The sequence below is a fragment of the Littorina saxatilis genome, linkage group LG12 (genome assembly GCF_037325665.1).
Source record: "Littorina saxatilis isolate snail1 linkage group LG12, US_GU_Lsax_2.0, whole genome shotgun sequence".
Taxonomy (NCBI): Eukaryota; Metazoa; Mollusca; class Gastropoda; order Littorinimorpha; family Littorinidae; genus Littorina; species Littorina saxatilis.
In genome coordinates this window covers 47,996,039-48,140,217 of record NC_090256.1, presented here as the reverse complement: position 1 = coordinate 48,140,217, position 144,179 = coordinate 47,996,039, and the positions used below count along the sequence as shown (strand labels likewise).

The 144,179-nt window shown below is 42.5% G+C and overlaps 4 protein-coding genes and 1 long non-coding RNA gene across 5 annotated transcripts in view; 3 read left to right on the top strand and 2 right to left on the bottom strand.

Annotated features, from left to right (window-relative positions):
* Positions 1-22,766, top strand: part of LOC138982105 (ras-associated and pleckstrin homology domains-containing protein 1-like) — a 59,968-nt gene extending 37,202 nt beyond the window's left edge. Inside the window, exons 6-12 of the mRNA XM_070355328.1 lie at positions 688-809; positions 2,971-3,039; positions 4,927-5,073; positions 6,146-6,256; positions 6,575-6,676; positions 16,764-17,121; positions 18,510-22,766. Coding sequence (XP_070211429.1) covers positions 688-809; positions 2,971-3,039; positions 4,927-5,073; positions 6,146-6,256; positions 6,575-6,676; positions 16,764-17,121; positions 18,510-20,743 — 3,143 coding nt within the window. The 3' untranslated portion in view covers positions 20,744-22,766. The remainder of the gene's footprint in view (positions 1-687; positions 810-2,970; positions 3,040-4,926; positions 5,074-6,145; positions 6,257-6,574; positions 6,677-16,763; positions 17,122-18,509) is intronic.
* An 18,242-nt stretch (positions 22,767-41,008) lies between these two features.
* Positions 41,009-66,955, bottom strand: LOC138982107 (cullin-2-like). The gene is made up of 21 exons (XM_070355330.1): positions 66,872-66,955; positions 63,542-63,796; positions 63,100-63,202; positions 61,111-61,205; positions 58,549-58,654; positions 57,937-58,019; positions 56,296-56,392; positions 55,603-55,713; positions 53,461-53,623; positions 52,166-52,290; positions 51,008-51,115; positions 50,747-50,809; positions 50,204-50,332; positions 49,727-49,813; positions 49,162-49,308; positions 48,400-48,477; positions 47,760-47,826; positions 44,235-44,428; positions 42,982-43,086; positions 41,813-41,929; positions 41,009-41,466 (listed from the first exon to the last, which is right to left on the bottom strand). Exons 2-21 carry the CDS (start codon positions 63,658-63,660, stop codon positions 41,335-41,337), a joined length of 2,229 nt encoding a protein of 742 aa, XP_070211431.1. The 5' UTR covers positions 63,661-63,796; positions 66,872-66,955; the 3' UTR covers positions 41,009-41,334.
* Positions 66,956-66,989: 34 nt separating this feature from the next.
* LOC138982106 (sperm-associated antigen 1-like) lies at positions 66,990-106,776 on the top strand. The gene is made up of 24 exons (XM_070355329.1): positions 66,990-67,085; positions 70,645-70,776; positions 71,303-71,377; positions 72,649-72,733; positions 74,132-74,284; positions 74,832-74,911; positions 75,439-75,557; positions 76,066-76,124; positions 77,652-77,751; positions 78,137-78,214; positions 78,716-78,822; positions 83,912-84,176; positions 84,763-85,332; positions 85,657-85,828; positions 92,675-92,858; positions 93,313-93,510; positions 97,933-98,040; positions 98,403-98,492; positions 99,562-99,675; positions 100,878-101,040; positions 101,522-101,818; positions 102,605-102,676; positions 103,510-103,605; positions 104,591-106,776. The coding sequence occupies exons 2-24, from the start codon at positions 70,649-70,651 to the stop codon at positions 104,680-104,682; spliced, it is 3,405 nt and encodes a 1,134-aa protein (XP_070211430.1). The 5' UTR covers positions 66,990-67,085; positions 70,645-70,648; the 3' UTR covers positions 104,683-106,776.
* Positions 106,777-124,671: 17,895 nt separating this feature from the next.
* On the top strand, positions 124,672-129,404 carry LOC138982102 (cyclin-dependent kinase 5 activator 1-like). The gene has a single exon (XM_070355324.1). The coding sequence runs from the start codon at positions 125,030-125,032 to the stop codon at positions 125,903-125,905; it is 876 nt and encodes a 291-aa protein (XP_070211425.1). The 5' UTR covers positions 124,672-125,029; the 3' UTR covers positions 125,906-129,404.
* A 5,818-nt stretch (positions 129,405-135,222) lies between these two features.
* LOC138982101 (uncharacterized) overlaps positions 135,223-144,179 on the bottom strand; it is a 9,718-nt gene continuing 761 nt past the window's right edge. Inside the window, exons 2-3 of the long non-coding RNA XR_011460780.1 lie at positions 142,968-143,090; positions 135,223-136,489 (exon numbers count right to left, since the gene is read on the bottom strand). This is a non-coding gene — a long non-coding RNA (uncharacterized lncRNA). The remainder of the gene's footprint in view (positions 136,490-142,967; positions 143,091-144,179) is intronic.

Below are 144,179 nucleotides of genomic sequence, written 5' to 3'. Positions count from 1 at the left end.
ATAAGTGCACACGATTTAGAAATTGAAAAGGGTCGACATTTAAATACACCAGTAAATGACAGATTATGCAAAAAATGTAATGTGATAGAGGATGAAATACATTTGTTGGATAAATGCACCAAATATACTTCCATTAGAGAAAAATTCATATCAAGCATAGCCTATTCAGGCCAATACACTCTTCCCAGCCAAATATTACAAATACCCAAACTACAAACCCAGCTAGCACAGTTTGTTTACGAATGTTTCAAAAAACGGTGATGTTTTCTTTTACTACAGTTTCTTTGTTAATTAATTATGTGCCTTATAAACTGTGTGTTTCATGGCAATAAAGATTATTCTATTCTATTCTATTCTATTCTATTCTATTCTATTCACACACACACACACACACACACGCACACACACACACACACACACACACACACACACACAGAACAAGTGCCTGAAAGCAAGAAAGCATTGTCACAGTTCTGTTGGTCTCCAAGATCCAAAATATCATAGCTTTCAGCAACAAGTTTTTGTTTGAACCGCACAAGTCTGTTTGTATATTTAACAATTTGGTGCCAGCTTCCTTTGATGGGTCTGTTTGTGTGTCTACATTTACATGCCTGTTGTTTTTTTACACGTGTACAAAATGTCAGATCTGTCATCATGATAATGTTTGTTCGTGTGTTTTGAATGCAGAACGACTACTGGAGGACCATGACTCGCTGGTGGAGAATATGGTGATGTGGACACGCGATTCAAAGAACAAAGTGTTGTTTGAGCACAGACATGAAAAATACGACCTCTTCTTACAGCCTGAGGTATGAGGAGTGCAGGCTTTTTTTTGTCTTTTGCTCTCTGTCGGTGACTGTCTGTCTGTCTGTCTGTGTCTCTGTCTGTCTGTCTGTCTGTCTGTTGTCTCTCTCTCTCTCTCTCTCTCTCTCTCTCTCTCTCTCTCTCTCTCTCTCTCTCTTATTCAGTGTAAATATTAGGTCATGTCTGTCATTATCTTCTTGTAAAAGACAGCTCCGAAAGCACCTCTCTAACGACTAAGTCGGTGTACAATTTGTACGAGTGTGTGTGAGGGTGCGTAAAAGAGAAAATGTATAATATGCTTCCACAAGCACACTAATGTTTGTTATACTTTTCCCTACATGATTGTGTTTTATTTGATTTCTTTTTATATTTAGTCAAGTTTTGACTAAATGTTTTAACATAGAGGGGGGAATCGAGACGAGGGTCGTGGTGTATGTGCGTGTGTGTGTGTGTGTGTGTGTCTGTGTGTGTCTGTGTGTGTGTGTAGAGCGATTCAGACTAAACTACTGGACCGATCTTTATGAAATTTGACATGAGAGTTCCTGGGTATGAAATCCCCATACGTTTTTTTCATTTTTTTGATAAATGTCTTTGATGACGTCATATCCGGCTTTTCGTGAAAGTTGAGGCGGCACTGTCACGCCCTCATTTTTCAACCAAATTGGTTGAAATTTTGGTCAAGTAATCTTCGACGAAGCCCGGGGTTCGGTATTGCATTTCAGCTTGGTGGCTTAAAAATTAATTAATGACTTTGGTCATTAAAAATCTGAAAATTGTAAAAAAAAATAAAAATTTATAAAACGATCCAAATTTACGTTTATCTTATTCTCCATCATTTGCTGATTCCAAAAACATATAAATATGTTATATTCGGATTAAAAACAAGCTCTGAAAATTAAATATATAAAAATTATTATCAAAATTAAATTGTCCAAATCAATTTAAAAACACTTTCATCTTATTCCTTGTCGGTTCCTGATTCCAAAAACATATAGATATGATATGTTTGGATTAAAAACACGCTCAGAAAGTTAAAACAAAGAGAGGTACAGAAAAGCGTGCTATCCTTCTTAGCGCAACTACTACCCCGCTCTTCTTGTCAATTTCACTGCCTTTGCCATGAGCGGTGGACTGACGATGCTACGAGTATACGGTCTTGCTGAAAAATGGCATTGCGTTCAGTTTCATTCTGTGAGTTCGACAGCTACTTGACTAAATATTGTATTTTCGCCTTACGCGACTTGTTTTATTCTTCATACTTGTTCTTCGTTTCATGTTTGTATTATAGTAGGGACTAGTTGTAAGAAAGGACCATATGGACCTAATGCTATCATCCCTCGGTAATAAAGTTTTCGAGTTCGAGTTCGAGTTCTCTCTCTCTCTCTCTTGTTTGCAAGGTTGTCAGTAATGTGCAGGATATCGTCATAGCTGTCCATCTGTTTTGTCGGTCTGTCTGTCTGAGTGTCTGTTTGTTTGTTTGTCTTGTTGGCATGTTTTGCTTTTGTTCATATTTGTCTGCAGATATATACCCGGAGGGGTTATACATTTTGTATTGCATTGCACATGACAACACAACAAAGCAGCAGGCATATTAACTTCTGGCCATCTGTCTATCAGTCTGTCTTTTTGTCTGTCTTTTGGTGTATTTCCCCCTTCTGTTTATCATATGTAGAGATATGTGTAGAGTGGTTTTTGATGGTGTTGTGCAACACAACATACTGGAGCAGCAGGCATATTAAACTAGTCCATGCGTCTGTCTGTCTGTCTGTCCATCCTTCTGTCTTCTTTGCATTTTTCATTCTGTTCATGTTTGTCTGCAGAGACATGTGTAGAAAGTGGTTATATATGAATATGTTTTGAATGCATTGCACAAGACAACATACTGCAAAAACATGTGTAGGAGATTTACAGGATATTTCCTAAGTTTTGTAGGTAGCTGGTTCACAGTTTGGTTGTTAGGGTAGTTGGTTGGCTGGCTAGTAGGGCTGGTTGAGTGGTTGCCATTGGTCTGTATCATTATGTTCAAAGATGTGAGACAGAAGGTGGCTCTAAGTGGGGCTGGTTGAATGGTTGCTTGGTCTGTATGATCATTATGCTAAAAAATGTGAGACATAAGATTTATTTCTATTTGCGACTGAAGTGTGTAATTCTTTGTCTTTTCCACAGAAATACCTTCTGTCTGGATCCACAACCCAAAGGGAGCTAGGTTCTGTGCAGAAAGAACGCCTTATACAGGTAAGGCACAAGAGAACTAAGTTGATATGTTACCCGCCCAGACACTCATGCATCTGTCTCTTCCTCTTTTTTCTTGTTTTTCTTTTCTTTTCTGCATTCACCCCCCCCCCCTCATTCACCCCACACATACATTAATACACACACACACACGCCTCTTATTTACTTTTACTTTCTTTAGCTTTCAAGGTTTTTATTTTAAAGTTTTTTTAAAATTTGTTCGGTGAGCAATATACTTATCTTTCATTCCTACTTTCTCTTCCTTTGAAAATCCACCCAGAATGTTGTACTGTGCAGATCTATTTTGTCTGTACTGTTCTTTTGCACGCATATCCTTTTTTTTTTGAGAGAGAGAGAGAGAGTGTGTCTGTGTGTGCGCGTATGTAAATGAGTGCATGCGTGTGCACTAGCGAGTGTGTGACGTTCCACTTGGTAAGTTTGAAGATTTATAGAATTTAGTTAATTTGCATTTATGTTCTGTAAGTCAGTATCTGAATTACTAGACCGATTCCTTGTTTGTTATTTGCATATCATGCATATTGAACATTTGCAAGTTAATATTCATCGGACCTACCACAAAATGTGAGACTAAAAAATTCACTGAGCAGTTCTTTAGTAGGATGACAACACATTTAACCAAGAAGGGAGATAAACACACAACCTTCCCCCAAGACACAGTGTGACAGGGGAGGCTACCGCTCCTTTCACAGCAGGCTCTGCACCCGAGTTGTTGGCCTTTAAAAGTCAACACCGGTGTATTGTAGAATTCTGTTTGTGATGGGGTCTGGTGGTTTCCGATTGTCTGTATGTTCATGGAAACCTTCGGGTTTGCATAACAGTTTTTATAGGTCTAAGAAATTAGCCCTAACATTTTCAATCCTGTTTGATTGCACTTCGCTTCCCGAGGTGATCGTACTGTTTCGGCACACGGTTACAACAGGAATATCTCTTGAGAGCAGCATCAGTTCTATACAGTGAAACCTGTCTTTTGAGACCTCTGAAAATCCCATAAATCAAGTCTTTTACCCCCCCCCCCCCCCCCCCCCCCCCCCCCCCCAGCGGGTTAGGGGGAAGAATTTACCCGATGCTCCTCAGCATGTCGTAAGAGGCGACTAACGGATTCTGTTTCTCCTTTTACCCTTGTTAAGTGTTTCTTGTATAGAATATAGTCAATGTTTTTAAAGATTTTAGTCAAGCAAGTAAGAAATGTTAAGTCCTTTGTACTGGAAACTTGCATTCTCCCAGTAAGGTCATATATTGTACTACGTTGCAAGCCCCTGGAGCAATTTTTTTATTAGTGCTTTTGTGAACAAGAAACAATTAACAAGTGGCTCTATCCCATCCTCCCCCCCCTTTCCCCGTCGCGATATAACCTTGAACGGTTGAAAACGACGTTAAACACCAAATAAAGAAAGAATAAAGAAAGAAAGTCTTTTACTCAAAAGGATGGAGTCTGAAAAATGGAGGTACACAGGCTCACAGAGGTATTGATGAACAGAAAATCCGATAAATCAAGTCTTTTACTCAAAAGGATGGAGTCTGAAAAATGGAGGTACACAGGCTCACAGAGGTATTGATGAACAGAAAATCCGATAAATCAAGTCTTTTACTCAAAAGGATGGAGTCTGCAAAAAGGGAGGTACACTCACAGAGGTATTGATGAACAGAAAATCTGAGAAATCCTGGTCTTATAAGGGAAGGAGTTTATTCTTAAATCCACGGGTCTTAAGAGAGGAGTTCCACTGTACAGTGTTCCACAGTGCCGGTACATTGTTCTTTTGACACTTGTAATCACGCCCAAGGTAAGCCGGCATGCAAGACATAAAATCTGCCAGCAGATGTCATAATTCCCTACAACCGTGTGTGTGTGTTGTCTTGCCTTTTTCGCAGGAATTCTTCTCCCCAGCTGGCGTGTCCGTACCCGAGGTGGAGGGAGCCCTGTACCTCAAGTCGGACGGCAAGAAAGCCTGGAAAAAATATTTCTTTGTGCTGAGGGCGTCGGGGCTCTACTACAACCCCCGGGGAAAAGTCAGCAAGGTAGGAAGACCAGGGTTTTATGTTATACGCAAAACTTGTGGAAAAGGTGTAAAAACGTTGTTTTATTTTGTTCCAAAGTGTGAGAATGTACTGTCTCATTTCAGGGTGTATTAGTTTGTTGTTTTGTGGTTGGTGTCGGAAAAGGAGGTAGTTAAATTGATAGCTAGTACTCAACACCTTTTCATGTGAATTGATTAAGTCACAAGGGGAAATTCACCAAGGTAAGACAGTATACATGTACCTTTAATGTGATGTTGTTATTTGTTTTCTTGTAGGAAAAACATGACAAGATTTTGCTGTGTTGTATCAAACCTGACTGTTTAATTTCAGGGTGAAAGTTTGTATCTGATTTGTGAATTGAAGAAAAGAGAAGAAAAGACATGAAGTAGGAGGGGAAAAGAAAAAAGCCAAGAAAAAAATAGGGGGGGGGGGGGGGGGGGAAGAAAGAGGGAACAAAAAGTACAAATTGAAGGCCTTTGAAGTGGCACACAAGGAGGGTGAAATGAAGATGTAAGGGAGGGAACTCTTGTAGAATGTGTCAGCTTGCGGGTTGTATTAGAGTGAAGCCACAGCTGGTGCTTTGCAAATTGTTCTTTGCGGGTTAGGGAAAGTTTTGCAATCTGTGCTTATAAAAAAAAAAGAGGATTGAGTAAAAGTAAAAGAACATGCAACAATGTGCACCCTGTGGCCTCTTCTTTCTTCTTTTTTATTTATTTTTTATTTTGGGTGGGGGGGGGGGAGGGGGGGCGAGAGAAATACCAACGTTGATGATTCGATTGATTCAGTGTTTCAGACAGTTATACTGGATTGTTAGACTAGTTCTTCAAGGGAAAATAGAATGACTTTGTAATGGTTTTTCATGTTCGTAGAATGTACGTATTTTCGATACCAGTTTCAGGCACCAAGAGAGTTTTGAATAACTGCAATACTTCTGAATCAATAAGACACACAGAGTTTTAAGTCTTACCCTAAGATCCTTTCAGGTTCTCCAGAGGGGATAGAAAGACTTGATGATTTTTTTTATCAGAGAGGTACGCAAAAATGTAGGCTTATGCCGGATTTCTCTTTTCAGGCCCCGAAGGACCTTGTGTGTCTAGTGCAGTTTGAATTTGTGGAGGTGTACCGAGGTATTGGCTGGAAAAAGAAATACCACGCCCCTTCCGATTCCTGCTTCGCCCTCAAGGTATGTGAATTCAAATTGTTTGAAAGACGCATCGTGTGTGTGTGTGGTTTTTGCATTTATTTTAAAAGAGAGAAAGGGGGAGAGAGCGTGTGTATTGGTCTGTCTGTCTGTCTATGTCAGTGTGTCTGTGTGTGTGTGTTCAGTTCTGACTGATGAAATCATTTTTAACATGATTTTGTCACATTTGAAATTTTTTTAAAGTTGAAAGAAAATGTCACACACACACACACACACACACACACACACACACACACACACACACAAAAGACAAACAGAATGATACCAATTTCATATTTCTTTTCTATTTTTCATTCACAGCACCCACAGATTCAGAAGAAGACCTCAAAATACATTCGGTATTTCTGTGCCGAGAATGACACAGCTCTTGACCAATGGATTATGGGCATCAGAATAGCTAAGGTATGTCTCTCTTTTCTTTTCTTTTCTTTTTTATAAATATGGGGAGGGGGGGATGTTTTTCTTATGTTTTTTGTTTGTGGTGAGTATGGTTAGTGGTCAAGGAAGTGCAAAAGCCAACTTGTGCTGCCTGTGTTCTTAAATACTTCAAACGACAGTTATAGTTATTAAGACATCTTTTTGAACTATAGAAAAACTGTCCGGCGGAGTAATTAACAATCAGACCCGAGTAATTAGCAATCAGAGGAAGCTTAATTGTGTGCATGCTTTTTTTCTTTTTTTTTTTTCTTCTTTTTTTTCAAAATTGTAATCAATCAATAAACACATGATAACAAACATGGTAACTGTGTGTTTTCTGTTTGTACACATACTTTCTCATTTACATGCTTGACCTTAACCACTTGAGTGCCTTTTGACGGGTATACCCGTCATGCGCTTGTGCAGCCGCAGCGCCTTAGGACGGGTAAACCCGTCTTCTCCGTTCCGGGATTTTCCAGAAATGCTACGTCACTGCTGACACACAAATAGCAGCCAATGGCTTGGTAGGATACCTCATTCTCATGAATAAACATAAATGGTGACGCGGTTTTGCGTCTGAAGGCTATTTTCGGCCTTGGCGGGCAGGAAAGGGGAGAGAAAGCTCGACTCGTCAAAATGGCTAACGGTGACAGTCGACCGGGCCCTAGTAGGGAAAAACAAAGACGGACTGACGCTACAGGCGGTGCAAATGATTATGGATACTGACAGGGGAAGGGGGAGATCTTTCGGACGATTCGTTGGAAACAGGTAGATGACAGTGATTATGATCCTTTCTTGGTGTTGGAGCAAGCAAAACAGCGACCTGTGTTTGATCCACAGGCACCGGAAGATGCGCCGGACTGATTTTTCAAAAGTTCATATTTAAACATCATTATAAGCCAAACTAATTATTATTTCCATGTTTAGACACTAAAAACAGATTCTTGGTTCAATTTCCTTTAAAAATAACATAGGTTTTACTTACCTACCTACTGCCAGTTTGGAGCTAGAATTTTTTGTGAATTATTACACCCCGAACTCCAAAATTCCCTGGCAATCAGGAATGCACATAAGTAAGTTTTGATTGGCAGCGAAAGGGTTAAATCAGAGACAACAAACAATTTGTTTCTAATTAATAAAACGTCAGGCTAACGAAATCTCAAAACAACATGATTTTCAAAAATAATTTCCAGTGTTAATCGTGAATCGTTTTTTTTTTTTTTAAATGCTTACGCACATCTTTGCGATTAAAATAATATGATTAATCTTCTTCATATTTTTGCTTTTACTTTTAGTTTTAATACCAAAAAGCACATCTGTAACATTCAACCTAATTCTTTTCGTGTTTTTCAAAGAACATCTGATTCGAAAGCTTAAAGGCACCTTGAGTAAAATCCTTCTTGTGTAAGCTCTCGATCATCATCAGTGCACCACCATCTGCCTGGGCTTACCGTGAAAACAGTTTGCCTCTCTGTCTCAGATATGGCCAGGCTTTTACATGGGATAAGACCATCCCTCCACTTGGTCACATACCAAACAGGAACAGCCTGGGTGTTACGTGGAATAAGACCATCCCTCCACTTGGTCACATACCAAACAGGAACAGCCTGGGTGTTACATGGAATAAGACCATCCCTCCACTTGGTCACATACCAAACAGGAACAGCCTGGGTGCTCTCTGTGTGCAGTGGTATTTTTTTAACTTTCATTTTGCCTTTTTCAGAAATTAAATCATTACAAAATTCCAAATCACCACAGCAAGCAGTCAGGTTGTTGATGTTTTGTATGTGACCAAGTGGAGGGATGGTCTTATTCTATGTGAAAGCCTGACCAGATCTGAGACAGTGTGGCGAACTGTTTTCGCGAGGCGGAGTGGGCCTTTAACATCTTCCTTCAACTTTATTGGACACATACCCAAAATGTGTACTTGCTGGCTGTATTATTCAGTGTAGGCTGAGTGGGAATTTTTCATGAACTGATTTTTAATCTTTGAAATGAATTCAACAAAATGTTCCCTCTCTGCATAAGAAGCAATCAGGCCGTAGCTTAGATTTTTGGTATGTGTTCAAACGGAAGGATGCTTCTCACACATGTATAAAGACCTTGACACATCTGTGGTGGTGCATAAATCGATCCCGAGTGCATGAGAAAGACTGTAGCTAATTTAGAAACTTAAAAAGTGCTACATGTACTGTGTCAATTATCTATTTCCTTTGTTTATTGTTCAGCTTTTCCGTGTTCGCCAACTTCTTATTTTCTATTTCTGTGTCATTGCTGGCTATAGCTTCCTTTCTTCTCTGTAGGTTGACCCTTGCACTTTGGCCTGAATGCGTGTGCATGTGTAGAACACATCTTCACAGGGAGCAAACGCTATTTTTATTAACTGAACCCACCCCTTTGACAGTATAAGTAGCCAAGTGTAGAGAGGAAGCCGTTGTGATTCACTAGTTTAAGTGTTTCCTGGTTTCTCTTTCCATCCCAGCTTCCCTTTAGACAGCAGCGGCACTGAAGGTCGTTAATTATTGACAAATATGATTAAGTGAGGCAGACCACCGCAACAGATGGGTGAATCATACCCTGGCCCTGTCCGCAGTGTCGAGTCTTTTGTGTTCTTCACAGCGTTTTTCCACTAGAACAGCTGTGGGATGGGGAGAGCATTGTGATGGTCATGGTCTGCAGTTAGGGATGTTGGCTGTTTGCACAAGGTGTGTTCAATCAATGTTCTGTGGAGATTGTTGTTTTCAAGGGAAAAGACTTTTGATAGTTGTATTTCATGAGCGTTCACCGTTGTGATGTTTGCTGTTTCCACAAGGTGTATTGTGAATGCTGCAATCAATGTTCTGTGGAGTGTTGCTTTCAAGGGGAAAGACTTTTGATAGTTGTATTTCATGAGCCTTGTGATGGTTCATTTTTTGCCTCTGGTTTTTGATGTTTGCTGTTTCCACAAGGTGTGTTGTGTAGTACATGCAGCAATCCATTTTCTGTGGAGAGTGTTGTTTTCAAGGGGAAAGACTTTTGATAGTTGTATTTCATGAGCGTTGTGATGGTTGCCTCTGGTTTGTGATGTTTGCTGTTTCCACAAGGTGTGTTGTGAATGCTGCAATCAATGTTCTGTGGAGTGTTGCTTCTCAAGGGAAAAGACTTTTGATAGTTGTATTTCATGAGCGTTGTGATGGTTGCCTGAGGTTTGTGACGCTTGCTGTTTCCACAAGGTGTGTTGTGTAGTACGTGCTGCAATCCATTTTCTGTGGAGCGTATTGTTTTCAAGGGAAAAGACTTTTGATAGTTGTATTTCATGAGCGTTGTGATGGTTGCCTGAGGTTTGTGACGCTTGCTGTTTCCACAAGGTGTGTTGTGTAGTACGTGCTGCAATCCATTTTCTGTGGAGCGTATTGTTTTCAAGGAGAAAAACTCTTGGCAGTTGTATATCATGAGCCTTGTGATGATTGCCTCTGGTTTGTGATGTTTGTTCAGTGCCGTAGCACAGCTCCTAAAAGTGGTCCGGCCATAAAAAAAATAAAAAGGTACGGTCCCTGGCCATTATGTTCTCCTCAACTATTAGTGACAATTTCTCGCTTAACGCTGTCATTGTGCGATCTAAGTCATGACCCCTCCTTCCTCCTAACACAGCGCTGAAGCTTATGAAGACGATTTTTTTTTTTAACAAAAAACTACGGCCCTGTTGTTTGTGTAGTATGTGCTGCAATACATTTTCTGTGGAGAGTGTTGTTTTCACGGGGAAAGACTTTCGTGGTATTGTAGCATTCTTGGTGCATTACTTGTGTATGATGCTGATCGTGATGTAGATTTGTATAACTCAGGTTCACCCTGTGAAGATGATGGCTTCTGGCTTGTTATTTTTAAGTACATTGTAACTGCTGTGCTTCAAGGTGTGTTGACGTACTAAAGTCAATGTTCTGTTTTTAAGAAGAAAGACTTTTATAGTTGTAGTTCATTATCATTGTGATGGTTCTTGCCTCTGGTTTGTGATTTTTGCTGTTTTACAAGGCGTGCATTTTAGTTCTGCGGTCAATGTTCTGTGGATCGAAACAGTGTGTTGTTTTTTTTAAGGGAAAAGACTTTTGACTTGCAGCAGTCATAATGCATTGTGGTTTGTGCTACAGTGGAAAGCCTCTTTTAACACCTAGAACAATCTTAGAAGATCAGGTCTTAAAAAGGAGGTAAATTACAGAGGTTATGAATAGGAAATCTGAATAAACAAGGTCTTAGAAGAGGGGGGGGGGGTGTCATAAAAAAAGGGGAGGGGTGGGGGGTCTTATGAGGGGAGTTCCCCTGTACTGCTTTCTGCATCATGTAGAGAAAATGACTGTGTGAGATGAAAGACTTACACTTACAGTGTGGCTGTAGTTTATAGTTTTCTATGGTGTTGCTTTCTGCATCATGTAGAGAAAATGACTGTGTGAGATGAAAGACTTACACTTACAGTGTGGCTGTAGTTTATAGTTTTCTATGGTGTTGCTTTCTGCATGCAGCTACATCCCAAATATTCTACTCAGAAAAAAGGCTTTTGCAGGGGTGCTGCAGTTGAGGGCATTTGTGCTAATTTTTATTTTTTTATTTTTTTTGTGTGAGTGTGTGTGTAACTGTGAGCTGTTTTGGGAATACATATTTTGTGTTGACTGGTTGAAAGAAAAGGGGAAAAAAACGTCTCCAACTGTCTTCTTGGTTGAGAAAGTAGTGCAATTGCATTATGTAGCCTACTACACTTAAGTAGGGCGAACGTTTTATTGGCTCACGTAAGTGTAGCCTATGCGATCATAACTTTGTCTGTCTGTGCGTTTGTGCGTGTGTGTGTGTGTGTGTTTGTGCGTGCGTGTGTGTGTATGTCTGTGGTAGAAACTCTAACATTTGAAGACGTCACATTACATTGACATCACATTATGACGTAAGAGGGTTAGACGTCACGCGAAGGAAGTACTGAAAGTCTCGGTCATTATTATTTTGAGCGCGCCGAGACTAGTTGGCAGTCGTGTCCTGTAAGTAGGCTACATGCAGACAGACAGATCTAGATCTAGTGTCTCGCTTTCTTGCACAGTTTCACCTATGCTCTTTCTGTGTGTGTGTGTGTGTGTGTGTGTGTGTGTGTGTGTGTGTGTGTGTGTGTGTGTGTGTGTGTGTGTGTGTGTGTGTGTGTGTGTGTATGTGTGACGGAGTGATTGAGTTTGTGTTACTGTTGTTTGTCGATTTCTTACGTGAGCCTTGATGGCTTCGCCTCTTGTTTTGTTTAAACTAAAATAAGAAAGTTTTATTCTAAATAAGATCAGGATACTGTACTGTTGTCATGTGATCTTTATACAATATCACCATCTGTGTATGTAACAATACAAAAGAAGATAAACAGATAGATAAATACATAATTGAAAAACAAATAGATAAATAACACACACACACACACGCACACACACACACACACACACACACACACACACACACACACACACACCCCCATCTTACTTTGAAAAGAAGAAGAAGAAAACACACACAAAAATGTGTAGATATATTATATATATAAAAAGCTAAACATATGATGAAATCTACCGGGTACATCTTTCTTTGGAGGAGATTTACTTATGAGTCATATCTTAACTTTGAGATTGTATGACGGTACATGGTGCATGTAATAGAAGTGAGATTAAGAGTTTGTGATTAAAAAAAAAGTGCTTTCACAGCGACTGGATTATTTGTGTTCACTCCCCACGGAAACACAGCAGGAAGCGTACGTCACCTGGGAAGTGTATCCTCACTGTCACATGTCATTGTTTCATTGTTACTGATGTTGCACTGAGAGCTTAACTTGCATCCTTTACTGATTCTTTCTTCTGATCTAAAACTGCTAATTGCTTTCAAGGTCATGCAGTTTAGATTATAGATGTGATGTTTTCTTCTCGATTTTACTGCTCTCCAGTTTCTGTGGTGTCAAGTTTGTTTTTGTTTTCCACAAATTTTTACTGAAAGTTAAGTTTGTCTGAGCTGCTGTTGTGATTAATTAACCAAGTTAGTTAAGTTCAGTCAAAGATGAGCTAATGGGGAATAACACTTATACTCAAGGGACTGGGTGGCCGAGTGGTAACGCACTTGCGCTCGGAAGCGAGAGGTTGCGAGTTCGACCCTGGGTCAGGGCGTTAGCAATTTTTTCCCCCCCTTTCCTGACCTAGGTGGTGGGTTCAAGTGCTAGTCTTTCGGATGAGACGAAAAACCGAGGTCCCTTCGTGTACACTACATTGGGGTGTGCACGTTAAAGATCCCACAATTGACAAAAGGGTCTTTCCTTCCAAAATTGTATAGGCATAGATAAAAATGTCCACCAAATACCCTTGTGACTTGGAATAAAGGCCATGAAAGGTGAATGCTCGCCCTAATAGGCTTGAGGTTTGCTGGCCGATGTGAATGCGTGATATATTGTGTAAAAAAATTCCATCTCACACGGCATTAACTTGATAGGTAACATTAGTTATTGTAAAGCGCATTGAGCATATATATGATTATACGCTATAGCAAATGTCCATTATTATTATTATTATTATTATTATTATTAATGAGCGATTTATTGTGGGAAAAGAGAGAGGGAGCAGAATTGCATAGAAATGAAGTGTATGAAAGTATTTAAATACATGTAGTTCTTTTTTTTTTAAAGACTGTTTTTCTCATCTACAGCTTCAGAAAGATAAAAAAAATAGCTTCCATGTTAAGTCGAAAACAGTGTGTGTGCGCGGGCGTTTGAGCATGCATGTCTGAGTGCCTGTGTATGAGTGAGAGAGCCTGTGTATGAGTGAGAGAGTCTGTGTATGAGTGAGAGAGTCTGTGTATGAGTGAGAGAGCCTGTGTATGAGTGAGAGAGCTTGTGTATGAGTGAGAGTGCCTGTGTATGAGTGAGAGAGCCTGTGTATGAGTGAGAGAGCCTGTGTATGAGTGAGAGAGCCTGTGTATGAGTGAGAGAGTCTGTGTATGAGTGAGAGAGTCTGTGTATGAGTGAGAGAGCCTGTGTATGAGTGAGAGAGCTTGTGTATGAGTGAGAGAGCCTGTGTATGAGTGAGAGAGTCTGTGTATGAGTGAGAGAGTCTGTGTATGAGAGAGCCTGTGTATGAGTGAGAGAGCCTGTGTATGAGTGAGTGAGTCTGTGTATGAGTGAGAGAGTCTGTGTATGAGTGAGAGAGCCTGTGTATGAGTGGGTGAGTGTGTATGAGTGAGAGAGTCTGTGTATGAGTGAGAGAGCCTGTGTATGAGTGGGTGAGTCTGTGTATGAGTGAGTGAGTCTGTGTATGAGTGAGTGAGTCTGTGTATGAGTGAGAGAGTCTGTGTATGAGTGAGAGAGTCTGTGTATGAGTGGGTGAGTCTGTGTATGAGTGAGAGAGCCTGTGTATGAGTGAGAGAGCCTGTGTATGAGTGGGTGAGTCTGTGTATGAGTGAGAGAGTCTGTATGAGTGAGAGAGTCTGTGTATGAGTGAGAGTGCCTGTGTATGAGTGAGAGAGCCTGTGTATGAGTGAGAGAGCCTGTGTATGAGTGAGAGAGTCTGTGTATGAGTGAGAGAGCCTGTGTATGAGTGAGAGAGCTTGTGTATGAGTGAGAGTGCCTGTGTATGAGTGAGAGAGCCTGTGTATGAGTGAGAGAGCCTGTGTATGAGTGAGAGAGTCTGTGTATGAGTGAGAGTGCCTGTGTATGAGTGAGTGAGTCTGCATGACTGTCTGTTTTCAGAATTGAAAATTTTATTTGCAGCAAGCTGAGCTCTCGTATTTCGTAAGCCTGCCATGATTTCTCAGTAACGTTTGTAGTCTTTACCAACATGACAGCAAGCATCCCAGTGTGTGTAGTACACGAACACAAAAGGCCCCACTCAGTCCGTAGCTGAAACAGGATCTCAATTTGTGGACAGAAAGTTCAAAACGAAGGATATATCACTGCAAGTGGCAGGAAGGAAACTGTGTATAGATGTGAAGATGATTGTGACTATTGTCATTGTCATCAGTGTGTAGATGTGAAGATTATTGTTATTGTCAGTCGACAGCCTATTTCCCACTGGGGCCGGCTAGTAATACAACGTAGTGCTCTCAAGTGGAAACTGTTGATCACAGTATAGTGAAACCTGTGCTGTAGGACCTGGCCTCCATTTTTTGTTATAACCCTTTCTCCGATTATATTTTAGTTTTCCAAGATTTTTCGTTACGTAAAAGGTCTCTAAATGTATAATGTATAATGTATAATGGCGTCTTCTTTTTCTTTACAAGACCTTTTTTTCACAAATATTTTAGGTCCAGTTTTTTTACATTTAGTCAAGTTTTGACTAAATGTTTTAACGTAGAGGGGGGAATCGAGACGAGGGTTGTGGTGTATGTGTGTGTGTGTGTCTGTCTGTCTCTGTGTGTGTGTAGAGCGATTCAGACCAAACTACTGGACCGATCTTTATGAAATTTGACATGAGAGTTCCTGGGAATGATATCCCCGGACGTTTTTTTCTTTTTTTCGATAAATACCTTTGATGACGTCATATCCGGCTTTTTGTAAAAGTTGAGGCAGCACTGTCACACCCTCATTTTTCAATCAAATTGATTGAAATTTTGGCCCAGCAATCTTCGACGAAGGCCGGACTTCGGTATTGCATTTCAGCTTGGTGGCTTAAAAATTAATTAATGACTTTGGTCATTAAAAATCTGAAAATTGTAAAAAAAAAAATTAAAAATTTTAAAACGATCCAAATTTACGTTTATCTTATTCTTCATCATTTTCTGATTCCAAAAACATATAAATATGTTATATTCGGATTAAAAACAAGCTCTGAAAATTAAAAATATAAAAAAATTATTAAAATAAAATTTCCGAAATCGATTTAAAAACAATTTCATCTTATTCCTTGTGGGTTCCTGATTCCAAAAACATATAGATGTGATATGTTTGGATTAAAAACACGCTCACAAAGTTAAAAAGAATAGAGATAAAGAAAAGCGTGCTATCCTTCTCAGCGCAACTACTACCCCGCTCTTCTTGTCAATTTCACTGCCTGTGCATCGAGCGGTGGACTGACGATGCTACGAGTATACACTCTTGCTGTAAAAATGCAGTGAGTTCAGTTTCATTCTGTTAGTTCGACAGCTTGACTAAATGTTGTAATTTCGCCTTTCGCGACTTGTTTCTTCTTGATGTTAACTGAGGTCTTGAAAGTTAAGAACACAGGTTTCACTGTACAGAGCGTGGATGTCATCTTTGCTGAATAGAAAATTGTGGAAATAGCTCCATTTGACTGAGGGTTCGTTTTGTGACTCAAATGGACACGATTTTGGACACAAGAAAAGGGAAATGAAGTACATGTACGGCCTGTGTGAATAAGTCATCTGAAAAGTCATTTGCAGTGAAGTGGTTGTTGATTGTGAAAAGAAAATGCGATGACCATTCTAAAGTGAAGATGAAAGAGAATGCGAAATCGTGATTAACTAATGGCTTCTTTGATCAGGTTGTGATCTTATTGTGGGACATTTGCTTATGTCACTGACTGTTTCTAGTGGCTGGATTGCTTCTGTGTGTTTTGGATTTGCCTGTTAGTTTATTTCTGTCTTTTCTTTTCTTTTTTCTTATACTCCGTTTTCGGGAAGGAAACCCTCTTTACTTGGCACTCTCTCAGATGCACATCAACTGAAACATCATTCACAACTTCTTCTTCTTCTTCGTTCGTGGGCTGAAACTCCCACGTACACTCGTGTTTTTTGCACGAGTGGAATTTTACGTGTATGACCGTTTTTTACCCCGCCATTTAGGCAGCCATACGCCGTTTTCGGAGGAAGCATGCTGGGTATTTTCGTGTTTCTATAACCCACCGAACTCTGACATGGATTACAGGATCTTTTTCGTGCGCACTTGGTCTTGTGCTTGCGTGTACACACGGGGGTGTTCGGACACCGAGGAGAGTCTGCACACAAAGTTGACTCTGAGAAATAAATCTCTCGCCGAACGTGGGTACGAACTCACGCTGACAGCGGCCAACTGGATACAAATCCAGCGCGCTACCGACTGAGCTACATCCCCGCCCTAATTTCACAACTAATGTTCGTTTCTCTTCCACAGCTGGGCAAGCAGATCCTGCACAACTTTGAGCGTGTTCACCATGAGATCTCCACCTGGGACCTACGCCAGACCACCCCCACCGGGGACAGCACCGCGACCTCCCCCACCGCCAGCAGTTGCAGCAGCAGCGTCTCACGCCTGTCTCAGATTCAGGACCCGGACTATCAAGCACTGAACCAATCCTCGCTCCAAGACAGCCGTCTGTCGGTGCCGGAACCCTCCCCCCATCACACCATCGTCACCGTCCACAACAGTAACTTGGTGAGGAACAGTGTCGCGCTGGGCTCCGACTGCTACAATCCCAACGAAGTGGTGGGCATCGACGTTACGCCGGTTCCTCAGCGCAAAGGATCGGAAGGTGAGGCTTTTGCAAGTTTGTGATAGACCTAAACAAAACTAGTTTTGAGCACTGGCTACTGACTTGTAAACTGAGAAAGAAAACAAATTTGCATCACAGTTCCGGATAGCCTTGTAGGTTGTGGGGACGATAAAAAAACAATAACAAACCGGCTATTGCAAGTTTTTATAAATATATACATATGTGTTACCCTTTACTTTCGGATTTGCTTGTTTAGCTGCCTAGAAACCTTTAACCACTTGACTGCCTTAGGACGGGTATACCCGTCATGCGCTTGTGCAGCCGCAGCGCCTTAGGACGGGTTTACCCGTCCTCTCCGTTCCGGGATTTTCCAGAAATGCTATGTCACTGCTGACACAAAAATAGCAGCCAATGGCTTGGTAGGATACCTCATTCTCATGAATAAACATAAATGGTGACGCGGTTTTGCGTCTGAAGGCTATTTTCGGCCTTGGCGACAGGGTAAGGGAGAGAAATCTCGACTTGTCAAAATGGCTAACGGTGACAGTCGACCCGGCCCTAGTTGGGAAAAACAAAGCCGGACTGACGCTACAGGCGGTGCAAATGATTATGGATACTGACAGGGGATGGGGGAGATATTCTTTCGGACGATTCGTTGGAAACAGGTAGATGATAGTGATTATAATCCTTTCTTGGAGCAAGCAAAACAGCCACCTGTGTTTGATCCACAGGCACCGGAAGATGCGCCAGACTGATTTTTCAAAAGTTCATATTTAAACATCATTATAAGCCAAACTAATTATTATTTCCATGATTAGACACTAAAAACAGATTCTTGGTTCAATTTCCCTTAAAAATAACATAGGTTTTACTTACCTACCTAGTGCCAGTTTGGAGCTAGAATTTTTTGTGAATTATTACACCCCGAACTCCAATATTCCCTGGCAGTCAGGAATGCACATACGCAAGTTTTGATTGGCAGCGAAAGGGTTAAGATTATGAATTTGTAACAAATTAAAATGAGAAGAAACTTTTGACATAACTTGTATTGAGAGGGTTGAATCTTGTGGGTGTTCAAATTCAGAAAAAGTTTTGTTTTTCAGTGACAACGTGAATGTTTACATCTCTTGGATTCTTGTTATAAATAGAAGGGTACAGTGGCGTAATATTAGCTCCGCTAAACTTCTTTCTATTCTACTTTTCTTCAGTCTTAATTTTCTTTTGTTCTTTTAATGTTGGTTTGTTGCTTTTGTGTGTGTGTGTGTGTGATTTTGTGGGTTTTTGGGGGGATGGGTAGGGATTTGAGTGACGGAGAGAAGGGGCAGGAAGAGGGGTGGCAGGGGGGGGGGGGGGGGGGGTAGAAAGCTGAACACGTTCCAAGCAAAGCAAGCATGATTTTCTACAAGCCCCTTCTGTGTGTTTTGCAGGTGGGCTGGAAGGCAGCCACAAGACGCCCACCAAACGCGTGTCCTTCAGCACCACACACTGCATCATCACAGACTCCTGCGAGCAGCTGGTGAGTGCCAAGCACCGCGACTCCATCGTTTCCGCCTCAACCGACTCGTCAGAAGATTCCAACTCCAGCGGCGAGGGAAGACTCGCCATGGCCAACACACTGCGTGGAAAACTGCGGCCCAAGCTGCCGGTCACCACGGAAACCACCCGTCTTCTGACGGAGATGAACCAGCTGAGCTTTGACGGGGACAGCCCTGGGCGAGAGGGGGTGATGATGGATGAAACATCGTCGTTGTCTTCAGCGTCATCCACATCGTCATCTCGACACCACTTCTCCAGGGCAGATCGGCGGCGGTCATCCTTGACCGATCGGCGAGGTTCAGACACCTGCGCCAGTCGGTCAGCGTCTGTTCGAACGAACGGCTGCCATGGAGGGACCCCCCTGTCTCCCATTGCGTCGTCGCGACGACATTCGCATGACACCAGCCCCGGTCCTCTGTCCCCCGCCCTGCGTCGCTCGGGCACTCAGCAGTGGGTGGACGATTATCACCCCGCTGGGATGGAGGCCATGTCTCCTGCCCCGGACACCTATGCCATGCATGGTGCTGAAGACCAATTCTTGTACTCTGGGGGACTGTCTCACTACCAGCAGATTCCCAACCACAACCACCAGCCCCAGCACCAACCACAATACCAACCACAGTACCAACCACAGCATCAGCATCAACAGCAATATCCACAGCAGCAGCATTATGAACAGCTGCCACAGCACCCGATTGACATGAACTCGGAGCTGTACGCTGCGATTGCCGCCAAGGCTGCTCTAGTAACCAGTCCCCCTCCTCAAAGTCCCGGAGCCAATCACGGTTTTGTGTACTCACCTCCTCAACAGCATGTACCCCCACCACCACCAGCAGAGGTGCTTCCACCGCCAGCACAATTCCAGGAATCTTCATCAGCACCTCCACCCGCAGTCCAGCACAAGGTGTTCGCACCACCCACCGCCCCCAAACCCTCAGGACCTCCACCCCCTCCACCAACCACCGCACACAAACAGCCCCCACCCCCTGTGCTTCCCAAGTCCGTGCCTGCCCCTGCCGCAGCGTCTCCCCCCCAGGGGGTACCGACCAGGGCCCCGTCGGTCAAACCTAGCGTGGCCACAGGGAACAAAGCTCCCCCTCCTGTCCAGGCTGGATCCAGACCAACGGTACCGCCCCCTGTCCCCCCTGTACAGGCTGGCACATCACCGCCACCGGGAGTAAAAGTGGGGCCCCCTACTCTACCCAAGTCAGCGCCTGCCACACCCATGTCGCCGGTCAGCAGCCAGGGGTCTTTGAAATACAGCAGGAGGAGTTCACCCGCCTCTCCCGGTGTCACCTCCTCCTCCTCTGCCCCTCCCACGTTCAGCAAGGGGACCGCCCCTGCGGGATATCACGTGGGGGAGGGGACGTACGAGGCTGTGTCGCACGAAGCCCGGCCCGCGCATGGGTCTCCCCACAGGGTGTCGCACATCAAGCACCCCTCCACGGGCTCCCCCATGCTGGGCATGCCCCCCAACAACCAGGGACCAACGCCCTCCGACAGCGGCTACATCGAGGGCGACAACAGCTCGTCCTGTTCCGGCTCCCCCAGCAACCCGCCTTACCTGCACGAGCTGTCTCAGCGAACCAAAGGACCAAGTCTGGGGACCAGCCCGCCCACACCCGGTGTGCCCACAGGAGACCAATCTTCTCCTGCCACCGCCACCTCCTCTTCAGCCAATCATAGACGTTCAGCCTCTGCCGGTAGCGCGGGCATCAAAGGAGGTAACAAGCCTTCAGAGGGAGGGAGGAAGGCCCCGCCCCCTCCCCCACCCAAACGCAGCGAGAGCACTCGACTGTCGATAGAGGCGGCGAAACGATTGACAAACACCCCGCCCTCCTCTCCCACCACGCAACCTGCCACCACCCCCTTGACGCAGGACCCCATTTACGAGAACTGTGAAGGTATTCTAGACATCAACGAGCTTCCGCCCCCACCGCCAGAGCTGCTTGCAGGACTTCCAGAATCGGCCACCAAAAATACAACTACTGCTGCCGCTGCCACCGCCAAGGCCCCCGTAGCTGCGTCTTCGTCGCTGACGAGGACCAGTAAAAAGCAACAACAGAAACTACCTCCTCCCCCTCCCAAGCGCAGCAAAGACACACACCTCACGCAGTCCCACTGACCGTGATTCCTCGCTGACTTCACAACATCGCTGTCAGTGTGTAGGACTTCATCATCCAGCCAAGACCTTTTTAAGCTTGTGGAGAGATAAGATGATTAAACAGTTCACAAGGTTTTATTTTGTGTTTCTGAGGCAAGAAGAACCTTGTTATTTAGGCAGCTTTGAAATCAAAACTGCTGGAACTTTTTTTTCCTGTGGTGGGAAGGAGAGATACATCATGACACCAGGCCAAACTTGGGTTGTAGATATGTCTTTGTGCAAAAGAACTCGACAACAAACCATTCACACATAGTGTTAAAACCAGAATACTACTGCATATGCTCTGACTACTGCATAAACCTTTGACGTTTCATTTTGTGAGATGCTGATGTGTGGGGGACTGTGTATATATTTTAACAAAAATATGCTTCAAAAGTGTAAGCTCGCCTTGTGCTGTGGTTTTGAAAAGCATTATAACTGGATAGAGTCGTTCAGCCGTGTGGTTTCTGGAGTGCAAAGGGTCGGATTTTGATCACAGTTTGGGACAAGTTGTGTGTGTGTGCTTCTTCTTGCTTGTGTGAAGATGGCGGACTGTTGCGGTTTGTTTGCTTGTGCAATGTATTGACTGTGGGTGTTTATGACGGAAGTGCTTCATTGCGCTTTTAACAGTAGTAGCTGTAGTTTTTGTGCCTTTTTTTTTCCACCCCCACCTGTGCAAAATCATTCATGATTTTATTTCTGGGCTGTTGATATTTTGTAACTGTAGTGATGATCACTGTTGTTGACTATACAAATGCTTATTTGGTTCATTTTGCTATGTTGATGTCTACTAGGTTTCTGGATTGTTGGCTGCATGCATAATGAGTATATATATATATTGAATTTGTGAATAGAACCTAGCTCTTCTGTAAAATCTGTTTTTCTCTCCAGAAAGTATGCATAATGTGTGTGTGTGTGTGTTTTTTTTGCTTTTTGTAACTTTGGTACATGTACCGTGTACATGTCATGCTTGAAGGTGTACACTATATGGACTTGGCTCAGAATTGGTGTCTAGAAACTGTGACAAAAAGTGTTTTTCAGAAAATGTTGTTTTTATAAACTGCACCTCAAAGAGAAAAAGATGACAAAGACAACCCAACAAGTCTGGAAGAAATCGGACATTTATTGTGTTAACAGTGGACAAAAATGTGCGTACATGCTGTTCATCACACTTACATCATGTCACAAGATAAACATGCCAATTAAAAGGAAACCTGAATAAACAGCTTACAAATTTCAGTTGTAAATTGACAAAGGAAGCCAAAAGGATAAATATGTACAAAATTCAAAATAAAGTAATTGGAATTACGTTCCCGACAAAAATAAACAGCAGGACAGTTCATCACCTTACAACAATGTGAGGGCCTCCGTTAAAAATAGCAAAAACTTACAGAATTATCAGTTAATATACATGGAATCACATTCATGTACCAATTAGCATCTGTAGCAGATTTCAGAGTGATAATGCAAGCAAATATTTACTTTTAAAGCAATGAAATGTTGAATTGTATGAACAGCAAGTTTCTATTCAGTACAAAAACTAGAAAATCAAACTTAGGTCGCACGTTATCTAGAAAGTCATCTGAAACATCATGTCAAGTGACATAAATTATCATGTTATCATCAACGAGACAAAATTCAAGTTCGTGAACAAGAAACAATTACATAAATTACTCATCCATCTTTTCTGTTCATCACTTTACAGCGTGACAAGGTCACATTTCACATATTAATATCCAAACGGAACAGAGCTAGAACACAATACACATATCCAGAACACACACATCAAAGGAGGGTAACATCAATGGCAAAAAAAACCTTGTAACTTAAAGCACTCAAAAGTTATCACATGAAAACTGGAGATGTTCATCACATTACAGCAAACTTGTCAAAAAATTGAACATAAATGACTGTCCTGTCTGCATAATTCATTTAACATGTCATTAAACAAGTTACATTAGGTGGCAGACATAAAATATAGAACATTGGAGGAAAAAACCGAGCATAGTAAGATTTAGTGACGCCAATAAGAAAAATGTTCATCACCTTACATCACAAGATGAACACATAATGAGACCCGCAAACCACTTTGGTGACAGAACATAAGCAAAATAAGTGAAAATGGAAGAATATATATGACTTAAGATTAAAAATACTCCAAATATGATATGTTCAAAAAAATAATGTGAGATAGAGAAAACTTTGGTGTTTGTTCATAACTTTACACAAATCAGATTGCAGAGATCTGATGTAAGATGATGAACTGTGCATGCTCATGTGACTTGAAGACATTTTGTAATTAGTTGAACATCACAGATTTTGAACTTGACACAAGTAAAAGGTAACTGTTTAAAAAATTCCAATCAATGACAAAGGAAAAAAAAGTTACCTTTGTTCATCACTTTACACACATTTGGCAATAGATGCTTGCTGTAAGGTTATGAACTACGCCAATTAAGTAATTCTAGGAGATAAGTTTGATTTTATCAAAACTATATGAAGATCCGTGGTAAACAATTAGATTAAGGCATTTTTTTCATGACTGATTTCTAAAATAACAACAAAAATCGCTAACTTTTAGATCAGTGTAATTTATTTGCTGAAAAGTGATGAACTACGTCGACATTAGGCATTGCATTTGTCTATCAAAATAACAACATGCTGACGGTTTTATTTTTTTCAAATTATTGGTGAAATCATGCCAGTTATGATTATTTCTCCAGTCTTTCATTAAATTGTTTCTATAAAATGTAAGTTCATCACTTTACAAAAGATCGATACACATTTTTTTTTTTTTTACATGTAGGAATCGAATTGAAAATTGTCTCAAGATCGGAAACTACGCACAAGTACTTGCTAAACAATACAGAAAAACAAACATCGTTGCATTGTGACAAATTAACAAACTACAAACATTTATTCATAGCCACGCAGTTCATCACGCTAGATAACACAATTACAGCAATACATTTACCTTTACGTTCTCTATTTCCTTCGTCCATGACGACTTCATTCACAATGACGCTTCACCCTTTATTGATTTCGCGCCTAAAACAAGGGAATGTGACCGCTCACACCTTTCCGATAAAATATTAGTCCGATCAAAAATGTAGTTCATCACGATGCATCTTACAGCAAATTGACACATTTCACCTATGAAGCCATTTTCTGTACAAACTACAACGCAAACCATGAATTTTGATCCAGCAAATGATACTCGGGTCTAGTCTCATCAAATATTTGAGTGAACAACGGCGATTGTATTTTTTGATAACTCATTGTAGTGAACGATTCATCCGCGTGTTTCCTTACGACAATACGTGATGAACATCACTTCGTTTGTTTCCGGAAAATACTCGGCGATGCATTGACCGTTTCTGCCCGAAAGATACTCTATGATTTCATCAGCCTTTGCAGAACAGGAAAACTTCATTTTTTATGTTATGTCCTCGAACACTATCGCAATAAATTAATCCAATTAGACCCACTGTAAAATGTCACAAACAAATCGAGAAAACTCGGCCGATAATTAGCATAAATTGGGTCACAGCGACCAAAAGAACAACATCGGCTATCGACTTGAAGTGAAAACGGAAAGGTAAACATGTCTTAGATCCAAGAAATCTCTTTCCGTTGTCCTTCTGTGGCTCTGTTCACAGAAATTAGGCCATGAATAACCCGAGTGGGGGGAAAGTGGAGTTCGACGCCATTTCTGAGCCAAGGCCATATAGTCAAACAGAAGTTTCAGTTCAGGTCTGGGTTATTCATGTCTTTAACAGAAAATGAGATACGGTTTCTAATTTCCTTTCTGATTTTTTTCTCTCCTTTTGTTCCTCTTTCTTAACAAATTAAGTCATTCCTGTTCAGAGATCAGTGTAAACAAAACAGCAACAGATTGAAAAATAGTTAAAAGCTGCAGGAGGTTTTGATTCTCAGACAATTTTGACAGCTGATTGTCATTAAAAGTCAGCATTGGTGCGTGGCGGATGTAGCTCTATTTTTTTGTGCTGGGAACGCTAAATTTAGCTCTGTGGCCTTTTACGATAACAAGGTTTGGTCTGCTGGAGATAGATATTCGGCTTTAACAGACATAATAGTCTGAATTACAGACATCTTGTCGTTCAAGAGGGGGACAAAAACTAGAGTACTTGGTTTCACAATACTTCCTGCTGAAGTGCAATCCACAGTACAGGCATGGTATTTTTAGTATGGCTGTTTTTCAGTTAAAGGAAAGAAAGCCTAATTTGAACAGCAGAAAACTTCATATTGTATTTGATTTAAGTTAGGTGGCTTATGCATAAAATGTACATGTATCATTCTCGCTCGCATCATCAGTGAAGCCAGTGTCATTTTAACATCCTTTATTTCCCTCATGTGTAATACTGATTGTATTGCATAAGCTTTTGACATACTAATGTTCCATTGAATGTGAAACCATCTTAGACAATTGAAATGGATGAGAGTGTTTCAAAGGGATTTATAAGTGTATTTGTACATGTATTCCAATTCACCATTGTACAATCATTTTACAAAGGTGGGGCCATGGAATCAGAGACCACAAGTAGAAAATTGAGAATGATGAAGGGTTGGTAGATAATTCGATCATCGTGTGAAAATAGAACTGAACAAATTCAATTCATCTAGTAAATACATGTAATTATATTTATAGTAATCAGAAATGTAGACTGTCTGATGTACTGCTTAATCTTTGCATTCCATCTAAATGAATTTTATACCCCCCCGCGGGTTAGGGGGAAGAATTTACCCGATGCTCCCCAGCATGTCGTAAGAGGCGACTAACGGATTCTGTTTCTCCTTTTACCCTTGTTAAGTGTTTCTTGTATAGAATATAGTCAATTTTTGTAAAGATTTTAGTCAAGCAGTATGTAAGAAATGTTAAGTCCTTTGTACTGGAAACTTGCATTCTCCCAGTGAGGTAATATATTGTACTACGTTGCAAGCCCCTGGAGCAAATTTTTGATTAGTGCTTTTGTGAACAAGAAACAATTGACAAGTGGCTCTATCCCATCTCCCCCCTTTCCCCGTCGCGATATAACCTTCGTGGTTGAAAACGACGTTAAACACCAAATAAAGAAAGAAAGAAATGAATTTTATCTTTTAGTTTATGTAAGTGTAAACAATTTTTTTTTTCTCCAAAAAAGAAGAGGGCAAGAATAAGAAAGTGTATCATTTAAAGCATTTATCTAAAATGACAAAGATATTGGGGAACTAATATGTTTCAAAGATTCTAGGTAATAAACCAGGATTGGGAACTGCCATGTCCAAGGTGTAAGCATGGAACAAAAACTATCGTTGGGAAAACAGAAGTTTCAGAATGAAATTGTAAACAAAGTAAATTGGTACATTTTACTGGCACAAGAGCATAAAAATGTTTCGACAACATGCAGAAAGCCTTATCCAGGGCTTATTATGCTATTTTTTTAAATTCATCATGACATCTTGAAAACAAGAAATCATCATCTCTCACCCAGTTTGAGAGCATGATTCACAACATGTATTGTATGGTACCTTTTTGATAAAGCAATTTTACTGCTCTTTAACATCATAGACTTTTTGAATTCCATTTTATGTATACACCAAATTTACACCATTTTTTTGACACTGCAACCCCAACATTGCATGAACACCTCCGGGACAACCTGTGTCTGGCCTGTCTGAAAACACCTCCGCTTGAAGGGTTTGGCTTCCAGCGCGGTGAAAAGGGAACATTTTCTCTGCCCGCGCGGCAGCAAGCAGGATGTCTCTGAACTGTGAAGGCTGCGATCTGCTGGCCGATGTGAATGCGTGATGTATTGTGTAAAAAAATTCCATCTCACACGGCATAAATAAATCCCTGCGCCTTAAAATTAAATATGTGCGCGATATAAATTGCATAAAATAAAAATAAAAAAATAAATCCCTGCGCTTAGAACTGTACCCACGGAATACGCGCGATATAAGCCTCATATTGATTGATTGATTGATATCACTCTAAATTTTTGCACATGGAATATGATTTACATAAACTGACAACTTTGATTTGATGATGACCAAAACCATCTTTTGCTACAATTTAAACTGAAAAGCTTTATACAATGCTACCAGCAGGGAGAGGACACCCTTGATACTGGAGACATGAGTACGTCCCTGAGCCACAGGTGTCTTTTCATGAGAGGTGTACTTTAGCGTTGTAAATTCAGCGAAATTTTTCTACTGCAATCTAAGCCTCTGAATTTGCTGAACTTGTTTTTGTGAGCATAACAGGTCATTTGAATTACCATTCAAGTTATGTAATGATTTATACAGATGTGTTTAGAAGTAAAACATCTGCATGGCCATTTTGAGAAGGAAAGTGACAAGCAAAGGGAGGCAAATATGGCAGCCGAAAGTAAGCGTTTTTCTCAATAAAACACACAAATAACAAAATTATGCTTAATTTTGAAGCTCATTCCGTCAATTAATTTCACAAGAGTTATTCTTTGCTTTGATAAAAGTGACTTGCATCAAATATGACTCAATAATGCCACTGGTTTGTTAGCTTTGAATTTACAACGCTGAAGTTCAACATTACCTCGTCAAGTTTTTAGACCGAGGGATGACATAAATTGTCCTTAATTGGAGGGAGGCGCCCTTGCATTACAAGGGCGGGCCTGGGGTCACAGGTATCGCTGTAATTTGTCCATGATTACTTCTGTTAGGGTTATGCTTTTGAATTTCCCAGCTATGGGATAATAAAGTAATGGAAAGGAAAATGCTTTTCCAAGATTTGTCAGCATTGCAAACCTTTTTTTTAATTTTTTTAAGTTGTTTGAATCTTTGGAATTTGATTTAGTTAAGGTTTTCTTCATGATTATAGTTTCTAAAAATAATTATTTCTTCAATCAGATTTTTTGTCTTCCGTTTCCTGAAAATATCAAATCAAACTGCATGCAGACTGTCAGGACACAAGGAGTAACAATTGTAATTCAATGTCATAATGTTCGGTTCTTAAATATGCTGTCACTTACATTGAACTTACATTTGTAATGTGAATTGTAAAAACAGAATGTACGCATAATCATATTTTCAGTGTCAGTGTCAAACTAGTCATTACTCAGCTAGAGTAGCACGAGTGAAGTGTAAACTCTTTGTCATTTGGTTAAGAGATCCATTTTTTGTTTGTGCTTTTTTTTTCTCTCTCCACCATTGCAGCCATGACTGCAGCAGGCAATACCTTTACTGGCACTGCCACCATTACTTTGAGAGTGCTTCTTGATTTTGCTGAACATTGATATTAACTTTACACTGCTTGAATCTGAACGCATAAATGTATTCCAGCGATGTGTGCAATATTTGTCTGGTGCTACCACAGTTTACCTGTAATCCTATAGATCTAGTCCTGACATTCTTTTTTTTTTCCTTGTCCGATATTTTATTTGGTTGCCAAAGAAACGTCTGTGAACTGTTTGACATGAAGCATATTATACTGTGCAAAAATCAGTGCTGTTGTGCCTGTTTTTGTTTTCCTTTACTCCGTGTCTCGTCTTCCTCATCTCTTGTTTTGTGTGTGCCTATACTTTACCTCTGTACCTCGTCTTCCTCTTATGTCTTCTGTTTTTGCGTGCCTGTACTGTACCTCTGTATCTCCTCTTCCTCTAATATTTCTTGTTTTTATGTGCCCGTACTTTACCTCTGTACCTTGTCTTCCTCTTATGTCTTCTGTTTTTGCGTGCCTGTGCTGTATCTCCTCTTCCTCTAATATTTCTTGTTTTTATGTGCCCGTACTTTACCTCTGTATCTTGTTTTCCTCTTGTCTTTTCTTGGTTTGTTTGTGCCAGTTCTTAAAGGAACTGTGCTTCCTGTGTTAACGATTCAGCTCACCCTCTCGGGTCTGGCCGAGCTTTCACGTTGGATAAGACCTTCCCTCCACTTCCAACATCCTCTCTGGTTTCTTTGCAGGGCGGACATTTTTATACGATTTCATTTCCTGAAATGCTAAAATGGTACTATTGGCTTTTAAGAAACAAATTCATAAAAAAAAAAAATAAAAATAAAAATTAATTAAAAAAAATATCCAACTCTGCACAGGGAGCAGTCAGGGTGTTGAGTTTTGGTATGTGTCAAAGTAGAGACGATCTTATCCTATAGAAAAGCCTAAACCAGATCTGAGGTAGCGACAGAACTTTATACGATTTCATTTCCTGAAATGCTAAAATGGTACTATTGGCTTTTAAGAAACAAATTCATAAAAAAAAAAAATAAAAATAAAAATTAATTAAAAAAAATATCCAACTCTGCACAGGGAGCAGTCAGGGTGTTGAGTTTTGGTATGTGTCAAAGTAGAGACGATCTTATCCTATAGAAAAGCCTAAACCAGATCTGAGGTAGCGACAGAACTCTTCTCAAAGGAAGGATTGTGCCTTTAACCTCTGTATCTTGTCTTCTTATCTTTTCTGTTTTTGTGTCTGTCTGTTATCTTCCTCTTATGTTTTTATGTGTAATAAAGGGCTTTTACAATGCTGGTCCGTGTCTCCTGTCTATCAGTATCACTGATCTTCCCTTTGTTTTGATGATTTGTATGTCACTTGTTGATAACAAGCACATCTGGGTGAGAGCTGTTATCGTCTCGCTCTCAGTAAATTATGACAGCTTTTCTGAGTCTGACCGCAAGAAAACATTTTCACTACAAAATCTGGCAATGAAAACAGGAAAATAACAGTTAATTTGAATGTGGACCGCATAGGTAATTTCTTCCTGGACCAGTCAGAAGTTGGTCTGGAGATGTTAAAGATTCAGAATGATTCTGTATGAAAAAGAAAGGAGAGAAAAATCTGTTGGTGGAAAGTTAGTAAAGCTCTGCATTTTGTATTCTAAGAATAATTGTGTAGCATCGCCTGTATTGTTATTCTGCATTTCAGATGAGATTGTTTCGTTTTAAATTTTTTCTTCATTACTATTTCAAAGAACTTTCTACTCTGACCAACAACAACCTACAAGAAAGAACAAATGTGTAATGTTGCATTGAAGCTAACCAAACATGTTACTGTCTTAGATAGATAGTCATGGAAACCATTAATTCACAGTTTCGTTAAACCAAATGTGGTAAGCTTATGAGTACTCTTGTCCTCCCCCAAACAAACATACAATCAAACACTACATATCTTGTAAGTCGGCTGTTAAATTGAAAAGTTAATGGTATAAATTTATTTTTTATATCTATTTGAAGCTTTTTTTCCTTTTTTTTTATTTTTTTTTAAAATTCTTTTAACAGATGGTAGAAGAAAGATCAAATCAAAAACTTGCTCCTGTAAGTTTCAGCCAGGCAGAAATTTAATTTCAACAAAACTTGGTTCAAAGTCAAACAAAATGAATTGAGTATTACTTTTGACAGTGAAAACAAAGATACTAAGTGATAATTTGTATTCATCATTGCAGAACCATCTCTCTGAATTAGATGAGACTTATGCAATGTTTTACGCATTAATTATGTGTAATGTATGGAATCTCATTTTGTGCCATTTTTATTTCTTCTGCCACAAAGGGTTTTGATTATCAAAAATCAAAATACCTTCCCAGTGTTGACATTTATGACTTGAGCATATATTACTACATGCAGTTGCTTTTTCTGTTTGTACATTATTTGGTTGGTCCGTTTCGATTTTTACAGCTGTAACAAAATGTTTCCTTTCCAATAAAATGAACTGAATTAAAAAGTGTGTGTGTGTGTGTGTTCCTGCACACAAGTCACACGGAAAGAAAGTAACAGACAATAAAACACATTAACAAAATCAAAAAGAAATTAGGAACACACACAAACATCTGAGTGCAAAGAAAAAAATAAACTGGTATTAAATTTGCCTTATTTGCAAGTCTTTATTCATTTTATGAAAATAAACAATGCCAACTTCACAGTCTAAACCTAATCACAAATGCCATGAGGAAAATGAATATGGAGACACTAATCTGCTTGATAAAGGTTTGGTTTCACAGCTTACCGTGCTGTCTATTTTTTTTCTTTTCATTATTTTATTGTCCTATTGCTGGGAAATTCGGGTCGTTTCCTCCCAGTGGAAAGCTAGCAGCAACAGAGTCGCACTACCCTGGTGTGTGCATGTTAACCCTTACACTGGTGCAATTCTGTAACACATGTTACATAGCCACTGGTGAATTAACAGAGAGAAAAATAAAGAAAAACGGTCATATAGGTTTTCGCATCCATGGGAGGTAATCGGAACCGACCAAACAGACTGAGCCAGTAGCGCGACATGTCATGACAACCAGGTGACAGTATAGTGGTGACACAGGAGTGGAACATGAATACCGTATCCGAGTCTGCACATAAAGTTGACCCGTGTCTGTCCCGGCCAGGATTCGAACCCATTACCCTCGGATCATAAGTCCAGTGCTCTATCAACTGAGCTACCCGGTATGTGACAATGAGCACCACTTACGCCGACTTTAAAAAATGGTATTCTGAAGTATTAAAGTGATTACATCAATATTTCACTTGCTATCAACTGGTAGCGACATCAGGCGCCATTAACTGTATTGATTTTCAGACCTGCCAACCCTTGTGAAACCTCAGGTGTAGCAATTTAGATTTTATTGGAATTTTCAGCAAAGCAAATGACATTTGAGTCATTGACCATTTATCCTGGACCGCCAACTAGCTATCTCTCCGCTCTATCTCTCTATTACGAGGTAGCGGCCTCACGCATTTAGGAAGCTACGCTTACTAGCCTTTCAGAAATCAGGGGGATGTCATATCCGGTGTTGATTGTAAACATGGACGAAGTTGCCGAGGTAAGTGCTGAAAATGCTAAAATAAACCCAGCTAAAGTGCATATGGAACATGTTTTTCGATGAGTTTTGTAAAGTTTAGTTTGGAGTTTTGGAAAATCCAATTCATTGTCACCTCCCATTATCACAAATAACTGGAGCGTGCTTTCTTTTCACTGTCTTTCAAACCGGACGCTAAGCGCCCCTGTGAAAGTCGAGCGTCGTAACCTCGAAGGGTCACGTGATGAGTTGGCGGTCCAGGCTATTTGGTCTATGGTTTGAGTGTAGCATTTCCAAAAATGTATTCCCACATCTACATTTATGCCATCTTGCAGAAGAATAGATATGTTTAATAGTTTCATCGAATGCAGGAACATAAAATGCCCATAGTAGAGTATCTGCAGTGCCAATTTTCAGTGTAAACAATGTTTTTGTGACCACTACACGCAGTGGGAAGCAGAAATAATTACGAGCAATCACATAAAAGAGGGCACTGATGAATGCTTGTGATTATTTGATTAAGCGTAGCAATCTTTTGCTTGGCGCAGCAATTGCTCTTAAAACGTAGCATGCTAGGCTGGAAACGTTAGCAGCTCTGTGTTTTGTGCTTAGCTGAACTTTCGGCTTTCATGTTGGTGACAAAATGCAGCATGAAAAAATGGATTGCACTGGAAAAAGTTATAATTTCATAGATGCAATTTACCTGTAAAAGAAAAACAGTCTTACATCAAGATTCACCCACAATAAACGTGTCAACAAAACTGACTTGTCACAGATTTATTCTTCTGTATTTATACTGTCAATTCACCTACTTTCATTCTTCCATTCTCACACAGATATGTACAAGAAACTTTTCACCAATTGTATCAGGACTATGTAACACTCAGAACAAAAATGGTTTTCTGAGAAGCTGATTATTTTTTTTTTTTAAATTTACTACGGAACACGCAACAGTTGATATTGACACAAACGCTCTGGGCAGAATTATGCCTCCATGCCGTACAAAACTAAAAATTGCAAATAGCCACACTTAAGAACATTCAATCTAAATTCAGCACACAGCACTCAATATTCCTAAGAATTTGAAACATTCACACTAACAAGAAGCAACCTCTGATTTCACACCTAATGGATCAGACACCTGCTAGTTTCTGAATGTCTTAACCCGAGTTCCACTCTATCAAAACACACGGCCAAGAACTTAAACAATCAGTGTGAAACAAATGGAAAATTTCCTAAATAAATTATCATTTAATTAATATACTTACCCGAATCACATTAGCATTGAGTCACCTGAGATGCTTATCACTGAAAAACGCTTACCCGGCTAAAGAATTTAAAGGGAAGCAACCCCATCACCAAAACGAAAGTGAAAGTAGCTTTGGTAATGGGCCAGTACACCGGGAGTTACCTCCCATACGGGTGTATGCCACGTCACTTCCTCTAGGAACACGTGCCTATTATCATACGGCTTTAAAAAATCTTAAAACCATAAGCGGGGCAGGTGGGAGGGAATACAGTATGTGATTCGGGTAAGTATATTAATTAAATGATAATTTATTTAGGAAATTTTCCATTTAATATCATATTCTTACTCCGAATCACATTAGCAGATAACATCAACAAGGCGGTGGGCTAGAAATGAATCAAAACTCACCATCAAGTTCTGGACAGGAACTGGCCTGCTGCTATGAGCGCTGGAAGGCCTCTGGAGCCATCCTGTCGAAGAGCTGTGACGTCCCGAAGATAAAAGTTTATGAAAACATCTTCGGAACGCCAATACGCAGTTGTCAGCACCTCCTCTAGACGTCTGGAGCGCAGAACTGCCAGAGAGGATGCCCACGCCCTCGTCTCATGGGCTCGGGCCGAGTCAAGTGGCAAGGAGGGCATAACCCCCCCCCTCTTTGTGCGCCTCCACTCATAAGCCTGCTTGATGAGCGAGGACACCCACCGGGCCAACGTTACCTTCGACAAATCTTTCTCGCGCCTAGTAAGGAGAGAGATAAACAACAACTTCTGAGAACTAGACCGAATCGGCTGAGTCCGGGCTAAGTACAGACGAAGTGCCCTCACAGGGCAATTGACCGAATCGGGGTCACCCGGGGCCAACGCGCTGGTCAGAGCCTTAACTCTAACCAGCGGAGAGGCCTGCCCCGGAGACTGATTCTTGGCCAGGAAATCAGGCCGGAAACGCAAAGATGCGGAACCGTCCGGCTCAAAGGAGATATCTCCAGGCTGACCCGACAGGGCGTGGACCTCGCTACCCCGTCGGGCCGTAGCCAACAAAAGGAGAAACAGCGCTTTGCGAGTGACATTGAACAGACTGGCCTCGCTTAAAGGCTCAAAATCCGCAGAACGAAGGAATTCCAGGATTAAAAACAAGTCCCACTTGGGAGCGGGCAAACGAGCTTTAGCTTCCTTAAGAGCAGCCCCTTTAATGACTGCAGCTATAACGCCCCCGACTCGAACAGAACGACCAATCTGCTGAAGAGTCGCCGAGATAGCGGAGCGCCGGACCCTCAACGAGGAGACTGAGGCGCCCTGTGAAGACATGAAAGAGAGGTGGTTAGCGACCTGAATAGAGCGCGGAGCCACCGAACTCACCCCTCTAGCTGAACACCAGGCAGTCCATGCCTTCCAGTGGGAAGCATAAACTGAAGAGGTGGACGCTCTATGCGAGCGAGCCACCAAGTCCAGAGTCAAAGACGACGCCCCAGAGCGCTTCAGCGAGTCCCGAACAACTTCCACACGTGAAGCTTCAGAAGACTGGGCTCCTCGTGTGGAATGCCTGTTCGGGGCTGCACTAGTTCCCCTCGCACGAGTGCGAGAGGAATGGGGGGCCCTTGGGCAAGCCGAAGAAGATCTGGAAACCAGACCTGCGACGGCCACAGAGGAGCGACCAGAAGAAGAAGGGCCGGCTCCTCCATCTCCGCTTTCCGGATTACTCGGCTGAGTAACGGAAAGGGAGGAGTCTGAAGATCTGTATGTGCCCCCCAACCCTCCCTGGACGCATCTGTAAAGAGGTCCAGGTCGGGGAGGGGCACGACGATCGGAACACCTCTGCAGACCCACTCCGTGTGCAACCACGGAAGGGTCGCAGACTGGAACCATCCCTGCAAAGGGATGAGGGCGTCCCAGTCCACCAGAGGAGAGTCCACAAACGGCTTCAGCGCGAACTGAAGCGGACATTTGTGGACCCGGCCCAGTGAAACCAGAAGAGCCATAGACTCCATCTGCCCCAAGATGGAGGCGAGCGAGCGGATGGAAGCCATCAGGAGAGGTAAAGTGGAGCGAATCTGAGCTTGGAGCTTGTCCACCCTTCTCTGAGAAGGCTGGACAGTCCAAGCGACCGTGTCGAAAGACATCCCCAGATAAGTGAATGTCTGTGACGGGGTCAGCTCCGACTTTACCCGGTTGATCGAGAACCCCAACCAGTTGGATTCTCGAAGAACCGTCAGGGTATCCTGCGAACAGCCGCTCTGGGACTGGTTCATGATGAGCCAGTCGTCCAGATAAGCCCGCAGACGGATACCCTGGGACCTCACCAGTGCACAGACCTGTCTCACCACCATGGTAAAAATCCACAGTGCGAGAGACAGCCCGAAAGGGAGTGCGCGAAACTGGTAGATCTGATCTCCCCACCGGAAATGAAGCCATTTCTGGTCGGTCGGATGCATAAGAATGTGAAAGTATGCGTCCGTGAGATCGATCGAGGTCACCCAGTCTCCTGGGCGGAGAGAGTCTCGGACAGAGGCTGGCGTCTCCATCTTGAATTTTATCTCCCTCAAGAAAGTATTGAGGAGAGATAAATCCAACACGGGACGCCATCCTCCTGATGCTTTGGGAACAGCGACCAGACGCCCGTAAAATCCCAGGGAGCTGTGGACCCGAACTCTCTCCACCGCGCCCTTCTGCTCCAGGGAGGCAATTTCCGACTGCAAGACGGAACGTGCTTCCTGCGAGAAGGGGGGCTTGAACCGCGGAGGCACTCGGGTAAGAGGCGCCTTTTCCTCCCGCCAGAGTAGACGGAAGCCCGAACTCACCACTCCCACAATCCATTGGCTGTCTACTACCGACATCCAACGAGAAAGTGCCCGGGAGGGGCCTCCCGCCATCACCAAGGTGGAGGGCGGGAGGGAGGTGAGATCGGGAGCGCTTCATTGGGGGTGTGGCTTACTTCCAGAGCCGCCACGCCCCCTCCCCGATGCCGTCCTCTTCTTCCCACCACGAGCGGCCGGCGAAGCCTGCCGCTTCTGAGCTGGCTTGGGGTTAGACGATGTCTGAGCCTGCTTCTGTTTAGAAGGCTGAGACTGTTTCACCCCCTTCAGAGTGTAGTCAAGGAACTGACTGTCCTTGTTTGACTGAATCTCCTTCTGTCTGGCATCCAGTGCCAGCGGACAGAAGAGAGACTCCTCTGAGACCGGGGAGACTCTCAAGGTCTCCCTAGTAGCCAGCTCCGTGAATTGGGACTGCGAGAGGAAGAGATCCCTCCTGCAGAGTACCGCTTGGGTGTACTGCAGGGAGGAAAGACGCAATTGTTCCTCATTGACCTTGGCCAATGCGGTCAAAAGCGCAGAGACATCGTCCGCATTCTGTTCTTCACTGAGAGTGAAAGGAACTAGCGAATCGGTCAATGCCCGAGACAGAGCCCGAACGAGAGTCTCCGCAATGGAGGACAGTTCGATCTGCCGACGTCCAACCTCCTCAGCAGAGAGGAGGGAAGCCTCGGAAACCGGCAAAACCGAATCACGCTTGATCGGTTTAGTCAGAAGAGGCAGCAATTCCCGGGAAACCGGAAGGGTAGCCCTAGGGAGTGCAAAAGACGCCAGCCAATTCTGGCTCTGATTGGGCATGCCAAGCTTCCTATTGGCCGTAGGCACGAAGGAAGAGGCTTGGGCAGCTGAAGCCACCCACTGCTGAGCTGATTCCGGAACTGGACCAAAAGGAAGCAGTAACGGAACAGGCACTGGCCGAATACCACTCCCCGCATGTGCTGGACGAACCAGTGAATGCGAAAGTTGGTAAGCCACTGACGGAGACTCGGCGAACCGGAAGGAAGAAACATCCTCCTGTGCCGGCCGGAAGTCCGCCATGGCAGAAGGAACGAATGATGCGGAAGAGTCCGCAGCCACCACCCCTTCAGGAAAATAACGAGACGTTACTTCCGCCGCGACGTCAAGAACAGACTTGAGCTTCGACGGAAACACGCCCCGCGACTCCTCGCTGACCACTGATGGAGCATCAGAATAGTCACACGTGGAACCATGACCGAAGTCACCAGTTCCGGAAGCAGAAGCATGCCCTGGCAAACCGGAAACCGGAAAAGCCTGAGCACTAACGTCATCCTGCCGCCCAAAACCCTGTGAAGGTAAAGGGTAAGCAGGACGACCATCCGCAAAAACCGGAGCTGGATGAGCTGACGTCACTCCCCCGACTGAGTGGAGTGATGCCTGCTCAAGCCTAGGCGCTTGAAAGCCGGAAGGCGCACGCTGTAATCCACTATCTGGTATCCGGAAGGAACCACCAGAAGAGGAAGAAGCGTTTCCGGCCGAAACCGGAAGTGTAGTCAACGGAACCGCAAAATGCGGAAGTGAAGACTGCACTGGTTGACTTCGCGATCCGGAAGGACCGGAAGTCAGTGAATACTCCATCCTGCCGCGACCGCCGTAGCGTGCCGGAGCGGACGGATCATCACTTCCGGCAAGTGCCGGAAATGCGGCAGTCGAAACCGACTGCCGCCGCTGTTCGAACAAGTCCGGGGCCTCGTAGGTTATCGCCGGAAATGAAAGATCAGCAAGGTATCGGTCGTGACCCGATGCGAAAGAGCTGTCCCCCGAAGGAGAACGTCCAGGCGCCTCACGAGGGCTATCGGACCAGCTCTGCTTACCAACCGACGCTGAAGAGGGAGGACGCTGCTCCAAGCCGGAAGTGGAGGACAAAGACACGGAAGCCAATGCCCGGACGTCACTGCCAGATGCCGGAAACGCCGAACTGCTGGCGACGGAACGCTGAAATTCTGCCTGCACCAAGCTGCGGATTTCTGGAACCAGTGACTTTAACAGAGAGGAAACCAACGCACCTTGTCCAGGTGCTAACAAAGAAGACGAAGTCTCCGATGTAGAGACAGGTGCAGAAGTAACAGTAGCGCTAGGCGCCGCAAAAGAAGCAGAAGTAGTAACAGCGCTAGGCGCCGAAATTGGTACAGCCAACAAAGTGTTACGCTCTTGGTCTGTAACAAGTAACGTTGCTTTGGAAGAGGAAGACTTAGCCTTAATTTTCCCCTTGGGGTCCGACTTGCCACGGCGCTTGTCTGAATCAGACATGTTGACAACAACACGTGGCAACGCGAAAAAATTTACTGAAACATAAGTCTAAACGACTGGAAAATTCAGTAAACACACGCACTAATGCGTTAACAAAATACTATAGCTAAACTTGCCCCACAAGCAGAGGCACGGAGAGCTACAAACAAAGTCACACGAGCTAGAAAACTAACTCACACAACAAAATGGCGACACGCAAGACACTGACACAAACGTCAACAACACGTGGCAAAGTAAAAAGATTTACTGAAACGTAAGTCAAAACGACTGAAAACACAGTAAACACACACGCTTACGCGTCAACAAAATACTAAAGCTACACTTGCCCAAACAGAAAGAGGGCACGCAGAGCTACTAGCAAAGTCACACGAGTTAGCTAACTAACTCACACAACAAAATGGCGAAACACGCAAGTCACTGACACACAAGTCCGTAAAAAACGGACAACGTACAGTAACGAAACAGCGCAAACAACCAACAACAAACGGGAACGAGCTCACCAAACTGTAGGCAAGGCGAGCAGACAAGCTGGGTAACGTGGCCGGCGGGTGTCACTCAAACACACAAGGTCAGCCACAGAGCGTCAAAAAGTGAACCGTCCTCTCCGAGGTGAAAAAGACGTATGATAATAGGCACGTGTTCCTAGAGGAAGTGACGTGGCATACACCCGTATGGGAGGTAACTCCCGGTGTACTGGCCCATTACCAAAGCTACTTTCACTTTCGTTTTGGTGATGGGGTTGCTTCCCTTTAAATTCTTTAGCCGGGTAAGCGTTTTTCAGTGATAAGCATCTCAGGTGACTCAATGCTAATGTGATTCGGAGTAAGAATATGATATTAAATGTAAATTCAGATATACATATAAATAAAGAGAGAGGGAGAGAGAAAGAGAGGGAGGGAGAGAGAGAGAGAGAGAAAGAGGGGGGGGGAGAGAGAGAGAGGGGGAGAGAAAGATAGAGATAGAGAGAGAGAGGCACAGAGAGAGAGAGAGGGGGAGAGAGAGAGGGGGAGAGAAAGATAGATAGAGAGAGAGGGAGATAGAGAGAGTGGAGAGAGAGAGACAGAGACCACAGAGGCATGGGTAGATATCTCAACTGTACAGATCACAATAACTGACAACTAGGTCAGCATGACAATAGAACGAATGTAGCTACAGTGCAACCTCCATGTTAGAACCCCCCAGCCCCCTCCAATGTAAGACTCCTCCCCATTTAACACCTTGCCTTTCCCGACTCCCTCCTTTTCAAGACCTGATTTTCACAGATTTGTATATCGTAATCATCCCCCAACTCAACCATTTCCACAAAACAGACAGAAACCCTCAGACCATGCTCTAACCCAAATCAAAATGTCCCTCATCTTCACCATTTTCCTGGTAAAACCCTCATGCTGACAACTCCGCACTGAACGCACCATTTCACAAATAATGGCTCTGCACTCGATGAGTCTGTAATCGTCCTTCCACCTTCCCAATCCCAATCAAAACAATCCTCATTTTAACCAGTTTCCTGGTAAAACCCTCATGCTGACAACCCCGCACTGAACGCACCATTTCACAAATAATGGCTCCGCACTTAATGAGTCTGTAATCGTCCTTCCACCTTCCCAATCAAAACAATCCTCATTTTAACCAGTTTCCTGGTAAAACCCTCATGCTGAGAGCCGCATGCAGAACGCAGCATTTCATATGATGGTTCCGCACTTAATGAGTCTGTAATCGTCCTTCCACCTTCCCAATCCCAATCAAAACAATCCTCATTTTAACCAGTTTCCTGGTAAAACCCTCATGCTGACAGCCGCATGCAGAACGCAACATATTTATATGATGGTTCCGCACTTTGTGAGGCTTCAAACGCCCTTCCACCTTCCCAATCTTCTTGGTCAATAGCTCAGATTCTCAATATAATAGCAGCTTTTTCTGGCAATTTCATTTTAGGTGTGACTGTCACTGATTTCTAGCTCTACCGGCAGATAGCCTTCAAAAAGACATTCAGGACCGGTCAAGAAAAAGTATTAGTTTTCATTGTGTAGGCATGTTACTACAGTGGATTATGTCATTAATGTGTCAGCTTTCAAACACAAACTGGTGAGCCCCGTTCATGACCAGGACCCCGTTGTAGCATATGCATCACACAAGCTTTTGCCCTGGTATGTTCTGCGCCGATTTCATGGAACTTTGAAAACCACCCCATTTTACCACCCAAATCAGATTTTGTTCATGCATTTAGCAATAAATCTGTACATCCAAAACGTTTCTAGAGCAACAGTTACAGTACTTTTGTGAATTCAACGCAAGTTTCAGTATAAAGGAATGGAACCCTGTTTCTTAAGCATTTTCTTTTGTAAAGATTGTGTTTATTTCCTTGACCGGTCCTTAATTCTAAAAAAAAAAAATGGGGGAAGGGGGGGGGGGGGGGGGGGGGGGGAGGAGGGGGTACACTGCATCTTTAGGCCAAACACACTGAATTGTCGTCTGATGCAATGGGAACTGAATAGTGAAATCCTTCTTACACAGTCCTGGGGTGCATCTCACAGCAGTATCACAGCTGTCATCTAGACAGACTTCTGATGATGCTACAAATTATCTGCCTTAAGTCAATGGTTTGCTTCTCCTGACAGATACATGTACTCATACTCGAGGGGAGGTAAAGAGTCCTTTCTGACCACCATAACCCTATGATCAGTCATACGTTTGAGTTTTTTTCAATAAAACCTGTCATCTAAATAGTTTACATCTTGTTTTGTTTTTCCACAGATCAGTTAATAACACTTGGACCAGCCACAGGAAGCCTGATCAGACTCATTTTCACTGAATTGGGCCGCTTACCATTGCCAAGGCTGCCCAATTGTGGCACACATCCTGCCCAACCACCCATCCCACCTCATTGATTTTCCCTTTATTTAGCCCAGTGCAAATGCCAAGTCCTTAGACTTTAAAAAAACAACAAATCAACTCATGTGACTGAAAAGCTTCTTTAATTGGTGTACACACACACTCATTGCCTGTCAGTCAGCATGGAAATAATACTAAACTTGACACAGAATTTAAGAGATTCAAAGTCTTCAAGGCGGCAATCAGTTTCAAAGCACAATAATCCATACCCTCCTATCCCCATTCTCCACAACCAGAACCCCCCCCCCCCCCACCCCCCCCCCCCCCCCCAAAAAAAACCCCGCCCATTAATCGCAGTAAGCTAACTAGCCAACTAAGAACGAGTCTGATCAGATTCTCTACAGCCTGTTTTATCAACACTACAGTCTCATTGTGAGACAATGGGTGGGCCAACAATACACTCTGACCAACAAAATTCACAGCTCAGAGATTTTTATCGGCGGATACAGTCACTGGCTCAGTCACCATCATCAGTCAGCGGGCACCTAGAGTTTTTCTCACAAGAGTGAATGCAACACGCGTGTGAGGGTGAGGTGAGCAGAACGGTGGCGGGAAAGAAAACCGACTTGGCGTAAAACACATGTACACACACGCACACACCTAGGCTACGTAGCTGTACTCCTCTGGACAAGCCGGCGCTCGTTCCAGATACTGTTTGTCGATCAGCGTCTCGATGCACTTCTTGATCATGCTGATGTTGGGGTGAAACCTGTGTGTGGATTGGGTGATCACCTGCACAACACAGCCAATCACAGCATCAGACAGAGAAAAGAGTCATGAATATGTAAAAGAGGAAACTACTTGAATACTGTAGCGAAAAATATACATATGAAATGATTTCATGAAACTTTGGAAAAAGCTCAGGAAAATGTAACAGATATCCCCAAAATATGTCCCTTACTTTTAGAAATAAACACTTCACTTCTCTCTCTCTCTCTTTCTCTATCTCTCTCTATCTCTCTCTCTCTCTCTCTCTCCCTCCCTCTCTCCCTCTCTCCCTCCCTCCCTCCCTCCTGTTTTTTGTCTGACTTCCAACATTTCTTCTATTACAAAAATTCTTTACAACAAATGTACCTACCTCCTGTATAAGCATGTTGTGTTTGAGGACTTTTCGTGCCTTCATGATGCGTACAATGGCTGCTTGAACAAACATCTTGCGATCGTCATCCACAGCGCTGTGTGTGTTCTCAACATCCTGCACATGTAGAATTACAGTGTTAAAAACAAAATAAATTCTTACTCACCATGACAAAGACAAAACAGCTGTCCCATTCTTGCCTTTGAAGGCTTCTTGGGGACTAGCAGAGAAACTAAGCAAAAAGCGAAAACATAGGGAAAAACACAGCCATCCTAAACATGCAAAAGCTAGGGAATGATTGAACCAAAAAGTACAAGGGAAATAACTCCATCAAGAAAAGATTAGAATTGCATATGGCTCGTTCTCAAAAAAGGTGTACCAGAGGGGGGTCAGCCATTTGAAAGCTTATTTTAGGGAATAATTAAGTGTTAGATATAAACTTTGTGTGCTATTGTGAAATAAAAGCATTGTAGAACCTGCAAAAACTGTTTTGATTTTCTTTGTGGTGTGAAAGACATTAAAATATTTGAATAAGCCCCAACAATGATAATGTTTGGACGATTTTATTTTTTTGAGTCTGTGTCACACATTTGGTACACCTTTTTTGAAAACGACCCATATGTAGAATTGCGGTGTTAACCTGCTGTAAGCCATCTCAGTATTTTAATACAATACAATTAAAACAAGAATACAGCTACACTTTATCATCTCAACAGAGAAGTACAGTTTGTAGCTGATTACAAGAACAACCATTCAATACAACAAGTTTGGCACATAACTCCCCTAGTTGTTTTATGGGCTATGGGAGAGTTGCCTGTCTTTGAAACACTGAGGCAAACATTACCGCTCATTCATGAACGTAAGCAATCATGGGTATCACAGTTAAAAAATAAGCTCCAATGAGCATTTTCTGCAGTGCGCATTCAATATTAGGCTCTTTTCTTTGTAAAATAGCAAAATATGCACATCGGACCGCGGTCAAAACTTCAGCATCTGTTTTGAGTTCTACAACTCCCAAGAATAAGATTCTTTTTTTTTTTTTAAAGCAAATCTAGGTATATCCAGAAGGAGGGGGGGGGGGGGGGGGGGCACGAGTGGCATGCATTCTTACTAGGTGGTAACAGCAAAAGAACAAGTCTACAAGAAAGCAAAGAGACAGTGCAACAAACCTGAGGTGTATCTCGCTGAGACATTGCAACATTGATTCTGAACTTGGTACGCTTGTTACTGTAGTTCATGTTCAGTGTAAACACGCTGCTTTCTGAGACCTCATCCTGCAAGCAAACACAGATACAACAAAATGTTCCTTAAAAAGCAGAAATGCGCCATATAGAAATATGAAAAATTATCAAACCTCTGACATTAATCATTTAATGTCATACCCAAGATAAACGAAACTCAAGACTAAAGACTCCTTTCAAAGCATGGTCTGGGTTTCTGTCTATTTTGAGGAAATGGTTGAGTTGTTGGGGGCGGGGGGTCATCATCGTTATACACTCGAAATACCACCCAGCAAAAAAGAGTGTTTTTACCAGTGGAAACCTTGTTTTCTGCATTTAACTACATCAAAGATAGGCGAAAACTAAACAGTACAGACGCTCAAAAGAGAATATTTAACTTTGATTTTAAATAAATTTAGAGTCTTGTTTGTTTGTTTGTTTATTTGTTGCTTAACGTCCAGCCGACTACGCAGAGCCATATCAGGACGAGGAAGGGGGGGATGAAGGGGGCCACTTGTCAAGCGATTCCTGTTTACAAATGCACTAACCCATTACTTGTGTCCCAGCAGGCTTTATTAAAACTAAATTAATACCTACTGGAAGATTACCAGTTTCCAGTATGTTAAAATAGGCTTAACCTATCTACTGCTGGACTTACATCAGAACACTAACAGATTAAACTATACATAAATCGCGAGACAAGCGGCAAGAGAAGAGATTTTTGGAAAAAATACAGGTGAATGAGCAAGAAGGCAGAAAAAAGAAAAGAATTCATGAAGAAAAAGAGAGCATGACAGGAAAGAGGAACCAAAAATCTACCTAACAGCAAACTAGAAAGCTCCTGCGGTTCCAAAAACAGGAGGGGCCTTTAATTTCATAACCGCAGTGCCCCACTGCGGGAAAATTTAGAGTCAACATTTAAAATAAAAAGAGAGAAGTAAATGACATGAAATTAAAACCAAACAAAACATTGATAGGACTGTCTAAACCCTGATTGTCAGAGACATACATAAAACACGGTAGAACCCCCCTTAGAAGACCCCCCAAAATCAGGTCTTATGGAGCGTGCAAATGGGGGTCAATTTACACAGTTTATAAACAAAAAATCTGAAAAAGCAAGCTCTTAAAAGGGGAGAGGCATTACATTGGTGGGGTATCAAAAGAGGTGTTCTTCTGTACAAACCAACTAGAGAAACACTCACCTCAGCCTGTATGATCTTGGTTTCACACAGTGATGAGAGGTGGCGAAGCAGCTCCCTCTCCGGCAATCCTGTGGCGCTGGCCAGCTCCGTGAAACTCTGCGTGGGGCTGCTGTTGAACGTCAGCAGGATTCCCATCAGGTAGCTCGCCACGTTCACGATGTACGGCCGCTTCAGGTAGTTAAACTTCAGCTCACCTGTCACACGCATGGCTTCACTGAACTGTCGTTATAATCATAATAATCATAATAAACAGAAAAACCATAATAATCATAATAATAATACAAATAATAATAATACTACTAATAATAATAATAGTGAAAAGTCATGAATCCTCTTCTCGCCAGAGCTCACAGCGATGTAACACACACATGACCATCACTTACAAGTACAGTGGTACCTACAATGTGAGGCCCCTCCGACAAGAAGACGCCTCCCCATGAAAGGACACTTTCTGTTGTCCCTTTATCTATTAATTTCACCCAAATATGTAAACCTGTCAAGAGAAGCCACCTGTCTTTGGGGACACTGGGCCAGTCCCAAGGGTGTTTTTTTTTATCAAAGGTACCAGAGTCCTTCAAGTAAGGGGCAAGTTTATTGTACTTATAGTCACATTAAACGTTAAATTGCTTTTCACTTGCAAGCACATAAAATAAGACCTACACTAATAAACACACGCAGTAAGATCTGCATTAACAAGCAAATAAAGTCAGGCTTGAAGGGGTAGGTTTTCACAGTCCTGGGTAGTAAGGTTCACATTAAACCCACGTCGCCAGTGGTTTTTAAGAAATAAATTCATCGAAAAATGATAACTCTTGACAAGAATCAGGGTGTTGATTTGTGGTGTGTGTCTAAGTGGAGCGATGGTCTTATTTCTTGTTAAAGCCTGGACACAGCTGTGATAGTGGGCAGAACTGTTTTATTCAGAAGGATTGTGCCTTTAAAAGAGCTGAGATAGTGAGCACAACTGTTTTATTCAGAAGGATTGTGCCTTTAAAAGAGCTGAGATAGTGAGCACAACTGTTTTATTCAGAAGGATTGTGCCTTTAAAAGAGCTGAGATAGTGAGCACAACTGTTTTATTCAGAAGGATTGTGCCTTTAAAAGAGCTGAGATAGTGAGCACAACTGTTTTATTCAGAAGGATTGTTCCTTTAAAAGAGCTGTGATAGTGAGCAGAACTGTTTTATTCAGAAGGATTGTGCCTTTAAAAGAGCTGAGATAGTGAGCACAACTGTTTTATTCAGAAGGATTGTTCCTTTAAAAGAGCTGTGATAGTGAGCAGAACTGTTTTATTAATAATAATAATGCAAACTTTTATAGCGCTATTCTAGAAAAATGTCTACTCTTAGCGCTTTACAATACATACATCGACCAAGCATACTATACACGCACAGGCAAAGAAACCGACCAAACATAACCAACAAACTATACATGCACAGGCAAAGAAAACGACCAAACATACAATACACGCACAGGCAAAGATAACGACCAAACATAAACAAACATACTATGACCAATCATAACCAACATACTATACGCGCGCAGGCAAAGAGAACAATCAGCACATGTAATAATTACTGACAACTAATGATGCAGGCATACAATGACAATCCAATACACAGCCTAGGCACAAGAACCACAGTAGGCTTCTGTATAAAAACGTGTCAACGGTACTATTTACACACACACAAACAGTGCTGACCTGACACAAAGCGCAGAAAATATATATACACGTTATTTTAGGCACTAGGTAGGGGGTGAGGTGGGGCGGGGTGGGGTGGGTGGGGAGATGCTGGAGGGAAAATCACTTGCGCTGAAAGAGGTGTGTTTTGAGATTTGTCTTGAATGTAGTGAGAGAATCTGTGTGTCTGAGAGGCAGAGGTAATCTATTCCAGGTCACAGGGGCTTGATAGGCGAAGGACCTCTCGCCACATGTCTTTGTTTGCACTGTGGGGAGTCGGAAGAGTCGAGTGTCGGCGGCGGAGCGAAGCTGACGAGAGGGGGTGTAGAGATTGAGGAGTTCTGAGAAGTATTCTGGGGCAGAACCAGAAACGACGGCAAAAGAAAGAGAGGAGAGTTTGTATTCGATCCTTTTAGTGATAGGCAGCCAGTGTAGAGAGTGAAGAAGGGGTGTGGCGTGTTCATACTTGGAAGATTTGAAGACCAGGCGGGCAGCGTTATTTTGGATCCTTTGAAGTCTATCTAAAAGGTACTTAGGGAGACCGGCCAGAAGAGAATTGCAATAATCTATCTTTGAGAGGACTAAAGAACACACTAACGTTTTGGTTGCATCAGTGGTGAGGTAGTGACGGACTGAACTAATCTTGCGCAGCTCTAGATAGGCGGACTTGCAGATGTTAGAGATGTGTTTTTGGAAAGAGAGAGTTGGATCGAGAGTGACGCCAAGGCTGCGGACAGACGGAGAGAAAGAGATAGGTAGTTCGTTGACAGTGAGAGAGGCAGGAAGAGAAGGGTGATTGAGAAATTTCTTGGGACAGGCCAGCATAACTTCGGTTTTGTCACTATTTAACTGGAGTTTGTTTAAAGACATCCAATCACTGAGGTCCGCAATGCAATCCTGTGTCCGAGATACCAGAACGTCAACTTCAGCAAGAGGGGCAGACTGATGAAGGATTATTCAGAAGGATTGTGCCTTTAAAAGAGCTGTGATAGTGGGCAGAACTGTTTTATTCAGAAGGATTGTGCCTTTAAAAGAGCTGTGATAGTGGGCAGAACTGTTTTATTCAGAAGGATTGTGCCTTTAAAAGAGCTGAGATAGTGAGCACAACTGTTTTATTCAGAAGGATTGTGCCTTTAAAAGAGCTGTGATAGTGGGCAGAACTGTTTTATTCAGAAGGATTGTGCCTTTAAAAGAGCTGAGATAGTGAGCACAACTGTTTTATTCAGAAGGATTGTGCCTTTAAAAGAGCTGAGATAGTGAGCACAACTGTTTTATTCAGAAGGATTGTGCCTTTAAAAGAGCTGAGATAGTGAGCACAACTGTTTTATTCAGAAGGATTGTGCCTTTAAAAGAGCTGAGATAGTGAGCACAACTGTTTTATTCAGAAGGATTGTTCCTTTAAAAGAGCTGTGATAGTGAGCAGAACTGTTTTATTCAGAAGGATTGTGCCTTTAAAAGAGCAGTGATTCTTGCACTGGACTGGCTTGAGTTATTTTCAGAAACCTGTGCTTGGTGTCTACAACTGTTGGAATCTTTCATGAGACAGCTCTGAAATACCTAAATCCCTGACTGCAAAGAGGAAAGCAAACTAACCAATGGCCGCTGTCTCTGAATCACTTCTAAGTCAACGAGCCAAGTATCCGATTCAAACGTTCAATGTACCATTCTCGATTAAATGTGCTTTTACTTCGATAGAGAAGACTTTGATTTGACAAGATAAAAGATCTTCCTGCAGTTGAAATGGCATACTCACTATGACAATGATTGTGCAGCCTGGAAAGTTTACATCCACTTATCGAACTTAATTTTCACATTTTCAACCATGAGTGTTTTTAATAATACTCACCGTGACAATAATTATGCAGCCATGTAAGCTTACGTCCGCTAAACTTTCCACTGTAGTAGCTGTCAAACTGCACACAAAAAAGGTAACTGGTGAAATATTCAACAGAATGAATCCCTTTTCAGCTGATTGCGCTGCTTGTTAAAAATGACTTAACAATGAATTTTCTTTCAGCGATATCAAGATTTTATTTTCAGGTTTTGACCCCACAGGGAGCTTAGAAACCAAATTAACAGTACAAAGCCTATATGATGTATATCAAGTACAAACAAAGATATTATCATCACAATTAATAAGAAATGGAAAAAAAAGTTATTGTAAATGTTCGGGCACCCTGCTGTTCACTGAAAATTGCATCAACAATAAGATTTCCTGTTTAACTGCCCATGCTGTGAACCTATAAATGCATGAAGGCCCAAATCATATTTCTTATTTCATAATTTCTCTGACATCCTCCAGCACAATAAACCTCGTTATAAATCAGAACATATTTGTACTGTCAATCATTATCCTTGTGTCATAAGCAATGCAATGTGGTGCCAAAAGACAAAGGTCCATGTTTATGTACATTGAAAATGGACATTACAGTTTTCTTTTCTTATCTTATCTTATAATTCTCACAGAGGGCCACACAGATACTCACAGTGCGAACAGTCTTTTCCAGCTCCTGTGGTATATTGAAGGGAAAGATCTGTGAGCCACTGATCGGCCACGCCCCAGCCTGCAATAAAGACCCGCCACAATTCAAATCGAACGGAATACCACATGGTGCAGGTTCATAACGGAAAGAAGACGAGAAGACAGATCACTTGAATGTATTCATTCTGGAACAGGGTAATCCCTGACTTGCATTCACTTTCTATTCTAGCAACTTTTTTTTCTTTTTCTATCTGTTGTCGTTACTCTTATTGTTGTTCTTGGTGCTGGGAATGTTGTTGTTGTTGTTGTTGTTGTTGTTGTTGTTGTTGTTGTTGTTGTTGACATAGCCACGGTTGTTATGGTGGAATTTATAGGTTCAAGCTCATAAAACCGAGAAAAGACTTGAGACAGAGATGGGGCTGTATGCTTTGTCAAATAGGCCACAGGCTCAACGTAACAGATGACTTATGTGGACAGACAGATAGTCAGACACACAGTCAGTCAGACAGACAGACAGACAGACAGTCAGACAGACAGTCAGACAGACAGACAGACAGACAGACAGTCAGAGAGACAAACACAAGCATTGAATAAATTTATTGCAACATTTGAACTTATCTACAGATCTTGTGTGTGTAACATCCTGCCAGCCACCAATCTACAAAACACTAACAGCTCTGAAGCAAAGATTAACCAAAACTCTCTTCAAGCAAGTCTCTACATTCTCCTCTGTTTGCCGATGCGGTCGTAATAGACAATATCTTACCTGTAAAACCATGACTGAGAAGGAGATGTCCAGGTCGATCTTCTGTTTCTGCAAGTGTTGCTGGAAGCCAGTGTTGTGATCGTTGCTGACCGACATGTCTGTGAACATCCTGTGAAGTTTGTTGGTGAACTCGTACCCACACGCTTGCTGCATACACAAAAAAGACAACAAATCTGTACAAATTGTCACTGTAAAAGCTAACCATAGCTATGTTATGAGAAACGTTCATGAATGATATTTATGGCCAAGACGGGCAAGTACGATTGCTGGGTCTAACAGACATCAATCAATCAGCCGTCCAACAAACAAAATCTAAAAAGACAGTGACAGCATTACATTTTTCACAAACTGTTCAAATAAAATATAAACTGGTAAGTATGACCCGTTTCCTATGTCATTTTAATTATTTTTAGATTTTTTTTCTCTCCAGAAAACTGGGGGCGGGCTGGGCTCAAAAGGGGGTTCTACTCTACCCCAATGAAAAACACTCATTTGAAGACTTCCATGCATCACCAACATGCTGTATTGAATACAGAGGGTGTGTGAATGAGAACTACAGCCCCACCTTCAGTTTGTTGATCATGGCCTCTTCAGCATCCATGGACTGTGACAGGGAGTAGATCAACCTCTTGGCAAGCATACGCGCATAAAACTGCTCACACACACAAACAACATCTGTATCAACAACAGTAGTACAGTCTACATTGTCAGACCCTTGACATTTCTGAGTAAGCTTGATATTAATCAGGGGAAGTCGACTTCACAAAGTCTATTCTATGAAGCTTGCTGCACAAAGCTTTGGCACTGAATTGTTGGTAGAAAGTCTTGTGTTGTCTGCTGGTCTCTTAACTTGACCAATGTATCTACAGTGCATTATGAATGGAATCATGCCATCTGGTGACACTTTGAATAACTACCAAATGCGGCAACTCACTCTATGTACCACACAAGCATGTATCATCATCCTCCTCGTTTTTCACACACACACACACAAATCCACCTCAGCATTTAGAAACTTTGCAAAAGCATTTCCAAAACGTACCCTCTGGAATATGTCCTTGTCGTCCAGGTATTTGAAAACAGTGATGCAACGTGCCAATCTGTCATCCAGTTCTGACTCTGATACTACTTTGGAACTCTTCTTCAGCAGCAGATCACAGTATCTGGCAAGCTGCAACATACACACAGCACAGTGATATCAACCACCTCAATTACTAATTGAAGAGTATTGTCAGTGTTTTCCTCAACCAGAAATTTCTGTGCACTTAACATTTTGTAGGTGAAAATAACAGAACAAACAGTAAAACAGAAGTAAATTCTTAGTTATTGAAGTGTATTTTTCATTGTGTAATTGTACTCCTTAGCTCTTTGCCTCCTGTAACATGGGAAGTAACTCCGTCAATTTTAAACTTTAAAAATGCTGAAACCTTGCAAACAGCCAATAAAAACAGAAACAGACATGGGTTTTAGGTAGCATGGTATGCAGCAGGTATTTCTCAGCGTTTCAGGATCTACACATGGGTTCTCGAGTGGGCAATATTGGGCCCTGCGGGAAGCAGTGGGTTAAGGCGAAATAAGAACTCACCAATTCCGGAGACTTGCATGGGCCTTTGATAGCAGGTTTGTGGTTGATCACTGCAGCACATGCCTACCAAAAATAGAAAGCGGAGGTAACACCACGTGCAACACTTCAAGGCATATTGACCTCCCAAAAAAACATGTAATCAACTTCCAATCAAAAAGTTACAGACAAGAAGAAAAAGAGAGAAAAAAAAAAAGCTTCATTATTAACATATTTTTATCTTAGCATATCCCATCACAACAGAGATGTGCAGATCGTGTGTACCTTGTCAAGAGCCCCAACAAACTGCTGATCGTTGTTGAAGTCCTTGCGAATGAGCTCAGAGAAGTGACTGTGGACCTCTAGCACTGCCTCCACAAACTGTGACGGCAACTGCACAACACAGGACACAAACATTTCAATGACAACAAGAAAAACACTGTGTGTGGGAGCCCAGATGTAGTTGAATTTCTGTATACAAAATATTACCCCACAGCAGCATGTATGTTGCTGTACGAAAACAAGACCACAGTATCAACTGATGTCAGTCACAAGGGCGAACACAGATCCCATTCTGTCACAATCCAGTCCAAATCAACGATAGGTACACATTTTATCCAACAGGTTTGTTTGTTTGTTTGCTTAACGCCCAGCCGACCACGGAGGGCCATATCAGGGCGGTGCTGCTTTGACATATAACGTGCGCCACACACAAGACAGAAGTCGCAGCACAGGCTTCATGTCTCACCCAGTCACATTATTCTGACACCGAACCAACCAGTCCTAGCACTAACCCCATAATGCCAGACGCCAGGCGGAGCAGCCACTAGATTGCCAATTTTAAAGTCTTAGGTATGACCCGGCCGGGGTTCGAACCCACGACGTCCCGATCACGGGGCGGATGCCTTACCACTAGGCCAACCGTGCCGGTATCCAACAGGTTGAAATTTAGATAAAAACAGACCAAAAAACAGTAAACATTCCAACTAGTGACTACAACTTGTACAAGTACTCATGTTAACAGATTTTACCTTCAAGGTTTACTACACAAATCAGTAGACTGGTAGCAGCGGCTGGGTTGTGAGTTTCCTGGGATTTACACTCTGTACTAAGCACATTATACTGGACTGCTTAATGGCCACCAACATCCAGTACATCATGAGTTGCTTAAGCAGAGAAGATGTTGATTCTTCTTCTTCGCTCATGGGCTAAAACTCACGTTTCTCACGTGTATGACCGTTTTTACCCCGCCATTTAGGCAGCTATATGCCTCTTTTGGGGGATGCTTGCTTGTGATATTCGTGTTTCTATAACCCACCGAACTCTGACATCAATAACAGAATCTTTTCCGTGCGTACTTGATCTTGTGCTTGCATTAAATATGAAGGAGGATAAGGCACTAGCAGGTATGCACATAAGCTGACCTGATGATTCCAAACTTACGCTTTCCTGTTTGAGGTTGTTGACAGCGTCCAAGCCTGTGCATCTAATGTGTTCTTCCACACACTCCAGCAGTCGGCTCAGCCCTTGGTGTAATGGGTGAAGGAGCTTGTACATGTTGGCCAGGTCTGTGCAAAAATACATTTCAGTCAATTTTTTTTGTACAAATATTGTTCACCTTTGCCCAGAAAGCATTCTGGAGCTCATGAATAGCCACAGGCACAGACGCATACACTCACACAATACCCACACACACATATACACATGCACAACACAAACACACACACACACACAAACGACACCACACACATGCATGCACAACACAAACACACACACACACACACACACACAAATGCCTAAGACCATATTTGTAATCTACTGGTTGCCACCAAATAGTGACTACAACAGGGTGGGAACTGCTGTTTAACAAAGCACATGGCACAAAAAACAAACAAGAAAACTACACTCATATTGATTCCATTTAATAGTTAATTATCAAATTATAATAATACAGTCGAACCTGCACTGGCGACCACCTCTCGAAAACAACCAGCTGTCCAAAACGACCACCGAAAGAATTCCCAACCAGTTTATTTTTCTCTACAATTCACCTTTCCATGACAACCAACTGTCCAAAACGACCACCGAAACAATTCCCAACCAGTTTATTTTTCTCTACAATTCACCTTTCCATGTCCAAAACGACCACCGAAACAATTCTCAACCAGTTTATTTTTCTCTACAATTCATCTTTCCATGACAACCAACTGTCCAAAACGACCACCGAAACAATTCCCAACCAGTTTATTTTTCTCTACAATTCACCTTTCCATGACAACCAACTGTCCAAAACAACCACCGAAACAATTCCCAACCAGTTTATTTTTCTCTACAATTCACCTTTCCATGACAACCAACTGTCCAAAATGACCACCGAAAGAATTCCCAACCAGTTTATTTTTCTCTACAATTCACCTTTCCATGACAACCAACTGTCCAAAATGACCACCGAAAGAATTCCCAACCAGTTTATTTTTCTCTACAATTCATCTTTCCATGACAACCAACTGTCCAAAATGACCACCAAAAGAATTCCCAACCAGTTTATTTTTCTCTACAATTCACCTTGCCATGACAACCAACTGTCCAAAACGACCACCGAAACAATTCCCAACCAGTTTATTTTTCTCTACAATTCACCTTGCCATGACAACCACCCATCTTTAGTGACCACTTCTGTTCGGTCCCTTGGGTGGTCATTATCCACAGGTTCCACTGTAATAAATGCTGCTGCTCACCTTTGTGCTTTTCCTTCTGCACCATTTCTAGCGTTTCTCCGTGCAGGAAGCCCAGGTGGTCGGCGACCATGCGCTGTTGACACTCCTGGTTGACCTTGTGTATCGTGGTGGGATGGACAAACTTGGTGCATCGCATGTTCTCTGTGTCGATTCGCTGCAAGACCTGCACAACACACACAGAATACAGTTAAACCCTCATTTTACCATTCTCTGCTTTTTTAGACCCTGTTTTCTCAGATTTTCCGCTCATAACATCTGTAAATTTACCTTCATTTCAAGACTCCCTTATGCGAATATATGTTAGGTTATTGACCAAGGCGAAGTGTCCATTTCAGCTTAACTTTTTGTACAGTTTAAAATTGTAGGTTTTTATAAGATTTTAGGCAAGAGTGTGTGTGTATGTCTTATGTCTGTCTGCTTCACTTATCCTCTTACCTGTCTGTCACCCTGTTACCTCTCTCTCTCTCTCTCTCTCTCTCTCTCTCTCTCTCTCTCTCTCTCTCTCTCTCTCTCTCTCTCTCTCTCTCTCTCTCTCTCTCTCTCTCTCTCTCTCTCTCTCTCTCTCTCTCTCTCTCTCTCTCTCTCTCTCTCTCTCTCTCTCTCTCTCTCTCTCTCTCTCTCTCTCTCTCTCTCTCTCTCTCTCTCTCTCTCTCTCTCTCTCTCTCTCTCTCTCTCTCTCTCTCTCTCTCTCTCTCTCTCTCTCTCTCTCTCTCTCTCTCTCTCTCTCTCTCCCTTTTTTATCAGTATTGTCGGTATGTTACATGTCCGTCTGTCGGTTAGGTCCTAATGTTGTATGTTTTGTATACTTGCCATTTACATATTTATTATACATGTTGAAGGATGAATGAAGATACATTGTAGACGGATGCATGTTATGGATTAAAAGCCCCACGATGATGTGCTTGGCAAATAAAAACAAAATAAAAAAAATAAAAAATAAAAAAAATAAAAAAAAATAAAAAAAGACTCCCTTATGATATGTGCTGCAATTTCTGCAGGACAAGAATACAGTTAAACCCCCCTTTTAAGATTCCTTGCTTTTTAAGGCCCTGTTTTCTCAGATCTTCTGCTCATAACCTCTGTAAATGTATCCCAATTTAAAGACTCTCTCCTTTTTAATAAGAACTGATTTTCTCAGATTTTGGGGGGGCTTAAAAGGGGGGTTCCACTGTACATGTGGACATCTACAGTATTGGGGACACATTTCCTTGTTTACTTACCATATTTGACGGACTACAAGCCGCGACTTTAAAAAAAAATCACATTGCGGCTTATAAAAAGATGCGGCTAAAACGTTACCTAAACTTGAATAGCATTCACCTAATGGAAGTCGCCGCGGATTTTCATTTCGCTCGATTAGCGATTACCAGTACTTTATTAGCTCTCTACTCAAGACTCGGCGCTTTTCTCTTTCTTTCGCGAATCTTCGTTTGTCAACAAGTCGTCGTGACAAGATAGCGTACAGAGAAACACCGGATGTATCAGGATCTCGCGCGTGCGAGATTTCGTTTTTTTGTGTCTCGCGATAGTTGGAGGAGCGAGAGCCGCCATGTTGTATTTTCGTCTGCTCGAAATGTGCGCAAAAGTCGTAAATCATCCCAAAAAAGCTTATTCCGGGCGGGACTACATGTGTGTGTTGGTTACAAATTGTGTGTGTGATATTTTTCTTCAAACTTTTTCACTTTTCTTCTTTGTTTCACTTGTTTATTCTCGGAGCCGATTTTGCCAAATACCGTACTTTCGTTTGCCTGGTTGTTTTGATTGATTGACACGATCTGATTATATTTTTTTTCGACGGCAGCTAATATAGTGACGCGGCCTATACGTGGCTCGTCCCAATTTTTTTTTAAAAAGTCAGGGGTGCGGTTTATAAAACGGTGCGTCTTGTAATCCGTCAAATACGGTACTAATTGACAAAAACTCCAGAAAACATGTTTTGTGGAGAAGCTAACATATTTTTGAGCGCCACATAAGCAACTATATATTCTATCTTTGGATAAGCGAAGTCAACATTTTGTTCACAGTTCACACCTACAACCAGAGAAAAGATAATCATAATAAAGAAAAAGATAAAATATCATCTTGTCTAACAACACTTTTAATGATGATGCCCGAGTGTGCGTGCTAGCAGTTTGCACTTACCTTTTCCATGTATTCTGAACAAGTGCAGTCTGCTTTCAACCTGGACGCCTCACTGCGGTAGTACTCGCCGGTCTCGCGCAGAAATGGATTTTCAAACATTTCTTCGTAAAGCTGAAGTTAAAAGGAGAAAGTGGAATATTTGTCAGTTGTAACTGTACTTGAAAAAATGCTAAATGAACATGACTGTATTGCTGACATCAAACAATAGAGCAAACTTGCAACTCCTCACAAGCATAAAAATTAAACAAACACAAACCTGGTCAATAAACAAGGAAACATGCTTGCATCTGCTCAGAAGCATGGAACAAAAACACGAACAAAGCACAAGTTTGAGTCTTTTCCCCACCTTTGGGATATCAAAATAGGTAAGGGTTCGTTTATGATCAGTCAGGTCCAAGAAAAAAATCAAAACGTCAACACGAATGCAAAGCTTTCGTCCCAACACACACACATTCATACAAACAGTACACAAGCGTAATCTGTTGTTTTGTTGTCTTAATTGTATGAACATGCACATATGCATATATTGGTGATGACTCATTTATTTTGAGATTTTATGGAAAGAGCAGTAACTCCAATTTAATTTGTAAACCTTCTTCCTCTTCACCTAGACATGTACACACAGACACGAACACAGACATGCTCACACTCACACACACAGGGGTGACAGCTTTCTGTTTTATATGTGTGTACCTGCATGGCTTGTTTTTTCTTGTAGTTCTCCACATCCACCAGAGAGCTCACCACCCCCTTCACCACTGATTCCATCACCAGGTGACCTTGTCGATCTCTGCAGAAAGAACACTTATGTCAAACTCATTTCGTTCAACTATAAAGTATGTAATCCCTGCAGAAAAAACACTCATGTGAAACGCATTGCGCTAAACACTAAAGTATGTAATCCCTGCAGAAAAAAACACTCATGTGAAACGCATTTTGCTAAACACTAAAGTATGTAATCCCTGAAGAAAAAAACACTCATGTGAAACGCATTTTGCTAAACACTAATGTAATCTCTGCAGAAAAAACACTCATGTGAAAAGCATTTTGCTAAACACTAATGTAATCTCTGCAGAAAAAACACTCATGTGAAACTCCTTACGCTCAACACTAAAGCATGTAAACAATCTCCAGGGTATATTAACTCTGTTCATTATTAAAACAAGTTACTTCAAGAAATTCTTATGTGATTTTTGCATGGTGAAGCTGAAAATGTACCACATTAGATTACCTGAATACATAAAAGACACAAAAGAGTTACTGCTCGCAAAGTCACTGGTCCAAAAGAATAACAAGAAGGGCAAAGCCCATACGACTCACATGCTTGACCTTGACCTTCAAAATAACTAAACCTAGCAATGACATCATACACTAAGAACTGCTTTACACATTTTTCCTACCAAAATACATGTGACCTTGACCCAAGGTCAAGGTCATCCAAGGTCATGCAACACAAAGCTGTTAATTCAAGACATAGGAAGTACAATGGTGCTTATTGGCTCTTTCTACCATGAGATATGGTCACTTTTAGTGGTTCACTACCTTATTTTGGTCACATTTCATAAGGGTCAAAGTGACCTTGACCTTGATCATATGTGACCAAATGTGTCTCATGATGAAAGCATAACATGTGCCCCACATAATTTTTAAGTTTGAAACAGTTATCTTCCATAGTTCAGGGTCAAGGTCACTTCAAAATATGTATACAATCCAACTTTGAAGAGCTCCTGTGACCTTGACCTTGAAGCAAGGTAAACCAAACTGGTATCAAAAGATGGGGCTTACTTTGCCCTATATATCATATATAGGTGAGGTATTAAATCTCAAAAACTTCAGAGAAAATGCGAAAATGTGAAAAATGGTCGTTTTTAAGACAACAATTACGGCCCCTGTGACCTTGAACTTGAAGTGAGGTCAAGTTGCCGCACATGTTTTTTGAGATCTTGTAACCATACACCATCAGGCCACATCAGGTGTTGATAGACTTAATAGTGTCCAAGAAAATCCAACGTTAAAGTTTTCCGGACGGACGGACGGACGCCGGGACGGACGGACGGACGGACGACTCGGGTGAGTACATAGACTCACTTTTGCTTCGCATGTGAGTCAAAAATGGAAAGAACAGACCAGTCTTTTATCAAGTCTCAGATGAGAGGACATATTTGCCATATGTGGCGTATTGCCGAATATTCCTACTGTTTTATGCACAGATTAAAATACATTTCACTTCAACTGCTCTAGCCTCAAGCAGAAAAAAAAGTGTTTTTGAAATGTTTAACTTGCATACTTTACCCTCCAAAAAAAAAGTTCAGAAGCGGTCATATTCATACTCACGCGCTAATATCACTTAGCAGTAGAGTGGTTAAAGTAGATTTCTGGGGATCAATCATGTGTTTTCTCCATATATCCAGAGCAAGCTGAAACAAATATCAAACTTGGTCAGAAAGACAATTAAATTTAAACTAACAGGATGTCACTGATGAAATCGTAATGACCTCTTCTTGAAAAGTAATTTTCTGAAGTCAGAGTTTTCACAAGCACTGGAGGCTGAGGGTACAGTACAACACAATAAAATAACACTTAATTATCTCAATATGCAACATTCAGTTTGTGACTGATTACAAGAACAACCATTCGTGCTATAACATGAAATATACTTTAGTTTTTAACTGGATCACAAATAATAACATAAAAAAACTATTTCTCATGAAACTCTTTCACAAATAATAACATTAAACCACTTTCGGATAAATAACTATCACACATTTAAATGTAAAGTCACCCCCTTAACTTCATAAACAAGAAATACATTATAACAGAGCACTAACCATAACTATGGCATCTAGGTTAGTAAACCTGGTATTGATCATTATATTAATGGAGATCGCATTGTTATCAAAACAGCAGCAAACTATGGTCAGCAACTGTCAAAATTAAAAATCATACCTCTCCAATCTCCAACATGTGATCAGTATTATCCACTGAAAATCCCCCATAGTTCAGATCTGCATCACTGAATTTCTGCTTTTTGATGAATGTAGTGTTAAGGTATCTGAGGAAACAAGTTGTAACATTAGTAACAACATGTTTTTCAGCACAAGCATCTTCTCGGATGATACACAATAGACCATCTCTAGAAATATCTGTGTCGGGTCTGTATGGGTCGTGAAAGAATTAATATTCTAGCTTTTACTGAGTCAAGCTTTTCACTCGTGCTCCTTGTTCACGCGTTTCAGACACACCCTTTGCTAGTGACTGGCCTATCCAGGTTTCCCAATTGCTTCGTTTCCGGCCGATTTATGTGGAGCACATGATGCGCACAAAAAATATTGGCGGTCTAGAAGTGTCGTCTGCGCAATGATCGCGGCGGCGCCCGCGGCTTTCTTGACCGCCAAGGACGACCGCGCACGTTGTGATACGTCATTCGTTAGACCTCAATAATGTCACTTGGGAAAGTTTGCCTCAATAAAATCAAGAGTAATCACTATTTCACAACCAGTATAAACTGGATAGAGTTATGTCCAAACATCTTCTTTTACTTTATTACAAAAGGAAAATGAAGACGACAAAGAAGGAAACACTGTCACTGACAAATGTGTATTTACCTCAAAGGGGTGAGGGAGATTCAGGTATGGGTAGGGACACATATATTTATGTTCACCCAGCAGTTTTGCATTCTTTGATTTGACTTGGAGTGGGAACAAATGAATACATACATGTATACAAAATAACAATGTATGAAAGATTTTTTAACTTTTTCGCGCCGCGCCGCCCGAATACAAGCGTTCACTGATCATGCCGTTGTCAGCACGCCGCCAGAATCCGTGCGTAAGGTGCGTGAGTCGCTTCGCCACACAGCGCCATAATAGTAGCGTTGGAAGTGGAAAATACCACGCTGGGGATTTTCCATACGAAAACCCACGTCATAGGTTCAGAGGTCGGCTGCATTACCATACGCGACAAATAACTCCCAGAACAGTTGATTTCATTGGTTAGTTTGGATACTACAGGTCATTGACGGGACCAACCCATGCCTTAGTTTCATATTTAGGATTCCAAAATGTCGCGAGTTGTCAGTGTTGTTGCGAAGCGAAGCGGCGTGCAGAAGGAAGGCAGTGACTGTGTGTGCATCAAACAGTGTTGTTGTGATAGATGGATAAGTGAGTGATGAGGGTGAATGAGTTAGCCAAATCAAGAGCTCGAGGTGTCAATGCTACTTTGGCCAAAACCCAATGCAAGCGGACGGACGCGATTCTGGTGCCGGGAATGTTCTGTGGCCACATGGCTGTGGCGCTTTGTGTTGAGCCGTGCTTCGAAGTGTGGCACACAAAGAAGGATGTTCTCCGTGCATAAACCGAGTTCTAAACAAGTCATTTATACAAAAACTGTAAATACTGTGACAGCAAGTGTTTCTTTTCTTCTATGGATAAAACCCAACGCAATGGGACTCGATTCTGGTGCCTGGAATGTGGTGTGGCGTTTTGCGTTGAGCTGTGCTTCCAAGTGTGGCACTGTAAATACTGTGACAGCAAGTGTTTCTTTTCTTCTACATGGATATATTCATCATAGTCATCACCCAGTCATCTCATTGTCTCATTCAGGTTAGTAAATTCTTTTTTGAGTATTCACTAACAACATTTTGTGCATATTTTCAAACATGTCTGTAGTATTTATGTGGTGCCTCTGGACTTTTTTTAATTTAAATTGTTGACATTTTCAATAGCATACCACACAAACACAACAAGCCTTTTGACAAATACAAAGTACATTTCTGAAACAATGAAAGATCTTTCTTTAATTGTGTGCAAAAAGTAAGTCTCCACATGTACTAGTTTTTTTACAATATTTTTTTCAAAATACAATATTTTTTTCAAAATTTTCCAATTTTGGTTGTCAGCAGGCTATTTATTGACATTTTCAATAGCATACCACACAAACACAACAAGCCTTTTGACAAATACAAAGTACATTTCTGAAACAATGAAAGATCTTTCTTTAATTGTGTGCAAAAAGTAAATCTCCACATGTACTAGTTTTTTTACAATATTTTTTTCAAAATACAATATTTTTTTCAAAATGTCCCAATTTTGGTTGTCAGCAGGCTATTTATATGCTTTGGCTCAGGCGTTCTGAGTGTATAGTCATGTCATAGGGTGGACGTGTTGAATGAGTTAAAAGGAAGTACTTAATAGACTTAACATTAGATATACTGTGAATGATCTACTTCAAATAGTTTATAAACAAATGGAATGACAATGACTGTCTAAAGAATTCAGCATATATGACAAACAATATTACTGTGATCTACTGGTAGAAGAACGTAACTTTATTTTTAGGCGAAGAGTTCAAAGTTCACTAAACTTCAGTGGACTATCACATGATGACAAAAGCAAATCAGAAATGCGAAAGGATAAAAAAAATCAGAAATTACAAAATTGTACAATGTAACCAACATATATATCTGTCACTAAAAACAAGTAGTAAGTAGATGCATTAAACGTAACATACCCATACAGCTGGTTGAGGTAGCCAGCACCCCGTGAATAGTTCTGCCAGTGGCGATAATATGCTGAGAGTACATCATGCCCGCTCGCACACACTTGCTGTAAAGACACATGGAATGAACACGTTATACAGTTTGTTTGTTCGTTCATGGGCTGAAACTCCCAGGACTTTTACGTGTATGACCGTTTTTACCCCGCCATTTAGGCAGCCATATGCCGCTTTCGGAGGAAGCATGCTGGGTATTTTCGTGTTTCTATAACCCACCGAACTCTGACATGGATTACAGGATCTTTTTCGAGCGCATTTGGTCTTGTGCTTGCGTGTACACACGGGGGTGTTCGGACACCGAGGAGAGTCTGCACACAAAGTTGACTCTGAGAAATAAATCTCTCACCGAACGTGGGGACGAACTCACGCTGACAGCGGCCAACTGGATACAAATCCAGCGCGCTACCGACTGAGCTACATCCCTGCCCAACATGGGAGTAAATATACAGAGGTTACATGCCGAGTCTCAGTGATTATCAAAAATAATGGTCGAAGTTAGCGGATCATGAAAAATGCGAGCTTTAGCGAGCTTTTTCATGACCGCGAACTGAGACCATTATTTTTGATAATTACTGAGACGAGGTGTGTAACCTCTTTATTCCTCCTTTCTTCAGTTATTCAAAGAAAAGAGGAGGTTTTTTGCGAAAGTTTGATCGAATCCTATTCACTCAACCAGTCAACCTGCGCAGGCGATCGATTAATGCGCGGTTGTATAGTTCCGTGCAAATCATTCCATTCTGTTAACACTTCTTGTCAGTTTTCCTATTTTGGACTAAAATCAAGTACTGAGATATGCTGTTATTCTGCTGTGGCGGCAAAGGCAGATATTGTGTGTTCTGTATATGTTTTGGTATCGCTTAGGATAATGACTGTTCTTTCGTCAAATGGGACTAGCAGACGAACTTTTGCACCCGTGTTCCAACGTTAAACACTGTATGAAGTTCAGTTTTCTGGGGAAAATAGTGTATGAAACCGCTTTATGTTGTTTAAATTGATGAGATGTGTGCATTTGGTTGCGTGTGATCTGTTTATTAAATGAAATATTGTTGAAAACTGACCGTCGGATTGCAGTCTGTTGTCGAAGAAACTGAGTGAAAAGAAGGGGAACTACTCTTGTCGCTAGACAAAGTATGAGCCTTGCGGGAAATTTCTTGTGATGAATGTTTGAGCACGGCAAATCTAGATTCAGAAAACAACCGAACTCATGGATTTTATATGAAGATTCATGTGTTCAGGCCTGTAGTTGTTAATTTAAATGCGGTATGTTTGTATTGTTTGCTCCAGAGATGTATACTTCGTACGTTAGAGCGTTCGGAACTTTTCAGTCGCAAAAAGTAGTACCGAAACAGAACAATTTTCAACCCATTGCACTATCGAGGATTCAGGCTGTTGCTGGGTCGTTATTTGTTTGGTTGCTGGGTCATTATCGAAAAATAACTACCCCTACAAGTTTACAGAGGTAAAGAAGCAGAGGGGGGAATATACAGAGGTTATGCGCAAATAATCTGAGAAAACAAGGTCTTAAAAGGAGGGAGTCTTGTAGAATCCCAAATCAGTGGATCTAAAAGGGAGGTTCTATTGTACTTTATAGTGCAAGATAGTTTCTTGAGAATAGATGATCTAGAGCAGAACAATAGTATGTCATTACCAATGTCAACAAATTCATGCAGTTCATAAAGTAACAAATGCTAAATGCACAAGAGATACGAACACAGACCGATCTAAGCATATTAACAATACCAGTCCAGCACTATAAAATAAAACTCAAACAAATAAACAAAACCAGGTCAGATATACATATATATATAGTCATGGATTCAATACCTGGGAATGGGATGGGTTTGTTACATGTATTCAATGATTCATAAGATTAGAAAAGACAGAAGTTTAAGTTTAAGTTTTAACACCAATAACAGACTTATTGGGACAATAATATTTACTCACTGCATGTAAGGTTTTTACATGGTTTTCAAGAAAGGCTTTGGTGTCTGTGTATAAGCGATCCCCTTGTGGCTCTGGAAGGGCTGTACACAGCTTGTACACATCGCTGATGCACAATAAAAAACACAAAACAGACCAAATTATACACATAATACAAACAAACATTTCACATCTCTCACAATTTGACAAATGCAAAAAACACCTTTTCCTTTGATTTTTGATCATTTAAGATTATAAGTTTATATAACCGGTCACACAGCAACATTTTTTATTCTTAATTATGTTGTTCATGTGTTCACAACATACTGTGCACACACACATACAAACAACACACACACCCAGATGCACACACACACACACACACTGACATAAACACTTTAAAAGGTGAAAGTATTCCCAGAATTTGTAAAACTATTTTTTGACACACATGCAGTCTACTCCATACCTGAAGCGTTCATTCCAAGTCTGGCGTTCAACTGGACCACAGGTAATCACACCCTGAATTGTTTTTAGAACATCAGGCCAAATCTTGTCAAATTCAACTCTCTTTGGTTTTAGCGACATCTTTTTACAATGAAGTTGCTGTCCCTGTCACTGTGTCAGTTAGAGCTGGAATGAAGTCAGTACGTTCCTGTATGGTGCAGGCAGCTATCCTTTCAGATGGCAGTTGCACGGGCAGGGTTTGATTATAAACAATACCCTGGAATCAACCAAAACAAAACTTTGGATTTAATAGAACTATTAGAAAAGTAAGAACATGGTTCATTTGTTGATTTATTTCAGAAACAAGGTGTTGCCAAAGGTTCATACTAGTAATAGACGATGTTAATGGAAATAACTATGTCAGGATTCCCATCAAATTCCAAGCAATGTGGCAGAGTAAGCACCCCAGAGAGTGAGGCAAGCTGGTCCAAGCGAGGCCAAGCGTCAACATACACCCTGCTGACCAGCTTAGACCTGCCATCGCGACAAACAAGTAGCTACAGGTATGTTATGCAGTGTCACTGTGTGCACGCGATATGAATCATAATGATACCATTTTCTTTACAAAATATGCAAATCACTCACAATTTGCTTGCAGTAGTCGCTAAACTCACAAGACCTCAAGCCAAACCCAACATGACCTCAGTCAGAACACATTGTTAGTGATCACTGTGGGCCAGCGAAGGAATCATGAACTGTGATGAATATTTACAAAAGAAAATGGTATCACAGTATTACAGTACCTAATAAACTTATTAAGAGCACACTGCATAACATACACATCAGAGTTGTTCGTCGGGATGGATTTGCAGTTGAGTTGTTCTTCGCTAATGGTGACTGCGGTGGGTGACATCAAGTAAAATCAATTTTTTAAATTACGGGGAATGATGGTGACAAAATAAGATAATTACTGCATTCTACTGATGTAGCAGTATCAACAAAATCACCATGAAGGAAAATAATATGACAGAAGTAGCACTTATTCCTGCTTGTTTTCGTTTTTTGTTCACAAAATGGCGGCCAAAACGTGGAATGACAGACCCCTGCCATGTTCACAACACATTTCAAACCGACAGCTGCTCTAGAAAGGATAACTGTTATCATTCAACGATAACTTATACTTGGATTAAACTGCACAAAATCTTATTTGGACAACTGACCCTCTCCTGCTCGCGTGCTGCGTCCGATAAAAAACTGGTAACCTTCGAACGCGCGGCGTCACAAATCCGATCCACTGAAGAAAGACAATTTGCCGGCCTGAGCGCCAGGAAGGCAAACACACATTTTTATTTTCAAATCATGGCATCATTATCGATAGATGAAGATATTTGGTCGCGTGAATATACATCCGTGTACCTCGCAACGGTGACTTTCGTATCTGCCGTCACAAACGTTCGCCAGGTTACCCCGATTTTCATTTCTTCGCTCGCGCAGTTGAGCATGGATTGTTCTCGTGCGGCCTCAGTCCGGAAGACGGCAGGGTAAACACACAAATAGTGATGATGTCCCGAGCTTTGTGTACTACATAGAAAAGTTTGTGTACGGCAAAATTGATGACGTGTCACAGAAGCGAGGTAACTCTGTTCGCAGGTTACTTTCACGCGAAATGTCTCTGTGCCACCGCGGTTTCGTCCTGAAAATCAACCGTATCGCATTGATTTTGCGAAAACTGAAAGTGCAGGTAAGTTGCACAAGTTTCCTTAATGCTTACTTCGTAAAATTATTGATGTTAAAGTTGATAGTATGGTTATTTTAGAGCACAGGACTTAAAAATTATCGGGAGCTATGCAGCGACCGGCCATTCTCGAATGGTTTCATTCGTACGCAGGTGACCACAGATAATAGTTCTGCGAAGTTTAGGTGGCACTCTTCGCTGTTTTTTGGCAATACAGTTGCAGAACTGTTTGTGTTGGTATTGTCTCCTTTATAACATTCATTTGTAGCATAATTTGATTGATTGCACCAGTACAGCGTAATACATGCACAAGTATTGGCAATTTGGTGTCGCGTGATTTGCAGGTTACCTCTTTCTGTTTTGATACATTTGAGCAGTAGTTTGCATTTGATTCTAATAATCTGTAGGTATTCCAAGTTACACCCTTTTAAACAATCACTGACCAAAATATCCCTGCCCTGCTGTAAGCAGTTGTGTTGCCACAAAAAGATCAAACTACAAGGTAACCTGCAAACGGTGTCACAAAATTACTGAACCTAACAACACTAAACTGTACATCAAAAATTCTTCAATACATGACAAACTAACAGCAAACACTCTGTTTTCATGGAGTTTACTCAAATTGTTTCACAGAATTAGTTTATAGATATGCTGTGTAAATTTGGTGTCACAAAGTACTGCAGGTTACTCCATTGTGACCCCCACCAGTCAGTCTGCTTTTTTGTCCGAACCATAAAAGTTCCTGACATTTTCTTTTTAGACTCAAATAATACAAGGGCTCCACTTGACAGGAATAGTATTTTCCAGGTTGTAGCTGCATTTTGAAAATTTCAGTAAGTTTCCACTGTTTGGTCACCAATAGCAAAGAACAACTCAGTACTTTCTAAGCTGGTCAGTGGCGTGCTGTATCCTTGCCTCACTTAGTTTGACTTACTTGCCTCACTGTCTGGGGCGCTTATTCTGCCACGCAGCTTGAAAATCATGACACCAAAACATTTCCAGAAAACACATTAGTAATTTAGTTTCATCTCAGAGGCGGGTGAAGCCTTGGCAAGGTCTGAGAGTAAGACTGAGACTAAGAGCAATGAATCAGTCTGGCAGTTGAGGAAACCTGTGCTCCTCACATCTGAAGGTAGTATGCTGCATGCACATCCACTTCAATACTTCTGTCATGACAGCAGTTGCACAATACTGTGAATTTGTTTGTGAGATGACCCACAGAATGATATATGCAACATTAGGAGAGGGGCATACATGTACGTAACGTATACATACCATGACTGCATGAGCAAGACAATTTTGTTCATGAATCATCTCGCGACACGAAGACTTTCTTTAACAAGCCATCCAAAATCTGACTGCTTCTTGTCATAAGTGTGAGAAGACTTCAGAGCATGACAATTAAAATTCCCAAAATTAATTAAATCAAAAATTGATAATCTATAGACCTTCTGCATCTAGGCAGAAAACAAAAGTCAGGGACTTCTGAGGCAACTTGTTGATCTCTAAAACAACACAAACTGCATTTTAACTGAACATTTGAGGACTGTGTGAACAATCAGAACTAAGTAACCTTTGGTTTTCTTTGACAACTAATAGTTACAACGTTGCTCTGACCTTGGTTTTAACGTCAACGCCTTCAATTTCCCGTGTATGATCACGCAAATGAGCGAGCTGCCATGTTCGATTCACCCCGAGAAGAGATTTTGCGAGATCTATCCTACGCAGCCTCGGTTTCGTATCGAAAGCTTCCTGTGGCTTGGAAACCGAACTTGTCTGTGCAAAATCGGATTGCTGTGATCAACGGAAAGGGACTGCGGCCGAAATATAGGTTGGTTTCATTTCCAATATCAGAAGTCGGTAAGCTTAGTCAAATTGAGATATGTCAAGTAACAAATTCTTGAATTTAGACTTGAACTTGGGAGACTAAAGTTTGCACCCACACGCTCTTTGAAGAACTTTCAAGTTTCTGGCAGTCTGAAAGTAAACGATTCCATAGCATGGATTTAAGGATTCGTGTTTTGCTCTCTCTCTCTATATATCTCTCTCTCTGGATTCAAGGATTCGTGTTTTGCTCTCTCTCTCTCTCTCTCTCTCTCTCTCTCTCTCTCTCTCTCTCTCTCTCTCTCTCTCTCTCTCTCTCTCTCTCTCTCTCTCTGCTCTGTAACGGATGAAAAGAAGCATGTTCTGTCACCCTCGTAAAATAAATTTCAATTCAATTCAATTCAATTCTCTCTCTCTCTCTCTCTCTCTCTCTCTCTCTCTCTCTCTCTCTCTCTCTCTCTCTCTCTCTCTCTCTCTCTCTCTCTCTCTCTCTCTCCCTCTCTCTCTCTGTATGTGGTTTATTTCTTTTTCATCTCTGACTGGTATCCAAATACTGCTTTATTCATTATTGTCTTTTAATTTCAACAAACAGAAAGGTTGATGATAATGCTTCCCAAATACGTGGGTTTTTTTTGTAGGGGCTACTGTTACGCCTTTTTCAAGTCGTAATTCGACTCAGAAATTCTATAGTTACGGCATGACATCATTTTACTGTCGTAACCTGCTCACTGCAGGCTTCGGTTACACCTTTTCCACGAGTCGTAGAGTCACTCGGCCAGACTTTGATTACGGCGCGGCGTGATCCTACCCGGACATTCTCTAGTTACGACATGACGCCATTTTACTGTCGTAACACGCTCACTATTATTCATGTTCCTTGTTAGGACATACTTGTATGTACTGGTGGTTGATTTTCCAGATATCCTCTCAGAGATTATAGATTTCACTGTTCCTTTAGCTGGTTTATTCCGTATTCTTATCTGTACTAATGGTACAGGTGAATGTGGGGAGTGAAGTAGTTATTTGTTCAACCCATCCCGTTATTTTGTTTCTCCAAACAAGGAATCATTTGTGTATGATTTGTGGTGGAATTTCCTCCATGGTGTGTACTAGGATGTACTGTACTGAATGTACTATGGGTTATATTTTTCTCGTATGTGTACTATTCGTACAGGTTAATTGGAGGGAAAATGTAGTGGTTGTTTGTTGTTTGCATCAGATGGTTTCATCCTCCATTGATGCAGGCATAGTCCAACTCGCCAAACTGCAATGCTTCGTTGAAAGTTTTTTGGGGGGCTCGTTTGCGCTGCACCTGCAGGGTTCGCGACGACCGAATGTAGAGCTGGACGAACGCGTTCGTTTCAAAGTCCGAGATAACTTTTTACAACCTGTCGAAGGACTCAAACGTACTTCCTACTGTCAAAACTGCTTCGCTGTGAAGTCCGCTATCCATGACTAAAGTAAACCGGCCTGCATACGGGTAGAAACGCACAACCACTACTAATGAACTGTTGAACATGTCTGTCCTCACTCGACCCACGCTTTAAAATGGCCGCCCAAACCGGATCAAACCGGAAGTAGAGCGCGGCCCTGGTGGGGAAATGCTTTGTGGCGTAATCAAAGCAAAGAAGGGAAAAGTTACGGGCAGCGTAAGTGCAGCCACTGCGGGTTTTTTTGGTTCTGGGGCATTTGTCATTTTTGGACAATTGACCTGTCATCATAAAAACTGCTAAACCACCTACAGCTTGTGCAATAACTAATAATTAATATGCTGATGTGGTTGAATAGATATTTTCCGGAAATAACTCATTAACTGTCAGGATTTTCAGCGGTCTGGAAGAGTTAGAGCCCCTTTAAGTTTAACTTGGACAAGCTTTTCACAACGCAGGGAGCATGTTCCACGCTTAGGATCGGCTTTACGCTTCGATCAAAACGAACAACTAACTATGTATGATGTGTATGCTTTGCAGTGCGCACTAAATATACCATTTTTGACTCACATGCGAAGCAAAAGTGAGTCTATGTACTCACCCGAGTCGTCCGTCCGTCCGGACGTCCGTCCGGAAAACTTTAACGTTGGATATTTCTTGGACACTATTCAGTCTATCAGTACCAAATTTGGCAAGATGGTGTATGATGACAAGGCCCCAAAAAACATACATAGCATCTTGACCTTGCTTCAAGGTCAAGGTCGCAGGGGCCATAAATGTTGCCTAAAAAACAGCTATTTTTCACATTTTTCACATTTTCTCTGAAGTTTTTGAGATTGAATACCTCACCTATATATGATATATAGGGCAAAGTAAGCCCCATCTTTTGATACCAGTTTGGTTTACCTTGCTTCAAGGTCAAGGTCACAGGAGCTCTTCAAAGTTGGATTGTATACATATTTTGAAGTGACCTTGACCCTGAACTATGGAAGATAACTGTTTCAAACTTAAAAATTATGTGGGGCACATGTTATGCTTTCATCATGAGACACATTTGGTCACATATGATCAAGGTCAAGGTCAATTTGACCCTTATGAAATGTGACCAAAATAAGGTAGTGAACCACTAAAAGTGACCATATCTCATGGTAGAAAGAGCCAATAAGCACCATTGTACTTCCTATGTCTTGAATTAACAGCTTTGTGTTGCATGACCTTGGATGACCTTGACCTTGGGTCAAGGTCACATGTATTTTGGTAGGAAAAATGTGTAAAGCAGTTCTTAGTGTATGATGTCATTGCTAGGTTCAGGTCAAGCATGTGAGTCGTATGGGCTTTGCCCTTCTTGTTAGAAAATATAATCATCGGAGCCACAAATCTTCACCGATGGCTTGCTGATAACAAGACTGAGTGTAAACTAAGCATACATGTGTGTTTTCTTAAACTCACGTGACCTCAAACCAAATCAACGTGACCTCCATCGAAAAACGTTGTCTACATGCCAGCGATTATTTCCGCAACAAATTGTGAACTCCGCGAAGAGCTCATTAACATTGATTTTTTAAAGAAAGGGGTATCATAATGTGCTCGCGCTGCATAATATACTCATCAGAGTTAGTTGTTTGTCCCGATTGCAGCATATAAAGCCATTTGGTAGCGTGGAAGTTCGGAACATGCTCCGGATGTTGTGAAAATAAAGCTTGTCCGAGGTAAAGGGGCTCTCACTCTTCCAGACCGCTAAAAATCCTGACAGAGGTATTTTCGAAAATAGCATATTAAAACTGCTTCCACCTGTAACCGTCTGGCATTCCTGCAACAGACTTTCCCACACTTGTTGGTACAAAATGTCAACTGCAGACTCCAGAATGAGCCCTGTGGAAGTGGCATATCACATGCTAAAAGAAGAGTGATTGTTTAGAGATCCATTCAGTGTATGAGAGGGTGTGCACACACTGACACAGGCATTAGAAATGCACTTCCTTTATTTTTGGAAGCATGCATGCACATGCCAGCCCTTGAGTGCTTGTAGTCTGGGGACCTGCATTACTGTATTTAGATTAAATCCCCAACTGCCTCGCAGCTCATACAGTTTTAGCATGCCTCCTCCATGTAACTTTGTCACTGTTGTCTTTGAAGCACGATGACACAGGACTTCTTCAAGGCAGAAAACACAAAGCGCTATGATATTCCACTGACTCACCTGGACTATGGCTACGTAAGGGAATGCAACGATGTCAAGGAGCTGGAGAAAATTCTTCGGATCCTAAGGTATGTTCACAGTCATTGAGTCATAGCTCTGTCACAGCTAGCAAAAATATGTGCAGCGAATGCATCTCGCAGTCACCAAATTCTGCGTATCAACTGCAGGAGACGCACTTTCTACGTTTTGACATACTGTGGTTTAGGAATAGCTTTTGTGTTGGATGTTATGAAACCTTGATCTGATGCCAATTGCCACTTCTGTAGTTCTTTAATTTTAAATATGGTTTGTAGATCCATTTTTTGCTGACTTCTTGTCTCATGATTTGAACCAACATTTATTTTAAATCTTGGGGTTTTTTTTCGTAAAGAGTTGCTTTTTATATGCTAGCTGTGTTTATTAAAAGTACTTTATATGTTTATCTTTTAAGGTCTGAAAGCTATCCTCCGTCATGTGTAATGCAGGTAAGCTATAAGGTTATTTTCGGTACACTAGCTAAACGAGGAACAGTGCTAGCATGTCAAATTCCCCAGCAATGGGATCATAAGTGATGAATCAGAAATTAAATTAAATATGTGCTGTTTGTAAACACAGGTCTGGAGATGAAGGCTGCTTCCCGGACCTTGAGCGGGAAACGGAGGGACGACTGGAAAGTCTGAATCCAAAGAGGTAAAATTGGACTTTTGTGTAAATGAAAACTTGTTTGTTTACTGTGTAAGCTTCCTTTGAACTGTATACTTCATGTTTGGAAAATGTACTGCAATAAGACTGTAAAGTTATTGTCCAGAGTCATAAGAACACTGACTATGTTGCTGAAAGGGGGATTTTTGGCAATGACTTACAGTATAATGGAATGGAACTGGCAATGCAGGCATGAGCAAGTTCCAGAATTTTCACTCGCCTTGTGGGCTAGTGAAATTCAAAATTGGCTAGCCCACAAACAAATTCACTCGCCCACAAAAATGAGTTTCCAAAAAACAAAACGATTCCATCCATTCAATCGCCTGTACCGATCGCATCGTGTCCCCCCCCTCGGTGTCTTCGCCCTTTTTGTTTGAGTTTACCCATTTTTTGGTGTTTTGTTGGTGAGACTGAGACTTTGATGTTTCGAGTGCACGTATGTTTTCTAGCTTAAATTTGTCCGTACCAACAACGAATGGCCCCTTTCTCTCCTTCTCAGAAGCGGCATGCTTTTTGCAAGCAGTACACAACATGACGTTTTTTACCCGATCATAGTTTAGCCAGTCTGACTGAGTCTCTCTGCTCACCAGTCAGATTTTGTATAGTTTGCCTAGAAGGAACGCTTCCTCTGTCCGGAGTCATACTTTTTTAATCTCTCGGACTCCGTTCCCTCTCGTGTGGCTTTTTTTTGGGGGGGGGGGGGGGGGGGGGGGGGGGGGGGGGGGGGGGGGGGAGGAGGCTGGCAGTTGTCCAAGTATTTCTACATGTTTACAGCTTCAGATCTGCCTAGGCTTCTGAGACACACGTGCTGCGTCAACAATTCTGATTGGTTAAAATCGCGTCAACGAAAAGTCCTGATAACCCTGAAATCATACAGTCATTCTGATTGGTTCATGGTCACTAAAGAGAATTTCCCGATCAGGTCAAACTGGAGCTCCGATCACATCTAATTTTAGCAATCGTAGATGACAACGTGCTTCACAACAGACAATCGTCGCTCGGAAAATGATAATACCACAGACCCAAAATTTACACTCGCCAAGTGGGCGATCATTGTAAGACTTTCTCTTCGCCCACACTCATTTCTGGTGGCCTGTGGCGAGTGGGCGACCGATCTTGCTCATGTCTGCGATGAGAAAATTAGACAAATAGGAGGAGATAGCATTGTGGATGGTAATGATACTCTAATCTGCATGCTTTACTCTATATTCTTCAAAATGATTTGTCTATTTTTTAATTTCATGGTTTTTTTCGTGTAGCCGTGTACTGAGGAAGGATAACCCACCCACGCGACTTGAAGACCTTGACAAGACAGAGAGGGAGAATCTCAGCCATGATATGGAGGTGAATTGCAATTTTCTGGATTTTATGGGGTGAAAATGTGAAAGTACTTGATTAAAAATAAGGGGGGGGGGGGGCAGGATGCGAACTCTAGTCTGTCTGGCTGGGAGCAAAAAGGATCGAGCGTTAATGATTACTGCTGTCATTAGTTACATTTTGAGAACTCAGACTTTATTCAGTAACATTCTGGAGTTTGTAGAATACACAGACTCTAACAAATCTTATTCAGGTCTAGCAAAGTTAAAGATGTGCAAAATGTCTTTTTTTTATTAAAACTGAATGGACAATAGTACCTTTTACACAGCATTCTTCACATTCCCACGGTAAACAGCAGCCTTGATCCTTAGCAAAGGATCACAGGCAGGGCCTCAGATCCACATCGGACATATGAGGATATTTTTTTTCAAATGTCCTATACATTTTTCATGCAGGAGGACAAATGTCCTATTGTTTTTGTCACAAAGTGGTCAATGTCCGATTATTCTATCATTTGATCCGGACATCGTCAGTACTTCTCAATTTACAGTAGTTTGAAATTGAATGCTAATTTATCGATGTATTGCGAAGCGATGTGTAGCAGACGAAATTAGACACTTTGTGCCTCTAGTACCAAAGAGTTTCCAATGCTGACAACTCGGAATGCTCGAAGCCAGTTGAGAGTTGCCTCCCTTCGCGCTTTCCCCGAAAATAACAAACATGCCGCCTAAACGAAAACTGATCCCAGAAAAGGGACAGAAGAAATTACACTTCAAGTCCCTTCCCTCATTATCTGTCAGTAGCACGGAAACTGAGCTTCCTCCAGCCCCAGAGCAGTTACAGCCCGATCGCCCAGGTGAGAATGTCGATCGCGATAGTCAAACATCGGAGCCGAAGAAAGAAACTACCCCCTCCCTCACCCCCACGCGTAACTTCGTCTCAAGCTTGATGCGTGTGTACCTGGAGGGGTCAAAGGATGACATTCACAAGTCACAGTGGGTGGTGAAGATTGTTGAAAAGTGGACATCCACGAGGAAGCGAATGCTCTTCAGCAAAAGAAAGGAACCTAGCTGCATGTAGTTGAAGTTCAGAGACAGAAACACTGCACTGACTCGATGTAATTTATTTTATATTTTCTGTTACCTTTTTGCCAAGAAAAGTATTTTTGTTCTTTTACCCTCGTGCCAAGAAACTAGTCAAGTTTAATTATATTTACGTTTTGTTACAGGAAAAAAAATGTCCTATTGATTTGTTTTTGTTCAGGACAAATGTCCTATCACTTTTACATTGGCCAGGACATTTGTCCTATGCTACCTCTCATGGATGTGAGGCCCTGCACAGGTGTAAGATAACCTTGAAGTTTGATTCCAACTGTCAATCTTAATCTTCAGAATCAATGTGTAGTGATACAATATGCTCTTGCAGAAATGGAAGAGTGAAATGGCAAACAAGGAGGATATATTTAGCTCCAAGGTCGTAACCATGACACCCACAGCTGAGGATGAAGCATCTGCTTTTGATGATGATCCTAATCTGCCGCCAGTCAGGTCGGGCAAGGTCATCTCTAAGGATGGCAAGGTCAGTTTGGAAGACAGTGATATTTTTTTTTTTTAAAGGTCAGGGAGTTTTATATGTTTGGTTGTTTTTAATGTTTTGTTGTTGTTTGGTTCTTATTTGTTTTGTTTTTTGTTGGGTTGGGTTTGTTTTGGTTGTTTTTTGGAGGGGTGGGTGTAGGGGCTTAACAGGCAGAGTGTGGAAACTTAGAGGTGTTTGAAGTGTACCGTACTTTTCGGACTATAAGGCGCTGCCGTGTATAGGGCACACCCCCTACTTTTAAAAATAAAACTGAAAAAATCCTAGAATAAGGCAACGTCGTGTATAAGGCGACCCCACGATTTAAGTGAAAAAAAAAAAAGTATCGTCTTATAGTCTGAAAAGTACGGTAGATGAAATGTGGCATGGAAATGACAACTCTGGAGACGTCAATTGTCTGTGTGAGAGATATGTGCAAATCTTCCAGAGTGAATCTCTTCATGAATGATTGTCTGATGTCTCTGTCTAAAAGAAAGAAAGTTTTTAGTAGATCCAGATAAGATTAGAAATGTGAAGTTTCATAATATTTCAGGTGAAAGATGCTGCTGCCACAGCCTCTGAAAAGGGCACCAAGAAGAAAGTGATGCCGCGCAGTTACAAGGAATGGGACAAGTGAGTGTGCCTCTGTTTTTTTTCTACAGTGGAACCCCCCTTTACAGACCTCCAAAAATCTAACAGAGGGAGCCTTATTTTGTTTGTTTGCTTAACTGCATGCATGTCTAGTTGGAGGCCAGCGAGCTAACTGAACTTGCCCGAAACATATCCGTAAGGTTAGATCAGAAAGGGATTTTTTTTGGTATTGGTAAAGCATTGATCATGATGGAAAAGCCATACAAACAAAAGAGGCGGAACATGTATGATTTCAGTTGTCTCTAATGATATACTGATGTTCCTAAAAGAAGTATCATGCTTACCAGACATTTCTGGCATTTTACTTTCTTAAATGTGGGGAAAACAAACAGAAAAGAAAGCGCCAATTCTTTAGGTTTTGGTAACATATTTTGTATCAAATAAAAGCATTTGCTACGTTACAGGGACCTAATGCCTGCAGTGTTTGTGGGATGTATTCTTCTAGTTGTTAATGTGTACTAGTTTATTACTTTCATTTCCTTATCTGTTGATTATCTCTTTGTCTCCAGGTTTGACATTGACAAGGAGCTGGAAAAGGCGGAGGAGGAGCAACCTTCAAAGAAAAAGCAGGATAACGTGCCCTCTTCCTTTAAACCAGAAGGAATCTCACATAAAATTGACACAGAGGGTATGTCAAATGATCAGAGCATTTTAGTTATTTGAGACAGCCGTGCACCACATGTATAACTATTACATGGGTGGGATTCTTCCGGTATATTCCGGAAATCTGGATTCGTAATGTCTGTGGTGACAGGTTTTTTGTGTGTTAATTATACAAATCTTTCAGCGTCTGCAGGCCCCAAGACCCCCCCCCCTTAACATTCTTCAGGATTCATGACAGTTTTCAGTCCCGCCCATGTTATTAAATAAAATGTGTGTGTTCTGTAGAGAATGCAATGCAACTTATTGGAGGATAATCTTCTGTGGAATTGTTTTTCAGTCGTCTGTTTTGAAAATCAAGAGTAGAAACTGAAGACAGATTTATAAGAATCTTTTGGACATTCAATAAAAATAAATTGTATGTACAGTGAGCAGTGGCTCGAGTTGACATGAAATACCCACCATTCTGTGATGATGATGATGATGATGATGATGATGATGATGATGATGATGATGGAATTTTGTGTGTGCACCAGGTATGACAGTGGAAGAGAAGAGTGCCAAAGCTATGCGAGAAAAGGAAAAAGGCAATGAGGTAAAGCTGCTGGTGACATACCTTTCTCTGTGTGTGTGCGCATGTGTGTGGGTGTGTGTGTGTGCGCATACGCGTTTGGATGCATCCGTGTGTGTTTGCGTGTGGTTGCATGTACGTGTTTGTGTGTGTGTACTTGTGTGCAAGCACAGGTGAATGTATAAGTGTACATGCATGCCTGTTTTTACATTTAGTCAAAAAGTTTTGACTAAATGTGTTAACATAGAGGGGGAATCGAGACGAGGGTCGTGGTGTATGTGTGTGTGTCTGTGCGTGTGTGTGTGTAGAGCGATTCAGACCAAACTACTGGACCGATCTTTATGAAATTTTACATGAGAGTTCCTGGGAATGATATCCCCGGAAGTTTTTTTCTTTTTTTCGATAAATACCTTTGATGACGTGTTTTTGTTTGTTTGTTTGTTTGTTTGTTTGCTTAACGCCCAGCCGACCACGAAGAGCCATATCAGGGCGGTGCTGCTTTGACATATAACGTGTGCCACACACAAGACAGAAGTCGCAGCACAGGCTTCATGTCTCACCCAGTCACATTATTCTGACACCGGACCAACCAGTCCTAGCACTAACCCCATAATGCCAGACGCCAGGCGGAGCAGCCACTAGATTGCCAATTTTAAAGTCTTAGGTATGACCCGGCCGGGGTTCGAACCCACGACCTCCCGATCACGGGGCGGACGCCTTACCACTAGGCCAACCGTGCCGGTCTTTGATGACGTCATATCCGGCTTTTTGTAAAAGTTGAGGCGGCACTGTCACACCCTCGTTTTTCAATCAAATTAATTGAAATTTTGGCCAAGCAATCTTCGACGAAGGCCGGACTTCGCTATTGCATTTCAGCTTGGTGGCTTAAAAATTAATGAATGACTTTGGTCATCTGAAAATTGTAAAAAAAAAAATTTTTTTTTATAAAACTATCCAAATTTACGTTCATCGTATTCTTCATCATTTTCTGATTCCAAAAACATATAAATATGTTATATTTGGATTAAAAACAAGCTCTGAAAATTAAAAATATAAAAATTATGTTATGTTCAAAATTAAATTTTCGAAATCAATTTAAAAACACTTTCATCTTATTCCTTGTCGGTTCCTGATTCCAAAAACATATAGATATGATATGTTTGGATTAAAAACACGCTCAGAAAGTTAAAACGAAGAGAGGTACAGAAAAGCGTGCTATCCTTCTCAGCACAACTACTACCCCGCTCTTCTTGTCAATTTCACTGCCTTTGCCATGAGCGGTGGACTGACGATGCTACGAGTATACGGTCTTGCTGAAAAATTGCAGTGCGTTCAGTTTCATTCTGTGAGTTCGACAGCTTGACTAAATGTTGTATTTCCGCCTTACGCGACTTGTTTATTTCTCTCTTTGTATGTGTCTCTGTCTTCCTGCATGCACTTCTGTGTCTACATGTAAACAAATGTCAGCTTTATACTAACACTCACCTTGTTTGGAACACCAAAGAGCAATCTGACAGATTTTGCAATGAATGTACTTTCATCCTGTTACAGGCATTCCACGCACATGACTATGAGGAGTCTCTAGTGTACTACTCTCGCAGTCTTTCCATTGCTCCCCTTGCCGCTACCTTCAACAACCGAGCGCTTGCATGTGAGTCGCAATTGTCTCCCTTCCTGTTGAAAGTTTCAAGATTGTGTGAGGTTCCCCAGGAAATAGTCAATAGTCTAGTGTTAAAAAAAGTAATGTAATTATTATAGCATTAGTTTGATTGAAACAAATATTAGGATTTGTTATTATACCTTGTTTTTAGGATTTCTTATTATCATACCTTGTTTTTGAGATTTGGGTAAAGATGTTTAATTTGCAAGCTTCATTCTATTTAGTGTGAAAGTAAATTGATAGAAGATGAGATTGGGTGAGGGTGGGGGGTGAGGGATGTTGCAGGTGAGGGTAATGCGGACGAATCTGAGAGTAAAGTGCCTGTTTTGAAGACAACTTTGTCATGAACTTGATGTTTACCTTTTTTGGGGGACAGATTTACGCTTGGAAAAATGGAAGGAGGCAATAAATGATTGCAGCTCCGTTCTCAAGTCTGAACCTAAGAATGTCAAGGGTATGTCTTGTTTTCCTTTTCTATTTATTTGGTTTAATAAAGCACAGATGCAGCATTATTTGTGTGTAGAACTCTTACTAAATCATGGAATTGAAGCAGCGGACTTGATAGCAATTGATACAGATTCACCTATATGGTAAATAGAGAACCATCAGACTGAAGGGAACTCTTGTAACTCTTGAAACAGTTTCACATTTGAGGTACAAAATGTAACGCTTGCAGTTAACTATCAAACTTAAATTCAGCTACTTTCCAAAGATTTGGAAATGCATTTAAATACCATATATATATATATGTAGAAATCTTGTCTGTTCTGTATGATTCATGCTGTTCCTGTTACAGCTCTTGGAACAGTTTCACATTTGAGGTACAAAATGTAATGCTTGCAGTTTAGTATCAAGCGTAAATTTAGCTACTTTCCAAAGATTTGGAAATGCATTTGAATGATATATGTAGAAATCTTGTTCGTTCTGTGTATGATTGATGCTGTCCCTGTTACAGCACTGCTTCGGCGTGGAACGGCGCTGAAAGGCAGGCAGGACCTTGTTGCTGCACGCACTGACCTTGAGGCTGTGCTCGCCCTTGAACCCAACAACAAAACTGCTCAGGTACTGCACTGTGTTAGCCGAATTACGCAGCTCTTGTCAGTCAAAGCAAAGTGAATCGCTCTGATAAGGACTGTAAACCGGAATTGTTGGTCAATGATTAAATTACATATTCTTACCGCAATTCTCATAAATACATTGACTTCAATCTCACATGCTAGATGTCGAAACACTACTCAAATTACCTGCCCTTGAAAGGGTGGTAACCAAGCTAAAAAAACAGACGCCATAGCCGTTGCTATGCCCTGAACCCACTTGGTTACCCATAACCCCCCGCGCACCACGTGAGCGCCGGCATGGATTTTTATCATGGTGGGCAGTCAGTTGGGTGTTCTGATCAGACAGAGAGGTATTCGTCTCTGGGCGTACCTTGGTGGCTGGTTGATCTTGTATCAGAGTCATCAGCTTGCCAGCTGCACATTCAGATCGTGTTGAACCAGGCTCTTTTCCTGGGGTTCTCAGTAAACCAGGCAAAATTCGAGCTGTCCCCATCCCAGAGATTTTGACTCACATGCGAAGCAAAAGTGAGTCTATGTACTCACCCGAGTCGTCCGTCCGTCCGTCCGTCCCCCCTGTCCGTCCGGCCGTCTGTCCGGCCGGCCGTCCAGAAAACTTTAATGTTGGATATTTCTTGGACACTATTCAGTCTATCAGTACCAAATTTGGCAAGATGGTGTATGATGACAAGGCCCCAAAAAACATACATAGCATCTTGACCTTGCTTCAAGGTCAAGGTCGCAGGGGCCATAAATGTTGTCTAAAAAACAGCTATTTTTCCCATTTTCTCTGAAGTTTTTGAGATTCAATACCTCACCTATATATGATATATAGGGCAAAGTAAGCCCCATCTTTTGATACCAGTTTGGTTTACCTTGCTTCAAGGTCAAGGTCACAGGAGCTCTTCAAAGTTGGATTGTATACATATTTTGAAGTGACCTTGACCCTGAACTATGGAAGATAACTGTTTCAAACTTAAAAATTATGTGGGGCACATGTTATGCTTTCATCATGAGACACATTTGGTCACATATGATCAAGGTCACGGTCACTTTGACCCTTATGAAATGTGACCAAAATAAGGTAGTGAACCACTAAAAGTGACCATATCTCTTGGTAGAAAGAGCCAATAAGCACCATTGTACTTCCTATGTCTTGAATTAACAGCTTTGTGTTGCATGACCTTGGATGACCTTGACCTTGGGTCAAGGTCACATGTATTTTGGTAGGAAAAATGTGTAAAGCAGTTCTTAGTGTATGATGTCATTGCTAGGTTTAGTTATTTGACCTTGACCCTAAAGGTCAAGGTCATGTAAAGGTCAAGGTCAAGCATGTGAGTCGTATGGGCTTTGCCCTTCTTGTTCTACCTGGGCATGTCGTTCGACACTTTCTCTTGGAAGGTTCGTCCTTCACAGGAGAGAATAGAGCGTCTTTAGGCTCTTATCACTGCCAGGCTGGCATGACAGCAGACCTCTGCAAGGCCTTAGCCTTGATCCTCTGGCAGATGGAATCGGTGGCCATGCTGTTCCCTCTAGGGCGTTACCCTTGCTTTGCCCCCTCCGGGCTGAGACCACTTCATGGATGCGTCTCTGTCCGGATGGGGAGCCTACATTGGCAATCACAGTCTTGAGGCTGTGGACGTAGACTCAACTCCTTTGGCATCTCAATTGCCTGGAGTTAGGAGCAGTAGCTCTCAGTCTACTAGCCTTTCTCTTTGGCTATATGCAGGCATGTTCGGTTGCATACGGACAATACTTCTGTTGCTGTCTATGTGGACAAGCGGGGAGGAGCAAGTTCTCGCTCCCTGTCAGACAGAGTTTACGGGATTCTGATTTGGTGCCCTTTACACCAAATCAATATCTCAGGGAAATATCTCCCCGGCCGTCTCTATAATCGGGCCGACTCGCTCAGCAGGTCCTCTCAGGGCTTGCACACGGGTTGGGCCTTCTGCATACAGGGCTGGAGTTTGTGCTGTTTGTGTTACAGATCGTGGGTTATGACTCTGGTCTGGGTGCATGAAGCACATAGGTCCTCCACTTTCTCTGTGTATGCCCCTCATTGGCCTTCTTGGCCAATTGGTGTATAGAGCGGGGGTGCAACTCCTTAGCGCCCCGCTCTCAATCCAGGTGGTTAATCACCTCTGTTTCTTATCGGCTCGGGGCAGCTTGGCCTCTTCTCTGAGGTTCAGGCGTCTCGGCTATCTCAGCTAATTTGAAACAAATAGGCCCCTCTATCGATGTTCATGGCGCTTCTGCGGGCATGATCAAAGGACCTTGTTTTAAGAGGTTTAGAGGCGTACCCCTGTTCCTTTTTGGGATTTGTTTCTAGTTTTGGAATGGTTGCGTTCTTTGGCATTTTGAGCCCTTACTCTCGGCTCGTTTGCTAGACTTAACGCGTAGGACTTTGTTCCTCTTACTCTGGGCCTCAGCCCTGAAGGGCAGTGAGACCCATGCGCTATTGGGGTTACCGGAGGATGTAGCCTTGGAACATATTAATTCCGTTTTTCACGGCTTTTCGGCCAGATTTCCTTGAATCAGAAACCTGGTCAATCTCCTCTGGTATTTGATTCCCTCCTCTCGGGAGGATTCTCGCTCCGGGCGATTTGGATTTTCTAACTGTCTGGTTAGAGCTTTAAAATCCTTTCTAACTTGCGCCAAGTCAATTGGAACTAAGAGCCATAAAGCTCATGTTCTTATCTCTTTACACTATAGGTGAAAGAGACTTCTCTTAACCCTTAGGCTGGTTGTCGCGACATATGTCGCGCTACTTTACGTGTACTGTCACCTGGTTGTCACGACATATGTCGCGCTACTGGCTCAGTCTGTTTGGTCGGTTCCGATTACCTCCCATGGATGCGAAAACCTATATGACTGTTTTTCTTTATTTTTCTCTCTGTTAATTCACCAGTGGCTATGTAACATGTGTTACAGAATTGCACCAGTGTAAGGGTTAACTGACTCTCACAAGAGGTGTTGCTACAGTATAACCTGTCAAATAAGGACTCCCTTGGGACCAGTGAAAAGTGTCCTTATTCTGCAGGTGTCCTTATTTTACAGGTTCAAGCAAATGTGGTTGCAAAAAGGAAAGTGCTATATATATTGTATGTACATGTTTAAGCCTTTCCTCTGTGGTTCTTTTCTGAAAATCTTCCAGCAACTCTTGCTATCTTAACATTCATTGACACCTTTTTTCCAATCTACAAACAGTTATAAAACTTCGAAAATTCCTGTCAGTGTCACTGCCAGTCAATCTTCCCTTTGTGATATTTTTCTGAAAAACAGTGTGAACTCAGTTTACATTCACTGTCATCTTACTTCCTACTCACTGAAACCATAGAAACTTCCAACTGATCACCAGTTCATAGCTTTCAATTTTGTCCATGCAATGTGCAGGTTAGCTTGTTCTTTTCTTTCTGGCAAAATATTGTAAATCTTACCTGAATCAGAGGACCATTGATGGCAAAATTATTAGCACGCTTTGTTGAAAACCATTGGAAAACAGCATCATTTAGTTCCTCATAATCAGTTGCCTTCTTGGAAATCCACTTTTGATCTGCTCGACCGTCTCCCGATTGCCACAAAGCCATAATTTGTTCTCTGTCTATGCTGACTTTTGAAATCTGCGTCCTTCCACAGCCCAGCTCTTGCGCGATCGATCGACATGATTGTCCGCTCTGCAGCTTTTTCACCACAGACACTCGTTGCTCTAAAGTGAGAGCGTTTCGTTCCTTCCGCAACCTAGAAGCCATCGTGGTTCTTCTCTCTCTGTGTGGCATTCCAGTCGCTTAGGCAAAGTTTTGCCATCTTCTCTTTGGAGGTCTGATGACGTGTTCATTAATTTTTACCTCCTGGACATCTCCTGCTCTTGACTTGACGAGGCCTTTTCTTTGCCCTCGTTAGTTTCTGCAGGACAGGTTCTTTCAGGGACATAATTAAGTCCCTCCTCCTTTAGGAGCTATCTGCATTTATGAGAATTGCGGTAAGAATATGTAATTTAATCGAAAATTTCAATAATAAATTTCACCGGCACGGTTGGCCTAGTGGTAAGGCGTCCGCCCCGTGATCGGGAGGTCGTGGGTTCGAACCCCGGCCGGGTCATACCTAAGACTTTAAAATTGGCAATCTAGTGGCTGCTCCGCCTGGCGTCTGGCATTATGGGGTTAGTGCTAGGACTGGTTGGTCCGGTGTCAGAATAATGTGACTGGGTGAGACATGAAGCCTGTGCTGCAACTTCTGTCTTGTGTGTGGCGCACGTTATATGTCAAAGCAGCACCGCCCTGATATGGCCCTTCGTGGTCGGCTGGGCGTTAAGCAAACAAACAAACAACAACAACAAAATAATAAATTTTCATTTGATTAATATACTTACCCAATTCTGGTAGTTAATACACTCCCATCCATCCCAGCTACTTAATTTCCTACGGGTTTTTGAGAAGTCTCGAATGATTATTCCGGATGCCGGCGCTCACGTGGTGCGCGGGGGGTTATGGGTAACCAAGTGGGTTCAGGGCATAGCAACGGCTATGGCGTCTGTTTTTTAGCTTGGTTACCACCCTTTCAAGGGCAGGTAATTTGAGTAGTGTTTCGACATCTAGCATGTGAGATTGAAGTCAGTGCATTTATGAGAATTTGGTAAGTATATTAATCAAATGAAAATTTATTATTGAAATTTTCGATTTTTGTGGTAAGCCAGATCTGAAAGGCTACCCCTCTTCTCAATAGACGAATTCCGAATATAACTCTGTCGGCTTTGTATGGGTTGTGAAAGAGTGCATGCCCTGGCTTTTTACTCGGATAAACATGGGAGGGGCCAATTACAAGTGAGGGGTTTGTCGGAAACACGTGGACAGGAGCACATGTGACGTTATTTGTCAGAGGAAAAGCAAGGGTATTCACTCTTTCACAACCCATGCAATCCTGAGTTATTTCTGAAAACGTCTGTTTTAAGTCAATGATTTTTGTGGTAACCCAAATCTGATGTCTACCACTTGACTAAATTTAGTGATATTTTTCTTCGGAGTCTTGTCTTTTGCACTGTTAATAGATAAAGCGATGAAGTGTATGTGTCGTATCAAGACTTGTGGTTTTGTCCTCAGGACCAGCTCAAAGAGATTGAGAAGGTTGAAAAGAAAGCGATGAAAGAGAAAGAGGAACGCAAAGAGAAAGGACGGCGGATGATCATAGAGGAGGTGGAGGGAAGCGATGAGGAGAACAATGATGACGATGTCACTGAAGAGATCATCGTGGAGAAGCCGGAAAAGAAGAAAGGAGGGGCAACGCTGACGAACGGGCATGCTGAGGAGATGACGTCAATGGCTTCAGGTCAGGAAACGCTGGCTGAATCAGCAGAGGAAACTTCAGGTTTGTGTGGCGTCGTCTGAATTTAGTAGCAGTGCATGTTGAGTTGGTGTGAGTTTTGATTTTTTGTAAGCTTGTAAAATATTAAAACACATCAATATGAGCAACTATTACACACACACCTGCTCACACACAAACATACACACACACACACACACACACTCACACACACTCACACACACACACACACACACACACACACACACACACACACACACACACACACATTCTTTGACTGATGAACCTGCATATTGTGTTACGGTTTTGCTATTGGGTTTAAACTGTGGTTTAATCAATCGTCCGCTAGTACAATGTGACATAATCATGTTCAAAATCAACAGCAAGTTATGATGTGTTCATGACTTGCATTACTATGGCTGCACATGTGTATGCCTGAAGCCTGAGTTCATTCAGCTTGATTTGTGTTTCTGCATTTCACAAGAACGTGTGTTAACTTGAACTATCAATTTGATTCCTCATTACAGGCAGAGGTAATAAACCGTAGATACTCCCATTCATTACAAAAGACATTACAAATCACAAGTTTTTGCAACGCTTGTCTGTTCATATTTTGTCTTTTGTTTCTTAGCACCCAGCAAGGTCAAAAGTCAAGAGCCAAAAGAACAAGAAGAGGACAGTAAGAGCAAAGACAACACAAAGAAAAACAAAGACATCTGGACAGCAGAAGAAACACCACCACCTCAGCAGCAACAAACCGCAGCAGATGACAAGAAGCCGAAGCTGGTGACCACGTCCATTCTATCTGACCAGTGGCAACCCGTGCCTGGCACAAAGGGTCACAGTCACACACAGAAATCAGCGAATAAGCAAAAAGGTGCTGGGGACTCGGAAAAAATCAACGGGTCTCTGTCTTCTACAGAAAGCTTCGGCGATTCCTTGCAGAATAAATCCTGTGTGGAGAAAGTCGCAGAAGCTGTACAAAATGGACAAGGGGATGCAGCAGAGCCTGCATCTTCCAGTGAAGAAGAAGAGAGTGCTGTGGAGAATGAGCCTGTTCACTCGCGGCCAGTGTTCGTGCAAAGAGCGTTTCTTCCGAATGATGCGGGGCTGCGGGAAAAGGGTAACAACTTTTTCCGCTCCGGGCAGTACCCCGAGGCCATTAAAATCTACACAACGCTCATCGACAGGGTGAAGAAAGGTTAGTTGTGTTGACTGGCTTCCCCAGTGAGAAAGCCGCCCGAATTTCCATGAGGGTAACCTCACATGGACTATATAAATCCTTATCCTTAATGTTTTGTTGTAAATGTATGCCTTACTAGTCTGTTTCTCATAATTGAAGACGGATTATCTGTTTTTGTGTGTGATGATTTCGTTATGGTACAGAAGAACAAGCAGCTCTCGTTCAAGGAGACAGTGTCCTTAGTTTGACTCATCTGCTGACTAGTGTGCAATCTTGCAGCAGTAGGTGGTTACTGTAGAATAGTAGAGCACATGATGATATCTAACATCTGCTTCTTTTCAGCACCAGATCAGGTGGTCAACTTGTCACTGATCTACAGCAACCGCGCAGCATGCCACCTGAAAACAGGGGACTGTCAGTCAGCCATCTCGGACTGCACCACCTCCCTCTCACTGGTAGCCCACTCTGCTAAACCGCTGCTGCGCAGAGCTTCTGCTTACGAGACCATGGAAAAGTGAGTGGATACAGTTGAGCTTGCCTATAACGACAGCCAAAGGGATTGCCCAAAAGTGGTCATTATGGACAGGTTGTAAAGGTGAATTAAATTACATATCTTACCCAACTCACATATAGCAATTAACCCTAGTTCAGTGCTGGTAACGCTGTACGCGTCCCCTTGGTAACAAGGGAGACAACTCTAAAAAATAGTGACCAATACCCATACTGGTATCAAGGCCAGATCAATACTGAGTCTGTCTTCCGTATGCGTGCGCATACGCCGCCATTTGTATTCATTCCTACCTCAGCGCTCAGTCAAGTTGGTCGCTATTTTGTACGCTCTGGCTGTTGTACAGCCGTTGTCACTGAGTCTTTTGACTTTGTTACATTCCTCTTGGTTTTCTACTCTTCGTTTTGACTTCGCTACTATGTTGAGGTGAGATCTTTCCTTGTCTTTTCATGATTTTGGCCACAATTTGGACTTGTAAAAATTGTTTCAAAATTTTTTTTCTTGAGTCTTTTTGTCATGGCTGATAGTGCCAGGAAGAGGCATACTCCCAAACAGGTAGGTGGCTGCTGAGTCCTCTCCGTCTAAGAAAACGCCTAGGAAATCTAAACAAACCAGCCAGGCTGTTGTTTCTGTTTTAGAACTGACCTCCAAGAAATGTATTGATGTTTTGGTCGATTTAGCGGCTACCTCCATTTTGCCTGTTAGGTCCTCCTTGTCGTTCATGAAGATAAGTCTGTTAAAGGGACTTCCTCTTCTGGGGGTTCTGGTTTGGCTTTTGCGAACGTAGCTGCTTTGCTACTTTCGCTCAGTTCACAGGTTTCATCTTTGGCTGCGGAGATTTCTTCCACGAGAGCGGAACTTTGGGCTCTTCCTTCCGGGGTGACGGATATCGCCTCGCTGGCCAAGGTTCGCCCTTCTCCTTCCGCCACGGTCACGCACGCGGACGTTCATGCTTCACAGGATGCTGATGACCGTCACTTCCTTTCTTTGAGTGGTCCGTCTTCCGGCGTTCCAGTTCAGTCTAAAGGTATGTCAGCCACGCAAGTAACCGGGTTCTCCGGCCAAAGCGTGGCGCGTTCTCAGGAGAAAGTAACCCCTTTCGTGAGTCATGGGGGCGAAAGTTCTGATCTCTGGGCTGGCCAATTCCGCGCAGGCGGTCGGTCAGTTCAGGGTAAGGATCCTGAGGAACGAACGGAAGTCTTGGTGCACCCCGCCTTATCAGAAGATTTTGGCCAGGGTGTGCAGCTTCCACTTCCGCCCTGGGGGCAGGAAGAGGGCAGTAAAGCTGACTCCCCGTTGAACTATGGTAGTCAATGTGGGGGTCAGCTTCCGGATTGCACGGATGTGCATGAAGGGTGTACTGATGATGGTGCTTCCGCTATGGGGGAATGCACTGAATTCAGATTGCCACGGAAGCTGTCAAACGCTGTTGCGTTAGCAGCTGTAACGGCTTTCAAGTACTTTGAGGAAGGGGTGGTTGAGTCTAAGGCTCAGGTTGTCCCACCACCTTCCGCTCTCAGTGATTTCCGGAGTTCCAAGGAGGCAAAATGTCCTTTCCGGTTTCGGGAATCACCGTCTGTGGCCTTCGTGATGGCGAAAGTTCTGTCGGGATCTCTCCCCCAGTCGAATACTCAGAGCTCTACTGTGCCTTTGTTGTCACAACACAGTGAGGCACCTGAGTCGGCTAAGCCTTGGCTTGCTCAAGCTGATCAACAAGCTCCTTCTTGTTCGGCTAGCTTGCGGAACTTCAAATTGAGTACTCAGCCTATCACTCTGATTGAGGCTTTTGCTCTACCTAAGTCAGCTCTTCCGGTTACACCGGAACTAGCCACTCTGAGGGAGGATGGGTATATTAGGGACAGGCCTGTCCCCTGTACTGAAGCCTCCCTTTTGGCATTGGAGGAAACTGGAAGGTCTCTGTTGGAGTTGGCTTCCGTGTCGAAGTCTCTCCAGAGATCTTTGTCAAGGTCTATTGCAACTTCGCTTGATCCATTTGAATTTCGGTATGATGCTTCCTGGGAGGATGTGACTACCCTTTTGGCTACTTTGGCCAGGGTTTCGCAGGAACAGATGAATCTTTCCGCCAGACTGTATACTCACGCAGTACATTCTCGCAGATCGGCTTTCCTAGCTGGGTCTAGGATCAGAGACAAAGCCACAATTGATAATCTGAAGGTCTCACCTTTCACGGAGGGCTCTCTCTTGGGTCGTACATCTCTTGATGATCTGCAAAAAGAAGCTCAAGATGCAAGAGATTTCGCCATTGCTCGTATTGCGCATCAGGGTTTCCAGAAAGCGCAGAGCAAGCCTCAGGTTCAGAACAAGGCACAGCCTTCTTCCTCTGGTGGGGGCAAGGCACAGAACCAGAGCAATTCTTCTCGAGGTAGGGGGCTATGTGCTCCTTATAAGAAGAGGGGCTCTTCCTTTGGTGGTTCTAGGGGGTCGGGGCGTAAGCCCCACCCCCAATGATGCCTTCCCGAACCGCTGATCCCTGTAGCCCCCACCTTCGTGGTGGCGGGCGGCCCCTCCAGGGCTCTCGCTTCCTGGTCACACATGGTGGCCAGCGAGTGGATCTTAGGGATAGTGCGTTTGGGATTCCGTCTTCTCTGGGCAGAGGGAAAGGCTCCTCTGACCAGGATACCTCCGCCTTCAAGTTCCCAAGAGACCCGGAGGCCAAGTCAGCTGTGCAGGGAGAGGTGTCTTCCCTCCTTTTGAAAGAAGCGATCGAGGAGATTCATGATCAGGGGTCTCTGGGGTTCTATGGCAGACTTTTTGTGGTCCCCAAAGCTTCAGGGGCATGGAGACCGGTTCTCGATCTGTCAACTCTGAACAGATATCTTCGAGTTGTGAAATTCACAATGGAGACTCCTGCCTCTGTGAGAGAGGCTCTCCGGCCAGGAGACTGGGCCACTTCCATCGACTTGACGGACGCCTATTTCCATGGGCTCATGCACTCGGCGGACAGGAAATGGCTGCGCTTCCGCTGGGGAGAGAAAATTTTTCAGTTTCGAGCTCTTCCTTTCGGTCTCTCTCTCTCCCCTTGGATATTCACCATTGTCATTCGTCAGCTCTGTGCCCTGGTGAGACAGGAGGGTGTGCGTTTGAGGGCATGTCTGGACGACTGGCTGATTTTAGATCAGGACCAGGACCTGTGCAGAACGCACACTCAGAGGGTTCTCAGTCAGGCATGGCAACTCGGCATCACAGTGAATCTGCTGAAGTCGGAGTTGGAACCGTCCCAACATTTCACTTGTCTGGGGATGGAGTTCAACACCTTGAATTTGTCAGTCCGTCCTTCTCAGAGAAGGGTGGACAAGTTGCAGGCTTTGATTCGCTCTCTTTACGGAAAGAATCTATCCACGGCTCAGGAGTTGTCCTCGCTGCTGGGTCAGATGGAATCGATGGCTCCGCTGGTTCCTCTTGGCAGAGTTCACAAAAGGCCGTTTCAGGCAGCTCTGCAAGCAGAATGGAACCAAACGACTCAAGATTGGAATGTCCAGGTCGAGTTGGGGAGTTGGTTCAGCCGCACCACATGTGTGTGGCTCCTTCCCTGGGTTTCGCAGGGAGTTCCCATTGCTCCCCCTCCCCCGGAGAACAATCTGTTCACGGACGCCTCCCGGACAGGTTGGGAAGCACATCTAGCAGAGCAGACGGCGTCAGGTGTTTGGGACGCCAATCAGGTCTCTTGGCACATAAATGCACTGGAGTTAGAGGCTGTTGCTCTTGGTCTTCAGGCGTTTCTGCCTCTTCTGACAAACAGCCATGTCAGGTTACATACAGACAACATGACTGTAGCGGCCTACGTAAACCCCCAGGGTGGGACTCCGTCTCAGAGTCTGTCAGACAGCGCTTGTCGCATACTGATATGGTGCAACTCTCATCACATTCTTCTGTCAGCAACATATCTGAAGGGCAGTCTCAATGTTTTGGCAGATGCCGTGAGCAGGGGGGACAAAATCCTACATTCAGAGTGGACACTGTCCCACCAGGCTCTACTTCGTCTCTGGGCTCAGGTGCACAAGTCGTTCATCGACTTGTTCGTGACAAGGTTTTCCACCAGACTACCTCTCTTTGTGTCACCGTTCCCGGACCCTCAAGCATGGGGGGGTAAATGCACTCGAGATGGATTGGTCAAGTCTGGTGTATGCCTTTCCTCCCTTTCGCCTTCTGGGCAGGGTTGTGAGAAAGGCAGACATAGAGAGGCCAGCACTGGTTCTGGTTGCTCCTCTTTGGCCCAGCCAGCACTGGTATCCCGATCTACTCCGTCTTGCAGTTTGACCTCCAATTCCACTCGGCGTAAGAAAGGGCGATCTGTTACAGCCTCGGTCAGGCATACCGCACGAAAATCCACAAGCTCTTCAGCTTCACGGGTGGATTCTGTCAGAGTCTCTCTGCTCCGTGCAGGGGCCTCAGCTTCAACTCTGAATTTGGTGCAGCATGCTGACAGGGATTCAACCAACTGGGTGTATTCTTTACACTGGGCGGCTTGGTCGAAATGGTGTTTGGAGAAGGCGTTGATCCTCTCTCTCCTAGGTCTATGCAGGTGGCCAACCACTTGTCCTGGCTAGCAGATCAAGGAGGTTCTCCCTCTTCTCTGCGAGTTAGGAGATCTTCGATCTCTTCTACTCTTAAGCAGTTAGGTCACAAGATTAACCTGGATGGGGTTATCGCTAGTGTCATCAAGGGTGCTTCTCTTGAAACAGCTCGTTCCAAGGCACAGCTCCCTGCTTGGGACCTGTTTTTGGTTTTGCGGTTTCTTGCTTCTGATGAGTTTGAGCCTCTCCATGCAGCCAGTTTGGCTAATGTGACGAGAAAAACTCTTTTCCTGGTTTTACTTGCTACCTCTAGGCGGGGTAGCGAAGTTCATGCGTTATTGGTACTTTCGAGGGATATTTCATTAGAAAAAGATGGCTCTATTTCTCTTAAATTTAGACCTGACTTTCTTGCTAAGAACCAGAAGCCTGGTCAAACATCCCCTCTTATTCGCATTCCCCCCTTGAGCAATGTTCTTGCTCCTGGAGACCCTGATGTATTTAACTGCCCCGTTAGAGCTCTCAGCAGCTACCTGTCTCGGACTTTGCCTATTCGCTTTGAAACACAGAAACTGCTTTTTATCTCCCTCAACACGGTTCGGGGGAAAGACATTTCGAGAGTCACTTTGGCCAAGTGGGTTTCCACAACGATTAGGCAGGCCTACATCTGGTGGCAAAGCCAGTCAGGCGATAATCGAGCGATCTTGCCTCTTACTGCGGCCAGAGCGCATGAGGCTAGAGCCTGGGCTTCATCGTTAGCGGTTCTCCGTTCTGGGCGCCTCTCAGAGGTCCTTGAGTCGGCTTACTGGCGCTCTGAAGATGTGTTCATCAACTTCTATCTGAGAGATGTTGCTGGAACTCGACAGGATGGCAGTTCTGCGTTGCCAGCTTTGGTAGCGGCAGGACAGGTCCTTCATTCTTGATATGGTGAGTGCCCTCCACCTATAGTAGCAATCTGCTATATGTGAGTTGGGTCAGATATGTAATTTAATAAAAAAAAATTAGTAATTAATTTTCATTTGATTAATATACTTACCCAACTCACATCGTTTATTCCCTCCCACCTCCCCGCTTTGGGGGTATATATTTCTAAAAAAGAAGTGAGTTGGGCTTCGGTTAGAATGAATACAAATGGCGGTGAATGCGCATGCATACGGAAGACAGACTCAGTATTGGTCTGGCCTTGATACCAGTATGGGTATTGGTCACTCTTTTTTAGAGTTGTCTCCCTTGTTACCAAGGGGACACGTACAGCGTTACCAGCACTGAACTAGGGTTAATTGCTATATGTGAGTTGGGTAAGTATATTAATCAAATAAAGATTTATTACTAAAATGTTTGATTATACAGAAGAAAAAAAGCTTGTCGGGGATCCCTTAGGATGGTCGTGATAGTCGGGGGGTTGTTATCAAGAGGTGTTTGCCAGGGCTGTTTCAACTGAATTGCATGATGAGTTTGTCTTCAAGTTTCTGTTGATGAGATGCTCCTCCTCTGCAAAGAATTATATTTGTAAGAAGTTGTAAGAATTATATTGCTACCCCCCGCGGGTTAGGGGGAAGAATTTACCCGATGCTCCCCAGCATGTCATAAGAGGCGACTAACGGATTCTGTTTCTCTTTTTACCCTTGTTAAGTGTTTCTTGTATAGAATATAGTCAATTTTTGTAAAGATTTTAGTCAAGCAGTATGTAAGAAATGTTAAGTCCTTTGTACTGGAAACTTGCATTCTCCCAGTAAGGTAATACATTGTACTACGTTGCAAGCCCCTGGAGCAAATTTTGATTAGTGCTTTTGTGAACAAGAAACAATTGACAAGTGGCTCTATCCCATCTCCCCCCTTTCCCCGTCGCGATATAACCTTCGTGGTTGAAAACGACGTTAAACACCAAATAAAGAAAGAATTATATTGCTGAAATATGTGAATTAGTCTCAAGAGTTCTCTGATTAAGGGAAATGTATTATCATATATCGTGATTTTGGACAGTGCCTTTTGAGGCAACCAGGGGCAGGACAGTAATCATTTCAAAGTTGTAGCAAGTTACATTGAAAGAAAAATAAACGCTGAAGTATTTGTTGTGTTTATTTGTGTGCATAGAATTTTTCATGACATACAGACTTAGGAATTTACAGAATGTTTGAACAGTATAATTGACTGATTTTACTGCTAGGTTGTCTTACACAAGACAAAAAACCTGCGTTGCGTTGGCAGAAGCTTTTGTTTGATTCAGGTTTGTCTAGATCTCCAGGAATGAAATGAATAAGCATGAAAGGAAAAATTGTGCCTTTGAAATCAAAGTATTTAACATTGCCACTTCAAACAGGTATCGTCAGGCATATGTGGACTACAAACATGTGATTACCGTAGACGCAACATCAGCACTTGCTCACGAAGGAGCTTCAAGATGTCAGAAACATCTGCGTGACATTGACGGGAATCAGTGGAGAGACAAGTTGCCTCCCCTCGTTCGGGTCTCACAGTGGGATATACCTGAGATCATTGATGAGGTGTGCTTTTTTTTTAAGACTGAGGGGGGGGGGGGGGGGGGGTGAGTATCCTGAAGAAGAAGAAAATTGGAAAGGAATTGGGTTTTTAGAACAAAAGGGTTTTGCTTTTGTTTATCATGTATGTGTGTTTGTGAGTCTGTGCGTGCATGTGAGCTTGTGTGTGTGAGGGGGTGCATAGATGTTTAGGTTTCAACTATGAATGAGGTTGTAATTGCTATGGCGTAAAACTAAAACTTAGTGATTCAAGAGGTTATTTTATGTTCCTATTAACAAATTATTTTCGGCTTCATGATCTGAGAAACAAAGGGAAGTAATATTTATTTGTGGCTTCAGGGTTTTAGGAAGTGATGGAGAGGATAAAATTGTCAACCATCGACTTGCAATGTGTCAGTGATTACCCATACTCAATCTTTACACAAACAAAATCAGCAGCATTATCATGTTTAATTTGCAGGCAGCGAGCACTGAAAGAGAAAGGGTGCAACAGAAGCAGTCTGTAACTGCACCCTCCCAACAAAAAGAGACGCCCAAAACTTTCAGTCCCAAACCACAGAACACAGCGGTTGCTAAGGAAACGCCTGTGAGGAAAGCGCTGAGTCCAGAGGAACAGTTTGAGGAAACCAAAGCCCAGGGAAACAAGCATGTGCAAAAAGTGAGCTTTTTTTTTTTTATAATACATGTAGACGATGTTGGAAAATAACTGTCGTGTTTGTGTGGGTTGTGAAAGAGTGACCTTTTCTTGCAAAACCTTGTACAAACATTGGAGCGGCCAATCACTAGCGAGGGGTGTGTATTACTCTCTCTCTCTCTCTCTCTCTCTCGCTCTCTCTCTCTCTCTCTCTCTCTCTCTCTCTCTCTCTCTCTCTCTCTCTCTCTCTCTCTCTCTCTCTCTCTCTCTCTCTCTCTCTCTCTCTCTTTTTTATGTCCGTCTATCTTTAAGTGTTGTATAAGGGACAGGTTGGAAGAATAGGCTTTGCCTAAAACCTTTATTCTTTTGTAATAAAGGTCTGAGTCTCTCTCACTCTCTCTCTCGCTCTCTCACACACCCACACACACACACACACACACACACACACACACACACACACACACACAACACACACACACACTAATCTGATACAGTGGCACATTCGCATATCATCATATGGCACCAAAGAGAACTATTATGCATCTTTCGACAAAAGCACTTTCGGACCGCCTATATCCTGCCTTGCGCTTTTTGCCTTCGACTATGTAATGTCCCATCAGATCAGGTTTGGTTGAGGGGGACACATGTCCCATTGTCTTTTTCTTCCAGGCTAAACCCTGTGAGTGGTGTGTATCTTTCGTGTCCCTTTGCATTATATTGACTTGTTCTTTTCAATATTCATTAGATATTCGTACAGGTAATGTAGTTGTTTGCAATACTGTATGATTAGTATGATTTATAACTTTTTCGTGTCGGTTTACGATTGTCCTTTTCTATTGTCTCAAGTTTTAAGTCTTAGTTTTAGCAGGGACAAATTGTAAGACTAGCTAAAATTCCCATCCTTGAGTAATAAAGTTTGTTCTTTCGTTTGTTCGTTCGTTCATTCTCTCTCTCTCTCTCTCTCTCTCTCTCTCTCTCTCTCTCTCTCTCTCTCTCTCTCTCTCTCTCTCTCTCTCTCTTTTTTTTTATGTCTGTCTGTCTTTATGTGTTGTATAAGGGACAGGTTGGAAGAATAGGCTTTGCCTAAAACCTTTATTCTTTTGTAATAAAGGTCTGAGTCTCTCACTCTCTCTCTCACACACCCACACACACACACACACACACACACACACACACACACACACACACACACACACACACATACACAAACACACACACACACTAATCTGATACAGTGGCACATTCGCATATCATCATATGGCACCAAATAGAACTATTATACATCTTTCGACAAAAGCACTTTCGGACCGCGACTTCCTGCCTTGCACTTTTTGCCTTGGACTATGTAATGTCCCATCAGAATTTGGTTGAGGGGGACAAATGTCCCATTGTCTTTTTCTTCCAGGCTAAACCCTGTGAGTGGTGTGTATCTTTCGTGTCCCTTTGCATTATATTGACATATCATTTTCAATGTATTATTGTTCATTTGATATTTGTATAGGTAATGTAGTTGTTTGCAATACTGTATGATTAGTATGATTTATAACTTTTTCGTGTCGATTTACGATTGTCCTTTTTTATTGTCTCAATGTTTATGTCTAAGTTTTAGTAGGGACAGATTTTAAGACTAGCTAAAATTCCCATCCTTGAGTAATAAAGTTTGTTCTTTCGTTTGTTCGTTCGTTCATTCTCTCTCTCTCTCTCTCTCTCTCTCTCTCTCTCTCTCTCTCTCTCTCTCTCTCTCTCTCTCTCTCTCTCTCTCTCTCTCTCTCTCTTTTTTTATGTCCGTCTGTCTTCAGGAAGTGATTTTTCGGACTCCTTTATGTGCCCAAGGGGTCTAAAACAGGGAGAAATTTGTAGTCCAGTTTTGTTTTCTCTACTAATTAATGAGCTAGCTAATGATATTGTCCAGAAGGGAAAACATGGTATTCAACTTATTCCAGACTTTTTGGAAATACTCATTCTGATGTTTGCAGATGATATTATTCTTATTTCAGATTCTGTATGTGGGCTCCAGAATCAGTTAAACATTCTGTGGGATTCGTCTAGACGTCTTGGACTTGAAGTTAATTTAGACAAATCTAATATTGTTGTTTTTCGGAACGGTGGTCACTTGGCCTTGCGAGAAAGATGGGTGTATGGTGGACATCCTATGAGCGTTTTGAACATGTATAAGTATTTAGGAGTATGGTTGTCTACACGCCTGTCCTTCTCTCACACTCTTAATGATTTTGCTGCAAAAGGGAAAAAGGGAGTCATTGGTATTCTAAAATGTTTATGGCAACTGGGTGACAGATCTCCAGCTATTTTTTTCAAGCTTTTCGACGCACAGATTCAACCGATGCTGTCATATGGCGCCGAAGTTTGGGGGGGTTGAAGCAGACCATACACCTATAGAGAGAGTTCATTTATTCGCACTTAAACGTTTTTTGAATACGAGTATGAGAACACCAAATGCTATGGTCTATGGAGAAACGGGAAGGTACCCCTTGTTTATAAACAGCTTTGTTAAATGCATTCGTTTTTGGCTACGTATATTGAGGATGCCACATCATCGCCTTCCGAGCAAGGCGTATAAAATGCTGAAATATCTCCATGAACAAAATAAGAAAACATGGACCTCCTCGATCTGTTACACTCTGTACACAGGGATCGCGCTAGCTTTTTAAAAAACGCGTAAGTCATACGCAACGAAACGAAAAAAACGCGTCAGGGACCAATATTTTTGCGTACTACGAAAACACGTACAGACACAAACAAAACACGCACGAAAGACTTAAAGACACTCCTTACCTAAATACGGCGAGTTTTCCTGTCGAACTCCGCGCACGCCTGTCGAATAAAACCCCTGCTGTCTCCAACCTTCGGGCCTTGCGAGTTTGTTTCCCGCTCTAATACGACTAGACACACTTTCCGCCTTTTGGAAGCGCGAGATGGGAGAGCAGCTAATGTCTGTTTCATTATCCGACAAGACATTATCTGGTAATACCCTCGTTACGTTCGTTTGCGATACTTCGATGCAAAAAGAAACGGACTTTAGTTTTGACGCGCAGATTTCATGTGTGTCGTCACTTCTCGAGCCCTATAGTCAGTTTCAGGATCGGGTGATTATTAAGTCAGAGCAAAAGCGCTGCGTGAAGACAAGAAAACGTTACAATATTTTTGCGTATGGCTTACGCGGCGCGGCGAAAAAAACGCGTCAGCGACTTTTAAAATGCGTCAAATACGCAAAAATCGTGCGTAAACGCGATCCCTGTGTACATGTACGGTTTTGATGAAGTATGGGAAAACCAAGGTGTTGGCGATGAGAGGGCGTTCCTGACAGCATTTAAAGAAACACTTATTTCATCCTATAAGCAAACCTGGCTTGAAAATGTACAAGGAAGTGAACGTTTCTCTCTGTACAGAACCTTCAAATCAACCCGAATATTATCCAACTATTTAAGTGATTTGAAACATATTAAAGCTAGAAATCTTCTGATTAGACTTAGATTGGGAGTATCTCCTCTGAAAGTGCATCGATTTCGCTTTAATTTAAATGCAACCTCCGCTGATTTATCTTGTCCATTTTGTTGTGGCAGTGTTGAAGATGAAGTCCACTTTGTTTTAGTATGCCCTAAATATGCTGAGTTAAGAGAATATTATATTCCACGAAAATACACTAGAATCCCATCATTGTTTAAATTAACCATGCTGTTTTCAAACACTAGTAAGCCGCTATTGCTACGTTTTTCTACATTTGTCATGAAGGCGCTTTCCATTCGTAATCCATAATCCGTAAACGAAACAGGGCGATGTTCTTGTTTTTGTTCACTATGTGCATTTGTATGCTGGTGCTTGAGATGTGCTCATCTCCATGAAAAGGGCCCAAGGCCTACTCATTAAAACATTCAGACTTCAGACTTCAGACTTCTCTCTCTCTCTCTCTCTCTCTCTCTCTCTCTCTCTCTCTCTCTCTCTCTCTCTCTCTCTCTCTCTCTCTCTCTCTCTCTCTCTCTCCCCCCCCCCCCCCCCGGAGTTTGTGTGTGTGCAGTTGCATGCTAATCTTGATGTGTGGTATTGTTACAGGGAGAATATGAAGCAGCCGCCAAGTGTTACTGTCAGTGTGTGGTATTGTTACAGGGAGAATATGAAGCAGCCGCCAAGTGTTACTGTCAGTGTGTGGTATTGTTACAGGGAGAATATGAAGCAGCCGCCAAGTGTTACTGTCAGTGTGTGGTATTGTTACAGGGAGAATATGAAGCAGCCGCCAAGTGTTACTGTCAGTGTGTGGTATTGTTACAGGGAGAATATGAAGCAGCCGCCAAGTGTTACTGTCAGTGTGTGGTATTGTTACAGGGAGAATATGAAGCAGCCGCCAAGTGTTACTGTCAGTGTGTGGTATTGTTACAGGGAGAATATGAAGCAGCCGCCAAGTGTTACTGTCAGTGTGTGGTATTGTTACAGGGAGAATATGAAGCAGCCGCCAAGTGTTACTGTCAGTGTGTGGGGCTGTTTACCGATCGCACAGCGGTGTACACAAACCGTGCCCTCTGCTACCTCAAGCTCAGTAAGGTAAGTTTGGTGAGAACGAGACACAGAACACACAGCCTCAGAACTTTTTGTAGATTCAGTAGTACCATCCCCCCAACCCCCCCAAACTGCAAGAAAAAGTCAGAGAAAATAAGGTGAAATGTTCTTTGAGAAATCAAGCCAGAAGACTCAACTAAAAACTAGTATTAACTTCTCTGCAAAGCTGTGCCAGTTAAAAAGCTCTTCATGAAAAATATATGTTAAGATGAACAGAGAGGGAGGGAAGGGGTATGGGGTGGCTTACATAAAGTTTTGCCATTGCTTGCCTACCTGTTTGTATCAGTGTCTGTGCATGCCTTTCAATGGAGTTTTTTTCTTCTAAATATTCATGGTTTTGTTTTCAGGCAAAAGAAGCAGAAGCAGACTGCAGTACAGCGCTAACTCTTGAACCCAACAACTCAAAGGCGTTTTATCGACGGGCTCTTGCAAGAAAGGTATTGAACAAAGTTTTTAGAATTGTAAAATGTCATTGAAAGAGATGATTTCGTAACTGTCTGCATATAATTTTGTCTGTGTATTTGTCAGTTTTTCCATGTACAGTGGAACCCCCCTTTTAAGACCTCGAAAAATCTGAGAAAATCAGGTGTTAAAAAGGAGCGAGTCGGCACGGTTGGCCTAGTGGTAAGGCGTCCGCCTCGTGATCGGGAGGTCGTGGGTTCGAACCCCGGCCGGGTCATACCTAAGACTTTAAATTTGGCAATCTAGTGGCTGCTCCGCCTGGCGTCTGGCATTTTGGGGTTAGTGCTAGGACTGGTTGGTCCGGTGTCAGAATAATGTGACTGGGTGAGACATGAAGCCTGTGCTGCGACTTCTGTCTTGTGTGCGGCGCACGTTATATGTCAAAGCAGCACCGCCCTGATATGGCCCTTCGTGGTCGGCTGGGCGTTAAACAAACAAAAGCAAAAAAAAAAAAAAACAAAAAGGAGTGAGTCTTAGCATAGGATTAGGAGTAAGTTTACAGGGCTTAGGAACACAAACTTGCAAAAAGACAAGGTCTTAAAAATGGGGGGTTCCACTATATTTGCTTTTTTTCCCCCTCTTCAGTCCAACAGCATTGCATGGTGTGTTTGTGTGTGTCTCTCTCTGTCTGTCTGTCTGTCTGCCCATCTGTCTGTCTGTCTGCCCATCTGTCTGTCTGTGTGTTAATTTTTGGCCATAAAGTAGTGTGTGTATGTTGCTGGTGAGGTTCTGAGTGGTTGGTTCTTCTTCTTCTGCGTTCCCGTTGCCATACTGCCTTGTCAAGGTTGTCGATGTGATGAAGTCTGCAGTTTGCCGCAGGGACTCCGCTGGGCCCTACAGTTTCTCCTTCAGGTCTACCATCTCTGGACAGAATTCGCTTCTCAGGTCCAAAAAAGTTGGGCATGTCTGAAGGACATGTTCTTGGGTCTGTGAGCCTGTTGCACACGGGGTAGTCGTCTGTGTGGGAGATCTTTATTCTGTACAGGTGGGCTAGGAGCCGGCAATGTTGGTTCTTAAAGCTAATGTGTTTGTTGACTGTTGCAGGAGCAGAAACATTACAAAGAGAGCTTGCAAGACCTTCTTCAGCTTCTCCGGTTAGAGCCAGCCAACGGCGCCGCTAAGAAAGAGATGGAAATGGTCAAAAAGTTATATAAGCAGGTGGGTCCTTGTAACATCTGATTGCTTGTCTATTAGAAGGTAAAAATCCCTATTATGTATCACTGCATTAATTTAAATGCGCTCTCTCTCTCTCTCTCTCTCTCTCTCTCTCTCTCTCTCTCTCTCTCTCTCTCTCTCTCTCTCTCTCTCTCTCTCTCTCTCTCTCTCTCTCTCTCTCAGTCTGTCATTTTCCCCCCTACCCCCTCAGCACCATTCCCTTAACTTTTTTTTGTTAATGGCAAGAAACATATTTCATCACCCTTTGGGAGTGGAGGGGGAAGTGCCAATATAAATGCCTAAGTGTTGATGGTTTTTTATATTTAGTCAAGTTTTGACTAAATATTTTAACATCGAGGGGGAATCGAAACGAGGGTCGTGGTGTATGTGCGTGTGTCTGTGTGTCTGTGTGTGTGTGTGTGTGTGTGTGTAGAGCGATTCAGACTAAACTACTGGACCGATCTTTATGAAATTTGACATGAGAGTTCCTGGGTATGAAATCCCCATACGTTTTTTTCATTTTTTTGATAAATGTCTTTGATGACGTCATATCCGGCTTTACGTGAAAGTTGAGGCGGCACTGTCACGCCCTCATTTTTCAACCAAATTGGTTGAAATTTTGGTCAAGTAATCTTCGACGAAGCCCGGACTTCGGTATTGCATTTCAGCTTGGTGGCTTAAAAATTAATTGATGACTTTGGTCATTAAAAATCTGAAAATTGTAAAAAAAAATAAAAATTTATAAAACGATCCAAATTTACGTTTATCTTATTCTCCATCATTTGCTGATTCCAAAAACATATAAATATGTTATATTCGGATTAAAAACAAGCTCTGAAAATTAAATATATAAAAATTATTATCAAAATTAAATTGTCGAAATCAATTTAAAAACACTTTCATCTTATTCCTTGTCGGTTCCTGATTCCAAAAACATATAGATATGATATGTTTGGATTAAAAACACGCTCAGAAAGATAAAACAAAGAGAGGTACAGAAAAGCGTGCTATCCTTCTTAGCGCAACTACTACCCCGCTCTTCTTGTCAATTTCACTGCCTTTGCCATGAGCGGTGGACTGACGATGCTACGAGTATACGGTCTTGCTGAAAAATGGCATTGCGTTCAGTTTCATTCTGTGAGTTCGACAGCTACTTGACTAAATATTGTATTTTCGCCTTACGCGACTTGTTTTAACATTCACAGGAGTATGATCAGCTGAAGGGTCAGCCAGCTGCCACAGAGAAGCAGAAGCCCCCGGAGAAACAGAGAAAGCGGATGAAAATTGTAGAGGTAGATGATGATTCAGACAGTGAAAAGAAGGAAAGCCAGCCTCATCAAACAACCGCCACAATACCTCAGGCTTCAGGTAAGATACGTTAAGATTTGTTAGTGTTATGGTTTAAGCATACATGTCAGGTATGCTTATTTTCAAGCCAGTCCTTACCTATAAATGAAAGGAATACTAACAAACGGTACATGTATACATGACAAAGATCTATACAAACATTTACTGTAGATGAGAAATTTGCAGCAGTGCTCCACATAAAAGGTTCAATTCTGTGTTTGAATACTTTCCCCACCATCCCCCCTACACCACCCCCAGTTTCTTAAATGTAACAAAAAAGCACATTCTACTTTATTGATGAATCACAATCTAAAACTGCTTTTATAAATGCACCAAAGACCTTTGGGTTTGGATGCAGTAAATTTTTGCGTGGTCTTTGAGACCATAAAAAGCACTGAAAAAGAAATGCATAAAATAGAAATAAGAAGGATTTGATTCCGTTTAACATTGGTTCAAAGCTAAACACATTTCTGAACACCTTTTCTTTCCATTGCATGTGCAGCACCACAAAGCACCCAGCTACCTCCATCACAGTCACAAGCAGCCTCCGACAAGCAGTCCACTGCTGCACCACGGCCACAGCAAGACTCCAGAAAACCTGGTCGCAGCAAATCCAAGAAGAGCGGCGCAAAGGAGACCAGCGTAGGTTTGCCTGTCACACCCCCCAGCGCCCCAAAACTGCAAGGGAAGATCACTCCATTCGAGTTCATCCAGCACTGGAACTCGCTGAAACAGGCCAAGGAGATCCAGCCCTACGTTCAGCTTCTGGAGCAGATTTCTCCCGACGACTTGCCTGGAGGTGGGTACATACTGGTTGCCGTATGCTAAAGGTTTAAGCCTGATACGAATTGAGCGAGGTCTACTCCATGAAGCTTGCTCTGAATGATCTGTAAAAAGACTGCTAAATGTCAAATTCGGGCTCAATTAAGGACAGCATTCACACACTCGTGCACATGCATGCCTGCTAGCTTGTGCACAAGCAAAATAGCATGCACATACTCACATGCATGCACTCACACATACACACACCTTTGTGCTTAAGATCACACAAACACACGCTCGCTCACATGCACGCACGCACACACATACATACACACACCAACACACACACACACACACACACACACACACACACACACACACACACACACACACACACACACACACACACACACACACACACACACACACTCTCTTGCTCTTAAAGCGATTGTGGTATTTACTTATCTTCATGACCTGTGTTATTGACCTTTCTTCAGAACTCTCAAGGGAACAAAGGGTGTGATTTTAAAGACTGAAACCTGTAGTACATGTAACTTTTTCTGTGTCATTATTTGATTCCATGTGTGTTTGTAGGTTTGTGTATGTGTTCATAAGTGTGTGTATGCGCGTATGTGTGTGTGTGTGTGTGTGTGTGTGTGTGTGTGTGTGTGTGTGTGTGTGTGTGTGTGTGTGTGTGTGCATGGTAAATAGAAAACATAATAAATACAATGAAATATAAGCTTAATGTACCGATATGAAAATTCACACCTGTGTTCAAGAAGTGTGACCAATTAAATCACTCATATGGATTTTCTTTTTCCAGTGATAAGCAACAAGTTGGATGGTCACATGCTTCAGATCATTTCTCGCTGCGCCGCTCACGATGCTCAGACAGGTAGAGTCACCAATAGCAGAATAAATGCCTGTGTGTCTGTCCCTGTGGTGTCTCACTTACTGTCTCTTCATTCTTTATTTCTTGTTTCTTCTGTCTCTCCATTCATCGTCTGTGTGTGTGTGTTGGCTGTGGTCTTTTTCTATACTACCTGTCATTAAAAAAAAACTAGGTTGATCTTTGTGATGAGGTTGTTCATTGTAAAACGTAGTTTGTGTACAGTGGAACCCACAACACAGACACCACCCAAAATTGAATTCACAAAAGCAAGGTTCCCTTGTTTAAATCAACACAAAATCAGAACAGCTAAAATTGAACATGTTTTGCATGTCATTGCCATTGGACAGAACAATAAAAATTGTACCCAAAACAGTCAGTTTTGTTCACCTATCTTGTCTAACCATGACATGTTGGTATTAGCTGCGACGGAATTGGGTTTGGTGTCATGCGAGGACTTGCATTACCTTTTGGCTGTGAGAATCTCAAATAGTTTTATGTGGATGAAATAGTTTTATGAGGATGAAAGTTGCTTGTTCATTTCAATGCTTGTTATGCTCTCAGATGCCAGGGCTAAGGTGCACGAAGTAAAACAGGGTTCCACCAAAATGGGTGGTACACAGCTGCAGGGTAGGATCATTTGGAATTGAGATTTGTTGTGATTTCAACCAATCAGACCCTGCGGCTTGCTTCCACCCAGTTGGGTGGCACACAGTTTTGCTTCGTGCACCTCGGCCCAGGAGACTGGTTCCATATAACTGTCACTTACCCTTGTTGCTCAATGTCGTATGCATTCAGAGGGCTTTGTTTCTCACATCTTTTATGGCTGTGGTTTTCAGGTGAGGTGGAAAGGGCGTACAGCATTCTGCACAACGTTAGACAGGTTCCTCGCTTCACCACTGTCAGCATGTTCCTCTCCAACAAAGAGAAACAAGGTACAAGCCTTTCTTTTGTTTTCCGCCCCATTGCTTTCATGGTTTTGAGGATTGTTTCTTCTCTGTTTGACTTTTGTTTTTCTTTGCCTCCTTTTCTCTTTTTTTTGTGTACAGTTCTGCTTTTTGAGTCACTTGAGAAAAAGTGACTCTATGTAATCGGTCAGTGTTATTGAGTCACTTGAGAAAAAGTGACTCTATGTAATCGGTCAGTGTTAGTCTGTCCGGCCGGCCGGCCGGCCGGCCGTCCGTCCGTAGACACCACCTTAACGTTGGACTTTTCTCGGAAACTATCAAAGCGATCGGGCTCATATTTTGTTTAGTCGTGACCTCCAATGACCTCTACACTTTAACGATGGTTTCGTTGACCTTTGACCTTTTTCAAGGTCACAGGTCAGCGTCAAAGGAAAAATTAGACATTTTATATCTTTGACAAAGTTCATCGGATGTGATTGAAACTTTGTAGGATTATTCTTTACATCAAAGTATTTACATCTGTAGCCTTTTACGAACGTTATCAGAAAAACAAGGGAGATAACTAGCCTTTTCTGTTCGGCAACACACAACTTAACGTTGGGCTTTTCTCGGAAACTATAAAAGTGACCGGGCTCAAATTTTATGTGAACGTGACTCATTGTGTTGTGAATAGCAATTTCTTCCTGTCCATCTGATGCCTCATATAATATTCAGAACTGCGAAAGTGACTCGATCGAGCGTTTGCTCTTCTTGTTGTGTGTGTGGTCATGATGAATTTCATTTGTAGATATACCTTTTAAAGTTGATTTGAACTTGTTGTGGACATGGAGTTTAGACTGCATACCTATGTGCTCATGCATGCGTGTGTGTGTGCAATTCATTGTGTGAGCACATTCTGTTCTGTTGTGTTGGGATATATTGTGAAATCATCTTACTCAAAGCCATAAAACGCTCCTAATATACTGCATAAAGTTGTGTAATAGAGTCTTATATCTTATATCTGTTTCTGCAGATATTCGCAAAGTACTGGAAACGATCAGCAGTCTAGGAACACACAGCTCAGAAGAAGTTTCTTCGGTCAGGAGAGACTACGGCGTGAAGTGATTCATGTATTTGTATTTATTGTCGGCTCCGTTTTATATCCTGAAATGAATCGCACTCGAGAAACCAATTGTTTTCTGTGCGAACGGACGAATTCCGAAAATAACTTTGTCAGGTTTGTATGGGTAGTGAAAGAGTGAATACCCTTGCTTTTATTGAGACAAGTAATACACAGGCTTTAGTCATTAGCGAGGGGTGTGGCTGAAATGTCTGAAACACATGGGCAAGGAGCACGTGTGGATTGTTTGTACATGTATCACTGAAAGTATGGCAGGGCGGGGATGTAGCTCAGTCGGTAGCGCGCTGGATTTGTATCCAGTTGGCCGCTGTCAGCGTGAGTTCGTCCCCACGTTCGGCAAGAGATTTATTTCTCAGAGTCAACTTTGTGTGCAGACTCTCCTCGGTGTCCGAACACCCCCGTGTGTACACGCAAGCACAAGACCAAGTACGCACGAAAAAGATCCTGTAATCCATGTCAGAGTTCGGTGGGTTATAGAAACACGAAAATACCCAGCATGCTTCCTCCGAAAGCGGCGTATGGCTGCCTAAATGGCGGGGTAAAAACGGTCATACACGTAAAAGCCGTGGGAGTTTCAGCCCATGAACGAACACACACACTGAAAGTATGGATATTCCCTCTTTCACAACCAACACCAACCCCAAAGAGTTATTTCCTAACATCGTTTATTTGCATGTTTCTTACAGATGAAGAAGCAGAATTTTGTTTTTCATGTGAAGTGCTTCTGTCAGAAAATGTGCTGCATATGTACATAAACGCACAGTTTACAGAAAAAAATCAGTGGTGTGTTTGAATTTTTTTTTTTTATTGAGTGTGTGAATGAATTGTATAAGAGTGCTCTTTTCACAGACAAAATTAATGGAAAGTAGTGCAATAATTAAGGAGCAGAGTTACTATAGGGCTCTGGTGACAGTTAGCAGACAATAAATAGTGCATAGGTGTCATTTATTATGTTAAAAAAAAGAAACCGGATAGAGATGAAATGTTTTGGGTTGTTGATCTTTTACTAACTTTGTATAAATGGTTTTGTGAACTTTTTCTGTATTTATGAAAGTTGAATCAAAATGATGTAACTTGTAAGGTTGGAATTTCTGCTAATCTAATGATCTATGGAGTTGCATGTTTGTTTTTCTTGTTCTTACACCTGTGTTTATAACAGGTGTTTTTTTTTTTTAAACACTCGCAAATTTGAACAAATGAAATATGGTTTTGTGTGTTGGGAGAAGATAGGAAATGGAGACACTGGGGAAGGAATTGAGACATTGAAGTTTACAGTATATTGTCATTTATACACAGATTGTCGGCAGCTTCTTACATGCTGTGCCTATAATCCCCACAGCATTTGCTTCTTTTGGTTTCTCTGCTTTCTCTTTTGCTCTTCCACATTTTCTCAACTTTGATGCCGGTGAAACAAGGGCAATGGTAATTGACAAATTCAGGATTCCTTGAAATGTGAAATGAATGAAATCCTTGTGAGTGTAAAATATTTGAAGATTTGAGTTTAGTGTTTTTCCTTAATTTATTGTGTGTGTGCGTGTGTGTGTGTCTTTTGTTGTTTATATAAGGCTATTCCACCAGCAGCTTTATGTTTGATGCTTAGGTGATAAAGGATTTTTAACAAAAGAACTGTTGTGTTTTTGTTTGGTTTTGTTATTATACACTTTTGAAATTGGGATAGGGTGCAGGTATGTTTGTACTGAGAATGAATTAGTTCATAAAGACGGCTGCAAGTTGAATGTGATTAATGAAAACATGTGAATTCATTTTCAAATGCTTAACAAGTGGCTCTATTCCATCTCCCCCCTTCCCCCGTCGCGATATAACCTTTGTGGTTGAAAACGACGTAAAACACCAAATAAAGAAAGAAATTTTCAAATGCTGAAATCAGAAAGTTAATGTATTTGCTTTGTAACAGAATTCTAAACCTGGGACTTGATCAGACAGCTGCCATTTGTTTTGTAAAGTACATACATTTTTCTGTGGTAGAGGATATGATAACAAAACCAGAAAATTGATGTATTCTACATTGTGCAATGCTCAGGTTGTGTGTCAGAATAAAATTCAAAAAAGAAACCGAATATGTTTTGCAATTATTTTGGAAATTAGTGTTTTGTGTATGTGTGAGAGACGGAAGGAGGAGGGAATGGCGTGGAGGGGCCCAAACGCAAACCAAAAGGAATCGGTATAGTCGAATTAAACCTAGCAATTACCACCTCGTTCTTGATAAACAACGCCTGTCCAATATGACTGCTACAAAGAAACCCAGAAGAGGTTCTTTCCTATATCATATATATATTAGTCGTACTTATCGCCTACTTGCACAATACGCCACCTAGAGAGCTTTTCAGCGGCAGAGGCAAGATAGTTTGCTTTGCTGTTGTGGCTTTACTAGCTTAGTAATGCGTTGCCACGTGTTTTGCCTTGAATATCGTAAACGTACACACACTTTTTAATATCATTTTCTTAATTTCAACAATTTGTTTTGAGTTGCCCACCGTTAAATAAGTGTGTTTGCATGTAAATATAGTGGCATGTGGCTGTCCCCATCTTACCTTGTACAGTACTATCACAATTGAAGGACCTCCCTTTGAGTAGGATGTAGGGAGGGAGAAAGGGGGTGGGCGTTTGACCATCAACTTCTTTGTGTACGCATTCTGTGGTTATATGCTCACCAATAGTTGAGTGAATAAAGTTATCCCGAACAAACATTTAAAAATACTTCTTTTGACTTGAGTTTGCGAGGTGTCTGTCAAAGTGCTCTGTCTTAGTTCAACTTCAGGTTTAAATCTTGGAGAGGTGGTGTAAATATGGCGACTCCAACAAAATAACGGTAACTTTTGAAGCCAGAAGATAGAGTAAGTCATGGAGAGATCGGAATCGCAAAAAGTCTGGGAGTGGGAAACCCACATTCAATCAATAATCAAAGAACAGGAGTATATTTGCAACAGGTATAGGAAGGTGGAGAAAGCTGCGACAGAAAACATTAAAAAAAGATTACCTCACCTGTGATGAAACTCTCCCCTCAGATTCCCAATAAAGACCTTTTTACGACCGATTTTTAGGGACATTTTTAAGGTCGCCACTGTATTAATTAGTATTACGTCAAGTGGAGCGGGCATCTTTTCTCGCATCGGTAATCCTCCATTGAAAAAGCAGAGTCTTCTTCTTTCTCCTCATTCGCTTTGTCATGACGTGTAAGTGTTGCAGCAGTTAGGCACCACGTGGGTCTTGCACGTGCGTGTATCGGCCCAAGGGGTCCCTCCCTCAGACCGACTGCCTCCCAAGGCTGCCAACATCAGGGCTAACACCTTCCCGGTTCTCACCGGAAATCCGGTTTTTGAAAACTTGTAAAACCGGAAAATCCGGTTTCTTAAAAACTTTAAAACAATTTTGTTAATTTAAGTTTGGATGGTTAATGGAGGCAAAATGTGTATTATAGTATCATTTACTAGGGGAATACCTGGCTTCGCCGGGGTGAATCGCGAGACAGAGACAGACAGCGTGGCCAAATGTAACCGAGTGCCGAAACACCACAATCATATTTGAAGCCGAAGTCCACTCAAACGGGATTGAGAATAACTGTTATGGCTTCTGGAAGGAAGGCCTGAACATATATAGACACACACCAATGCCGCCAGACCACATCACAAACAGAACTCTACAATCCACAGGTGTTGCCCACACACACACAAACACACACACAAACACACACACACACAGAGAAGCCGTATATATATATATATGTATATCTATATCTATAAATATATAGAGATAGGTGACAGTGTATTTTTCGCGTGGCTATAAATTGATTCGACCTTTTCACTTTGACAGTAAGAACAACTTACGGGTGCAAGGGAAGCGTTCTGGACAGCGCAGTGACATTCTAAAAATAGTAACGTAGTAACGGGAATATGGATTGAAGCCACACGAAGGAAGGGAGATAAACGCAAAACACTGGAGAAGATAAGGAAGAGTTACTGGGAATGGTGAAATGAACAGAAAAACCAAAATCAAAACCAAAATGACAGCACGTGTTGAAATATCTCAGTCGATGAGGTTGTGTCCGGGGTGTAGCTGAATACGGTGTCCAAATTTGAAAAAGATCCACCGAGAACTTTGGCGTTGTGATGTGGTCTAGCGGCTTTGGTGTGTCGGTATGGGGGCCCGGGTAGCTCAGGTGGAACCAAAATCGGTTCAGCGCTGCGCGCTGAGAGCACGTGTTGAAATATCTCATCGATGAGGTTGTGTCCGGGGTCTCTCTGAATAAGCCCACCAAATTTGAAGCAGATCCATCGAGAACTTTGGCCGTGCATCGCGCACAGACACACAGACACACAGACACTTGTCGTATATATATATATATATGGATTAACATACTTTTGGTACCAGCTAGGAGAGGCTGTTCTTTGTCCCTGCCGCCGTGGACCCTGGCCTTTCAGGTTTTTCACTTTTTTGTTCGTGTAAGCTCTGCAACCTCGTCCTGCCCACCCATGAGTCGAACGCATAATATTGTAGATATGGCTGTGGGTTCCAAAATGCAATTAGGCACCGCGTGGGTCCTGCACTTCCGCTTTCGGCCATGGACGTGTATCGGCCCGGGGGGGGGGGGGGGGGGGGATCCATCCGGCCTCAAACCGACTGCCTCCCAAGGCTGCCAACCTCTTCCTGCCCACCCATGTGTCGGACACATCGACCCCCACTTTGTTTATCTCGCCAGAAGAAGCGATGTACCAGGGTGTGGCAAATGATATCCCGAATGGCTTTCTTGGGGCCAGAAGTGAGAGCTGGGTGTCAGTTGAGTGCGCACCAGTGTTCCCGTACATTGATTCCGATTAGAGGGACCTGTTGTCTGGTTTGTAAAGGTGCTTCCTCTGTTTGGACACCCCCATTCACCCAAGCAGTGTCTTAGTAATTGACGTCGTACATGTGCAGACACGAAGTGGGTCAGATAAAACATGCATTCTTTGTCAAATCTGGCTGCAGACCCTACTATCGGCGATCCAGGCTCTGTCTGCGCACAGAAAACCTCCCATAGCGACCCCTCCCAATAACGACACATCCCGCTTTCCTACCGATTTTCTATGCCTCTAATTCTGTTATTGACTCTGTCCGGAAATAACTGTGTCAGATCTTTTTATAGGCTACAGAAGAGTTGTGTTGCTGAATCCTGAGACAAATACGCGATGTAACTGATAATTTGAGCCGTTGATCCTAGCATCCTGTGAATAATGACCTCCGTCTCGGTGAAGATTTGTTAGTTTAGTTGTAATGTTTAGGCCGACAGATTGACAAAATGTTTTAATATCGCTTTACGTGACAAAATGTTTCAATATCGCTTTACGTGACTAAATGTTTTAATATCGCTTTACACTTTACAGTACTTCTTTTCTTTGTGCTAATCATTGTAGTTATTCCGGAGGTTGAAGACGAGCTGAGGAATGAACTCAGCAATTTTTTTGTAAATACCATATTATTTCTACACACGCAGGCGAGATCCTCTGCAGATCCAGTGCATTTGTATAGCTAGCAATTTGTGCTGCTATGAATCACAAACGAAGCGGAATCTCGTATCAGTAATACATCTCTCTTCGTACAGTAATGTCTCTCCCTTTCTGATCCTGGCTTTTTTTTTCTGACCAAGTAATGCAAACGTCTCTTATCTCAAACGTATATCTATCCGTTTCGCAATGTCTGACCGTTTTTACAAGTCAAGTTTTGACGAATTCTTTTCAGCTAGACCAGGAATAGGGACAAAAGTGGTGGCGCGCCGTGCACGCGCGCGCGCGCGTGTGTGTGTGTGTGTGTGTGTGTGTGTGTGGGAGTGCGCACACGCACACCGATTCCAACACAACTATCCGACAGATTTTCATGAAACTTCAAATTTAAACTCTTCCAGATGAAACCCCGGCAGTTGTTTTCAATTTTTCGGTAAATGCTTTTGAGGACGTCATATCTGGGTTTTTTTTTATCATAGTTGAGGCGGCACTGTGGCGATAATACTTTTTCAGCAAATTGATTGACATTTTGTTAAAACATTCTATGACTCAGTCCATTCTAAGGGATTGTAGTTCAGCGGGGCAGCTTAAAATTAGTTAAATAGTTTTGTCGCGTTCTTTATCATCTTTTGAATCTAAAAATATATACACATGTGTGTTTGGATTGAAAACAAATAAAGAAAATGCGTTGTATGCAAATTAGGTTCATTGGGTTGGTGTTACTGAGACAAAAAATGCAGTGCGGTTAGTTTTATTTTGTGAATTTGACAGATTGACTAAATGTCTTCATTTTGCTTTGCGCGAAGTCAAGTTATGACTAAATGTTTTAACATTGACTGGGAATCGAGACGAGGGTCGTGGTGTATACATGTGTGTGTGTGTGTCTGTCTGTCTGTATGTGTGTATGTGTGTGTATAGAGCGATTCAGAGAAAACTACTAGACCGATCTTCATGAAACTTCACATGAGAGTTCCTGAGTATGATATCACCAGAAGTGTTTTTTTCTCATTTTTTTAATAAATGTCTTTGATGACGTCATATCCGGCTTTCTGTGAAAGTTGAGGAGGCACTGTCTCGCTCTCATTTTCCAACCAATTTTGTTGAAGAAATCTTCGACGAAGGCCGGACTTTGGTATTGCATTTCAGCTTGGGGGCCTAAAATATTCATGAATTTGCTCATTAAATTTGTCATTAAAATCAAATTTTCGAAAACAGATTCAAAATTGATCGCATCGTATTCTTCATCAAATTCTGAATCTGAAAATATAATACATATGTCATGTTTACTCTAAAAATGTGATCATAATTAACGATCAAAGGTTAATTAGGCACTACGATTAAAATGGTTAAAATCGGTCCAAAAATGATTTCATCTTATTCTTTCTCATTTCCTGATTTCAAAAACGTATAGATATGTTATGTCTGTATTCAAAACAAGCTAAGAAAGTAAAAAAAAAAAAAATACAGAAAAGCGCGCTTTCCTGCTTAGTGCAATACGCTACCGCTCTATACTGGCTTGTCAATTTTACTTCGTTTTGCACGTGAAAAGTGAGCGATTTACTACTCGCGGGGATTGATGAAGCTATATTGTCTTGGTGAAAAAATGCAGTTTCATTCCGTGAGTTAAACAGCTTGACTTAATGTAGTAATTTCGCCTTACGCGACTTGTTTGTAGTTGTTATGGGATTTTTTGTTTTTTGTTTTAAATCCTTGCACGTTTTGGTCGACGATGCAACGCAAACGTTCCATACTTCTGCATAAACATCGTGACATTATTTCTCCTCTACGAATATAAATGGGATGACTGTTGGTTCCTGTTATGAATCTTAACCCAGTTCTTCTTCCATATATTGTCAATAATTGTTCGCTCTCGCGAATGATTGATTTATTTATGTATCCCGCGCTTCTTTCATTTCAGCCTTGTTGTTTCTTCAGCGTGCAAACTGTGCTTGGTGAGATTGCTATTTCCCATAATTATCGTGGCTGTGGTTTGATCACCTGAAAGCTGGAAAGAAGTCTTGACACAAAAAGGCGGTCATCATTAAGCCAGTTTCAACTACAGTTGATAGCAGCCACAGCATAGATCAACATCCAGTGCTTCGGATTGCGAATTTCAGTCACAATCTCTCCCGCCCCTCACTGAACAAAGTTGTGCTACCATCATTTCCGGCCGCGTACACGATCAGTTCATGTTCACCGCACACAAAGCTGCCCAGGCTTTCACGTGGAATAGAGCGTAATTTCACTTGGACACATACCAAGAACCAAAAGCGACTCTGAATACTGTGTACAGCTAGATTTGATTTGTTACTTCTTCTTCTTTTTCAGCGTTCCAGAATTTTCTGGTTACGTGTGAGCTCGTTTGCCCATTTGGGTTCCCCACACTATACTCTGAGAGCATAGTCAGCTTCACTCCTATCCGCTTTCGTTGAGTAGGCATGATGGGTATTTTCGTGTTTCCATAACCCACCGAACTCTGACATGGGTTACAGGATCTTTTCCGTGCGCACTTGGTCTTGTGCTTGCGTGTACACACAAAAGGGGTTAAGTCACTAGTAGGTCTGCACATAAGTTGACCTGGGAGATCGGAAAAATCCGTTCCACTCTTAACCCCCCAGGTCGCAGCGACCAGGATTCGAACTCACGACCTCCCGATTAGGAGGCCGACGTCTTACCACCACGCCACTGCGCCCGTCGATTTGTTACTGAATTACCTTTTACTGAGGAGATTGACATAGGTGTCATTTTCGAAATTACAGTTCAACAACAAAATGTCCACTTTAGACAGGAAGCTGCCAGGCTGTCGATTTTTGTCTTGTGATTATGTTGAATGATGCCCCCATTCCGTTTAAAAAGGCCAACACTGATGGGCGCGCGGCAGACGAAACTTTAGTTTCTCGTGCTAGCAACGCTAAACTTAGCTCTGTGGACTTCTACTATTCCAAGGCTTGTTCTCATGGAGACGGGTGTTCGCATTTTAAAAGCCTGGGCATTGAACATGATGGCTTCCACGAGAAGGAACCCACCTTCAAGAAGTCTGGACATTGTCAACTGCAGTCATTATTACGCCAACTTCTCGAAGGTTGATAGCAGTCGCAGTACATGACAAACCTTGACCAGTTCTACTCAGAAAACAAATCTCAGTGTCCCTCATCGAAACTGACCCAGCTTTGTTTGATGCAGACGTATCGTGATTGAGAATGGGCTGTGAGCGACCGTGCTGGTCTTGAAATTGTAATTATTACACTGGTCAACTTCACAAAGGTTGATAGCAGTCACAGTACATGACGCACCTTAGCCAGTTCTTTACGGAATGCAAATCTCAGTGTCTCTCGCCAAGACTGAACCGGCTTTTTTTGATGCATGAAGACGTGTCGTGATTGAGAATGGGCTGTGTCCGATCGTACTGGTCTAGAGATTATCAACTGCTGTCCTCTTTACGCCAACTTTACAAAGGTTGATAGCAGTCGCAGTACAGGACACAACCTGGCCAGTTCTCTCTCTCTCTCTCTCTCTCTCTCTCTCTCTCTCTCTCTCTCTCTCTCTCTCTCTCTCTCATCCTGTACTCCCCCGCCGCCACTGGCCAGCTTTGGTTAATAGCAGTCGCAGTACAGACACAACCTGGCCAGTGCTACAGACAAGAAATCTGAGTGTCTCTCGCCCTGTATTCACCCACCGCCGATGACCCAGCTTTGGTTGGTATAGAAGTTGCACAACAGACAAAAGGCCTGGCCAGTGCTATAGGGACAAAAAATCTCAGTTTTTGTCACCCTGTATTCCCCACCGCCGATGACCCAGCTTTGGTTGGTAGCAGTCGCAGTACAGTCAAAACCTGGCCAGTGCTTTTCTGACAGGAAATCTCAGTGTCTCTCATCCTGTATTCCCCAAACGCCGATGACCCAGCTTTGGTTGGTAGCAGTCGCAGTACAGACAAAACCTGGCCAGTACTATACAGACAAGAAATCTCAGTGTCTCTCACCCTGTGCTCCTCCCCCACCGCCGATGACCCAGCTTTGGTTGATGCATGAAGACGTCTTGAGATTGAGAATGGGCTGTGTCGACCGGCCGGATCAATAGTGCTCGCTCCCCATTTCTCTCTCACACACCACAAATTGCTTTCTGGACCCTCGCGCACTCCATCGGGATTTTTGTCTCTGAATTTTTTTTTGGGGGGGAGTGGGGGTGGAAGTGGGAATGGGGGAGAGGGGGGGGGGGGAACGGTAATGATGCCTGGTTGGAGGATGATGAACGCGACCGTGAAGATACGTTGTGATCCTCAATCGTTACTGACTGTCTGTCTGTCTGTCTGTCTCCCTGTCTCTCTCTAGAGCTCTTCCTTTCTTTCTCAGTCTCTTTGTTCTCTCTCTCTGTCTCTGTCTCTGTCTCTGTCTCTCTCTGTCTGTCTCTCTCTCTCTCTCTCTCTCTCTCTCTCTCTTATGCTGATGATACGACCATACACACTTCTGATAAAAAAAATAGACAAAGTTTATTTATCATTGCAGAACAGTGTAGATGATCTCAACTCAACTCAACTCAACTCAAATTTATTAATCCATATGGAAACTACATTGTAACAATACTCTTTTCCAATCAAAAGAATAAGAATGCATAATAAAAAACAAAAACATCATAAGAAAATAAGTGAATGTGATTATTATGAGTATGATCACAGTCTCACTAACGCAAACAGTCATCCGTCAAGTCAAGTCTGCCAACACACAGCTCACTCACACAACAACAACAGCAACAGCAATACAATTTAACAAAAACCATAATTCCAATAACAAAACAAGAAATTCCTTCGAGGTAGGAAAAACACCCCCGTTGGTCAAAGGGAAGTAACCATTCTCACTGCACCCATTCTCACTGCCACCAACTGAGAAGGTTATTTCCCTTTGACCATGAATATGTTTCTCTATAAGTCCTTGTAGAATCTTAATCCACCAATAACTCCCTAACCGTGTGTTTGACTGGTCCCAATTTTTGTAAGGACCGTCTCAGGAATGTATAGAACCTGTTCACCAAGTTTGGTGACGATCGGTCCGTTCATTCTTGAGATCTATATGCGAACACAAACACACAAACACACAAACAAACAAACAAACACATCGACCGAAACCTATACACACCCCTATACCGGGGGTGTAAAGACGTCCGAGAGTCCACCTCCACATCCACGCACACACAAGGTATACAAAGCACCACATGTCGACTAGAACACCGCACATTTGAACTACGATAATACAGTTACTAAAAATACATACATTACAGATAACCCAGCAACAGAGTACAGTAATAATAATTATGACAGAGAAACATGATAGAGGCCTCTAACATGTGATTGGTTGAAAGCATGGATAGCTCTGGGAACAAAAGAATTGCGGAAACGTGACGTTCTAGCAACCATAGCCCTCAGTCAATGCGTCGAGAGTCAAATTCAGGTTTCAGTGGGTGTGTCTCGTCAGCCAAAATTGAGGTCAGTCGGTCAGTCCGTCGTCTCTGGCAAACTGATTCAATGGTCTCTTGTTTCCTGCCTACAACAGATCCAGCCTTCTTGACTAGCTTTTCTAGCCTGTCACTATCCTGTTTAATTGGACGGAATATAACCACATGAGTCTTCACCCCCAAAAGACCAAATACATGTTAATTACAACAAGGCAAAAAAGACAAAACATCAAGAATAATCCTCATTCCTTATTAATTGGCAACGATGCAATAGAGGAAGTAGGAGATCACAAAGTTTTGGGAGTAAATATCGATAATAATTTATCTTGGACCCATTATGTTAGATCGTTGTGTAAAACCATGTCGAGGAAAATATATTTGTTGAACAGAATAAAACACTTTCTTGATCCACACTCAAGGTTATTATTTTATAATGCATACATACAAACCATCACGGATTATTGTTCGACCATCTGGGACTCAGCCAGTGCAAATATTTTAAAACCACTGTATAGTCTACACAGACGAGCACTAAAATCAGTTCTATTAAAACAATCCAGTCTTGTTTTCGACGATTATAAAAAACTTAAGAGTTTGCCCTTAAAAGAAAGATTTAAATCAAATAAAGGCGTGCTCCTTCACAAAATCCTTTCCGGCCAAGCACCACGTGCTTTCATTACAAAATGTAAAGCCAAACCAAGCCGAAAATTCAACGTCCCCATTCTGTGGATAGATCTCTCTAAATCAAGTTTAGCTTATTCTGGCAGCGTTTTGTGGAATTCTCTCCCGGAATCAGTTCGAGTCCCAACAAGTCTCAATACTTTCAAAAAACACCTCTCATTACATTTAATGTCAAATTACGAAAAGTCACAGTGATGGAAGACTTCGTTCTGATTATTTTCATATTGATCATATCTGTCCATAAAGCATCAGTGTTTCATAACGCAAGAATGTATGTATAGCCTACAACGTGTTATTTTTTACTGTCATGCTTATCTTTTGTAATTGTTTTACGTTTGTATATATATGTATTTAAGATTAGAATAGTCCCTCTCTGGGCGAGGGCTGGTTGAAAAGAAGCTCGTTCATATTGCTTATGCCATAACCCTCGTAAAATAAAATTTGATTTGATTTGATTTGATTTGATTTGATTATGTCTCTTTCTCTCCCCAAAGCTGCCTGTCTGTCTGTCATTGTCTGTCTGTCTTTACGTCTGTCTGTCTGTCTGTCTCTCTCTGTCTCTATATTTCTCTCCCACTCTCTTTCTGTCTTTCTCTCTCTCTCTCTCTCTCTCTCTCTCTCTCTCTCTCTCTCTCTCTCTCTCTCTCTCTCTCTCTCTCTCTCTCTCTCTCTCTCTCTCTGTTCATTTGCTATACATCTACTGTCTGGTGCAATGCCAGTGATGTTCATATAAAGAAAATAAACACACTTCACAAGAGAGGTGTAAAGTTATTAAACCGAGATCCCAATATGACTACTCAAGAAAAATACACTCAACTGAACATTCTTCCGCTACATCAGCAGTTCTTTTTAAATGCTAGTGTTTTCATGTTTAAAATGTACAACCATGAAACACCTTCATACATCCAAGACCTGTTTGAGCGTCCTCCTGGTAGAGCGAGGCTTTTGAATTATACGCTACCATTCCCACGCATTGATTTGTATAAATCTAGTTTATCCTACTGGGGATCGCTTGTGTGGAATATACTTCCAATGTACTGTAAAACATGTCAAACCCTTTCATCTTTTAAAAAAAATGTTCGAAAATATCTTTGTCAAAAATAATTCTCTCCCTAAGCTTTAAAATCATAACTGTTACTGCATAACATCTTAATCATCATTTTATTAATCAATGAACCACGTTATTATAACTAGTGTTTTGTTACTTTTAACCTGATTACAAATTCTTAGTTAATTAGTTATTCGTTTGGCTGTTCAATACATGTTATATAAATATATAATTGTAATGTATAATGTCATGTATGTCTAAAAGGGACAGGTTGGAAGATTAGGCATTGCCTAAAACCTTTATCCCTTTGTATTAAAGTTTTGAATCTGAATCTGAATCTCTCTCCCTCCCCCCCCCCCCCCTCCTTCCCCCCAATAGTACAGTGTTCTAGATGTAGCATAGACCTGTACGCGTAGGTGTAGATACTGCGTCACCTGTGACTCCTTTTTACATTTAGTCAAGTTTTGACTAAATGTTTTAACATCGAGGGGGAATCGAAACGAGGGTCGTGGTGTATGTGCGTGTGTGTGTGTGTCTGTGTGTGTGTGTGTGTGTGTCTGTGTGTGTGTGTGTGTGTGTGTGTGTGTAGAGCGATTCAGACTAAACTACTGGACCGATCTTTATGAAATTTGACATGAGAGTTCCTGGGTATGAAATCCCCGAACATTTTTTTCATTTTTTTGATAAATGTCTTTGATGACGTCATATCCGGCTTTTCGTGAAAGTTGAGGCGGCACTGTCACGCCCTCATTTTTCAACCAAATTGGTTCAAATTTTGGTCAAGTAATCTTCGACGAAGCCCGGGGTTCGGTATTGCATTTCAGCTTGGTGGCTTAAAAATTAATTAATGACTTTGGTCATTAAAAATCTGAAAATTGTAAAAAAAAATAAAAATGTCTAAAACGATCCAAATTTACGTTTATCTTATTCTCCATCATTTGCTGATTCCAAAAACATATAAATATGTTATATTCGGATTAAAAACAAGCTCTGAAAATTAAATATATAAAAATTATTATCAAAATTAAATTGTCCAAATTAATTTAAAAACACTTTCATCTTATTCCTTGTCGGTTCCTGATTCCAAAAACATATAGATATGATATGTTTGGATTAAAAACACGCTCAGAAAGTTAAAACAAAGAGAGGTACAGAAAAGCGTGCTATCCTTCTTAGCGCAACTACTACCCCGCTCTTCTTGTCAATTTCACTGCCTTTGCCGTGAGCGGTGGACTGACGATGCTACGAGTATACGGTCTTGCTGAAAAATGGCAGCTACTTGACTAAATATTGTATTTTCGCCTTACGCGACTTGTTACATTTAGTCAAGTTTTGACTAAATGTTTTAACGTAGAGGGGGGAATCGAGACGAGGGTCGTGGTGTATGTGTGTCTGTCTGTCTGTGTGTGTGTGTGTGTGTGTGTGTGTGTGTGTAGAGCGATTCAGACTAAACTACTGGACCGATCTTTATGAAATTTGACATGAGAGTTCCTGGGTATGATATCCTCAGACCATTTTTTCATTTTTTTGATAAATGTCTTTGATGACGTCATATCCGGCTTTTCGTGAAAGTTGAGGCGGCACTGTCACGCTCTCATTTTTCAACCAAATTGGTTGAAATTTTGGTCAAGTAATTTCCGACGAAGCCCGGACTTCGGTATTGCATTTTAGCTTGGTGGCTTAAAAATTAATTAATGACTTTGGTCATTAAAAATCTGAAAATTGTAAAAACAATATTTTTTTTATAAAACGATCCAAATTTACGTTCATCTTATTCTCCATCATTTTCTGATTCCAAAAACATATAAATATGTTATATTTGGATTAAAAACAAGCTCTGAAAATTAAAAATATAAAAATTATTATCAAAATTAAATTTTCGAAATCAATTTAAAAACACTTTCATCTTATTCCTTGTCGGTTCCTGATTCCAAAAACATATAGATATGATATGTTTGCTGTCGAACTCACAGAATGAAACTGAACGCACTGCTTTCTTCACCAAGACCACATACTCATAGTTTCGTCAGTCCACCGCTCGTGGCAAAGGCAGTGAAATCGACAAGCCAGAATAGTGCGGTAGTGGTCGCGCTGAGCAGGATAACACGCTTTTCTGTATTTCTATTCTTTTTAGCTTACTGAGTTTGTTTTTAATCCAAACATATCATATCTAGCCTAGTGTTTTTGGAATCAGGGACCGACAAGAAATAAGATGAAATTGTTTTTAAATCGATTTCGGAAAAGTAATTTTAATCATAATTTTCATATTTTTACATTTAGTCAAGTTTTGACTAAATGTTTTAACATAGAGGGGGAATCGAGACGAGGGTCGTGGTGTATGTGTGTGTGTGTGTGTGTGTGTGTGTGTGTGTGTCTGTGTGTGTCTGTGTGTGTCTGTGTGTGTCTGTCTGTGCGTGTGTGTGTGTGTGTAGAGCGATTCAGACTAAACTACTGGACCGATCTTTATGAAATTTGACATGAGAGTTCCTGGGAATGATATCCCCGGACATTTTCTCTTTTTTTCGATAAATGTCTTTGATGACGTCATATCCGGCTTTTTGTAAAAGTTGAGGCGGCACTGTCACACCCTCATTTTTCAATCAAATTGATTGAAATTTCGGCCAAGCAATTTTCGACAAAGGCCGGACTTCGGTATTGCATTTCAGCTTGGTGGCTTAAAAATTAATTTATGACTTTGGTCATTAAATATCTGAAAATTGTAAAAAAAAAAAAAAAAAATTATAAAACGATCCAAATTGACGTTCATCTTATTCTACATCATTTCCTGATTCCAAAAACATATAAATATGCTATATTTGGATTAAAAACAAGCTCTGAAAATTAAAAATATAAAAATTATGATCAAAATTAAATTTCCGAAATCGATTTAAAAACAATTTCATCTTATTCCTTGTTGGTTCCTGAATCCCAAAACATATAGATATGATATGTTTGGATTAAAAACACGCTCAAAAACTTAAAACGAAGAGAGGTACAGTAAAGCGTGCTATGAAGCACAGCGCAACCGCTACCGCGCCAAACAGGCTCGTCACTTTCACTGCCTTTTGCACTAGCGGCGGACTACGTTCAGTTTGATTCTGTGAGTTCCACAGCTTGACTAAATGTAGTAATTTCGCCTTACGCGACTTGTTAATTTTCAGAGCTTGTTTGTAATCCAAATATAACATATGTATATGTTTTTAGAATCAGAAAATGACGAAGAATAAGATGAAATTGTCTTTGGATCGTTTAATAAAAAATTATTTTTAATTACAAGTTTCCGATTTTTAATGACCAAACTCATTCATTAGTTTTTAAGCCACCAAGCTGAAATGCAATACCAAAGTCCGGCCTTTGTCGAATATTGCTTTGCCAAAATTTCAATCAATTTGATTGAAAAATGAGGGTGTGACAGTGCCGCCTCAACTTTTACAAAAAGCCGGATGTGACGTCATCAAAAGTATTTATCGAAAAAATGAAAAAAAGTCCGGGGATATCATTCCCAGGAACTCTCATGTCAAATTTCATAAAGATCGGTCCAGTAGTTTGGTCTGAATCGCTCTACACACACACGCACAGACACACACACACACACACACACACACACACACACACACACACACACACACACACACACACACACACACACACACACACACATACACCACGACCCTCGTCTCGATTCCCCCTCTATGTTAAAACATTTAGTCAAAACTTGACTAGATGTAAAAATGAACAGCCTGTGTGCTCTCTGTTTACAGTGGGGATTTGTTTTCATGAAGTAAAGGCATTTACAGCCTTCGTGACCTTTATTTAGGAATTAATTAATTTATTAATTTATAAAAACTTGTCACCACAGCAAGCAGTCAAAATGTTGATTTTTTAGTGTGTGTTCATGTACGAGGATTGTCTTATCTTATAAAAAGTCCTGGCAAGATCCCAAATAGCAAGTATTCATGAGAAGGAGTGTGCCTTTAAAAGTACTGTCTTTACCGCGTACACGATCATATTAACCACCACCGATCGGTCCAGGCTTTAAGTTGGAATAAGAGCATCTTTCCACTTAGACTCATACCAAAAATCAGTAGTCTAGTTGCATCTTGTGCAGCGTGGGAAGATTTTGATGAATCGAATTCAAGTAACAACTACGTTCATCTGCGAAATAATTCAACACAAAATTTCCGACTTGAGGATAAAAATACCCATAAAATGTCTCCAACACTGAAAATTGAAGTGTTCCATTTCTGAACACACTTTTTGTAACCATTTGTGAACACTGTGTGAGATACTATATCATTCTAATAGCAAAAGTAGCACACATTGTAAACACTAAATAGCGTTTACAATGTTTGCTACTTTTACACAGTGTTCACAACTGTTTACAAAAAGTGTGTTCAAAAGTGAAACACTTCAGCTGAGATTGAAAATGCTCAGTTGCGAAATGCTTACCAAGTTTAATCACCCACGGACGTTCCAACTCTTGATGACGTTTACTTGGATCCGCAACCCTTCTTGAAATTCAATCTGCCTGGCGGCTCATGCGCTGTCATATGAACTATTTGTTTTCTTTAAAACTGGGTGGACCAGGAATCTATTTCAGCTTTGTGTTAAGAAGACCAGGTGTCTATGTAGGCTGTAAGTGTAAGTTTACGAGAGAAGGAGGAGGACAGGAGGGTTGTGTGGGTGGTAGGGCCTAATGCAATACCAGTGACCAAAATAAAAGGATGGTGCTTTGTTAGTGTCTGAAATGTAGTGCTATTAAGAGGTCTGACGTGGGCAGATATGCAATACTTATATTTTTCCAACTGATGATGTAGGAATGCATATATATATATATATCTGCCCACATAAGACGTCTTTGAAGCACTACATTTCAGACACTAACAGTGCACCATCATTACATTTTGGCCATTGATGTTGCAGTATCACCCACGGACGTTCCAACTCTTGATGACGTTTACTTGGATCCGCAACCCCTTCTTGAAATTCAATCTGCCTAGCGGCTCATGCGCTGTCATATGAACTACATGTATTTGTTTTCTTTAAAACTGCGTGGACCAGGAATCTACTTCAGCTTGGTCGTGTGGGTGGCAATGCATTAACAGTGACCAAAATAAAAGGATGGTGCTTTGTTAGTGTCTGAAATGTAGTGCTATTAAGAGGTCTGACGTGGGCAGATATGCAATACTGCAACATCAATGGCCAAAATGTAATGATGGTGCACTGTTAGTGTCTGAAATGTAGTGCTTCAAAGACGTCTTATGTGGGCAGATATATATGCATTCCTACATCATCAGTTGAAAGAATATAAGGATATGCTGCAATAGGGACTGGGTGGCCGAGTGGTAACGCACTTGCGCTCGGAAGCGAGAGGTTGCGTGTTCGACCCTGGGTCAGGCCGCAATTTTCTCCCCCTTTCCTAACCTAGGTGGTGGTTTCAAGTGCTAGTCTTTCGGATGAGACGAAAAACCGAGGTCCCTTCGTGTACACTACATTGGGGTGTGCACGTTAAAGATCCCACGATTGACAAAAGGGTCTTTCCTGGCAAAATTGTATAGGCATAGATAAAAATGTCCACCAAATACCCGTTTGACTTGGAATAAAGGCCGTGAAAGGTGAATGCTCGCCTAATAGGCTACTGAGCTTTACTGGCCGATGTGAATGCGTTATATATTGTGTGTAAAAAAAAAGTCTGTTTGTCTGTCTGTCTGTAAAAAATTCCATTTCAAACGGCAGAAATTAATATGTAAGCGCCTAGGGCTATATCTAGATTAGGCGCATAAAAATGATCACAATAATAATAATAATAATAATAATAATATCAGTGGCCGAAATTCAATTATCTTCCACTGCCAGTGACGAAAAATGCAGTCCTATATTGTTAGTTAAACGTTTCGAACGTTAGCAGACGATCTGGTTTTGGCTTTCAATCCTATACTGTCAGTAGCTGAAATACAGTCTCAGAGAGCTAAATTGTAGTTCCACTCTGTCAAAGACTGAACTGCGATCCCATACTGTCAGTGACTGAAATTAACTCTAAAGCTGCCAGTGGCTATTAATGCAATTCTACTCTGTCAGGGGCTAAAATGTATTCCTGCACTGTCAGTGGCTAAAATGTATTTCTACACTACCCTTGGCTAAAATGTATTTTTACACTGCCTTTGGCTAAAATGTATTTCTACACTGCCTTTGGATAAAATATATTTCTACACTGCATTTGGCTAAAATGTATTTCTGCACTGTCAGTGGTTAAAATGTATTTCTACACTGTCAGTGGCTAAAATGTATTTCTACACTGCCTTTGGCTAAAATGTATTTCTGCACTGTCAGTGGCTAAAATGTATTTCTGTACTGCATTTGGCTGAAATGCCATTCTGCGCTCTTCGTGGCAAAACTACAATCCCACACTGCATTTTGATATGCATAACACAAATTAACAAAATAAATCGATTTTTATGTTGTGCTTGCAAATAAATCCATCACTCGATTGCCAAACACGTGTTTCTGTCGTATAATCCTAATGTATATTGGTAGGATTTTTTTTCGGGAGGTGAGAGGGGACGATGGGTGGCCAAATGATGCTCCGGAGAAGTTTTATAAAAAAAAAAAGATAAAAAAAAAGACACCACAAAAATAAAGACAAAATCCTTGCATAAGTATAGAGCACCCAGTATCCGAAAATGTGAATGTGTCAACACAAATAAAAGTGCGATCGTTCTGCGGGCGTGCTGTGACAATGGAGGAAAAAAATACCAGGGGGTGTGAAGCTGGGCCAGGCTGCCCTTCCGTCTGCTGTCATGCACGTGAATCCAGTTGCTCATTGAGTATGCAGAGAGCCTTGTTGTCAATGCTTCATTGACTATGCACCGGAGCCAGGATTCATTCACCTTTCGTACAATAGCTTTATCCTGCATGGAATTCTGACATCTGTAGTCTGACTGACAATCTGTTCAAAAATGACAGATTTCAGGGACGAAAGAAATTTAGCTCCGTTTTGCATTCAATAATGAAAAGAGAGGATAAACAAAAACCAAAATACAAAGAATTGTGGCCGGGAAAGCTACTCCCAAGCAACTGCGCACGGGCGAAGAATCCTGACCTTCCTTATTGAACGCTGCTACTGAGCGCTGAGCCGCGCTGAGCGCTGCTGAGCTGGTCTAGAATCCTGCAGAGAAAAAGGTTTTCACTTGCTACGTTCCAGATCGATAAAGTCTGGCGGCAAGTTATTGGCTGGCTGCACGCGGGCACGTGTCGTCATGGTGATGACATCACCGAGGACATTATGCTAAGCAAGCTGGCAGAGACGTCGCCTGGCGAGTCGAGTGGTGTAGGTACCGTCGTGGTCGGTGTGTACTAACCAGTGGACAGTTTTGTTTTCTTTCGTCACCTGGCGGTCAGTCAGTTAGTCAGTAAGCTACTGCCACTGAGAGAGGATTCAATCTTTGTGTGCTGTTGACAGCGCTAGGGTGTGTAGTGCTTGCCAGTTGACACTGTTCAGTCGACGTCTCTGCAAGTGCCAGAATGCATTCCTCAACACTGCAGCCTCTTCGATCGTTCCCAGCAGCCAAGTGTCTGTGCTAGTGATCTCATCTGGCCGCCATTTTCCCTGTTGCTGTGAGTGTTTTTCGGTTTCTCTGTCAAGTCTTCACTCTCACTAAAACCATGGGTACTGTGCTCTCTTTCTCACCACGGCCGCGAAAACCTCTCTGCGAGGACATAAATCTCAACAACTTTACCTACGAACAGCTCAACAATGCTAAGAACGTCCCGAAAGACAAAAATTTCAAGCGCCATTCCATGTTCCTCAGTGTGCTCAGCTGGAAGAAGTTCACAGTCAACCCCAAAAAGAAAGACAAAAATATCCTCAAGCTTTCCAACTCGGCTTTCCTGAACGGCAGTAAATTCGACAACAACTTTAACATAGAAAATGTGAACCTGAACAAAAACATCCAGAAGTCTGTCTCCTGCTATAACCTAAAGACAGGCACCGAGGACCCTCCCCCTGTGGTGGCCCTGAGCAAAGCAGTGCCCGCCAAGAAGCCCGAACAGAAATGCTGCAGTCCCAAACGCACGGTAATCCAGGCCTCCACCTCGGAGCTACTCAAGTGTCTGGGCGTGTACCTGAAGAGGAAGTGCAAGAAGCTGCGCCACTTCGAGTCCAGCGATGCCATCATGTGGCTAAGGTCGGTAGACAGGTCCTTGCTGCTGCAGGGCTGGCAGGACATTGCCTTCATCAACCCAGCCAACGTCGTGTTCATCTATCTCCTCGTCCGCGACCTGGTCACCTCCGAGACGGGGTCCGAGCACGAGCTGCAGGCCTGCGTGCTGACCTGCCTCTACCTGTCCTACTCCTACATGGGCAACGAGATCAGCTACCCGCTTAAACCCTTCTTGGTGGAGGAGGACAAGGACCGCTTCTGGGACCGCAGCCTGCTCATCGTCAACCGCCTCTCCGCCTCCATGCTCCGCCTCAACAAGGATCCCAGCTTCTTTACCGAGGTCCTCACCGAGCTCAAGTCCTTCTCGCCCTGTATATGAATTCCAGGGTTGACAAAGACTTGTGGTCCGGTTTCGTGTGTTCTTCGTGCAAACGTGTTGCCCACCAGGACTATGACTTGTGGGAACTCTTGTCGTGTCTCTTCCATCCCTATATGAAATACAGATAGAATAGAGTGGACAACGTGAGTACAGATAACTTGCCCCTCTAGCTCTTCGGCCGTGTCTTGCTTGTACTTGCCCTACACACACAGCTGGTGTTTAAAAAAAAAAGCATTTTGTATTCGGCTTGAATTTGTAGGGTTAGTGGCGTTCTTGTGCTTGAGAATCGTTCCTAGGTCTTGGTACATGAGCTCCAACTTCTGTGTCAGACCCAGACCCTTTGCTGCAGTCAAAAGTTTCCTTGTGAAGATGGTTGCTGTTCAGAAGCTCGACCACCAGGTTTTCGTCAAATCCATCTGCAGCGAGCCACCCCTGTCAGTGTCGTTGCTGTATGAGGGGTAATTTGTACGTCCTCGTATAAGAGCTACATCTTCAGCGTCAGTGGTACACACTTCAGAATCTAATTGCAGCTAAGGGGTAAAACATGAGCCAAAGCCAAATCGTCTTTTCTGTTAACATTCTGCCACCTTCTCCGACCCACAATTTCCAAGACGGATTTCGACAATTTTTTTTACAGAAGGGACAGCAATGTTGCAGCAGACGACAATCTTTGGGCCTAGCCGTGGAGACAGCGAACGGGTTTCCAAGTCGCCAAGCCGATAATTCAAACACCAGACTGTAATAAAGATTATACCAAGGTCAGGCAGGCAGACAGACCTCTTCGAGGAAATGAAAGAAAGCCGCTTCAGACAGGCTTTGTCTTACTGTTTGAGTTGGCTCAGATGGGCAAATCAGAACATTTCCAACACTACATTGTGTCAGATCATACAAAGCCTGTCGGACCCTCCGAGAAAACGAAAGGATTCACTTCATGAAGGGTTTCTGTGAGTGTTTGAGTTGACTCAGACTGGTCAATCAGACGATCATAAAACAGACAGTCGGACATCTGCGAGGAAACGAAAGGATTCATTTGACATTTCTGAAAGGTCTTCTTGATGTAAGAATTGACTCCTAGAGATCGTTCAATCAGTATTACACTTCGAGTGACCAAGATGTTCATATTTTGTACTGACAAACACTGGACCTACCCCTTCCAGTAATTAATAATGTTCGACTTGCAGATCATCTGTGTCGATTCATTGCCCGCTTGTGAATGAAGCAGGCCACACGATATATATACAAGTACTTTTTTGAATGAACCACTGAGAAGAAATGTTTGTGATATATGTACTGATGTACCAGTGTTTTGTGAAAGTAGTTTTAACATATTTGTTGTGATTTTGTTTTGTTGGCCAGTTTCTCCCATCGAAATTAATGCTTAGTTCGAGCATTTTGTTGAATTTTGTTTCTCTCTATAATTTCGGTGCGGGAGATCCTGGATGAGAAGGGGAAAAAACGTATAAGTGATTTTTTTTTTTAATACGCAGTATTTAAAAATTGGACACTACTCGAAGTGTAAAGAGGGAGGGGGGGGGGGGTTGAAAAAAGGACTAGCAGTAGACTGCGAGTAGTGTCGAGCTTGTGACCTCTGCAAAAAGATTACTTTGTACTGCGATTCACATATAATTTATCGACTTCATGAAAACCAGTTGGGCAATTTGTTGATTGTTTTCCCTTCTTTTCATTTGTGATATTATTTGTCCTTTTATTTACTACTGTTTTGAGGACAAGAGTTTCCCTTTAGTCCCATTATGACATTGTTGATAGAATGAGACAACTTGAGCCGTTACCGTTTTTGTAATCTCAGTTTTTTAATGCGAAAGAACTGATGTAAAATATTCTTTCAGACGTTCCAGCTGCTACTTGAACTATATTCATTTGTTGAGTTAGTTTTGCTTGTTTGTGAGATGCATAATCTTTAAGGTTAAACAAAGTAACAAAGAATTCTTTGTTCAACTGTTCCTCCCTTACGTGAGACAATAGTGATCTTTCTTTAACGGGCGTAAACCGCACCGTCACACAAAGTAACATAGAACACGTGGTTCTAGCCAACAGTTCCAACCTCATGTGAGACAGTCGGTTTAAAGGCACAGTGGGGTTTTTTTTTTCGTTCATGGGCTGAAACTCCCCCGGCTTTTACGTGTATGACCGTTTTTACCCCGCCATTTAGGCAGCCATTCGCCGCTTTCGGAGGAAGCATGCTGGGTATTTTCGTGTTTCTATAACCCACCGAACTCTGACATGGATTACAGGATCTTTTTCGTGCGCACTTGGTCTTGTGCTTGCGTGTACACACGGGGGTGTTCGGACACCGAGGAGAGTCTGCACACAAAGTTGACTCTGAGAAATAAATCTCTCGCCGAACGTGGGGACGAACTCATGCTGACAGCGGCCAACTGGATACAAATCCAGCGCGCTACCGACTGGGCTACATCCCCGCCCTAAAGGCACAGTCCTTCCCGTGTAAAAGGTTAGGCTCTCCATCTCGGATCTGGCCAGGCGTTTACATGGGATAAGACCATCCCTCCACTTTAGCACAAAGCAAAAACTACCAGCCTGCCTGCTTTCTCTGCAGAGTGTGAATCATTATTAGGCACAAAAAAAAAATAGGTGTGGTTACGGTAACATAGCCAAAAAAATAGGGTAGGTAGGTAGGCAATCACTTTTTTTTTTTTAAACTTTTTTTTCTAATGTGTACAAATTAAACCTACTTGACAGGGAAATAAGTGTGCGACTCGGGCGCTTTCGCTTGCATTGCGTTTTTTGCACTCGTTTTTTTGTTTTGTTTTTGTTGTTGTTGATAAATATGTAATAAAAAGTTATAGGATCGGCTCCTAAAAATAGGGTAGGTCGGGTTACCGTAACCACACCTATTTTTTTTTTAGGCCTTACGAATTATTTGTAAAAAGCCAACATTGGGCATATCTGAGTTAGTCAGCTGTACCGTTTTTCACGGGAAAGATTGTGCCTATTACGTGTCGCTGTCTTTTTTGTAAGGCATTGTACGGAGTCTGTGACCTTTGTCTTATAAATCGATTGGAAAAAGGCTTGACTCAGATCTGCCAATACCAGAACACTGGGGGATGCAGTACGTGGTAGCTTAGGAGGGGGGTGGTGAGGGGGGGAGGAAGGAGGTTGAAACAGCATCGTGTCGGTCTATACCGGATGATTTGTAATATTGACAAAAAGATGCTGACAAAAAGGTTTCTGACGTTGTGGGTTTTTTTTTATTTGACAAGGGGTGTTGGTAAGGGTAATGACATGATGCCCCTTTTCCGCTAGGTGAACGAATAGGTCCAATTTTATCCCTGTTTGTGCGATGTGAATTTGTTTGTGTGATCCATTTGTACTTAATTGGGATGTCACCATGTTCCAACGATGCCAATTGTCATTCATTCTCATGCGATAATATTGTGTGTAAGTTACTTGGAAAATGCGGTGCAATGTGAGAGAGAGAGAGAGAGAGAGAGAGAGAGAGAGAGAGAGAGAGAGAGAGAGAGAGAGAGAGAGAGAGAGAGAGAGAGAGAGAGAGATATGAAAATGAAGCAACGCTTTGAATGTTTTGTTCCTTGTACACCAACGTTTGTTTGAGAAATTACCAGCATGTATTTCCTTTCACTTTGTGTGTGTGTGTGTGTGTGTGTGTGTGTGGTGTGTGTGTGTGTGTGTGTGTGTGTGTGTGTGTGTGTGTGTAAATGACATTTTATTTGCTTGAATAAGATTAATCTTTGGAATATTTCACTCATAGTAAAAGGGCCCCGCTATAGGTCAATCGATACCGAAAGCAAGCCTCTTCTTTTTCTTCTTCTTCCTGGTCAACTCAGTAGGGACGACCCTAAACAAAATGGCCACTGGCATAAAGATAGCGCGGACTGATGGGGGGAACCAATCGATACGACGTGGCACAGCAGACAGACAGCATAGAATGTAGGGCGGTCGTGCGAGGGCGTCGAACGACGACGACCACCACCACCACTACTTGGCTGTTACAGCAGCCTTAGGAAAGAGACTGTCTGGGATCCGAGTAAAGGGGATAGCAGTAAATACCAAGCAAGGTTTATAGAACACAGGTCCCCTGGCGGTTTGGCTATGGCTGGCTAACGACGTCTAAGACCTACGCAAATAAGCCAAACTAAGCTATTTTAATGAGATTGCAGATCGACAGAAGCCTGAGCAGAAAGAGAGTGATATTGGATGCAACTAATGGTAATCATTTTGATAAATCAAGTCTACCTAAAATATACTGAAGACGAGCTTGAAAGAACCGGAATTAATTGGAAGAAATTTAATCCGAACAAACAAACGAGCAGGTTAGTGGCATTAAGCTATTTTAGTACTAATCAGCATTTATTTAGCAGCAGTCTTAGAAGAAAGGCACTATTTGGAGCAGCTAATATCGATAACAGCTTTTGTCTTAATTAAAGCCGCTCAAGTAAAAAGCTCAGCTATAATCAGCTGCTCTGTGGACAGTCCGCATTTAGGGCAGCCTAAGGCGACAGAGACTGACATTTGCAGCTGTTTATGTTGATAAATGGAGTGCAGCCCAGTTTGAGGGTGCGGGCTTGGATTTAATTTAAGTTGCATAATGTAGCAGCTCGTCTTAATTCAGCTACTTTATATTACAGACAGTTCTGATCTTCGAGAAGGGAAGGGTATTTGAAGCAGCTGATTTCAATAGATAAGCGGACTGGCTCAAGGCACCGGCTTGAAACTATAGTTATTATCGCATTTTTACGGATTAAAAAAAAAAGTTTGCTTTAAAGGATAGACAACACAAACACGCGGCTTGGTTTCATCAGACGCATTAAGAGCTATGTGAACTTTTCGTAAACGCATCTGACCCACCCTTACCATATTGGCTGAAAATAACCAGTCTGAAACAGAACTCAGATACTAGTTTATCAACCACTGCCAGTCAGTTCAGCAGTCGCAAACTTTAGTTAAATCTCTCTAATAGTATTTGTAGTAATACTCTTTAATAGAATCTCTTTGTGTTTAACTTTTACAAAAACAGATTCTATTTTCTCTCTCAATTAACCCGAGGTGGGACGGGCGTTGTGGCGGGGTGGTAAGACGTCGGCCTCTTAATCGGAAGGTCGAGGGTTCGAATCCCGGCCGCGGCCGCCTGGTGGGTTAAGTGTGGAGATTTTTCCGATCTCCCAGGTCAACTTATGTGCAGACCTGCTAGTGGCTTATCCCCCTTCGTGTGTACACGCAAGCACAAGACCAAGTGCGCACGTAAAAGATCCTGTAATCCATGTCAGAGTTCGGTGGGTTATAGAAACACGAAAATACCCAGCATGCTTCCTCCGAAGGCGGCGTATGGCTGCCTAAATGGCGGGCTAAAAACGGTCATACACGTAAAATTCCACTCGTGCAAAAACACGAGTGTACGTGGGAGTTTCAGCCCACGAACGCAGAAGAAGAAGAAGAAGAAGAACCCGAGGTGGAATCACCGTTCCAGCTGTACCATCCCATTTTCTATAGATTTCTGGCATTTACGAATACGGCGCTTCCGATGCATAGCATGCTATTTTCAGAGCTTGGGGAATGGCATTTCCAAAAGGCAGCCTTTCTAAAAGGTCTTCTGCTCTTTAGCTCACATCGACAGCAGCAGCCAACCCGCCTCCCTGCGCCTCTCAAGATTTGTTACGTCAATATTGATTGGTCGGTTCGCCTACAAACCTTCCTCGTTTAGAGCGTGGCGTGTGGTTAGTATGCTTGCACTATGGCTTTCGCTCAGAACTGCTTGTGAGGTTGTGCGTCATAAAATCAGCTTGGTTGCTTGCGGGCTTTGGGAAAATCGATCCTAGTTTTTCTGTGTGTTTTTTCTTTTTCATACTGTGAAAAAAAATATATATATTGGAAATTTTTATTTGCTCAATTCTTTTTACTACGGTGGTACAGTGGCTCTTTCTAGTGATGCTAGGCATGACTTCAGCCTCCTTGTGGCAGAGAGAGAGAGAGAGAGAGAGAGAGAGAGAGAGAGAGAGAGAGATTTGTGCGTGTTCTCCCTAACGCGTACATCAAACCACTGTCATCAATTTATTGCGATGTAGCCTAGTTGAATGATTGTAATGCCATTTGTTTTTGTAATGGTTGTAGAAAGAGTTTATTTTCGGATTTACTGGACGTGATACTGCCATTTCCATTGAAACAGATTCATATTTCGTGATTCCCATGGATGATTGAGCATACATTGTTCATGTTTAGGGGAAAGGTGACCAACCTGAACAAGCAAAGCAATGCGCCAAAGCACAAGGTGCACTGCGGTGGAATTATTTCTTTTCTGTGCACGAGAAAAGAGTTTTACCGGTTTGCCTGTATGTGTGTTTTTAAGGCTATTACGGGAAAAAGAAGATCAGGACTCTGTGTAAGCATTGCTGGCTGCTTCGTATTAGGCACCCTGCCCTACATAGTATCTGTATTTGTGTGAGGCAACATTATGAGGCGTTGTACTGATATGTTGTGCGGGAACTGTGATGTATCAGTGTGTATGTGTGTGTGTGTGTGCGCGCGCGCGCGCGTGTGTGTGTGTGTGTGTGTGTGTGTGCGCGCGCGCTTGTGTGTGTGTGTGTGTGTATGTATGTGTGTGTGTGTATGTGTGTGTGTGTGTGTGTGTGTGTATGTATGTATGTGTGTGTGTGCCCCAGTGTATGTATGTGTGTGTGTGTATGTGTGTGTGTGTGTGTGTGTGTGTGTGTGTGTGTGTGTGTGTGTGTGTGTGTGTGTGTGTGTGTGTGGCGGTGTAGGTTTGAGCATGTATGACGTTTCAATTGCAATGTCTTTGCGCTTGTGAGAAGAAAAGTCAAAAGCTAAACGAAAATGATTGAGATGGTTAAACAGACAGAGACAGAGAGCGCGTTTGTGTGTGTGTGTGTGTGTGTGTGTGTGTGTGTGTGTGTGTGTGTGTGTGTGTGTGTGTGTGTGTGTGTGTGTGTGTGTGTGTGTTTTAAGAGATGGTAAGGGGGCTCAGTTTCAGAAACCGTTTCAAAACATTATTTGCTATTTCCTTCTTCATTGAGTACATCTGAACTGATTATACAAGACCGACGTCATCGATGTATATTTATGTTTGTCTGATTGATAGATTGCAACACGTATTATTTTCCATATCCTGGTATTAACATAGTCCCCATCTGCGTCAATGTGATTTTCTGCCGCCATTTCCGGCAGTTTGTGCGTTTCTTATGTTCAGCTGGATATTTCGGGCAGAATTAAAAAAACCAAGATCTGCATGTCAACTGTTCTTTTGTAAACATTTTTTTTGCGTGAAGCGCGCTTGTGTGTGTGTGTGTGTGTGTGTGTGTGTGTGTGTGTGTTTGTGTGTTTATGTGTGTGTGTGCGTGCGTGTGTATGTATGTGTGCGTGTGTGGGTGCGCGTTTGTACGAGTTTATGTGTGTGTGTGTGTGCGCGCGTGCGTGTGTGTGTGTTTGTGTGTCTGTCTGTGTTGCACACATACACACAAATACAGACACTTACACACACACACACACATACACCCCCCCCACACACACACATACGCACAAGAAAACATACACACACACACACACTCACAAACACACACACTGACACACACAAACACACATACTGCCAAACAAACACATTTAAACACACACTCATAAACGCAAACACCTACGCACACACACACACACTCACAAACACACAAAAACACACAAAAATACACACACACAAACACACATACCCAAACAAACACACTTAAACACACGCACATACATACACAAACGCAAACTGAACACCTACGCACACACACACACACACACACACACACACACACACACACACACACACACACTCACAAACACACACAAAAACACACAAACACACATACCCAAACAAACACACTTAAACACACGCACATGCATACACAAACGTATGGAACGCCAGATACGCCAAAGACAGAGACACAGGAAGTTGAACATGGGATGCCAACAGAAAGAGATCGGTTGTTGGTCTTCCGTACGGCCTCACTTCCGTGATTGGTACCATCAGGCAGTACGGTTGACAATCTTAAAGGCCCACTCGACCCCTTGAAAACAGTTCTCCTCACTGTCTCAGATCAGGCCAGTCTTTTACATGGGATACGACTATCCCTCCAGCTGGTCACATACCAAATATCACCACCCTGACGTTGACTGTTTGCTGTGGTGAGTTGGAATTTTTTCTTAATTAATTTCCGAAAAAAACCACCAGTACCTTTCACGAGATAAATTCTTAAAAATAACACCACTGCGTACAAAGAGCACCCAGATTGTTCATTTTTGGTATGTGACCAAATGGAGGGATTGTCTAATCCCACGTAAAGGCATGACAAGATCTACAACAACGAGACGAACTGTCTTCACGAGGCGAAGTGGGTCTTTAACGTCAAAGCTGAACTTACACGCTTGACGTCGCTGAGCCAAATCAATAACTGTAGATGCAAGGAAATGACTGCAAGCGCTCAGGCCAGCCACCTTTGACGAGGCCATGTGGTGGTCGTCGGGGGAATCAATGTAAGGACGAAAAGAACAAAGTACACGTGCGTGCGTGTGAGTGTTTACATAAGAAGCACATTGAAGCGTTTCAAATGGAAACGTTCTTTAGGTCTGGGAAATGCATGGACAAATCCGTTCAATAGTTTTAGATATGTGCGCAGCACACAGACGAATGCAAGCACACACACAGACAGGCACGCACGCACGCACAACAACCACACAGACAGACAGACAGACAGACAGACAGACAGACAGACAGATACACCACACACACACACACACGCGCACGCACGCACGCAAGCACACACACACACACACACACACACACACACACACACACACACACACACACACACACACACACACACACACAGAGGGGGAAACAGAACCCGCCTTCCCTCCCCCCCCCCTTTCAGTCCTTAACAAATCAATCAGACAAATATTAAATGCGACGTTGAGATATGCGATGCAGAAATAATTAGAAGGCGGCCTGGAAAAGAGATGAAACACCCGTTCGTTGCCCTGACTTTCATGAGCTTGTGTCGACTTTTCGCTGTCATTAACCTGAGAGAGTTCTGATCCGTGTGCTTATCGTTCTAATTATCCACAGGCATTGAACGAGGGTTGAAAAAAACCCACATTGTGGCCCTCGTTATGAAGAGGTGAAGATGAACATGGGTCAGGAAGAAAAAAAGGTTCAAGATTTACCCGTCGTCTTATCTGCAGTTTGACAGATAACATGTCATGGCATCAAATATCAAATGATTTCGGTGAACAACAACAACAACAACAACAACAACAACAACAACAACAACAACAACATGGACAACTTTATTATCTTGAATGCCATAACAAATGATAAAATTCAGTATAATGCTAAACTTTACCACGGGTGTTGAAATAAATAATGACAAAGCAGACAAAATCTTGCGCTTGTAATCTTATGAAAGACAGGTAAGACTGCGTCCACTTTTAGCGAATGCAGCTATTTAAAAACCTTCATCTTTGAAGTATCACAACGTTTTCCCCAACCCTCGTACCTCATTAGCGATCATTCTACCGGCCAGCCACCAACTCGATAAGTACCATTATCATCATTTTCACGAGTTTTCATTCATAACCTGCTGGGGAACAAATAACACTGTTCCCCATGTAACAAATCGATGTGGTGAATGGATTTGAGCTTTCAGGCGAAACGTGGATCGTCAAAGTAAAAGCCAATCTGGCTGATTGTTTGATGGGTGGAACCATCACGGCTTTGGATTCGTGTTTCCGAGGACAACGATTGTAAGCATTCACTCTCAAAGACTCAATCAATGTTGATTGAATACCGCGGCGACTCATGGTCAATTTGCAACTTATCTCTGTAATCGCAAAATGCACAACGAAAAGTCATACAAGGAAAGGAATATGTCTTAAACGTACGGAATTCACAAAAATGATGGCAGCTCTGTACATTTTTACACTGGAAGAAAAGCGACGAAGAAGTTACCTTTGTCGTCACAGACAAGTATGACGTGTGATCTTGAACTATTGTGACGCGCTTTGAGGTCCGGAATTGCATTCTAAAAAATACGTTCACAATAGGGACCCCGTCTGTTATTGTGCGTACTTTTGCACATCTAAAATAATGACAAAAACGAATTTGTGTGGCTTGTTGTCAGACGAGCATTTTTTTTTTTTTGTCCTCGGGGAGCATATTGCCTTCGGTTTTCATATTCATCTCAACCTCGGCCTTCGTAGACGAGTAATAAACATGGCTCTAAGGCCGATTCTAAGGCACGGGAGGTACTCCCGAGCAAATTTTGTTTCATTTGACAGACAAATGCATATAATCTTTGGTACCCAAAAGTGGCAGTGCAGCTATACGCAATTTGAAGGCAAAGTAGCCCAGTTTTTTTTGAAAAATGCACTTATGGAAGAGCAGAATGGAAATCAAGCACAGCAGAACAGTTGGCACAAAGGTAAACTACAAATTTCGAAGTTGAAAGTGAACTTTCAAATTTTACTTGTTTAATTGTTCGATCAGGAATGATATTAGTTTCCTCTTTCTGTTGGCGCCACGTTTTCTTCGGCGTTTTCCACCTGTAAAATAAAATGAAAGTCCATTTTAATACAAAGACAAAGTAGCACAACAGTCTGTTAATCTCAGAATCGGAACAAGCAGAATCAGAATGAAATATGGACACAGAGAAAGAGATTGACACAGACATAGAGACGCAGACGCAAACATGTAGGTGAAGAGCTGCTAATATGGACCACTTTTTGTTTCATGCTGATAACTAGCTTGTTTTCTTGCGAAGACGTTTCATTTTGTGGTTACCCAGCCCAAATGGTTGTGTGATGCGTCTCAAGCGTGTTGGCGTTGACATACATGTGCTTAAGTGTCGCATCCGCTTTTAGCCTTCATCGCTGGATAGCCAAAGCTGCATGCAGCACCGGTCGAAAAGAGAGCAGCCATCCGCGTAGGTCTCTTCTGCCGGTTAGCCTCTCACCAACAAGTCCTATGCATTGCCTCCACGTGGCGTTGGGTGGAAACTGGGAGCCCTATGCTCCCAGGCTAAAATGCAAGGGCGCGGAGGAGATTTTCCCTGTACGTGCGGTATGCAGGCCCACCCGTGGGTGGATACGCCCTGGTGCCCATGAAACAAATCCCCAGGTATGGGTGAAATACCAAGACTAGACATCCCAACGGCGGAACTGGCGGAAGAGGAGAGTGAACTCCCAACGGCAGCGAAGGCGGAAGAGGACGTCTAGTCACCCATCCCAACGGTCAGACAGGCGGACGAGGAGCTTGCTCCCAACGGCTGGCTGGGCGGACGAGGATGCCCCATGTTACTGCTGCTTCCACAAGCGCTGGGTAGGAACGACTCGTTAGCCAAGGTAGGCAGCATTCCTAGGAGAAGGAAAACTCTGAAGACAAACCTGGGGGGTTGGACCCATTAGCTGAAACCCCCATGTCACCCCCATGTCACATCCAACTTGCTAGGGGAACACATCCGGCAGAGGTGGCAACAGGACAGATATGCCCACAACCTGGCACCGAAGGCGAATACAACAGCAGACTGGACAGCTCAGGGCGTCAGCATGGATGCGGAAGATGCGACGGCCATCCAGAAAACGGGTAGATTGAACTCGGCAGCCCGGTAAAGCAATCAATCTAGGAGAGCGAACACTCTGATATAAAAACAAGCTGAAGTCGGATGTGCTGGGCCTGACTTGTCAGGCGCGTAACGGCAGCACAACGTATCTACGCTCACATGACAGACAACAATGGAAATGACTCTCGATATGGTGCTCGTCCGTTGGAGACCCACCAGGGTGGAAGAGTGCCGGGCCCCGTGCCTCAAAGGGGCCCATCCCATGCAACTGGCGGTCCCCGTTCCCCGTTTCGTGGTGGAGCCAGGCGGCGGGTGAGACGGGTAAATGCGACTGGCTACGACAGAAGTGAGGATGTGGAGCCAAGGCCATTGAGGGTGCTACAGTGGAACGCTGAGGGAATATCCAAGAAGAAGCTCCCCTTTGCTGAACGACTTCACAAAGAGGATATTGACATAGCTTGTATCCAGGAGACACACCTTACAGAGAACCTCCGCTTCACAATAAGAGGCTACCAGACCTACCGTGTGGACCGGGAGAAAAGGCACAAAGGCGGTGTACTCATCCTGATCAAGAATCACCTACCTGCAAAGCACATCACATTGGACACTGATGGACAGGCAGAAATTACCGGAGTGGACATCACACTAAAAAATGGGAAGCAGATCAGGGTTTACAACATTTATTGCCCAGCTGATCGACAACTTTCTCTACACAAAATGGAGGTTCCACAGGATGGATGTCTGATTATCAGTGACTTCAACAGCCATTCCCATAGCTGGGGATACAATGAAACAGATTCTAGAGGGGAGGAGGTGGAAGATTGGCAAATAGAACAGCATTTACATCTCCTGAATAGCCCAGAAGACCCTCCAACATTCTACTCACGCAGATGGATGACGTCAACAACACCTGACCTGTCCTTTGCCACTAACAACCTACAGACAAGTGCTGAGAGAACTGTGCTGGATCAGCTAGCCGGTAGTGACCACAAGCCTGTCAAACTGACCTTCAACCTCAATCACCATCCGGAGGACTGCAAACCACTACCCAGATGGAATTACAAAAAAGCAAAGTGGGAAGATTATTCCATGCTTACTGACGAGTATGTGGCAAACATAAATACTCGCCGTAAAGATGCAAACAGCATGACCAAGGCCTTCAATGCAGCAGTGCTGAAAGCTGCGAAAGAAACCATCCCACGAGGAGCCATGAAAAACTACAGGCCATGTTGGACTGAAGAACTTCAGAAACTGGAAGATCAGGTGAATGCTGCAAGAGAGAAAGTGGAGAAAGAACCAACCATTGAAAACAATATCAGTCTGAAGGAAAAGACAGCTTCCTACAAGAAAACATTCACTCAAGCAGCAAGAAACAACTGGAAAAGAAAGACAGAAAGCTTAAATTTAGACAAGGATGGCAGTAAGCTCTGGAATCTCGCCAAAGCTATGAATGACGAAAAGTCAACACCAGCACCCATTAGATTGGAACAGAATGGAGAAACCATCACTGGCAAGAAAGCTGCAGACCATCTCATCAGCAGCTTTGAAAGAAACAGTAACCTAGACATCCCAGAAGAAAGAGAGAGGGAAGTCCAAGAAGAACAGCAGCAGTACAGAGAACCAGCCACAGAAGAAGAAGTTATGAAGGAACCATTCACCGAAAAAGAGTTTGAAGACGGGATTCGGCAGCTACAGAAAGAGAAATCGCCAGGGCCTGATGGCATCACCAACGAGATGCTTCAACGACTTGGCCCATCAGCGAGAAAGGTGCTGCTGACGATCTTCAACGCCAGTTGGACACATGCCTCAGTACCTCAAGCTTGGAGAGATGCAACAATGATACCTATCCACAAAAAGGGAAAAGACAAAACCAGGGCTGACAGCTACAGGCCCATTAGTCTAACCAGCTGCGCGGGGAAGCTTATGGAGAGACTCATCAACAACAGGCTAATCTGGTACCTGGAAGAGAAAAAGATCATCTCTGACAACCAGGCTGGATTCAGACAACACAGATCCACCGAGGATCAGGTTGCCTACATTGCACAAGAAGTTGAAGATGCACTCCAAGACAAGAAACATACTGTCGCAGTCTGGATAGATCTTGAAAAAGCCTTCGACAAGGTGTGGAAAGAGGGTCTGAAACTGAAAATGCACCAATATGGGATCACGGGACACATGTACGACTGGATCAGCCAATACCTCACCAACAGGAAAGCCAGGGTACAGAACAAAAGATTCCAGAGCAGGCAAAGAACCATGAAGGAAGGCGTCCCACAAGGCGGAGTCCTCTCGCCTACGCTGTTCATCATCTTCATGAATGACATCCTAGAAGATATCCCTGCATGGATCCATGGCGCAGTATATGCAGATGACCTGGTCATTTGGTGTTCGGAGCAGTATGTGACCACTGCCACAGTGCGAATGCAGGACGCCTTGAGAAGGATAGAAAGATGGACAAGGAAGTGGTTAGTGACCATCAATGCCAGGAAAACAAACTACACCATCTTCAGTCTCGCCGCCAAGAAACAGACTGCACACCTCCAGGTGAATGGCCACAACCTACCACAAGACAATACACCCACATACCTTGGAGTTACCTTTGATCCCAGGATGACATGGAAACACCAAACAGAGAAGTGCGCAGCCAGAGCCAGACTGCGAACAGCACTAATGAAGAAACTTTCTGGGACATCCTGGGGAGCGGATCACAACATCCAGAAGAAGCTGTACCTTGGACGAGTAAGACCTGTCCTAGAGTACGGAGCAGCTGCATGGAGCACAGCAGCAAAATCCAACTTCGACAAACTTGCCCGAATGCAGAACCAAGCATCTAGAATCATCACAGGTGCACTCAAGTCGACTCCAATCCAGGCTATGGACACATTGACTGGCCTAGAGAGCCTTGAAAGCAGACGAGACACCAAAGTCCTTACACTAGCTGCCAAGTTCAAGAGGATACAGAACCACCCAATGCACAAGAGAATGTCGGAGCCCACCAAATGCAGACTGAAGCGCAGCAGTTTTGTCCACAACGTGAGGAGACTTGAACGACAGGATCCAGAACTCATGCAGCAGGGCAACAGGATAATACCAACGCACTCGACTGTACCAGCTTGGAAGAGAGAGCAATTCCCCGAAGTCAGAGAGAGCATTCCTGGCATTCTCAAAAAGGGCATCCAAACAGAAGCGGAGAGGAAAGCACTGACCCTGGACCACATAGATCACGTCTATCCCAAAGAACATTGGACCCATACATACACAGATGGATCAGCAGAAGATGCAACCGGAAATGGAGGTGGCGGAATTGTCATCAAACTGAAGGATGAAAGACAACTACAGCAGGCTATTCCAACTGGAAAGTTCTCTACGAACTACAAGGCTGAGGCTGATGCACTACAAACAGCAGCCCGAATGTTACACGAGAACAGGGAAACAACCCGCTCCAGAGTGGTTATCTTCTCTGATGCCTTATCAGTCCTGCAAGCAGTCCAGAACCCACGGAACAAGGAACTGAACACCCTTGCCTCTGCACTGACCAACTTACAGCAATCCACTGAGCAAACAGTCATCCAGTGGATTCCATCACACTGCAACATACAGGGCAATGAGGAAGCTGACCGACTGGCAAAAGAAGGTGGACAGCTCCCACAGGATGAACAAGAAGTCACCTATGAAGAGGCCAAGACTATAGTCAAAGAGAAGCAGAAGAGAAGATGGCTCCACCAACACCCAGACTACAACAAAAAGGATGCCTACTACCTCCTACCCAGAGATGACCAAGTGGTCATTGTGAGACTGAGAACAGGCCATTGCAGACTCAAACATCACCTGTATACCAAATTCCACATTGGTGATTCTGCATCGTGCCCCTGTGGCACATCTCCAATGACAGTGCAACACTTCCTGCAGGACTGTCCAACACACCAAAACTTGCGAGCAGAGACCTGGCCTGCTGACACACCGATGAGGGACAAACTCTATGGACCCATGGAGAGCCTCCGGCGTACAGCAGCCTTCATCAGAGCCTCCGGAGTTGCTGTCTGAGCGAACGACGAAGAAGAAGAAGAATTTTGTGGTTGGTAGTCCTTCTCTCTGTGGTTAACTGTTAGGCCTGATTAAAGTAAATTATCTTCGATAGACATTGAGCAAAAATTAAATACAGAAAAAATCACACAGTCAAGAGGTCTTTACGAATCACTGTAAAAAGCCCCCTATACTTCAAAATAACATGATACAACTTAGTGTGCAAGTCAGACTAATTCAAATATGCTTTAGATTTATCTGTTTTGGGCTGATGACAGCATTATTTGAAGCACACCAGCAAACTAAAGAAGCTTATCAAAAACAGAGTGAAAATAAGTGAAATTATCAACTACCACGAAAAGAAGACTATTTGATATATTTTTGGGAAATCTCGATGCCTAATTATGGGTTATTTCCAGCAAGCTTCTTAATGAATTAATGAAAATAGCCTTTAGCTTTTATTTTCTTCGGTTTGTTGAAGGTGGTCCATATTAGGGGACACACACATATTTTGATATTTTAATATTATTTTTTGTTTGCAGTAGAAACTCGGGGTCAACGCTGATAAAATGTAACAAATACGGTCATAGCTGTCATATATATCATAGCAGTTTTTGTGTGATAACAGCTTTGGCTGTGGGCAGAAACGAGTCCGTTTTAGACGGCAAATTTAGAGTGAATGCTGCCAAAAGTGAAAAAAAAAGGGAAAACGCCTAACGGTTTTTAGGTTTGTGTTTCTGCAACTAGTTTGACATGTGCAAATTATCCAGAGAGGGTGAATACAGCGAATGAAATTGTTTTGGGCGCTCTAGCGCCGTTAGTTTGTCAGAACAGGAGGTGGTCCATATTAGGAGCCGGTCCATATTAGGAGCCCTTCCCCTTCACGCACATGCGCGCTCACGCACACACACACACACACACACACACACACGCACACACACACACACACACACACCATGGTGTATGAGAGGGAGGGGTTTGCAAGGCAGGGGTACAGGGGCTGGCAAGGGCGTTGACACGTACCCCCCCCCCCCCCAAATACTGTTAAATTTAGCATTTGAACGTAGTATTTTGGGTGTGTCCTCGATACAAAAAACGGTACATTTGCCGTGTAAGAGGGGACCTGTTACGCATTGCACAATCACACAAAAGAGACAGACAGGCAAACAGGCATAAAGACAGACAGGTAGACGGGCAGACAGGCAGGCAGACATTTTATGTGACACAAGTCGGTTTTACCTGCAATACAGACGTGGATGTTTCAGGTAAATCAGTGTACCTGTTACGCATGGCACAATCACATAAAACGACAGACAGACAGGCAGGTGAAGCTTCCGGAACCCAGGATTTCAATTTAGTGTTACGCAGCTTAACTTGTTTGCACAAGTTTTTATTTTAATTTTATTTATTATTCTAAAAAACAAATTAAAAAAACTCACGTCCGGGAGGATGACAACATCTGTAGGACGGGTAGCGGCATTCGTTGGCCCGTGACACCCCCATGCAGGTGGCTCCAGGTGCCTTGCACATCCCCTTATTTCTGTGACACAGGTCGCTTTTACCTGCAATACAGATGTAGGTGTCTCAGGTAAATCATAATACCTGTTTCGCATGGCACAAACACATAAAAGAAACAGACAGAAAGACAGACAAACAGGCAGGTAGACAGGCAGACATTTTTCAGTTCACGACACAAGTCAGTTTTACCTGCAATACGTACGTTTGTGTCTCAGGTATATCAGTGTACCTGTTACGCATGGCACGAACACAAAAAAAGAGACGCACAGGCAGACAGACAGACAGACAGACAGACAGACAGACAGACAGACAGACAGACAGACAGACAGACAGACAGACAGACAGATAGGCAGGCTGGTAGACATTTTATGTGACACAAGTCGGTTTTACCTGTAATACAGACGTGGGTGTCTCAGGTAAATCAGTTTACCTGTTACGCATGGCACAAACACATAAAAGAAACCGACAGAACGACAGACAGACAGGCAGGTAGACAGGTAGACAGGCTGACATTTTCTGTGACACAAGTAGGTTTTACCTGCAATACAGATGTGGGTGTTTGAGGTAAGCCACACTGCCTGTTACGCATTTCATAAACATATAAGTAAAGCAGACAGACAGACAGGCAGACAGGCAGGCAGGTAGGCAGGCAGGCAGGCAGAAATTTTCTATGACTGGCGTCAGTCTTACCTGCAATACAGACGCACGTATCTCAGGTAATTAACACAATGCCTGTTACGCATAGAACAGCACAGACAAGTGACAGACAGACATATAGACAGACAGGCAGGCAGGCAGGCAGGCAGACATACAGATGAACTGACGGACGAATGGAAAGATAGACAGACGGAAAGCGACAGTGATAGAGACAGAGACACAGAATTAAAGACAGACACCGCCTGTAGCACATATCGCTCCCATCTGAAATACAGACTAGACGTGTACGCCTCAGGTAAGTTACAATACCTATAACATTTAGTACAAGCACATAAAATAGACAAAGACAGATAGACACAGACAGACAGACACTTCCGGTGACACATGTATATGTAAGCCTATATAAATAGGCCTATCCCTTGTTTTCTAGATCCTATCATCGTTATGACTCATTTTCGCCCTGGAACATGTAAAAC

Coding starts and splice junctions, on each gene's coding strand:
- LOC138982107 (XM_070355330.1), bottom strand. CDS start 63,660: ATGTCGCTAAAACCAAAGAGAGTTGAATTTGACAAGATTTGGCCTGAT. Junction 49,309..49,726: donor CCATGATCAACAAACTGAAG/GTGGGGCTGTAG, acceptor TTGTGTATGCAG/CAAGCGTGTGGGTACGAGTT. Junction 41,467..41,812: donor ACAACATGCTTATACAGGAG/GTAGGTACATTT, acceptor TGTGTTGTGCAG/GTGATCACCCAATCCACACA.
- LOC138982106 (XM_070355329.1), top strand. CDS start 70,649: ATGACACAGGACTTCTTCAAGGCAGAAAACACAAAGCGCTATGATATT. Junction 78,823..83,911: donor CCAACAACAAAACTGCTCAG/GTACTGCACTGT, acceptor TTTTGTCCTCAG/GACCAGCTCAAAGAGATTGA. Junction 84,177..84,762: donor ATCAGCAGAGGAAACTTCAG/GTTTGTGTGGCG, acceptor TTTGTTTCTTAG/CACCCAGCAAGGTCAAAAGT.
- LOC138982102 (XM_070355324.1), top strand. CDS start 125,030: ATGGGTACTGTGCTCTCTTTCTCACCACGGCCGCGAAAACCTCTCTGC.